Source organism: Myotis daubentonii, chromosome 4 (assembly GCF_963259705.1).
Source record: "Myotis daubentonii chromosome 4, mMyoDau2.1, whole genome shotgun sequence".
In the NCBI taxonomy this organism is placed as follows: Eukaryota; Metazoa; Chordata; class Mammalia; order Chiroptera; family Vespertilionidae; genus Myotis; species Myotis daubentonii.
This window is the reverse complement of record NC_081843.1, coordinates 20,163,601-20,285,496: the sequence shown is the minus strand read 5'-3', so window position 1 is coordinate 20,285,496 and position 121,896 is coordinate 20,163,601. Positions and strand designations below refer to the sequence as shown.

Sequence of the window (121,896 nt, the reverse complement as noted above, 5' to 3'; positions counted from 1 at the left end):
TCTCTGGGCCTCCCGTCGATTCCAATCAGTCAGCTTAAGCCCCAATCGGCCTGGAGAGAATCGGATGTGTTTGGTCTGGGTGGGGCCCAAGCATTAGGGTTGTTTGAGCAGCTCTTTAGGGTGACTCTGAAGTGCATCCAGTGTTGAGAGTCACTGTCCTGTGTGATTTGGATTCTGTGCTTCTCTCTCCCCCTCCATCCATCCCATTAGACCACCAGGTCCTCTTGATTGTGACAGGGCCCTGGCCAGTCTCCCCACCCTGTCTGTCACAGTGAACACGCAGGAAAGTCTTCCTAAAATGCACGTTGGAATATCCCCCTGCTCCAGACCTGCAGCGGCTCCGTCGCTGCGTGGAAGGCCTGCCCCTCAGCACAGCACAGAGGCCCTCTGGTCTGGGCCCTGCCCATTCTCTGGCCTCGTCTCCGGACTGTCCTGCATCCCCCCCTTTGTGATCGGTGATGCTGCACAACATAGAAGCGCCTCTGCCTCACCCTACCTTTGTGCCTGCAGTGAGCTCTTCTCTGGATCTGGAATGCTTCCCCTCCTCTGAGTCCTGGAGCAGTTCCTGCTCAGCCTTGAAGAGGAAGCGCAGGAGCCCCGATTCCACCCCAACTTAGGGTCTGTCCTTTGTGCGAGGACAGCATCGAGGGTCTTCCTGTACCCCAGTCCTTACGCTGGGTTGCTGTGACCTTTGCCCCACTAGAAGGTGAGCTGAGGGTAAGGACCACACCTTGTCCATCCCTATCGCCTGGTCTGTCCTTGATGGACCCTGACATTAATGGCCTCACAGTGCTTCCCAAATCCAATGCAGACTTACACAGTAGAATGTTCCCTGAGAGGTATATAATAGGTGCTTAATAAATACTTGCCAAGCCCTGGCTGGCGTGGCTCATTTGGCTGGAACGTTGTCCCATGCACCAGAGGCTCACAAGTTTGATTTCCGGTCAGGGCACATACCCAGGTTTCAATTTCAGTCCCCAGCTGGAGCACATGTGGGAGGCAATGTTACTCTCTCACATTGATGTGTTTCTCTCCCTCTCCCTCTCCCTCAAATCATTTTTTTAAAAAAGTACTTGCCAAATAATTACTTGAAACCATTTCCAAACAAAAAGGCCACATTTACTCTGATGTTTCCATTATAAATATATTTTTTTAAATTTAACAAGACTGATTAACACAGGAAACAGTTAATGAATGGAATTGTGCATATGGTCGTCAGTTACATTGTGACATGTTAATTTCTTTATCATTTATTGGCACTGTCAACAGAATACTGTAAACAAGATCACTTTGTATGCGCAGGTCGGCGATGCTCCCTAGCTATGGTACCATGAGCTAACAGATAGATAGATAGCTACGTACAGATATACTAGATGTGCACAATTTTGCATGGTTACTGAGTGTCAGTAAAAATTATAAAAAAATGCCCATTTATAATAAAAAGGAGGATGTACTAAGACTTGCTATTACTGGACCTTGTTTTCTGTAAAAGTGACGAGATTTGCTAGGGACACTTACTAAACTCTATGGCACTGATGTAAGATGGACCCTTCCCAGCCCCTCGGCCACAGAAGTCCTTCTCCCTGGGCCCTGCCCTGCCTGGAAACCTGTCCACTGCACCCCCACCCTGAGTTTTCACAACCCGCCCCAGGTTCCTACCACCTCGGGCTCTGTCGGGAATTCTTTTCCTTGAAATCCTTCCACCCATCTCCCCACCCCCAAAAGCAGATGTCTTCAGAACTCTTTAGGCCCTGAGCCAACAAGAACTCGATAAATGGCTTAAAAAGTTTTATGAGAATAACTTCCCTTGGTAAGAGGTGGATAAGTCTGGAAATGACTTTCTAGATAAAGTGGTTTCATTTTTCTGTCAATGCCCTCTGGGAAGAGAACATAATACTGAAGCTACTCTCTCCACCAAGGAGAGGCAAGTTTCTGACTGTGCCTTAGCTCAAAAACCTTCTGGACTCCAGGAATCTTATTGTAGGTTTGCATCCAGTGCTGAAATTCTCAGGACAAATCACACTCTTGCCAAAAAATGAATTGTGGTTTGGTATTGGTATGCATTTTTCTTGTTCAGTAAGGTCTTGAATCCTGGGCTACTGCCTGTGGAATCTGGATCCCCAGTGAAAGGTGGGACTGTGAACTGGTAGGTCTATGCACATGCTGTTCCCTTTCTGCAACACTGATCCTTGCCTTGCTTTTTGGTGAACTCCTGCTCACTCTGCAAAACCCTGCTCAAACATTACTTTCTCCTTGAAACCTCTGCTGACCCTTAGACGGACTGGGGCCCTCCCTTCAATTTCCAGATGCTCCTCTACATACCTCTGTTACAGCACTTGCCACTCTGCTTTAATTACCGGTTTAAAAGTCTGTTTTCCACTATGGGATGTGAGTCCCCTAAGGGCCAGGACCATGCTTTATTTGTAATCCTAGTAGTTAGAACTGGGCCTGGGACAGAGCAGGTATTTAAAGCAAGTTTCATGAATGAATGATTGAATAAACAAATATACAAATGAGTGAAACCTCACAGAGGGGGGTGGGCATACATCTCCATTTAGCCGGCAGCATAAATGGCCTTAAACACGGCAGAACTCCTTTAAAGCAATGGATTAGCACTAACTGCAAGAATTCGAAGTGAACGGGAACTCACGGGTCTGTCGTGTCTGTAAGACAGTCGCTGACCAAGTCTCCGGGTGGTTAGTTATTAGAAGAGCAAAGTGCTGAGAGGAGAACCTGGCTATGCCTGTCTTCCCAAACCATCGGGGACAAGTGGCTTCCTCTGGGACAGAGGACACAAGGCAGACTGTCTCCCTCTCCCCACGAGACCGCCCTTCATTGCTCTAGGACCATCGGGTGCTCTTTATAGGTGCCGGTGAACAGTCAGTTCCCAGAAGCCTAGCCTCAGCGGAGTCCCCTGAGCCCCAGCCACAGTGCAGTCAAGCCTTTAGGACCGCGTGCCTGGGACTCCACACGTGTCAGGAGAACCCTGGTTTGGAGGGGGAGGGACAAGGACACCGCCTGAACCACTGCCTGTTTCCCTGTGCGGAGCTCGGGCGCCGTGGGTTCACGATGCTCCCCTCGAGAAGAAACCTACTTGAGCAATGGGCTGCCTGTGCCGCAACTGCCGGTGGAGCAAAGGTGGATGAGCCAGAGCGGGAAAGAGCCTCCGGGGTGAGGGTCCAAAAGGCAGCCGCCCCCGGGGCCAGGGAGACAGGAGGCAGTGCCTTGTCCCAGGCCCTGGGCTCCGGCTCCTGGAGACTGGCTGGTGCTTCTGCCCGGGCAGCTCATGGGTGTCCCCGGGTGCCCCTGCTCAGGCTGCAGGTTTGTTTCCTGGGGCCTCGGTTCACATGTCACAGGGGGGAGAGCTTGGGGGAATGAAGGAAGCAAGTAAGGACGGACCATCCAGGATGCCACCCGGGGAGTCGCCAAAGCCCCGTCCAGGACAGGAATCCACAGATGCCCTGGGAGGAGTGGCCCAAAGCTGCAGAGGCCGGAAGGCCCCTCCCCACCCTCCCTGGCTCAGTCCCCATGTCCCTACAATCCTGCCTTCATGTGACTGTCCTGTCCTCCTCTGAACTGTGCCAGCCTCGCTCAGGGCTCCAGGGGTTGGGTGAGGGGCAAGCATGTTTGTTGCACAGGGTGAGGGAGCAGCGTCCTTGATCACAGAATATGGCACTTGAGAGGGACCGGAACCCAGGAGTCCCAGCCACCAGTCCCTGGAGCATCCCCTGACTGGCTTCAAAGACGTTGTTGGGGTCAAGGGTGGGCAGATACATGGCCAGGACCCTCACGGCCCTTCCTAAGACTCTGTCCGGGGCTCAAGCAGAATTTCTGGGCTTAATCCGATGGGCACCCTTGGCTCTGCAGGGAGGAAAACCAAAACCTGTCCCCCCATCCTCTCCCCTCCCCCCAGCCACCAAAACCATCCCCTCCCACACACCACCCTTCAGCTTATGCATTCACCTCGGATACTTTAAGTGAAAACATGAATTAGGCAAACTAATCAATTTGACAACTGCTGAGATCAGGGCTTTCTCAGAGCGTAGCGGAAATGGCTTCTTTACTTGAAGTCGGCTAAGATGTCGCTGAAAATATTGAGGAACAGGTGTGCGTGGTGATCCCTGAAGACCAGAGTGGGACGGAAGCGGATGGATTTGTCACCACAGCCTCCCAACACCACACCTGAAAGAAATGGCAGGAGGTCGGCTAGGAGCTTGGGCTCAGAGTCCCCGGCTGTGAGAGCCAGGAGGGTGCTTGCTTACACACGAGGAACCCCCAAGCCATTCTATCCATCCGGGCTTCTGGCTACCCTTCCCTCCATGCACTCATCCATCTTTACTCCCTTTCTCTCTTCCTTCATCCATTCCTCCCTCCCTCCCTCCCTCCCTCCCACTTTGAATGCCTGCTCTGCTGCCCCTGAACTGGCTCTGAAGATAGAGAAATCCTGAGGTCAGTCCTTGCCTTCCCGGGACTCACGGTGAAGTGGAGAAAGGAAATAAGTACATCAGAGAAAGCGAGGCAGGTCGGAAGCAGGCACGTGGGCAGAGCTGTCACCGAGGAGGGACAGACCTGCTTATTTTAAAGGGCAGCTTCACATTGACATGCTGGGTGTCCTTGTCTCCATTGCTTAGCGTCTCTGAAACTGAGCTTTCTCCTTTAAAGAGGAGGCAAATCACCCTGCCCTCCGGGGCTGGTGCAGGGCTCCATACGATGGTACAAGTGAAAGACACCGTGCTCCACACATAGGAGGTGCTCTCATCTCCCCACTCTATCCCCCGCTTAAAACGCTCGTATGGCCTCCCATGGCTCTTAGGAAAAAGTCCAGAATCTTGAACCTGGTCCACAGGCTGACATGATGCGGCCTGGCAGCCCCTCCCGGCTTCGTTCCCGCTAGCCTACTGGACCCTAACCATCTCCCATTCTTTTGGTTTCTCCAGCTCCAGCCTACCTCAGCTAATTGTACATGTCCACCCTTCTGCCCGGAATGCTCTTCCTGACTTTCTTCACTGGGCCAATCCTTCCATCCGTCAAGGCTTCAGGTAAAATGCCACTTCCTCAAGGAAGCCTTCCCGGATTTTCTGGACATTTCCCCCAGCTATTCACTCTCTTAGGCCCCTTTCCTCTTCCCTAGGATTTATAAATACAATTGGTTGTTTCTGAAAGAGTCTCTTTCACGCCACCCTTCTTGCTAGACTATAAGCTCCTTGAAGGAAGGGATCCTTATGGTCATGTTCATCATCATGACTCCAGGGTTGGTGTCGGTCTTCTCAGTGAATACTTGGTGAATGGATAACATGCAGAGTATTGTTAGTCCTGTGTACCACCTGCCCCATGCCAGGGTGACCTGGGCACCGACGAAGCCCGGCTTCCCCTCTGGCCTGCTTACCTTTGCTTCTGGCTATTGAAATGAGTTTATTCCGTGTGGGTTCATCTGGAGCGTCGAAGGAGCAGAAGGTGCCTCGTCCTCTCACTCTGCTGATGAACTGGGGGTACCGGGCCTGCAGTGGGGGAAACAAGGCTGGCATCAACGCCTGTCACCTGTGTGCCAGCTGGTTCCGTGGCTGTGGTTCCTCAAATGCCCCTCCTCCAGGGTCCAGCCCTTGGGCCTCTGCGTGGACTGGCAGGGCCACTGTGGGGTTCGGAGCTCTGGCTCCGGAGACATCCAGTTCTGGGTTCAAACCCCAGCTTGACCCTTTCTCACTGTTCAGCCTTGGCCATGTCATTTATGTGGCCGGAGTCTCAGTGTCCTCTTCGGTAAACTGACGGGCATGACTGCTATTGACCCCAAGGTGCCGTGGTAAGAATTTAGTGAGATGAGGTTAAAGCCTGGCACTTGGATACCAGCCATCTTTATTTATTAGAAATTCTTCTAAAAAAGTGGAGATTGATTCTTCTAAGCAAAAGAGCTCACCCTCACTCAAGGCTTTGAGGCTGGGAGTTGTAATGGGGTGAATAGTGGCCCCTCCCCAAATTTATGTTGACTTAAGAACTTGGGAATGTGACCTTGTTTGAAAACAGGGTCTTTGCTGATGTAATGAGGTGAAGGTGAGGTCCCACTGGGTTAGGGTGGGCCCGACATCCAATGATTGGCATCTTTATCAGACGAGGGACATTTGGTCACACACAGAGAGAGGAGAGAACGCCACGTGAGAACAGAAGAGAGGTGAGAGGGATGCAGCTGCCAGCCAGGAACACCACGGTTGCCGCAACCACGAGATGCACGCAGAGGCCTGGGATGGGTTCTCCCTCAGCGCCTCCAGGAATCTGTGCTGCCTGTATCCCGACGTCAGGCTTCTGGCTTCCAGAGGATGAAAACAAAGTCTAGTTTGAAGCCACCAGTTTTTGGTAATTTGTTCACACAGCCCCAGGAAGTGAATACGGTCACCCAGAAGAAAGAATCTTATTCCTTATGAGGAAGTGGGGTTCCTCCCACCATCCATCGTTCATGTGAAGGGCAGCAAACGGGCCTTGGATAACCCAACATAATTTCAGGTACCGGGGATAGAGATGGGGGACAAGTGCCGTTTTGTTACAGCCCCTTGTCAGGCACTGGAAAGAAAGTCATATTCCGGTGATAACGAAAACCCTGTACATGTGCGGGGATCTCTGCTCGGCACTTACACGCATGATCCTGAATCCCCACTCCACGGGTGCAGGACCCTTCTGGTCTCCACAGGTGAGGAAACGAGGCACAGAAGTCGCTCCAGCATCAGCTCCATTCACCCTGCACCGCTGACTGGCGGGAAGCCAGCGATTTCAACACTCTCCTCTCCCATCAGAGTGTGGAGGCGGGAACAAGGTCTCATCCATTTGGACACCACTTTGTGGCCCCTTCTTTATCTCTCTCTCTCTCTCTCTCTCTCTCTCTCTCTCACTAGGGCATAGTAACTGTTTGATTAATTAATGCAGGAGTGGAAATCCCTACCCCCTCCTCACTGTATGGCTTTGCTTGTTGCCTCTAGGCCTTCATATCTACAGGCATCCTTTTGTCTCACCCACTTGTCTAGTTCATTATTTTAGGGCATCCCTGTCATCTTATCTCTTTCTTGCCTGTAGCTTTATAAGACCCTGACAAGGATGCCTAACTGCTCCCATGCCTTTATTTATTATTATTTATTTTTTAAAATTTATTTTTTAAAAAATAGTTTATTGAAGAAGGGAGAAGAGAGAAACATTGATGTGTGTAACATCCATCAGCTGCCTCCTGCATGCCCCCTACCAGGGATTGGGGATCTAGCTCGCCACCTGGGCATGTGCCCTGACCAGGAATTGAACCAGCACCCAACTGAGCCACACCAGCCAGGGTGCTCCTGTCCCTTTAAATGAGCCAGCTCAGGGCTCCTAAAAGCGAGATGTTAGTCTTGGCTCTGGGATGGTTCCATGGAAGCCTTTTTTGTGATATCATCCTTCATATGGAACCACTGTGGACCCTGAGAGAAAGGTCTTCTGGTGGCTAACTGGGCTCAAATGGAAAAACACATAACACAACCAACCAACCAAACAAACAACCCCCCGTTTCGGCAAAGGGGCTTCTCATGCAAGGAACACTTCAGGGAGAAGCCTGTACTGAACTACCTGGCCCTGCAATGAACTACCCGCCTGCCCTGTGTTCCTGCCATCTGAGCCAGCCCCGGAGTCCTATTTCAACCAATAGAATGAGGCTTCCCCATCCAGTTGGAGCTGCACAGCTCCAACCAACAAGAGTGGCTCTATTCTGACCAATCAGGACAATGCCTTTTGGACCAATCAAACTTTGAGGATTTGGAGTCCTCATTTGCATTAGGACAGACCAATCAGGGACCAGAGGTAGGGACTTCTGACTATATAAGCCAGCTCCCTCTGGCTTTGGCAGCGCACTTTCCTTCCCTTTCCTTCCCTTTCCGTGGAGGACTGAAGACTGTTTCTCCAGCTGGCCAGCATGGGCCAGAGCACTCTGGCATTGACTCGAGCAGAGCAGAGCTCACTAGCTGGAGAGGGGCCTGGTTCCAGGACTGTCTCACAGCTGTGCTGTATCACAGTTGAGCTGTTTTGCACTGAATAAAATTTCCTTTTTCACCGGCACCCCAAATTGGGGATTCCTGTTGGGGCCATGGACCATTAGTTGACACCACTTTGGGAAACCCTGTTCTCAGGTCAGCACAGGGAGCAGCCGTGTTCATGACAGCCCAGAACTGCCAGGTCCCCACCAGGTGGGGCCCTGGCTGCGTCCACATCTGTACGCAGGGCCCAGGTATCAACCAGGGGGATAAAGGACACCGGCCACTTCTCCTGCCCCATCGGGGGACGGGGAAGGAGCACCCCCACAGGAAGGAAGGGCCTGATCCATTGCAGAGGCTTTTCCTAGCGCCTGCTTCTGCCCAACCTCAGTTTAAATGTAAATCCACCCCAAAAAGAAAAAGGAATTCTTGTTTTAACAGCCACACTTCAGAGTCTTTGCAATCGGGCAGATCTGAGTTTAAGATCTGGAGTCTTTGCTGCTGCTCACCTTCCCAAACCTCCTTGTTCTCATCCAGAAAGTGAGGATCATCATTTTTTCTCAAGTTTGAATTGTTCTGAGTTAGGGCTGCCAGGTAAAATACAGGATGCCCCGTTACATCTGAATTTCAGATAAACAACTTACAACTTTTAGTATAAGTAGGTCCTAAATGTTGCATAGGGTATACTTTTATGCTAAAGAAGAGTTGCCGTTTTTCAAATGAAACTGGCGTCCCGTGTAATTGGCTAAATCTGGCACCCTGCCCGGCGCCGGGGTGGTCTCTGAGCTCCTGCCTCTGCACCTGCCGGGGAGCGGGTGGGATGCCGCGAGGAAGGGCCCAGACGCTGCCCTGGGGCGTGGGGAGCCGGTGGGGTCCTGGGAGAGCTGGGGTGGGGCCGCGCTGGGCGGGTACCTGGAGGTCCAGCAGCCCCGTGAGCAGGGCCTTCCCGGCATGGGTTGCGTTTTTCAGCAGGTCCTCCCGCTTGATGACATTGATGACCTCGGCCAGCAGCAGGTTCTTGCACGGGTCCCCCAGCCAGGTGTTAAAGATCCGGTACGGCTGGAACGAGGCAGGGGGTTGGAAAGGTTCACACACGGGCACAGCCTCAGGGGCCACTTCCCCCGGACACCTTGTCCCCATGTAAGAAGAGAGAAACGAAGCCAGCGAGCACCCACTAAGGGCCGGGGAGGATAACCCATACTGTCTCATTGAATTCTTTCCACAACGACCACCCCATGGGGAGGTATGGCTATTAGTGTAACTAATCAGGGAGGCCAAGTCCTCTGCATGCAGGGAAATCCCTCAGTCCTGGGGAAATCAAGATAGTTGGCCCCTAATATAATCTTCATTGTATAGAGGAGGAAGCTGAGCTTCTGAGAGGTTAAGTGATTTGTCCAGAAAAGATATAGCTCATAGGTAGTGGACTCAAGAGTGGATTGATGGCAGTCTGGCCCTCAAAGACCACCCAGTTTATTCCCCCATGAATTATTCAGGGTGTCAGCGCAGCCAATATAGAACATACTTCCCAGCCTCTCCTGCAGTTAGGAGTGGCCATGTGACCAGATCTGAGTCAGAGTGTTAGAGAGAGAAGTGTTGTGGGAGTTCTGGGAAGGCCACTAAGGATAAAGAGAGGGTCACTGTGTGCTTCCCTCCTTTCTCCTCTCTACTGCGTCGAATTGGGATGTGATGGCTGGAGCTTCAGAGCCATTTTGGAGCATGAGGCATCCTCGATGTAGGAGTGGTGGAAGGAAGGACCCTAAGGTCCTGATAACTGTGTGTGTGTGTGTGTGTGTGTATGAGAATCCATATTTACACGTGGTAGGACAGTGTAGTAGTTAAGAGCAGGGCTCTGGGTCTGAATCCTGACTTTATCCCTTAATGGGCTGTGTGATCTTGGACAGCTTACTTAACCCACCTGTGCCCGATTCCTCATTAGTAAACTGGGAGAGAAACATAACACCCACTTGGTTAGATTGTTGTAAGGACTAAAAGTACATGAAGGGTGCTTAGAACTGGGTCAGGCACAGAGCAAATGCTCAGTTCACAACAGTTACCAACACAGAAAATTTAGAACACTGACAGTGGACTGATAGGCAGCCAGCCCAGCAGAGAGAGCAGGGTGATCATAATCACTGGAGAATTAAATCGACAAGAATTGGGCCTTAGAAAGCTTCTGTGGTACAGTAACTGTCTGCTCCGTTCCTGGTTTGAGAGAAAGGAGTAGCCCTGAGAAAGGAATGCCGCCTCCCTCCCTGCCCTGGAAGGAGAGGGGGGTGCGGGGGAGGGTGCGGGTGCGGGGGTGGGGGCGGGCACTCACAGCATTGGGCCTGAGCTCCTCCCTGTGGAAGAAGCCCCCGGTCATCATCTTCTTGCTGAAGGTCATCACGTCTGCAGGGTCATCCAAGCCCCAGTGCTCGTGGGCCCAGAACTTGCCGGTGCAGCCCCCTCCTGTCTGGACCTCATCCACCAAGAAGGCACAGCCATGCTGGAGAGAGAGGAGGGGGAAATAAACACCCCCCACAATCGACCAACCTCCAACTCCCTCATCCAGCCAGAGAGGCCTTGCTTTCTGAAGTGCGAGCCACGGCTATGTTCTTGGAAAAACTAAACAACAGCTTAAGTGGGCAGTTCCAGCAGAGCTGTGTCTGCAGGGTTCCTCCAGCTGCCGAGCTGGAACCAACCAGAACATGGAATCCCCTGACCAAAGCGCGGCGGCATCTCACTTGGCTGCAGTCCTGAGCAAGCCGACCCTCTCAGGAGGAGACGGGGCCCAGCAGCAGGGCCAGCCCTGTTTCCCTAACAGCTGTCATCACCAGGACTGTGATTTACTTAGTGTTTGTGTTTAAATCGAGCCTTGGCATTTAACCTTCATCCGTGAACTTGCTGGTTGGATGTGCCGTTTGTCCATCCAGGGCATTAAAATAAACACGGTATTCACACAAAGTCTGTTCATGTTGCCTCTGTTGAATGTGGGCCACACTGGGTGAAGGGTGAGGTGGGGTCTCTAGGAAGAAAAGGGTGGAGGCTGCGGCCTTCCCTGGAATCTGTTGATGACAAAAGCCTCTGACTAAGAGGGCAGGCTGGACAGACGCTGGCCTTGCAAAACCATTTCAGGGAAGAATTCCCTGACCTTTCCCTGCCCTCAGATTCTCTACGGTGAGGCCAACAGGCAGCCTCTGAACACCTGGACGTTTACAAGGCCCCAAAGCTACCCTTTGCTCTGGGAAACCGGCTGGAAATGGCCTGTGGCCCCGTCCAAGCTGGGCCCGTGCACTGACCTTCCTGGAGATGTCTCTCAGCTTCCGGAAGAAGTCGTCGGAGGCGTGGTTGTCTCCACCCTCCGACTGGATGGGCTCCACGATGATCCCGGCCACCGTCCTCTTCTTTTTCCGATATTTCACGATCAGATCCTCCACCTGGATTCCACAGCGGGAAGGGACAGTGGCTCGTGGGGGCTCCTGAGCAGCACCCACAAATGGGCATGTGGGGTCCCATGCCTCCCCCCTGGAAGTTATGTTGAAAATGCTTTTGTGTGCACTTCCGGTGAAGACTGCGATACCACTCAGAGCCACACATGTGGAGGGGATGTGTCCTACTGAGGACTGGGCCAGCCCCTGCGGGATACAGACTGCTAACCTGCAGCAAATTATTTAACTTTCTGAAGCCTCACTTCCCAATCTGTGCAGTGGGCATGCTGGCAGAATCTATTGTTGTTGCTGTTATATTATTATTATTGGTAGGTGAGCCCTTTCTCTGCAGAACCTGGGATGAAAACTTGTTTAAAAAGCTGAGGCCCGGCCGGCATGGCTCAGCAATTGAGTGTTGACCCAGGAACCAAGAGGTTACCGGTTCGATTCCCAGTCAGGGCACATGCCGGGTTGCGGGCTCGATCCTCAGTGGGAGGCATGCAGGAGGCAGCTGATCAATGATGTTTCTCTCTCATCGATGTTTCTATCTCTTCATCCCTCTCCCTTCCTCTCTCTCTAAAAATCAATAAAAACATATCTTTAAAAAAAAGCTGAGGCCAAACTCATCTACAGTGATAGAAATCCAAAGCAGTGGTTGCACAGAGAGGGTAGGGGTGGGGATCGGGGTCCTGGATCGACTCCTCAGACTGATCCAAAGACATTTCCCAGGCAATAAGGTGCCTTTGGAATGATGATTACTTGAGTACATTTATTTGCCAAAACATATTGAACTAGGTGTTTATTATTATTATTATTATTTTGTTGTTAATCCTCACCCGAGGATATATTTCCCATTGACTTTTAGGGAGAGTGGAAGAGAGGGAAAGACAGAGAGAAACATCATTGTGAGAGAGACACATCAATTGGTTGCTTTCCACATGTCCCCTGACTGGGGCCTGGGCTGGGAGGATTGAGCCTGCAACCAAGGTGTGTGCCCTTGACTGGAAATGAACCTGGGACCCTTCAGTCTGCAGGCTGACGCTCTACCCACTGAGCAAAACCGGCTAGGGTGAACTAGGCATTTAAATGAGTGCATTTTATGGTATGTAAATTATGTTAATAAAGTTGAAATTGATTTTTTAAAAAATCTGTCAACAGTGATGGGGTTGTACGGAAAGCCCCTGATTGGCTCTAAGTGGTTGTATTTCTTACATTCTTGTTCTAATATGGGCATCACCTTATAGATAATAAAGAGTAGTGATTGTGGTACTTTACTCATAACTTAATAACTACACAGAACTAAAAAGCACTAACCCGTACACCTGGCTAGAATAACAAGGACAAGCTTTCTCTGAGGCAGCGCTAAGGAAAGCCTCCTGCTTGGAGGGCGTGACTTAGGCTGGGTCTCCACCAGTCCCCCAGGGAGCTCTGAGATGCTTCTCTCTGCTTTCAGAGAACCGTCTGCAAGTTGTCATCACGGGGTTACTTTCTCATTTGTTCGGAGCTGGGGTTTCTACTACCCCACACTCTCCAGTAAGATGGCCATGAGCCACATGTGGCTGCTGGCACGAGCCATATTAACTGGTCCAAACTGAGACGTGTCTGAGTGTAAAACACTCACAGGATTTCAAAGATTTAACACCGAGAAGAGAAAAATCTCTCATCAATCATGTGTAAGTATTAGTTACATTTTGACCTGATACTATTTTGGGTGGATTGGGTTCCATAAAATGTTACTGAAATTAATTTCATCCATTTCTTTTTACTTTTACAAAACGTGATTATGAGAAAGTGGTAATGACCTCTGTGGCTTGCCTCACCTTCCTGTTGGGCAGTGTCCGGACTCCATTATCTTGTCTCTTTTATTTACCACGAAACACCCAGCACCCTGCACTTCGCTTCCCGCCTGTAGGCATTAACTAAAGAAAGATGTGCCTACGAGGCACACCAGCCCCAGAGTAGCCTTATTGGAGCTCAAATCCCAACCTCAAGAGCGAGAGCCATTTCCCCCAGCAGCAGCATCCTTCCAGTGTCTTACATGGAACCCCAATACGTGGGACAGATCAAAAGGAGCTCCTCTGGCTGAAGGGGAGGCAACAGGGGTACACGTCCTCAGGGCCCCCCTGCCCCCGGAGGCTCCGAAAGCAGCACCAGGATCCGGGAGAAGGCTGACAAATGCTGGACCAGAGGATCCTGTGCAGCCACCTTTCCTACGAGCTGCCCTTGTTCTGTCCATCAATTCACTTTCTCTAGTCTAGTCACTGACGCTCGCCTCCAAAGACATGTGAGTGATGCTGAAGTTGGTACCAGGAGCGGGCTGATGGACGCTGGGTGGCAAAATCAATGTGCCATTACCTCCCCGATATGAAACACTGGGCTAGGGGGCCTCTGGGTCCCTATGTCCCTCCCAGGGAGACCCATGCAGGCCCAGGTAAGCCCGTTCTTCCTCTTCTCCAGGCGAGGTCGTGGGGTGGCGAGGGTACGGGGATGGGGCGTGGGAGGGTCTGGAAGGTCCCGTTACCTCTTCTAGGCAGCGGGCCTCTTCTTGCTGGTTCTCCTTCACAAACTCCTCCAGAGGGTACTTCAGCCGTGGGAACGGTGCGATGGGCCAGTCGAAGGAAGGGATGTCGATCTTGTGAATAGCTTTGGAATGTGTGGTCGCTAAGCAACCTGCCCCCCCACAAAACAGAGAGAGTGGTTGGTTTGGGGGAGCACAGTGAACAGTCTTCAAAAAGCAGATGGGCATTTCAAGTCAAGACCTCAAATGCCCAGGAGGCCTGCTGCCTGCAGAACCCCAGTTCCTGTAACAGCCTGAAGCTGAACCCATGAACCGTGTGTGTGTGTTTGTGTGTGCTTGTGCACGTTTGTGCGTGTGTATGTGTATGCGTGCGTGTTGCTTTCTCATTCATCACAGATTAAGCACAGGCTTTGAAGGCAGAGAGACAAAGGTTCAAATCCTGGCTCTGCCGCTGGATGGCCTTGAATGTTTCTCTTCTTGCTGCGCCTCGATTTCCCCACCTGCAAAGTGGCAATAAAAATTCCCCCTCTGCAGAGCAGTGTGCGTCAGTGAGACAAGCTGGGAAAACGGCCCCCGCGAGATCAAAGGCAGCCGTCAATATCATTGCCGCTATTATTACTCTAACTGCCTCTGGGGATCCCAGGGGAACCTCCTTACCCATGGTCCTCCCGTGGAACGCGCCCATGAAGGAGAGGATGCTGTAGTCAGGGCAGCCAGGGGCCTAGAAACAAGAAGTAGCAGTCATCAGTCATGGTCGTGAGAAGTGGGGGGCTCTGTGGTTGCTCCTGAGAGTGTGGGGGAGCACCAAACTCTATCAGGAGAACCAGGTGACCCTCCTCAAGCCAAAGTCACAAACTGGACCCCCCACTTCTCTAGCCAGGCAACAGATGTTTTGCCCACATGCAAAGAATTTTAATCAAGAGATTTCACATATATATCTGAACTGTCTTCTCTTAGGTTCTGCACCATTTGGGCCCATTTTGTCGCCCAAGTCTAACATCTGGGCGAGCGCACTGCTCCAGGGCCCACTGCCCGCCTTTCTCCTTTACATCACCTGCCACCACCTGCCGGGCTGCTTGGGGCTTCTGAGTTTTCAATCCCTGTCTGCAGGCTCTTCCAGCTCCTACAGGCTCTCTCCCCGCTCCAGCCTGCTCTGGCTTCCACAGCAACCAGGTGGGCCAGGTGCGGACAGGTGCCTCCCACATGAGGCTGAGCGGGGCACCTCACAGGGAATGCATGCCAGAGCGGGAGGCTGGGCAGGGAGGACCCCCGCCTTCCCATCTCCCCAGGGCGGCTCCCCAGGGCGGCTCCCCAGGACAGGGACACCTGAACTCCCAGTCCTCTCCCCGCCCCCAGTGGATGGCACAGCTGCCATTTCCTGACCCTCCACCTGGCCAGGAATCACACCTGTTTCTAGCTGACTCAGGTAGAACTACTGAGGATGCTGCAGAGGCAACCATGGGGACCCCTAGCCTCTGGGAATTTGATACAGAATGTTCTTTGGCTGGCTGACGTCCACCAGGTACCTGAGACCCAGGAAAAAGCTCCAAGACTTCCTCCTACAAACCACAGTATACTGTCTTGTCATTTCCTGTTGGTAAGGAAACATTTTTTCTTGTTCCTTTGTATAAATATCATATACACACATCTTCACACATTTTTTGGCTGCAGATTAAACAGGAGGAATAAGATGCAAAAATATTGGTGGACTAGGATGCCCACAGATATCAAATGAGAAAGAGACAGGCCACAGTCCATTTCTTTAAAAAAAATGCCCAGGAGAGTTCTAGCTGGTTTGGCTCAGTGGGTAGAGCGTTGGCCTGTGGACTGAAGAGACCTGGGTTTGATTCTGGTCAAGGGCACATGCCCAGGTTGCGGGCTCAATCCCCAGTGTGGAGCGTGCAGGAGGCAGCCAATCAATGATTCTCTCTCATCATTGATGTTTCTATCTCTCTCTCTCTTCCTCACTGAAATCAATAAAAATATATTTTAAAAAATGGCCAGGAGAAAAAAGAAAAAGCTTAAGTTTATATAGGTTTGTATGAATGTGGAGAATGGTATGGATCTATTGCTAGCAAGAGGCGGGATTAGGAATAAAAAATTAAGAAGGCACAAAAGAAAAAAACGGAAGTAAACAATCTCACTAGCCACAGGCATCCCATTATAAACATGTTAGCAGGATTTCTTGTAGTAATTTCCTGTATATTTATTTAGTGTCCATACAATTTATATTCCACTGTTTTCACTAAATTATAGCACAGGTGTTTCCAAGCAAAGAGAAGCCCTTTCTAAGGATTTTTGCTGCAGGATATTGTAGATGTACGTGGTGCATAACTGAGTTCAGTGGCCCTTGATTCTTTTTTTAATCAGCAGACTTTTCTGCCTAAATCATAATGGGGCCCCATAGGTGAAAGGGGGAAGGACAGGCGTGCTCTGAATGAGGCTGGCTGTGAGCTTGGACCTTCCTACTTGGTTTTCCTGTGGTCTCTGCCACCACTGTGCTCAACAGTGGCCTCCTTGGTGCCTTTGGAAACCCTACACTTAACGCCCTTTCCCCACTGCTGGGCGTATAGGGGCTTCCCGTCTTTTTGGTTATTGTTACACTAAGCACCCATGGGTGAATACCCTTGTACATACATTTGTGTTGACATGCTGGATTAGAGGATACAGAAAGCCTCCTCAGATGGGTTAAGCTCTGGCAGTTGTCCTGGGAAACTGTCGTCCTGGGTCTGGTAGAGCTCCTTTCCCCTCGATACCAAGGGAATGGACTAGAGAGGCACAATGCTTGGGGACCCTTGTTATAGACTCAATGTTTATCCTCCAAATTCATATGTCGAAGCCCTAACCTCAATGTGATGGTATTTGAACACAGGGCCTTGGGGAGGTATTAGGGTTGGATGAGGTCATGAGGGGGCCCCCATGATGGGATTAGTGTCTTTATAAAATGAGGCACAAGAGAGCTCGCTGACTCTCTCCCTGACATGGGGGGACACAGTGAGCAGGCAGCTGCCTGCAAGCCAGGAAGAGAGCCTGCCCCGGGGGAACCAAGTCTGCTGGTACTTTGATCTTGGACTTCAACCCTGTAACTGTGAGCGCATTTGTCATGGCAGCCTGTGCTGACTGAGAACAGGGTCCACTGACCAGCATCCGTTTAAGGGGGCTGTGGCAGCTCCCTCTTGGAGGAGAAGGGGCCCACGCCACTTACCTGGTTGACCATGCACGTCTCCAGCTCCTCTTTGGAGAAACCCGTTCGACCCCTTTCCTTGTTCTGACGAAACAGAACAGAACGAAATCTCAGAGACGCTCTGGGGGGGAGGGGCTTCCACTTTCCACTCGCCCACAGTTAGCCAGACAACCCGAGCGCTCGCTCAAGAGCTGACCTATGTGTTGACTGAGGAATAGAGTGGGAACTTGAACTTTTGAGCCCTGCAGTCCCTCGCCAATACCTGGATGTACATCAATGTGTTCGTTGTGCATCATCGCCTGGACGTACATCCAACCTTCGGAATGACCTCAAGAAGAAAATGTTACATTGTCTAGACCGCCAGACATCTGACAGTTACGACCCCGGACCAACCAGGGGCTGGAATGCAGAGCTGATTCTTCGCAAGGAGGTACTCTGTCCTATAAAACTCCCAGACTTCTTCCTTCCTCCCTCGGAGCACTCAGTATGACCTAGTAGTGTTCTGGTTTGCAAACCTTATGACCCTTGGATGAATGTTTGTTATTTTATTTCCAGTCAAAGCCCCAGACTCTTCCCGAGTATGTGCAATATGATCATTGCCCTTATGTACTGAAGCCTGCGACTGTTAACTGTCCTTGTGGTGAAATAAATAGATGAACACACAAGGTGCATCACTCTTCCACTAGCCACTAAGATCTGCTGAGATATGTCATTCCAGGTAAAACCGTGTAACTGCATTAGGTAAGGTTGGTGCCAAAGCCTTGGCTCTCTGCACGATTCCCCACCGGCATGTTTGGAGAGCCCCACCAGGCAGGGGCCTCCTTTCCTCTGGATTAGAGTGTGGTCACTGACCACACTGGCCAGTTGGGATGAACAGCCGGACTAAGGGTGAGTGTGTGGCTGGGTGCAGGGGAGCCTCTGTGTGTGTGCTGTGTGTATTTGTGTGTGTGTGTGTGTGTGTGTGTGTGTGTCTTCGGGCCGCAGACCTTACCCGGTACCACATGAAGATGGTCTTGAAGGCGTTTTCATTGGAGCAGGAGCCGCAGGCCATGGTAATGAGCTGGGACATCCCTTTGGGAGCCACCTGCAGGCAGAGAAACAGCTGTGGGCTCAGCTCCTTCTCCACTCCCCCTCCCCCAGCTGGAGCTGTGGGAAGCACAGAGAGGCTGGGACACAACCAGGGATATCCTGGAAGCCGGGGGCCTGGGAGACTGGGCTCCGGCTCTTCCAGGGGGTGGGGAAGCCCAGGCTGGAGGGCAGAGAGGAAAAAAAAGTGAAGAGAAGCCTCGTCTATCCTGATGCAACTGCCACCCCCCTTCTCACATTTTACAGGTGAGAAGTTGAGGTTCGGAATGATTTTAATTGTGTAACAACTGACAGCAAGACATCGAGGAGGGTTGCATAACATGCAAAGCTCCTGTCTCGGGACAAACATTAATTTTTCCCGAGTTCCCTTTTTTTCTGCACACAAGGTATCCCCTCTTTCCTTCCAAAGGAAAAGTAAAAACACTCTTCGTGAAAGAAACAGCACAAAGACTGACATAGAAACACCCCATCCTGATTGCAAGGCTCCCAATCCTTTCCTTCCCCTGGGGCCGCCTCCGGGAGCTCAGAGCTGCCTGTGCAGCGGGAGGGCCCAGGCCCGGGTGGGGTGGGCCCCCGCAGCGGAGGTTGTCCCCAGGGACTCACCACTCACCGAGAGCAAGGACTCCTGCAGCTTCTCCACAAAGTTCTCCGGAGGCAGGATTCCCAGGGCAGGTCTGTTGATGAACGTGCTCTGCAAAAAGGCCCAGAGGCAGACAGTGATGCTCGGGCCTGACCCAGCTCCCTGCGCCCCCACCTCGCTGCTCACAGGAATGGGGTCCAGAGGCTGATGGCGGTGTGTCGGTGCTGGAATGATGGATTCCCCGCACTTTTATTTATTTGTTTGTTTATTATTATTTGTAAATATATATTTTTTATTATTGATTTCAGAGAGGAAGGGAGAGGGAGAGACAGAAACATCAATGACGAGAGAGGATCATTGATTGGCTGCCTCCTGCAGACCCCACACTGGGGATCAAGCCTGCAACCCGGGAATGTGTCCTGAGATCAGGAATCGAACTGTGACCTCCTGGCTCATAGGTCAATGCTCAACCACTGAGCCTCGCCGGCTGGACTCCCTTCACTTTTAGAGAAATCCACTAGGATTGCTCTGGATTTTAAAAAGAAGTATCAATTTCTTGGTTGTGATATAGCACTATAATTACACAAGATGCTACTTGTGGGGGAATGGGGCAAGGGGTACATGGGACTTATTCGTACCATTTTTTTTTGCAATTTCCTATGAATTTATAATTAAAAAATCCATCAAAATGGCTAAAAATTAAGAAATGGAAAATAACAAGTACTGACAAGGAAGTGGAGCACCTAGAACACGCATCCACCGCTGGTGGGAAGGTAACGTGGTGCGGCCACTTTGGGAGGCAGTCTGACCTTTTCTTATCATGTTGAATACATACGCACCCAGCAGGGCCACACCTAGGAGTTTGCCTAAGCCAGCGGTTCTCAACCTGTGGGTCGCGACCCCTTTGGGGGTGGAACGACCCTTTCACAGGGGTCGCCTAGGACCATCGGAAAACACGTATATAATTATATATTGTTTGTTTTTTTTAAAATATATTTTATTGATTTTTTACAGAGAGAAAGGGAGAGAGATAGAGAATCAGAGACATCGATGAGAGAGAAACACCAATCAGCTGCCTCCTGCACATCACCTACTGGGGATGTGCCCGCAACCAAGGTACATGCCCTTGACCGGAATCGAACCTGGGACCTTTCAGTCCGCAGGCCGACGCTCTATCCACTGAGCCAAACCGGTTTTGGCTACATATTGTTTTTGTGATTAATCACTATGCTTTAACTATGTTCAATTTGTAACAATGAAATTGGGGGTCACCACAACACGAGGAACTGTATTAAAGGGTCGCGGCATGAGGAAGGTTGGAACCCACTGGCCTAAGTGAAGTGAAAGTCTGTGTCCACACAAAGACCTGAATAAGCACGAATGTTTATAGTGGCTTTTGTTTGTATCTGCCCAAATCTGGAAACAACACCAATGCACCCCCCCCGCCCCCCCCCCCCCCCCCCCCCGCCTCACGGGGAAAAGATACGTAAACTGTGGTCCACGCACACTGTGGACTACTGCTCAGCAATAAAGAGGAACAGTGGACTGACACACGCAAGGGCCAGAAGAACACGGAAGAATCTCAGAGCCTCAGGGCTGAGTGACAGGAGCTGGAACCAGAGGGTCACACACAACAAGGCTCCATGGAGACGACATTCTGGAAAAGGAGGAGCGACAGGGGCGGAGACGGGCTCGTGGGTGGGACTGACTACAAACGGGCTCAGGAGAATGTTCAGGGGATGAATTGTACCACGTCTGGATTCTTAAAAAGTGTGGTGAGACCACATAACATACAATTTACCACACTGACCATTTCTAAGTGTACAGTTCAGTAGTGTTAAGTACATTCACACTGTTGCGTGGCCATCACCACCATCCATCTCCAGACCGGTTTTATCTTGCAAAACTGAAACTCTGTATCTGTACGACACTAAGTTCCCATCCCCTCCTCTCCTAGCCCTTGGCAACCACTGTTCTACTCCTGTCTATGAATTTGGCAACTCTGGGGACCTCATGTAAGTGGAATCATACAGTATTCGTCCTTTTGTGATGGGTTTGTGTCATTTAGCATAATGTCCTCCAGGTTCATTCATGTTGTAGCATGTGATAGAATTTCCTTCCTTTTTAAGGCTGCACAATATTCCATTGTATGGATAGACCACATTCTGTGTATTCATTCATCCGTCAATGGACACTGGGCTGCTGTCACTCGTTGGGTCTTACAAATAGTGCTGCTATAAACAGGGTGTGCAAATTGTCTGGATTAAAAAGAAAATCCTCACCCGAGGATATGTTTTATTGATTTTAGAGAGGAAGGGAGAAAGAGAGAGAGAGAGAGAAACAATCAGTTGCCTCGGTACTTGCCCCACCAGCCAGGAATCAAACCTAAAAGCTAAGTAGGTGCCCTGACTGGGAATTGAACCCACCACCTTTTGGGGTATGGGACGATGCTTCAACCAACGGAGCCACCCGGCCAGGGCTAAATGTGCCTGGATTTTGACAGTGACTGTATGACTATGCCTTTGACAAAACACATGTGACTATACGCTACAAAGAATGGATTTGGCTGCATATGGGTTAGACTGTAATTAAATAAACATGGAAAAAAGACACAGGGCAGCGGCAGCTCTAGAGCTTCTAAATGGAGCAGAGCTTAGGAGAGCAATCTTGTGAAGGAGCTGGCTAAACAAACAGGACGGGCTGGGTATGAGAAAGGCAGTGTTAGAGAATGACCTAGACTCTCTTTGTTGACTCCTCTCCCCCTAATTTTGATAGATGTGGGTTGAGAGAAGTATTTATCTCTGCAAGGAAATCAGCAGCGCAGGCCTGATGCTAAACAGACTTGCTTTTGATGGTGGGGAGAGGAGGCGGCAGGGCGGTTACTAAGAGCTTGTTTGTCCGAGGGTGGGTCGGCCCAGCCCTGGGACTGCAGAGCAGGGACGCAGGCCAAGGCGACCAGAGCCTCCACATTTCAAAAGGAAAGGGAAACGCAGATTTTAGTGGGAAATCGCCCCACGTTAAAATGCTGGCCGACATTTTCTTAAAACAATCGCTGGCCGAGGGACAGTCCCACACTCATGCGGCCTCACTCTTGAGCAAGAGCAGCCCCCGCCTGGCTGGCTCCAGACACGCGCGTGGTTGCTGGTGCCCACGCGCCAGCGTTAGAGACACACACCGGGCCAGCGCTCCCAAACCTCCCCACCAGCCTGGCCTCAAATGCTTTCCTAAAGCGGAGAGAAAGATAATGCCCAGTTCTGGCAGGGCACCGGTCAGGGCAGAAGTTTCAACCCCAAGAGGCGTTAGCATGCGTTGAGCGCTATTTTATACTCTGACCCGGCCGCCTCCTTTCCAGGCCTCCTCTGGCCATACGATTTCAAACACGGACGAAGGCTACCCACTTAATTATTCGTGTAGCGTTATTTATAACAACACAAAGGAGAGACTTTTAAATGCCAACAGGAGGTTATGTGAGCTAAGCCACTTTAATTCGGGGTGACGTTCCGTGGCCAGTAAAACGGTGTTTAAAAGGTGACAGTTTTACATCAGGGTCCACTCTTGGTCTCGTACATTTTATGGGTTGTGACAAATGCATAAGGACATGTGTCCACCATTGTAGAAGAGACACGGGTGGAAATGCAGGCGGAATAAGGGCAGAACCATCCCCTTCGAGGCCCAGCCAGTCCCCTGGCAGGACTGGGCAGAGTCTGGGTTGGGGTCTAAGTGGGTAGACAGTGAGGTCCCCAGGAATCGGGGTGGGGTTGTAAAAAGGGATGGTACTGAGTGCAAAGTGGCGTCCTGGACTGGACCCCGGAACAAGAGCAGACAGTAGTGGGAGAACGGGGGAAATCGTGGAGAGGTGAGGTGTCAACATTGGGGAAGCTGGGTGAAAGGTAGATGGGAACTGTCTTTACAACTTGTCTGTAAATCAGAAATTAGTCTAAAATACCAAGATTTAATTGAAAAAAGAGGGAGGATGGGGTGAGCCTGGGATCTGGGGACTTCTCGGGTACCTCTCTCTTGGACACGGTTAACTCCATGCAAATCCAAATGGCGGCATCACTGCATAGGAGGAAACCCAAGGAGGGCAGGGGGCGCCCAGAATTCAGCTTCCTGGCTGTTTGGAAATTGGCTCCCGTCAATAGACATTGTGGCAGGTTTACACTCTGGACTAGGATAGGAGGTGGGGGAAGTTAACCCTTCTCACTGTAGAGTTGGAAAAACTGAGGACCAGAGAGGTCAAGCAACTTGACCCAAGTCACACAGACAGGAAAGGGCAGAACCACAACTCAAAGCCAGGTTTGCTGACCTCAGATTCCATCCTCTGCCAGACACCGCAGGCAGCCCTGCCTGATAATGTTAAGGATGGACATGAGTCTGCCTGGTACCTTGGACCTTGGCTGGCCCATCACGAGCTGAGGGTCAAGGTGAACCACCATCCCTGGCGGGGGTGGCGCGGCTCACACAGGACGGCGGGCTGGCTGGCAGCTTGACTGCCTATCGGGGCCCAGGGAAGATGTGTGGGTGATGTTCCTGTTTGACAAAGCGTGACAGTGGGAACAGAGGAGATCTGGGACATTGGGAAGCCGAATCAAATGAGGACAGGTTTCTGGAACACTTGCCCTCAGACTCAGCAGCTCTAACGCACAGTGTGCAGAGAACGGGCTTTGGCTTCAGCGGCTCAGATGCCTCGGGCAGGCTACTCAACCTCTCTGGGCTTCAGGGCCTTCGGGTGCCAGAAGAGGGACCCCCTCCCCCACCCGGGTGCTTGTGAGGAGCCAGTGGGACGCCGCAGCACACAGAGGGGGAGCTCGGTCTTGAAGGGCAGTCACACAGGTGGGAAGGCCTGGAGGTCAGAGGGATGGCATGCCTCTTCCCTGACCAGGCCAACTGCCCATCTCCATCCCAGCTGCCCCATGTCAGACTGTGCTCAGCATTCGTTCCAATGGGAAGGTGCACGTGTGGTGTCCAATAATCACTGCATGACTTGTGGGCATGGCAAAGAGATGGCCTGGGCAACGTAAGACAGAGTAACTGGACCCAGACATGGATCCAGGGGACACGGCTTCATGTTTCCCAGCCACCAGAAGCAATGATGTGGGGGCCTCAGGGTGATGTGATTGGGGTGCAAAGGGTCTTAAGCCCTTTCTCAGGATTTCAATGACTTGGCGGGAACCTTCCCAGGATAAGTCAAATACCACAGCCACCGCCTGAGCACATCTCCAGCTGAGAATCTGGAAGACCCAGATGTCAGCCAATGGTCCCCAGCCTGATGTGGGGGTGTACCAGCTGAGCTCTGCCAGTCAGCTGCCGTTTCTCCAAGACTGTGCCAGTCACCCTGCCCCAGCCCAGTCCTCTGCAGAGCAAGGTCAGCACTGTGATCCAGGCTGTGACCTAGACTGCGATCTCACCATCCAATCCCAGCACAGTGACCAGCACACAGTAGGTGTTCAATCAAGAGCTGGCCAATAAACAAATGTCAAGAAATAAAGCTGAAGAAGCAGGAGGCAGACCATGAGGAGCTTTGTACTTAAAGTGGAGGAGTTTGGGACGTGCCCTGGAGGCAGCAGGTACCTGAAACGGGTTCCATGCGCAGCGCAGTTGGAGATGGTCTGGAGCAGTGGTTGGCAAACTCATTAGTCAACAGAGCCAAATATCAACAGTACAACGACTGAAATTTCTTTTGAGAGCCAAATTTTTTAAACTTAAACTATATAGGTAGGTACATTGTTATTAACTTAATTAGGGTACTCCTAAGGCTTAGGAAGAGCCACACTCAAGGGGCCAAAGAGCCTCATGTGGCTCACGAGCCGCAGTTTGCCGACCACGGGTCTGGAGGAGATGAAACTGGATGTGGCGGGAAGAATAGTTGGAGAGGGGGTTGCTGGGAAAAATCAAATGGAAGATGCAGAGCTGCGGCTGGCTCTGACTGGCTGAGAGGTGAGAGGTGAGAGGTGAGAGGTGAGAGGTGAGGGGGTAAAGTGTGGCATCCAGGTTCCTGGCAGGGACAGGTCGGGGCAGGGCATCCCCCAAATCGGAATCCCTGGGGGAAGTCACGTGCTGTCGGGACAATTCTGCCTCCCCAGGCAGCTGACTCTGCAAATGTGTGTGACATGTTTGTTGACACATTTTTTTCCAGCACCAACTGCTGAGGCATCTGGGATCTGCAAACGTTTCAAAACAAAGTCGGGCTCTGAGTGTAAACACCCCCGTGGAGCCTGCATGCCGGAGACGCCCCACGAGTCCTCCACTGCGGCCCCTGAACTTGTCAACTAATCGGAGGGGGGAAATGTCGCCAAGTCCCTCCCAGGCAGGGAAAAACCATTCGTAAGGAGGGAAATGTGGTTCTTTTTATTGTCTTCCACTGTGCCCGTTAAAAGGGGAGGGCGTTTAAGGCCGGGAGTCGGTTCCTAACATTGTGGGGCTCTCAGCCCTCCCCTGCCTTTCTTTGATCTTTGGGGGGGACTCACACCCCTTGTCATGTGTGGATACGTAAGTCACTCTCTGAGTAAAATGAAAGCCTCCCCAGTGACACTCGGCATCGGGAGGAAGTGGAGTGACCACCACTCTCACACACTGCTGGGGGCGTGGAAACGGACAGTTTGGACAACTGTCTGCTCACCCCGACGGCCCGCAGCTCCACTCCTAGCCGTGTACCCCCTGGAGACCATGACTGTTCACGGAAGACAGGCACTCTGCGTTCACGGCAGCCGCCGCGGTAGGATCGACCCGATGCCCACCAGCAGGGTGGATGCATACCTGCCGCGCTCTCACACCCTGGACGGCTGCGCAGCCTCAGGAATGGGAATCTGTGGCTCTCTCTGCACAAGATGCATCGCGCAGACGGGTTGTGAGTGAATTAGCCAGACGTGATGAGACGCACACTGTGATGCCATTCACGTGTCAAGAAAGAATGGAAGGAGCGCCCCTATGCTGTTCGAATAAGGGGAGTGGGCTGGGGAATAGTACCGGCTGGGGCATGTTGTGGGGACCATTTGTTGTTCACAAATCCTCAGTGGGGGCGATAAACACCCTGCCCTGTGGTGCAGAGGGCATGGGCAGCTATAGGGTGTTACCATAGCGGATGCCATACCTGACATACCATGTTGTAGAGATGTGTTGCAGACACAGTATGGCCCCCAAGAAGATGCCACCCCTCAACCCTGGGGTTGTGAGTATGTTTAGGGCCAAAGGGACTTGGCAGATGTAAGGAAGGTTCCTAGCTGGTTCAGATAGGGAATAATTCTGGCTTTTCCGAGTGGGCCCAGTGCAAACACATGAGCCCTGTGCTAAGAGCAGAAAGTGATGGAAGACCGAGCAAAGGATTGGCCGGGGTTGCTGGCAAAGATGGCGGGATCACGTGGGAACCGTGTGAATGAAAGGGATTATGCTAACAACCAGATGAGCACACAGTAGCCTCCAGCTAAGCGCGGAGGTCCATTTTCCAAGCCCCTCAGCCAAGCGCTCAGCTGAGCCTGCCCGGCTCCTGATCCATAAAATCAATGTGACAGCCAATGGGTGTTGCTTTAAACCCCTCTCATCTGGGGGGGTACATTTCCAGACACCCAGCGATGCCTGAGACTGCAGACAGTACCGAACCCCGTGCATGTTTTCCCTTTACATACAACCTATGATAAAGTTTAATTTGTAAATTAGGCACAGTGAGAGATTGCCAACGATAACTAATAATAAAATAGAACCATTTTAACAACATGCCGTAATAAAAGCTATGTGGATGTGGCATTATTAAGTAAAATAAGGGTGACTTGAACACATGCTCTGAGACACCTCGACAGTCAATCTGATAACCAAGACGGCTACTGAGTGATGAACGGGCAGGGAGCCTCTACCGTGTGGACGTGCTGGACAAAGGGATGAGCCATAGCCCAGCATGAGATTTCATCACACTACTCAGAACTGTGCCCAACTCAAAACTTATGGCCCTCGCTGGTTTGGCTAAGTGGATAGAGTGTTGGCCTGTGGACTTAAGGTTCCCGGGTTTGATTCTGGTCAAGGGCACATGCCCAGGTTGCGGGCTTGATCCCTAGTAGAGGATGTGCAGGAGGCAGCCCATCAATGGTTCTCTCTCATCATTGATGTTTCTCTCTCTCTCCCGCTCCCTTCCTCTCTGAAATCAATAATAAAATATTTTTAAAACTTATGAGTTGTTTATTTCTGGAACTTTTGCATTTACTATTTTTGGACCACGGATGACCACGGGTAACTGAAACTATGGAAAGTGAAACTGGGGACCAGGGGGGTTATTATACATATTATGCTCTTAATTTCTGTTAATCATTACGATCAATTTCATCGTTTTATGCCCACACAGCACTGCTTACCTCACTCTGTAGCACTTACTATGGTTGTAATTCTCTACTTACGTGCCGAGAATTAAGTTAATTGACTGGCACCATGGGAGCGGGGTGCTGGGTTTCTGCTCACCACGGTACTCCAAGCGCCTCACGCATAGTGTGTGCTCAGTAGATACTTATGTAGTGAATGAATGGATGGACTGTTTCCCAAGGTGCCCCAGTGGTCCTCTGAACTGCCGTGAACACGCTGGTCGTTACCGTCTAACCCGGACTCACCGCATTCTGAGGCTGTTGCACGAGCTTCATGAGCGCAGGATGGTTGTAACCTGGGGATGGGAAGGTGGTTAGAAACCAGCATCGCAGCTGTGGGCTCTGTGCCCCTCCTCCATTGCCCGCCCCTCCCCTCCTTTCCAACCTCTTCTCATGCCACCTCTTCTTGGCAGACAAAAACACCCGCGGCTGGGCGCACCCAGGCCCCCTGACTCAGAATCTCTCAGGGTGTGGCCCAGAAATCTTCAACAGGTTCTCTAGGTAATTCTGGGGTTCAGGTTTGAGACCTACAGAGCTAGACAGACACAAGAGGAGCTGGGTGCAGGCGAAAGCGAACTTCCAGGTCTGGGAGGGGTTCCCCAGGCCGGCGTAATGAATCACAAATGTGGTCCCTGCTTCCTCCCCCCCGTGCCTACAGACGGTGCCTACAGATGGAGTCAAGCTGCTTTAAGTGTTAGCTCAGGAGCCGAGTGAGTGCGTGGCACAACCTGCCTCTGAGGCCAGCGTACCGGTTCTGCCTTCACACATCTGCTCATTCCCAGGGTCCCGTGGCATTTACTGTCCAGCTGGGCCTGGCCCTCCACGACGAGGTTTAAGACACCCTTTGACTCAGCAATTACTCTTCCATGAATTTATCCTGCACATGTGTATGAAGACCAATGTACACACATCCTAACTGTGCCACTCCATCTCCAGGCTTGGAAGCCACCGAAAGTCCATCATCAGCAGATCGATTGTTGCCAGGGTTAGCGATGAAGAGAAAACCCCTGCACACAGCTCAGTAAGTGGAAGCTTTTATTGCAAAGGGCGGGGGTGTAAGACAGGACTGCCCACACCGGAGCCAGATGTCCTGGGCTCAAAGCCTTTACTTGCGTCTACTGAACACCTACTATGTGCATGGGGCTTTCTGTTCATTATTGTGAGTCCTGGCCACAACTCTCACAGCAAGGCCAAGTTGGTAGGCAGCACCGAGGTCAGGAGACCAGATCGGAAGAGCCTCAATGGCAGTGGCAAGTGTTCAGCTCAATGGATATCAGCCGAGTGAATGAATAATGCAGAGACCCGGCAACATGGAAGAACTCCAAACGGACGTACGCGAGAAAAGACTCATCTGTGAATCTGGGAGCAGGTCGTAGAACTTGGAGAAAAGCTCTCAGTCTTCAAGCATCACCATTTTTATGGCACACACCTTGTACTTATTTTCTTTCAGTTGATTCATTTTTTTAATTTAAATACATTTACTTTGAGAGGACACTTTAGAGTACAATGGTGAGAGGCCTGCCCACCTCTGAGCTTGGGGCCCGCTGCCTCCAGAGTAACAGATTAGCCAGTTTAGACGGGTATGAAAGACCCAGCGTCACCCGGGGTGGGGGAAAGGGGGACGTCTCCTCCATGCAATCAGAGCGTGAACAGATGTGGTTTCACTCAGCCTGCTGCAGGGAGCATGGACTGGGGGCATGATTGTGGGGGGACGGTTGGGCCAACCACCCCTTTCTGTCCCCATGCCAATCCGAGGTGTGCCGGGCCCAAGGCTGGAAAGCGCCCATTACTCAAGGAAGGAACATGGTGGGTGTTTTCCCACTGTTTTCTGGCTCGAGGCCTCTCAGCTCTGCTCTTTGTCATACTGCCTGGTGTGTGTGACTTCTCTGCCTCAGATGAGCAGGTATGAGATCACCGATTCAGCTTGTCTACCGGCTTCTTTAGGACAGATGAAAGCAGAGCGGGCCCCTCCGATCAGGGAACTCTGACCCTGGGCCTTCGAAGCCCTGGACCGCCCCCCCACAGCAGGGCAGGGCAGGGCAGGGCAGGGCAGGGCAGGGGCAGCTGTCTGGGAGGCTGCTGTCACAGAAGTAAGCAGAGAGGCAGTGAGTCGCTGGTTCAAATCCTCTGGCTTCTTGGGCACACTGGGAAAACCCTGCACCTTTTGAAAGCTGGCTCCCCCATCAGTAAACGGGGCGGGGGGCGGGGATGATGCTAAAGTAACCAACATTATAGGACTGTTGTGGGGATTTAATAACATGAAAGGCACTTAGCAATATGCCAGGCATAGAGCAAATTCTCAGTGATTAAGAGTTAAAAAATCACCTCAAAGGCTACAGATATGGGAGAAAAGGTGGCACGAGAGAGAAACTTAATACTTCTAGTCTTTTTAACAGCTGCTGCGGCCTGATCCTCCCCCCCCAACACACATACACTGGCTGGCTGGGGAGTCCAACTGAGGGAGCCCGGGGGGAGAGGGAGGGTGGAGGAGTCACTGGCCCACAGCCCCATGGCTAATACATGGTGGAGCCAAGATGCAAACCCAGGATCACTCGAATCTAATCCCTTTCCCTCTGATGCCGAATGGAGGTGGGGCTGGTAAACCTTAGCATCCCAAATGCCTTCCAAGGCCGAGGCATGTCTGAATGACGGGACTCTCCAGAGAGAATGAGTCACCCACTTACTGTCTAATTGCACCTTCATGGGGAAAAAATAGGTGGGAGGCACTGCGATGGGGGAAGTGGAGGAGGAGTGGGGACCTGATTTGGGGTCTCGGGGGAAGGCCCTGGCTGCCTGGGTGGGAGCTGCTGACGAGTGGGAGCACAAGGGGCCAGGCTCCACCAACTCAGCCTACAGCCCAGGGATCCAAGGGGAACCCACAGACCAGAGAAACATCGGCCATCCAAGCTGCAACCACCAGCTACTGCAGGTCCAGGTCAGCCCGTCCATCCTGTCACCTGTCCCTTCCTACAGCAGCAAGTCACGCTCCGTGTGACCAGAAGTGAGCCTGTGAGGCAGGTGCTGCTGGTGGCCCCATCCAGGCACCTGGGCACCTGTGCTGCGCAGGCCACCGCCTCCCAGCTGCCGTGCATGCGTCTGATAAGGGCTCCAGCTGCCTCCGGCTCTGGAAAATCGCCCTTGGTGTCTGGAAGCCACTTCACACCAGAGCTGACAAGTCCTTCCTTCTGGCAGCTGACGGGCAATGCCTGCCTGGCACAGAGGTACACAGGCCAGTCTCTGCTGCAGGCTGGGACCAACTCTGGGGTGCAATGCATGCTCAAGAGCACCCTGGGGGACCAGGCAGTGGTTGGTCTCCGGCTGACAGCTCATCCCTCTGAGCTTTTCCCCCTGCCCTGTGCTGTTTCCCCTCCCCCCCTTTCTGCCGAGAGCTCTCTCTCAATACACTACATGCACAGAATCCTGCCTCGGGCCCCCCCTCTGGGAAACCCAATCACAGACAGCGGACATCAAACTCTGGTCACACAGACCTGGCCCACATCCCGGCTCACCTTCCTCGCAAGCTGCTAAGCTCCGCCTCTCTATCTGCAAAACCGAATACTAATACCTACCTACCTAGTAGGTTTAGGGGAGGAGTAAACGAGAGAAGACATGTAAAGTCCCTGGTAACACACCCTCTACGAATTACCTGTGCCTTTCTTCTGCCCTTGAGGGAAGTGTCTGGTAACATGCGGGCATGCGTGCTGGAAGGGACTTGCGGAGGCTGGGTAGCCACGGCTAAGAGAGAGAGGTTACCTTCAAGGACGGGTGTTCCAGCTCTTACCTATGGGGACAGAGGAGATCTGGGAATAGAGATCCAGCATTCGGTTGCCATCCACGTCGACCAGGTAATTGCCTCGGCTCTCTTCGTAATTGCAGAAGAAGTGCACAGCCTCTGCGTTCTTCGGGAAAAGACAGACTGAGTCAGGCTCACCGGCACTCCCGAGGCCTCCATGTTGAGGATTCAGCTTGAATCAGTGAAAAGGACCACGACCCGACCAGTCTATGGACATACGGAAGGTCTCTGCGGGTGCCAGAAATGCCACATTTCCTGCCCCGGGGTAATTACATGGGTGATTTGCTTTATGATAGTTTATGAAGCTGTGACTTTGTATTGTATGCAGTTGTCTGTGCGTGCTTTACATATCACAACAAAAGGTTGATCTGTATCTCTGATAGGACGTATATGGTAAGCCATAGAGCACCCATGAAGAAAACTCAAAAAACACACATAGTAATTATGGAAGAAATAAAAATGTTAGACTAGAAGTTACTCACTTAATGCAAAAACACAAAATAAAAGAGGCACAGGGGAACAAAAGGATATGAGACAAAGAGAAAAAAATGTAGCAAGGAAGATGTAAATACAACCATATCAATAATAACATTAACTGTGGACGGACTGAGCAATTTAATCAAAAGTCAGAAACTGTCAGACTGCATTAAAAAGGTTCAGCCATAAGCCGTTGACATGCCACACATTTGAGTTTCAAGAATTCAAATAGGTTAAAAGTAAAAGGATGAAAAAAGATACATGAGCCCTAGCCGGTTTGGCTCAGTGGATAGAGCATTGGCCCGTGGACTGAAGGGTCCCAGGTTCCATTCCAGTCAAGGGCATATACCTCAGTTGCAGGCTCAATCCCCAGCCCTGGGTGGGGTGCGTGTGGGAGGCAAACAATTGATGGGTCAATGTTTCTCTCTCAGTGTCTCTCCCCCTCCCTTCCATTTTCTCTAAAAGTCAATGGAAAAATATCTTGGATGAGGATTAACAACAACAAAAAAGATAACATGATTCTCACAGCAATCATAAGAAAGCTGGAATGGTCTATACCCGTGGTCGGCAAACTGCGGCTCGTGAGCCACATGTGGCTCTCTCTTTGGCCCCTTGAGTGTGGCTCTTCCTAAGCCTTAGGAGTACCCTAATTAAGTTAATAACAATGTACCTACCTATATAGTTTAAGTTTAAAAAATTTGGCTCTCAAAAGAAATTTCAATCGTTATACTGTTGATATTTGGCTCTGTTAACTAATGAGTTTGCCGACCACTGGTTTATACTAATCAGACAAAATCAACTATAGAATGAACAACAACAACAACAACAAAATGTTCCCAGAAGTAGAGAGGCATTTAATGATGACAAAGAGTCAGCCCACTAAGAAGATACAACAATTATAAACATACATGGACCTAATAACAGAGCCCCAAAATATATGAAGCAAAATGGACAGAATTAAAGGGGGAAATAGTTCTACAACTACTAAATAAAACCTGAAGTGAAAAACATAATAATAATAATAATAATAATAATAATAAAAAGAATAGTTCTACAAGAAAGTTGTTATGTCCTGGAGACTTCGATACGTGGCTTTCAATGATGGACAGAACATAGGCAGAAGGTTAACAAGGAAGTAGACGTGAACAACGCTCTAACCCAGTATCTCACCGGTACCCACAGAACACCCCACCCAGCAACAGGGCAGTGCACGCTCTTCTCAGGTACACATGGAACATTTTCCAGGATAGACCATATGCGGGGCCATAAAAAGGCTCAATACAGTTAAGAGAACTGAAAACACACAAAACCTGTTTTCTAACCACAATGCAATGACATTAGACATCAATAACAGAAAGAAACTTGAGAAGTTCACCAAAATGTGGAAATCAAAGAACACAAAAATAACCAATGAGTGAAAGAAGAAATCACAAGGAAAATGAGAAAAAAAGGTTCTGAGTAACTTTTTTTTTCCTTTTTGAAAAGAGCCAGCACAGAAAAGCATCTGTGCCCCTCGGCTAAATTGTACTAGAGAAGCAATGGAAGGAACGCTGCCTCGTCTCCACTTACCTGAATTATATTCAGCTGTTTCATTAACTCCTGCGGGCAAGGAAAGCAAGAGCGTTACAGCAAGGACACACTCTTCAAAGTAGTTTAAAATCGTTCAGGTCTTCCCAAGTCTTGGGGCTGCTTTTCCCTTTGTGCGAATAACTTCATAGTTAAGTAGTCAATGATATTATAAATATTTTAAAATTGATTAATATAAATCGTTGGTGGGAAACTACTCCTGACAGTTAAGTGATCATTACAATGGACATACTGGATATTTAGGCATAATTAAATAAACTAAAATATTTAACAAAAAAAAATTAAGCTGAAAGCGTTTACCTAGTGTCCATAAAAGCATGGGTTTTATTTTTTATTTAGAAGAAAAAAGGCTTTAACACCATGTTAGGAAAATAAAATCAACGGAAAAATATAAATTTGCACACAAAGACCCATTTATAATTACAGTATAATCCAGATATTTTATCAACCACTGTGTAATTCTATATGGAAACTGGGAAATTATACACCAGTTGCTTTAATATTATAAAGATTTAACCTCTAAAAATAATTTAATATGAAATAAACTTTGGCAATTAGTGTCATAAAATTATATATTTCCACATTAAAATAGAAAATATTAAAAAATTATTCCCCAAACATTTCATTACTATTTAACGAAAATCTACCACTTCGCAATAGAAATATGTGTGGGAAAGTCTCCTTTTGTGAGCAGACACTCTCCATAATAACTACAATCATTATCAGAAAAGGATTTCTGGATTTATAAATAGTTGCACCGACAAAAGGGGGGTATCTTTTGACACTAAAAAATGGCACTGGAGAAAATTGCAAAATATGCAAAGAAAAATTTTATTTGTATTAAATATGTTTACACTGTTATTTTTTAGTGCAAACATTAGAAACAGTATTGCACATCACTTCACAGAATCAAGGTTAGTCAGCCTCCAAAATGTGTCAGATGCAGATTTTGTAGCATCTTTAGTAAAAGTTCCAGTCTCCATCATCACTCAACTTGTGTCTCTTCCATCTCACACACTGACATTTACTCCAGGAATTCAGAGCTATCCAATGTCTCTCATATACCATGTACTATCACCCTGTGTGCCTCTCCACATACCATTCCCCTTGCCTAGAACAGAATGCACTCCTTTGGCAAATTCCTCCTTTTCGTCCTTCAAGGTCAAGTGCAAGGTCATTTACTATCCATGCCCTGTGCTATATAGCTTTGCCACGTTCTTCCACTGTTGGTAGGATGTTCTGCCCCAGCCCTTGACCTGCTTTGGCCAACAGAACAAGGTGGAAGTGATGGTGGACCAGTGTGGGGCTTGGGCATCAAGAGGGTTATAACATGCTCGCCTCTACCATCACCATGAGAACTAGCCCAGCCCAATTTACTGGAGGATGAGAAACACATAAAACAGAGCCAACTCACTGCAGTGATCAAGCCACGCCAAGCCTAGACCAGTGATGGCGAACCTTTTGAGCTCGGCGTGTCAGCATTTTGAAAAACCCTAACTTAACTCTGGTGCCGTGTCACATATAGTAATTTTTTGATATTTGCAACCATAGTAAAACAAAGACTTATATTTTTGATTTTGATTTTATATATTTAAATGCCATTTAACAAAGAAAAATCAACCACAAAAATGAGTTCGCGTGTCACCTCTGACACGCCTGTCATAGGTTCGCCATCACTGGCCTAGACCAACTAATGGCCAGTCATTCCCCAGGCATGAAGGTGGGCCCAACAGAGCTGCCTGGCCAACTCCCAGTTACCCCTAGATGCAATCTGTATGCTACTAAGGTTTTGTGGCTGTTTGTTACACAGCATTATTGTGGCAGCAAGTACTGATACATCTCCTCTGAGAAACCTTCTTTGACTTCTTATAGCAAAATGGCCTCATTGAATGTCCCAGATCTCTAGTGATAAAATCTCTGAAAGCAGCTAAGAAAACAGTGCCTAAGTTTGGCTGTGTTCTTGCCTCACTGACCCTTTCTGCTCTTTTCCAAAACTCCCACTCAGGTGTGCTCAACTCACCCGAGATTTAGGCCCGGGAACTTCTGTCTTCATCAGAGGCCCATCATAATCAAATTCCACGTCGACTTTGGCTGCAGCCTGACTGATATGCCTGGATCCTGCAGGAAACAAAGAGAATGAGAACCCGTGGGGATAGCAGGTAGAGTGAGAATTCTGCCCTAACTGACGCCCAGTGTTCCCAACAGAGGCAGTCCCAGGACCTCAAACCCATCCCAGCCAGACCACCCCAGAACACTGAGTCTGGCCTGACCTGGGCACCACAAAAACACTGAGGATTTTTTTAAAATGGGAAAGCCCAGTGCCAGTGATGTTGTAGAGAAATGACCTAAATGTCTGACAATAGAAGGTAGCTAAATAGAATATGATGTACCCCCCATTTCATGAACAATGGAATATTGTGCATCCTTTAATAGTTTCAAAATAGACATATTTAATAGTTATGGGTATGCAAAGATGCCCGGGGTATTAGCATGTGAACGATCAGATTAGAAAAGCATCCAAATTTTGTAAAAATTCAATCTATATCCAAATGTATATAGACCAGAATCTCGCAGCCTTGGCACTGCTGACATTTTGGACTTGGAAATTCTGTGTCGTGGGCTGTCCTGTGCCCTGCAGATGTCGAGCAGCGTCCCTGGCCTCTACCCACCAGATGCCAGTAGCACCCACCCCAAGCTGTGTCCTAGTTGTGACATTCAAAAGTCACGCAGGAGAAACAATCAAATGTCTAAATTCAGGTGGTCCCCACGTGTAGATTTTTTTTGTTTTGTTAAAAACACTTTTGGGCACAAGTCATTTGCTTGAAACTCATTTCACCTGTTTTTGATATCGTGCTAACGTTATAGAGGGTGTGTTGTGAGTTCCCAGGCTTAACCCCATGAGGCTTTTTAGGTCAGCATGTTGCTGAGACGCAGAGGGTAGCCTTAAACTCCCCATCTCCTTGGTCCCTGAGTGAAAGGCAGCTTGGTGAATCCAAGAGAAGTGTGCAATGAGTTACAACCTTCAATCAGTAACCCCTAGAGCAGTGGTTCTCAACCTTCTGGCCCTCATGTCGTGACCCAACTATAAAATTATTTTCGTTGCTACTTCATAACTGTAATGTTGCTACTGTTATGAATCGTAATGTAAATATCTGATATGCAGGATGGTCTTAGGCGACCCATGAAAAGGTCGTTCGACTGCCAAAGGGGTCGCGATCCACAGGTTGAGAACCGCTGCCCTAGAGATCCCTTTAATGCAGGGGTCCTCAAACTACGGCCTGCATGCCACATGCAAATACAAATACCGTATTTGTTCCCGTTTTGTTTTTTTACTTCAAAATAAGATATGTGAAGTGTGCATAGGAATTTGTTCATAGTTTTTTTTTAAACTATAGTCAGGCCCTCCAACGGTCTGAGGGACAGTGAACTGGCCCCCTGTTTAAAAAGTTTGAGGACCCCTGCTTTTAATGTCTCCAGTCTCCTTTATCTTCCTGGTACATATTTGGTGGTTGAGAAATATTAGTTATTCTTCTAGGGTTGCCATAATTGCATCAAACTAGGGAATCACTAGTGACTTTATATAAATCATATGTGATCTCATTTCATCTTTACACAATGCTGAGGGGGAGTTGTTACCGCATGTGCTAGCGCCTCTCTCTCTCTCTCTCTCTCTCTCTCTCTCTCTCACACACACACACACACACACCCAGTTTGCCAAACCATACAAAACCATGATATTAGAAAACATATTTAAATTTATTCATAATTTTCTGTAATTGCTTTGGATATCAAAAAAGGTTTCCAAATTAATTATGTAATGTAATTAATTATGTTGCTCTTTGAATGTAAAGTCAATTAAAACCCAATACTACCCTTATTTTAAGGATGAAGAAGCCAGCTTTTGTTGTCTTCTGTTTTATCTTAAAACTAGAGGCCCAATGCATGAAAATTTGTGCAAGATTAGGCCTTCCTTCCCTGGCTGCCAACACCGGCTTCCCTCCGGCACCTGGAACCCGGGCTTCGCTCCGGCCTGGCTTCAACCTGAAGGATGTCTGGAATGATGCCCAGAAGGACGTCTGGTCTAATTAGCATATTACCCTTTTATTATTATAGATGAAAAGGGGAATTCCTAAAGAGTCGATTCTATTAGTAGAGCGTTAAAGGTCATGGGACATATTAATGACTTTTTTTATATACACTCAACTGTTTATCTCTTTCTTGGCTAGAACTCCAGGTTCCTAGTCAAGGCTAACTCCAATTAGACCTGCAGAAAACAGGGCTGCATACCTGGATAAAATCGCTCGTAACTAGTGCTGATCTTGCTTGGTTTCAGCAAAGGGGGAAAGCAGAAAGCTTGAAACTAGCAAGCAAGCAGTCCTCCAAATGAGGACGTGCAAGCCCTCCCGTCCTTTCTCCAGAAAATGTCCTGATATCTCATTGTTGCACTCAGATTTCTTGGGAATTGGGAAGTGGTACTGCTGGGAATGGAGGCAGTGGCAGTGGGAGCTGAAGCCCTGATGATACCAAGACTGAGCAAACAGGAGCTGGGAGGTGGGGTAGGGAGAGGCGTGGAGAGAGCAGGGATTGACTGGCACGGGACAGGGATGCTGAGGGCCAGGTGCAAGGCAGACGGGTCTGTTCCAAAAACTTCAATGGTTCCTACTTTGTGCCAAGTCTTAGTGGGTGTGGATGGAAGAGGGCCAAGACTGCTGGGCAGAGACCCTTAAATTCAGAGGCTGGTAAGCTTGATGGCAACTGCGCTATCAGACAAAAGAGAGATGGGGAAGCTAACGTGTGAGCTAGGCAGGCCCCACCAGGCACACTGTCATCTCTAGTTTTAATTAATTCACAACCCGCTCGTGAGATGGTAGTGTTGTTCCCATTTTCTGAATGAGGATCAGAGAGGCTAAGTGACTTTCCCAAGGTCACAGAGCTAGTGAGTTGCAAAGGCAGGATTTGAACCCAGGTTAATACTTCTGCTTTTCCTACTATATCTCAATTTTTAATTTTATAGAGAAAAATAGTCAAATACCAATACAATCCAATACCAAATACTAATACAATACCAATGATGATATATAACATCCTCTTAATTCGCTGAATGATGATATAAAACCACAAGAGAAAAGAAGATTTGAATGGTCACGGAAGCCTTTTCTGGATCTTTTATACCAAGTCACCCAAGCATCTATCCATCATCAAGCACGGACAGGACTATACCAGGCATTATCTGGGGCACTTTACAAGCATTAGCCCTTTCCAAGGAGGGAGATGTTATCCGCAGGTTACAGAAGAAGACACCAAAGCTCAGAAAGGTCAATTAATTTGCCCAAAGTCACACACCTGGTAAGTGGCTAAACTGGAAGTTTGTCCACCTGACCTCTCCTTTCCTAGGTAATTGGAATGTAACAGGTGGCCTCTTTGATCCCATCTAGAGTAGGTCTTTGAAATGAAACATTTGCAGCAAAACAACTCGCTTCCCCCAGAAGCACATTACTATCGGAAGCACAGGAAGCAGAACAAAAAAAGTATGAGTTAATATCGAATGATCCAGTATTTTCATTCATAAATAAGGCAGCACACCCAGGAGGCAGGGGTCTGCCTGGACACACAAGACCGGGCCCGCAGGTAAGTCCAGCCCAGCCGTCTGGGCCCAGCAGTGAGACTCGCCACCCTCAGTGCCCAGGGGACAGCCACAGTCAATTTTTAACTCCAAACTATAAAAACAACCATCAAACGTTTTTAATATCCTCTTGATCTTTTTGCTGAGAGTAATAAATGAATGTCATTTCCCCAAACAGCAAGATGTGAGCCAGGTCAAAGTCAAGGCCAAGTTCACCTGGAGCTGTTTGCTCTGCTTCTCTTATAAACAATCTTATCTCCCTCCCTGCAACTGTCCACCCCCTTATGTTGTGATAACATGATCATTGAGGAACTAGCCATAAGCAGCAAGGAAAAAAACACCACGTCTAATTTCACCGCCTGGAGACAACCATTTTGCAGTCAAGTCTCCCGGTCTCTGTATTCTACTTGTCAACGTAAGATTATAAACATTTTTAGGGGTGGCATGAAACGATGCCATGGGAGCACTGTCTCAGGCCATGAGCCTCCTTAAGTGTAGTGGCTTTACAGTGATCGGATGGGTGGAGACACACGCGGAAACATCTGCACACGGTGGGTGGCACCAGGCTGTGGCTTCCGACTTGGGTGCTCTGCTCTAGGAAGAGGTCTACGCAGCCCTGAAACCCACGCAATCACACGAGTGGGCTTGGAAGGGAACCCACAGCTCTGACTGTGAGCCTCGGATGAGACCAGCCTCAGCTAATAGCTCAGCCTCCCCCTCATGAGCCACCTGGAGTCAGAGGATCCAGGTGAGCCCCATGGATTCAGGTCCACAGACACTGTGAGACAATAAACATTATTTAACCAGCTAAGTGTGGGGGTATTTGCTATGTGGCAATAGGTAACTAACACAGTGGTGAAGGGTGAGTCCTGGGGCCACACTGGCTCAGCTCAAAGCCTGGTTCAGCCCCTTGCTAGCTCTGGGCAAGTTTCTTCATTTCTGAGCCTCACTTTCCTCTGTTTGATGGAGTTGTGGCAAGGGCTAAATGGTTAAGGATAAACTATTATTCCTATAATTTAAAAAACCATTCTCCTATTGTTACTTGCTCATAAGCAGAGTATGAGAATGCACATATTATGGTAACTTTGCCAACACTGTGTTTTATTATTAAGAAACTCTAAAAAAACCAAAGGCTGGCCAGTGCCTTTGTCTCCAGGCAGTCTATCTATCTATCCATCCATCCATCCATCCATCCATCATCTACCCATCATAATAGAGATGCCAAATTGATAGGCCAAAAGAAAAAAAACACTCATTGAGTTTCTGAATTAAGTGTGCCAAAGATTCAACTCCAGCCGAAAAACTGCAGAGCTGAGTAACTCCGATTTAGCCCCTTCTATTTTTTTTTTGCATTGTGTCTCCATATCCATGCTTGTAAAATGGGAGTTAGGACACTCCCCACCTTACTGGAAATATCAATTTGAAGTGCTTTCACAGGAGCCATTTCTTTAGATACAAGTAACTTGTGAAGCAGGGAGGATTATCATTGTCATCCCCACTTTCCTGATGGGAAAACTGAGGCTTGGAGTTCTGCCCATTGCTTAGGCTCACTGGGCTAATAGGTGGGGGATGAAGGCAGTAGCCCAATCTTATGAGTCTTAATCCATTGCTCTTTCCTGGATTCCTCCAGAGGAAGGCTCAGATGTCCTTGAGGGTGACCTTCAAAGGCTGAGCCACGTGTGCCACCAGGCTGGAGTGCCCCAGGGCCGCTCTCTTTCCTCTGATGTATCTTCAGCAACCAGCACAGTGCTCTGAACCTAGGAGGTGGCTCCACAGAATTAGTTATGGAACGAATGAATCTTCCATGCCCACGACTCTCCCTCCTACTTGGTGCAAACTAGACCTGGATTATTCTGGTTTCATTTTATTTTTAACATAATAATGGGTAAGCATTTACATGCTTCTCTTATGATGAAATAAAACAAAACAAATCCCACAAACCTACTAAGGCTACCAAGGTGGAGAACAACAAGAAAAGACTGCAAAACTGTCACAGAGCAAAAAGACAAGGAGATGTGACCACATGCAATGTGGAGGAAACCTGGACTGGATCCTGGGACAAAGGGGAAAAAAGAGGAAAACTGGCTAAATCCAAAGAGAAGCTGGGGTTCCATTAACAGTGATGTACTAAGGTCAGGTTCTTAGTTGGGACAAGAGCATCCTTGGTATTTATTATCTATCTATCTATCTATTTATATTTTTGTTAATCCTCACCTGAGGATATTTTTCCATTGGTTTTTAGAGAGAGTGGAAGGGAGGGGGAGAGACAGAGAGAAAGAAACATCAATGTGAGAGATTGGTTGCCTCTCAAACATGGCTGACCAGGGAGGGCCTGGGATCGAACCTGCAACCTAGGTACATGCCCTTGACCGGAATTGAACGTGGGACCCTTGAGTCCGCAAGCCGACGTTCTATCCACTGAGCCAAACTGGCTAGGGCAAGAGAATCCTTGTGATGTAAGATGTTAACAAGGGGGAAACTGGGTGAGGGATGTATGGGCTCTCTCTGTACTACCTTTGTAACTTCTCTGTATACCTACAATCACCCCAAAGTAGAGAGCATCTAATATTCCCGGGAGAGGAGCGAACATTGTCTCACCCAGGATACAAACATGCAAACCAAGGACACGCCAGCCATTTGCCTTCAGAAGGCAGACAGGACTGACAACAAGGTGACACCATGATGACAAGCATGGGGCTCCCAGAGAACTGGGGACAGCCTGGAGACACAGGTGTGCGAAGGGAGGTCACTGCTAGCCTCTCCCTCTCTCAGAGCCGCATGGATCCATGTGGCTGTGTGACCTTGGGCAAGTGACTCTGCTTCTCTGAGCTGCAGTTTTCTCACTTGCGAAATGGGATTCACTCCTGCCGTCCTCATGGGACCACTGGGGGGGGGGGGGGCTCTTGAGATCATGCAAGCAGGGTGTTCCCCGATGAAGCTCACTTGGCTAAGCTGCCTGAACTCAGTGAGGCAGAGAGAAAGGGGAGCCTCGGAGAGAGACCGAGGGCAGATGAGCAGGCGGTGGGTGTGGGGTGTGGGAGGTGAGGGAGAGGGAAGTGGGGGTGGGACATTCCAGGGAGGCCACCTCCTGTCTAGTGCCATTGAGCACAGCTAGCCTTTACATCAATTACAAGGACTTTCGTTACTTTCTTTGTTTCTTGGCAGCAGTTCGAGTTGTGCGTTTTGCCTGATGGTCCCTGTGGGAACAGCCTGGGCCCTTCTAGCTGCTGGGGCCAGTGGGTGGATCAGCTCTCTGCCCACTGCAGAGCTGACCGCCTGGGGAGCAGAGATGGGGGAAGGGCAGGGGGTGATGGGGAGCGTTTTATGGGGGTGATGGGACAGCCCCGGAAGCACTGGCCGGCCAGTGCCTTTGTCCTCAAGGACTCTCCCACTCAGAATCCCTAGTCTTGATCATGCTCCTGCTACCGCCACGACCCCCAGAGCTTACCGGGCACAAGCAGGCGGCAGTTGTGCTGGAAGCTGCAGGCCAGCCGCCGGGTGAGCAGCATGGAGGCCATGATCCCCTCCTTCGGGAACAGAGGCCGCCCTCACACGCTCCCCCTGAAAGAAGAACCAGGAGCAGAATTAGGCCAGCGAAGACCACGCCCCCTCCGGCCACGTATCCCACCCCCTCCACGTCCCTCAGAGTGCGGAAGGTGCTTCTGACATCAAACCCTCTGCTTTCAGACGGATCACACACTGTAAGTCATTTTCATTTGGCCTTGACCACATCCCGGTGTCAAAAAATAAAAAATAAAATAAAATAAATGGAGCCACTTTAAAACGGAGCCGGAGCTGCCTTGCAGAGAAACTGCCTTGCACGCCTCATGCCTCAACTCTTGGAATGTTAGAACGGGATGCAATAACCTTTGGATGGAGACGGAAGCAACCCCGTTTCCGGAGAACACTGCTTGCAAAGATACCAAGAAAGCAGATATGAATACCAGACTGAAATGTAAAAACATTCTCCGCCGATAGAAATGCCTTCCTTCTGCTGAGGCAATTGTCCCCATGCCCCCTCATAGATGCCCACTGCCTTCGTCTCAGAATCGGAACACTATTTGCACTCCTTCCCGAATCCGTGGGTGTGTCCCAAATAGCTGTTCTTACTGATTTCAAATACATGCTTGTCTGCCTCTCACTTTGAAAGGCTCTTTCATTTTTAACACCAGGTGGGATGATCACCCCATTTTCTAGGTGGTAAAACAGAGAGGGGGGGGGGAAATTGGCTTGAGATGCCGCTGCAGGCGAGCACCTGGGGCAGCCCACAAGTCTGTGCTCTGCACGATGGAAGGACCAGGACGGAGGAAACTGCAGAGCAGACGTCGGTGTGGGAGGCCGGGTGCTCCCTCTGCCTTGTTCCCACGCAGACTATAGGGCGTTGGGCTGCGGGGGAGCCCTGTGGACAGGGGAGCAGCTGGTGGACCATTTTGTGGGTGTACGTCTCCAGTATGACCAACCATCCTGAGTTTGCTTGGGACTGAGAGGGTTCTGATATGTGGGATTTTCCAATTTGAACCTGGACCTGTCCGGGCAAACTGGAGAGTTAGCCTACCCAGCACCAGGAGTCAGGGTTCTCAGCTCCCACTTCACAGGGCGGGGGGCTGATTCCCTCCAGACTGCTCCCGAGTCATGCCCCCAAATACCCGAGCTTAGCTTTGCTGGTTGCCTTTTGCATCATGGGCTGGGAACAAGCCCCACTGTTTGCTTTTTTCCTTTTAGCACCTCTTCCTCCACAAGCCCCCAACCCCCACCCCCCGCCCACCCTCCCCACCCCAAGCCACCATTCAAACATGCTCTCTGCATCTTTCTGTTTGTGCGTCTTCTCGCTGAATGCCGGCTTTGTTATCTGGAACCTGTATTTTCAATTGTATTGTGTTGTATCTCAGAACAATGACTGAAGTGCTCGCTTCTCACGGCTACTTGTGGACCCTGCTTCCCAAATCCTTTCTGCGTGTCGCACATGGTGCCAAGCGCTTTACATACAGGACTACTAATATTTGTCATTATTATCTGCACCCACAACAATGCTAAGTGTCCCCTTTTGACAGATGCAGAGACCGAGGCACAAAGTTAAGTGGTGTTCCTGAAGACAGAACTCAGATCTGTTTGGCCACAGAGTCAGCAGACGTCACCACTGCACTGAATCCAAACACTGCCTGGGTGATGTCCGTCCACTCATTCTGCAACAAAGCACTCCACTGAGCACCAACTCGATGGCAGCTTGGAGGAAGCATCAACTAGAGGCGATGGACACAGGTCCAGAGAGACCCCGCCGTGCAGAACGGAACAAGGAAGGACGATGGGTTGGTGCACGTGGGCTTAGCAGCACAGGTGAGGAAACGCGTGGGAGCCTGGCATGGAGCTCTGGATAATGGCGGCAGCACCCTCAACCAGGGCCCTCACAGCTAATGAGGTATCGGGCCTTATTATTAGAAGCAAAGAGTGAACGAGGGAGGGAGGTGGTAGGCACTGACTTGAGGATATTCACTCATGCTGTGAATATTCATGGTGCACCTATGTGCGGCTCCTCCACTAGGCACTGGGTACAGGGGTCAATTAGATGGTCACAGTCCTCGTCCTCTAACCATTATCATGTCTTGAGAAATCCTATGTGCAGGCTGGTGCTGCAGATACCATCCCATTTCATCCTCAGAGCCCTGGGAGGTGGCTGCCATCATTAACCTGATCTCACAGAAGAGGCAGCGGAGGCTGCCCAGGGGGGAGGGTGCAGCACGCCATGCCTCCCCACTCTCACAACGCGCCCCCCTCTGTCAACAGGGGTGCAGACCTGACAGCCATGTCTGTTCTGTGGGACCCCCTGGCCCAGGTGAACTGGACCGGGCTGGGCCACAGTCCAGGGAGCTGTGGGTCAGCTACCCTCGACCGGCTGAGAGGAGCCAGCTTTCAAACAGGGTCTTTGGATGGGGAAGAATATGCCGAGAGAAGCAGCGCCGGAGAAAGGAAGTGGGTCCTGCAGGTAGGGGACTGGTTGGTTCCATGTCAAGCCAGCAACCCAGCTTGGCATTGGATGCCCCACTCACTCCTGAACTAGTGAGTGAACCTGAGTCCCCCTTTCCCTGGGGGTGGGTGGGTGAGGACAGGGAGAGCCAGAGTGTTTGGCTCACAGAGGCCCCTCCACGTGGGAGGAAACATGAGGAGCCAGGGAAAAGTGTTCCCACCCTGAGAGTGCCTTGGTAAGAACGTTCAGAAAGCACCCTCCCTCCTATGGGGCTTGCTTGCATCACCTTCAATGGATTTCTGTCGCTTACAAACAGCGACCCAGCTAACAGCACGGTTAGAGTGTCAGACTGACAGCCCCAAATCTTGGGAGCGCATTGGGGGTAACAGTGCCTCTTCCGCTCAGCACCAGCACCGCAGGTGGAGAAAGGCCCCGCAGGGCAGCTGAGGACAAAGACTTCAGGCCAGCAAACCTTCTCTCTCTGGGGGACCGGGATTCCTCCAGGTGGAAGTGGCTCTGGTGTGTGGTTCTGGGTGAGATTCTGCGGGGCACTACATCCCCCTCAATCCGCTCAACCACCCAGGCATTTCAGAAATGAGGAGACAGAAGTTGGAAGGGGTTATGGTATTGGCCTTGGTCAGGTCAGAAGATTGCGTGGGACTGTGTGAACCCAAAGCCCATTCATTATAGCACTTCAATTAATTCAGCAAATAACAAAACACCTAATGGTAGTAGATATGAAGCTTGATGAATACAAATGATTTTGTTCTAAAGAAATGTGTGTTGCCCTTTACCAGAGGGAAATATTACTGAGAAAGGCAGGGCTTGGAAACCATACTCTTTCCTTGAAAACTCAAGGGATTTTTAAAATCTATTCCAGAATATTCAACTCAAGGCAAGCCTGTTAATGCAGCAGCACGGTAACTATATAGAAAGTGCAGTTGCTGGCTCTCATTTACAACCGTTTGTCTCAAACAGGAGCACTTGACTCCGCACAGTTCAATTGACATTAACCAGGTTTTTAAAAAATTCGAGAATCTCAGAGTACTCGAATTTGAATGCTCTGCAAAAGGGGGAGTCACACCGCACACTTTCAATTTTGAAACGTCACTTTGTGATATCTCTCCATGACACATTGGTGGCCCACAGGTGAAATTGACCTTATAACAGAGCCTGACCTCCATCGGACATTAATTCTTAGCACCACACATTCCCAATAATCCGAAGAGTTCATGCCATTTCTTCACTTCCTCTGGCCCATTAATTCAATCAACAAGATTAATTATCTCCAGTTACAGGCGAGGCACTGCATTATTTAGACGCAGGAGAAATGGGATGAATAAAACGCTCTCTCTTTCCAAAGCTCATAATTTAGTGGCAGAGGAGTGAGGGGGGAGAATGGGAGAATTTAATATACTAGGTGGCTTTACCCATCATGCCAATAAATTCTTAAAATTACCTGGGAAGATATGTACAGTACATAAAAATTTTCCAGTTCAATGTCAACAGCTAATTCTTATAAGGCAGAATAGAATAATGGAATCATGACTGTCTGCTGGTATGAGCACGATGCCCTGGGAAGACACAGAGATTCATCCTGGCGGGAGTTACGATGCCAATAAGGCACAGAAGAAAGGGGGGTAAGGCCTGAGCAAAGTCTCGAAGGCGAGAGGACGTGGAATGGTCAGGGACTCAGGTGTGAAGTGGTAGAGCAGTGGAAGGGAAGCTAAGGGGCCGGTTCTGGGGTCGCTGAGGAAAGGGGCCCAGCATGCAGCAGACTCTCCCTGCGGACATGCTCTGCAGCCCCTCAGATGCAAGCTGGCCACAGGGAAGGCAGAGCTGCTGGAGCATGCGCGGCGGGTGCCCGGGTTCCTGCGGCCCCGTGCGTGGGGGCAAGTCCCAAGCAGCACTGGTGCAGGCTGCCACCACCTCTCGCCTGGACGAGGGCAATGATGTGCTCGGTGGCCCCTCAGCTTCCTCTCTTGCTCTCTTTCCATCCGTTTTCTATTGGGCCCCTGACCTTTTTAAAGAACAATTCATACATCACTCTCTTGCCTATAACACTCCAATGGCACTTAGAAAAGTGTCAACCCCGAGACAGTGGGGGTTGGGTTTTTCTGAGCTCAGCACAGTTCCCAGAGTCAATGTATGTAGCAAATAAACTCAACACGTCTGAGCTGTGAAACGGGCACAGCACCACCGGCCTTTTGAAGCAGATCTGAGGATTCATATTAAAACATGTGAGCTCGGCCTGGCTGGTGTGGCCCAGTGGGTTGAGAGGTGTCCCATGCAAGAGGCTAATGGTTCAATTCCTGGTCAGGGCACATGCCTGGGTTTCACACTCAATCTCTAGTTGGGGGCGTGCAGGAGGCAGCCAATGGGGGTGTGTGTCTCTCTCTCTTTGATGTTTCTATCTCTCTCCCCATTTCCCTTCCTCTCTATCTAAAAATCAATAAAAACATATTTTAGAAAATCCGTAATGTGTGAGCCAGCCTGAAATTTGTGTTAAAACAACTTAACAATATTCCTCTCCCCCAACCTGAAGTCATTGGGTACCCTGGGCGCACTACTCCTACCCCCGAAGTGGCGGGAGACCTCCCACCACGCCCTTTGCAATCTGCTGGGCCTTGGATCTGAGAAATGAGGGGATCCCGGGTGGGGGGTGCTTTTGGGGACACTGCCACAATCAGAATGGAAACAGGCTGGGTGCTGGCGCTCCTGGTGTCAGAAACCCTACGTCTCCCCCTGGGTTCTTTACGGCTCATTACACAGCACGTGACTTCTCACAGTATAATGAACGTACATCATGTATTTACTTGCCATATTTCTTTAAAATCAATTTGCTTTTGAAATGTAAATAAAGTGTATTTCCAAGAACCTTTTCTAGTCACTAGTCAACCTCCCCTCCCTCAGAGTTTCCTTTGCTACAAACAAAGGTGATTGGGAAAAGAATGTAATGAAATCCAAGCAGGTTATTACATGGAAAGCTGGGTACAGCCAGCCGTCCAGGGCTCTGGCCTCAGCCTGGTCCTAGCTTTTGCTGGAACGGGAGCCTGGCAGGCACTGACAGCTGTGAACGGCAGGCTAGCCTCCGACAGACTCTTTTCCTCGGCATAATCGGAACTGCAAGAGAACTTTAATTCAATCAATAACTAAAAGAACAGGAACCGTCAGAGTGCATGGCAAGTGAGGTCGTTTCTGTTTCACACATTCGGTGCTGTTTCTTGCTGTAGGTCTCGGTCAGAACAGGTTGGCACACCCTGGTGCAACCACATGGAGAGTCCTCCGCTGGACCCACCTCTCCCCAGCCCTCTCCCTTTAATTAAAATGCTAATTAGTTCTCTCCGCTCCCTCTTATCTGCCTCCTGCATTTGGAGGGCGGGATAGCATGGGCTAATGCAGGGTTTAAATCAATAGGGTGAGAGGATTCCAGTGAAAGGGAAAACATAGATATATAAATAAGCCCTTACAGTTGGCTCTGGAGGGAGAATAAAAGTCGGAAAAGGGTCGGCTGCCATGTTTTGTTCACTTACTACGTGCCATGTACCTTCCACATGTAACTTCTGTCAGTGAGGACTTTGCCCTATATGACAAGCTCAGAAGGTAATGGGCTTTCCCAAGGCCTCGGAGCTCAAAAGCCATTGATTTCTCACAGGAGCTCTGCACCCATGACAGGGCCCCACCCAGAACAGCTACACGGATGTGTTCTGGGCACAGGGGAAGCTCCTACAGTGAGGTTGACCGCTACCATCATAAGAGGTGGATGGTGGACCCTGCACTTGACCTAGCTCTGCACAGCCCCTGTGGCCCTGGAAATGGAGGGTTCTCGCTTTGAAAGGTACGGGGAGGAAGAAGCCAGGGTAGCCATTTGAGGACATGGTGTGCAGGGTGTTGACTGTGAAACCACCCTCCTTTACTTGCTGTGTGACCCTGGACACCTCTCTGTGCCTCAGCTTCCTCATCTGTAAAATGGGGATAATACCACTTGAACCTACCTCAGGGATTGGCAGAGACTTGGGCCCCTGCCAGTACCCCCAGCCCCAGAGCAGTGCCTGGCTTCAAATAATCATTGGATAAGTAGTAAACTCTCCACAAACGCCCTATGAAGATGGTGTCTGACTCATCTCTCCACTACGCTGCCCTGTGAACATGAAATCTTTGCAGGCACCACTGGCTAGATACGGACCCGCCGGGCCTCTCTGGGGCTCCAGAGATGCTCTCTCCATTCTCCCATCTGCTCTCAGGGCAGAGACAAAAGTGCTGGCAGGGGTTGGGGACATTCCTTTCCAGTCTGCAGTTCCAGCCGTTGGCTTTTCTGCACACTCAATAATACACGATAACAAAAGTTGCCAAGGCCGGGGGTCGCCATGGCAACCAATAAAGCTGGAACCCTGGGCCTTCGCGATGGCTAACAGGGCCCCATTCATGGGGCTGTGATGGATGGTGCTGGGACAGAGGCTTAACTCAGACCTGGCTTCCTTCTGCCTCCCCCAGCTCCCGCCGCCTCCCCTGCCTATCTCTGCAGCCTCCCCTGCCTATCTCTGCCGCCTCCCCTGCCTATCTCTGCCGCCTCCCCTGCCTATCTCTGCAGCTCGGCCCCAGCCCTCACTCTTTGCATTCCTAATTTCCTATAATCTGCCTCTTGGGGCGTCATACAATCATCAGAGACTTGTATGAGGGGAGAAGAAAACTATTCTTGGAAACAGGCTAGTGTTGACTAAGAAAGACAGAGGTGCTGTTTAGAAAGTCATCTGAGCCAGCAATTGGGTCCTGATGTGCTATATACTATGGTACTAGCTTGATGACTCTGGGAAAGTTGTTCAACTCATCAGGGCCTCAGTTTCCTCATCTGTCAAATGGGATGAACGAAGCCTACCCATGAGGTCATGCAGCACTCAGCCTGGTTAGGGCCAACTGAAGAAGTACACAGGACAGAGAAAGATGGCTCCTTGCAGGCCACGGTCTCAGTTTCCAGAGAACCCTCCACCTTGGAGGGAAGGCATTTCTTCTACAGCCTAAGGGCTGGGAAGAGCTATTGCCACGTGCGGTGGCCCAGGTTCCCTGGGAGGAGCTGGTCTGCTCCCTCCTGGTCCACCTTCAGGCATCTGCCCCCCCCCGCCCCCCCCAGTTCACTCCGACTCCCTGCCTGTCCTCCCAGGCTCCAGCAGGAAGAGGGAGGTGAACTTAAACCATGGGTGCAGACAGCATGAATACAGCGTCCCCAGAAGGCCGTGGCCCCCAGCCTGTGAGCAAGCAAAGTGAAGGGGAAAGGAATATACAAGGTTTCCAATGTCTGAATGTGAGACACGGAGCCTTTGTTCTGGAATAGGAAAGATTCAGAAAGAAGCGTCCTTGAGCGGATGAGCTAACTGGATTTCTGGCCCCACAAGAGAGAAGGAGTGAAAGAACAGAGTTCGGTTTGAGAGGGACGCTACCCCAGGCCAAAGCCACAGAAGGTCCGGCCTTTAAAATCGGTTTGTTCAGGCTCACAAATCTTTACAGAGCACCTGCGCGGAGCCCCAAATACCGAGCTGCACAAGGCCAAGTCCTGCTCTGTTTCTGGAACCTGCGTCCCATGGGCCAGCAACAAACCGACAAATAAGGTCAACTCGATTGGAAGAGATGCATTTCCTGTTCAGAGAAAAACCCATTTTAAGAACTCCAGGAACTGCTAAGTATGCAAACACCACAGCATGCAACACATCAGCTCTTTATTTCCTTCAAGGTCTGCACAGGGCGACTTGGAAGCACTGTGTTGGAGATCAGAGTTAGGGGGTGTGCCTGATAGTATTCCTACAGTCTCTTCGAAGTATCTTCCCAACAACTCAAAGGATCTTTTGTTGAGACGTGTATATAAGGATCTGCTACAATTTAATGAATGAATGCCTACTGGGTCAAGGCTTAACACACTCATCTAATGTTGGAAGGCAAATGTTTCTATTCCCATCTTTCAAGTGAGGGGATAGACTCAGAGAGGTTTTGCCACTTGCACAAGGACACACAGCTGGAGACAGTGGAGTTAAGTTAGAACTAGGGCGGTCTGGGCTTGAAGACCAACATCTTGGCACAGTAGCAGTTTGGTGGCTTTGGTTCTTACCCAGAAACCTCATCAGACAACTCAGACCCGCCCATGTCTCTTCTGGGAACGAAGAACTTCAAACCAACAGTGATAACAGTATACAGTCCTCCTAAAGAGCCTCGTCTCCTGACCACACATTCATTCAAGAGGGCCTATGATCGCCCTAATGGAACAATTCCAGTCTCTGCCCACACTTGGCACTTCTCCCACACCCGAACGCTTGTCGTCACTGTCCCTTCCAGGGTGCGGGCACCCTAATCCCATGAGGAGCCCTGTCCCACACAATGAAAGGTCCAGAGAACTGGCATCTTTGTAGCTCCAAGGTAGCTTAAGACAGTGCTCGCTGGGTGTTTAACATTAATCTGTGAAAAGAGTTTGCCTATCTGTTCTTGCCTCCTAATTCTGCTAGCCAATTCTTTAAACATTGTGGTGCAGGAGAGCCAGCAAAGGGGAGACCCAAAGATATAGCAACGAAAAAGCACACTGATTCATTGCTTCCAAAAATCGTATTTTCAACCAGTCTCATTCTTGCTTTGGCTGTGGCCATAATGGCCGCCAATCACGTGACCCTGGCCAAACTGCCAGGCCTCCTGGATGGCACTCGTGTGTGGATTTCAGAGAGCCTCACATCCAGCACTACTTCCCCATCTGGCGACGTGTTTTTCCCCGAAATATAAAATGTAACCACCCACTAGACAATGGTTGGCCGTGTCTTCCCATGGGACACTGAGGGCAGATGGCTGGAGCATGAACGTGCAGCCGACAATGCCTTGTTTAGCTTGTTTAGTGAAAGGAGTGGGGCCCCAGGACAAAACAGGGTACCAAGGAAAGAGCTGGGCCGTGAACCTGGGGAGGAGAGCCCATCACAGAGTGCTCGTGACTACTGCGTCAATCAAATGCAGAATATCAGTTGCTTTCTGAATGCTTTGCCCTCCCAGAGACAAATAACAGAGTAAATAAATTGTGATGAAATTTATCCTGCTTGGAGCCCAAACCTCCCTGGTTCCTCGACTCTCAGCAGGCGCTCTCTCCCTTCCTTTCCTTTGAGAAAAGTCCTCCATTTCATGACTTTGGATCATTTTAGGGAAAAACAAACTTGCTGAGTAAAAAAGGCAAATATCTGAAGTGATACTCCCTGAGGCATGTACAAAAAAGCCTGCCAGCCCCCAGGCAAAAAGAGTCGCAGGCTTTAAATGAAAACAATTTTGTTTTTCACGTAACAAAGCTGACCCAGTCGCTCTCCTGCTTGAACATTCTCTGGCTCCCTAGTATCTGGGGAATGAACTCCAGCTGCTCGGCTGGGCACACGGCCCTCCTCACCCTCACATACTTCCTGTCCTTCCCTGCTCTCTTGACACTGACCTGCACACACTCTTCTCTTTCCTGCCTCCAGGTCATGGTTCATGTGGTTATGTTTGTTGAATGTCCCTTTCTGCCCCCTCCTTCTGTTTACATTCCCTTAACTGTTGTGCACCTTTTCATAGTGCACTTCCGGCCACCTCCTCCAGGAAGCCTTCCTGACTCTCAATTCAGGGTTAGATGCCACTCACCTGTATTTCTCTAGCAATCTATATATTTTTAAATGAACATCTTCAAACACATCAGATGAACTTGACTATATTTACCACCTAGTTTAAACTGTCAACTTTTGTCATGTCTAGATTACCCATAAATTTATATGCATATCCTTTTCCAGTTCACCTGTAATGTTGCAATCTGTTCACATCTATGCCTCTCCCTATAGCCTGTGAAGTGCTTTAATTCATCCATCCATCCATCCATCCATCTATTCATTCATGGGTTCGTACTTGGGCACTGCTATTTCCCAATGGCCGGCTGCCTGAAGACACAATACTGAATTGGCAGGACTCGGGTCGGGGTGGTGGAACCAGACAGTAGTCTCTGCGTTCTGTTCCAGTGGAAGGGACAGACAACAAATAAGCAAAGAAAGAAGACATTTTCACATTGTGATGAGGGTCATCAGCATAACTCGATAGCGACCAAGGAGTCTCCACACTCCCAGCACCTAGCACCATGTGGCATTCAGAGAAGGCTCAACACTATGCTGTACTCCAGACCCTGAATGCTCGGCTCACAGGTCCCACTGAGGAGGCCTGGGTTCTGTGGCCACTATGGCAACAGTCCTTTCCCTTCCACCCCCTTGGAGGGGGAGCAGGATGGGAGGGGGACCAAGATGAGTGAGGATCCATCCCACACTCAGAACCGAGACCACCCCCTTCCGCAGTCAGCTCTCTGGGTGGCTCTGCAGGTGTGTGAACGCCTGGCTGGCAGAACCAAGGAACCATGAGTGAATTTATAAACACTCCCTGTCTGGGTTCCTTCTGGCTCACGCAGAGCAGCTATAATGTATGTCATGTATAAGGGGCGAAAACAATGCAAAACAAACAGAATACAAGAGGCTGGTTCCAGCCTCGTGGGGTGGATCTAGGAGGCTGTGGCGAGCTCCTGTGCTTGTGGGCTCCCACGAACAGGCGTGTGTTTCCTTGCAGGTCTGTACAGCCCACTCACGTGACTGTTTCACAGGAAAGTTATGGAGGGCGGTCCTGTGGGGAAGAGGTGGAATAATGACCTCTGACCTTTCCCTCTGACCTTTTCCACCCTGCCCTTCCCCCCCCCCCCCCGCCCCCCCCCCACCCCTGAGCACTGAGATCTCCGGAGCACCCATTTAGAGGCAGCCTGCCAGAGGCCGGACTGGCCCAGGGGCCAGGTCTAGAAAGCAAGCCAGTCCTGGGTGCGGAAGAGAAAGATCTCCATATTTATCAATGGACGGGGTGCAGGGATCGCAAGGAGAAGAATAACAGCAACAGCGACAACAGAAATCTACTGATCACTTGGGCCAAACCCTGTTTTAAGCCTTTGACATTAATAATGCCTTTAATTTTCAGACCAACCCTCCGAAGTAGTTACTAGTATTCTCCCTTATGGAAACAAAAGGAAATGGGAGCGCAGAGAGGTTAAGTGACTTGCCCGACAACACATAGCCATCAAGTAGCTGAGCCAGTTTACAAACCCACGCTGGCTCTGGATTCAGTGCTCTTAACCTCTACACCACAAAAAGAGTTGAAGTCACTCAGACACAAAACAGAAATGTTTCTTCTAGAGGCACCAGACTGTTGAGCTATCCTCGGTAATTTCACAATAATGGGGGACAGTGGGGTGCTGGCATTAATGTGGGCTTTGTCTTGGGCTTGACTCTGGCTTTGTCTCTGTTTTCTCAACTGGGAAATGGGTATGATAGAGCTCCCTCATTCCCAGGCCTCTCAGGATTAAATAAGGCAATCCATGCACACCACCAGGCAGAGTGCCCTGCACACAGTGGGCACTAAAACAATTTTACAACTATAGGAAGGTGGCAAGCATAGCTCAGCAACCACCACAATCCTAGCGCCACCAATTGTCAATACTCTGCCACATCTGTTATCTATCTATCTATCTATCTATCTATCCATCATCTATCTATCTATCTATCTATCTATCTATCTATCTATCTATCATCTATCTTCTGAATTACTTGAGAGTTAGTTGCAGACATTGTTAAATTTCATCCCCAAGTCCTTCAGCCTGTTTCTTCTAAGAACAAGGACGTTCTCCTATAAAACCTCTGCACAAATTATCTGAGATACAAAGTGTTTCATGCTCGGGAAGTTTATCATTGATATCTAATACATGGTCAATATTCACATCCCCCACCAGTCCCCGAAACATCCTCTGGCTGTTGCTCCCTGGACCCAGGCTCCACACCCAGCATCACAGTGCATTTTGTCTGCTCGGCTCTTTCGTCTCTTGTTAGCCTGGAAACATTTCTCAGTCGCGTTGTCTTTTATGACATTGACATTTTAAGATTCCAGGCCAGTCACTCTGCATGTGTTTCATTTTAAACAATATTTTCCTTTAAGTCTTTGTGAAATAAACTGCAGCTGCGGGCAAATGGGAAAAGGGGTCTGGAGGGTACAAGGTATTTGGTTGGACAGGCAGAGGAGGGCGTACAGCATTAGTTCTACTTGGGTAGAAGTTACAGATTTCCTGGAAGCAGTGACAGGGAACATGATCAGAGCTTTGGCAAGTGGATCAAAGTGGCAGGACCATTGCAGACAGAGGTCAGGATGTTAGGGGACGAGAGTGGATCCTGGAGGAACTGCGAGTGGCAGCACGACCGAGCGTGAAGGAGCCGCACTGAGTGGTCAGGGTCTGTTCCTACTTGGACTGGAAGCTACTCAAGGCTGGGCTCATCCCCGGATCTGTCCTCGCCCCCAAGGTGCCCAGGGTGTGCCCAGCATGGTCAGCATTCTCCCAGGGTGACTGGCTGCTAAATCTCCCAGATATTCAGGGGCAGGCGATTCCCTCCAGGGGTGACGTGGCTGCCAGCTCTCAGCCTCCAAATGCAGGATCTTAAACGGCAAGTCATTGGGATTTCCACATCTTGCTCTGCAAATGAAATTTTGTTTTCTGATCCTGCTCTTTTTCTTGCTGCCCCTTAGGACATGGGCTGCTCCCGTGAAAAAATTCAAAATGAACCGCTCATTGACTGCAGGAAAAGATGCAAAGGACTCACCATCCTGTTTCCTCACACCTGCTCTTGGCATAATCCACCCAGGCTGCCAGGCAAGAGATTCTCACTACAAATCCACGCTCCCCACATCAGAGACCCCTCGACGGAGCCTTCCATACCCTTAGTTTCAAAGAGAAAGGGGTGTGTGCGTGTTGCTTTAGCCCTTAGAATGGAAAGGCAGGATTTGTTTGGGGGCTTGAGCAAAAATGCCTTTTCAAGGTGACCCTTACTTCATTTCCTGGGGCCCGAAGGCAGATGTCTGACAAAAGCAATTCCTCGGCTCTGTTTTCATACCCATCTCTGTTTACTTGGTTCCCCCTTTAAAGGGGCTCGTCCAGCTGTGCTCGCGCCACAAAGCATCCTTGAAAAATCTGCCACGTACCATTGTGTGCCCTTCAGGCTGAAAGTCACACACAGGCGCACTTGCGCACACACATGTGCACACCCAACATCACAGACAGCAGTCACTGACACACACTGAGACACACCTCCACATGCCGGCAGATACATGCAAATACAGGAAGATAGTACGCACGCACCCCTGCACTCACAGAGCCTGGTGGTCAGGGTCCCGCAGCACGCCCGGCTCTGCCTGTTTAAAACGCCTCCTCTATGCCTTCCTGCAGAGCCCTAGGGACACGGCCGGCCGTCCATCCTAGAGGTGCCGCTGGGTCCCAGGTCCCCCTGAGGACGCCCGGACTTCCCGGCGGTGCCCAGAGCATGGGCTCAGGTACAAGAGAGGAAAGGACTCCTTGGAAGCAAAGCAGATTTGGGAAAAGGATGTGCTCAGCTGGTTCCCAGCAAGTGCCAGAGGCAGAGGGATGGAGGGGAGGGGGAGGCAGAGGGAGGGAGGGAGGGAGGGGGAGAGAGAGAGAGAGAGAGAGATCAGGCAGAGAAGCAAGAGAGGAAAAATCCACACAGAAACAAAGAGAAAGAGACAGAAAAAGAAGAGGTAAACAGAGAGGAAAACAAAACATGGATTTCTAAAAAGCGGTGTTTTCAGCTCAGCTGGGTTTAAGCCGAGGAGAGCCAATCTGGGCCTTGGAAACAGGCTGTCTGCCCCCACCCCCTTCTCCCAGGGGCTGCATCCTAGGTTTTTCTCTAAGGGGCTCAGGAACTCCTGAAGCCACAAAGCAGAGATCCGAGGCTTCCAGTCCTAAATGGCTTCCCCAGGACCCGGGGCTGTGGCTGCCGCAGAGCCAGCCTGTGCCAGCCACCGCCATGAAGGGGCTCTGAGGGGCGCCCACTCCTCTTCGGGCCTCCAAGAGCGAGGGGCAGCTCTGGCTCCAACAATCCACCAGAACCCCCGGGGGCAGAGGGGGAGGGCGACGACATTGGGGAATCATGACTCCAGTTTCCCCCATTAACCCCCTCCCCGCCCCATTATAGCCCAAGCTGGGGTCAGTGCCTAGCCACAGGGGCCCAGAAGAGGACGTAGGAATGGTCACAAGATGGGAAAGGTGAATGGGGTGGGGGTGGGGGGGCGGACACAGAGTTTTCAGTCACGTGCAACTCATCAGTTGCTATGACAACGGCCAGGAAGTGGGGGCACTCAGACCTGCGGCTTCAAGAGAGACGGGTTGGTTCTAAATCACAGCGACAGCGCTTCAGCTGAGCTATTACACCGTTGCCGCGGCAACCAATGGGATCAAATCGCAGAGAAAATCTGTAATTATTACAAGCCAGCTACCGGCAAACTCGGCACAGCAATCAGCACGCGAGGGCAATTCAACCTGAACTGTGTCTGGGAGGGAGAAGCGCCGACCTTCAGCCTCCGCCTCCAACTCCGGGAAGAAAAAGGCCAAGGGAGACTGCAGGTCTGTTGATGCTACAAAGTGGGGACCTGCCCAAATGAGGAGTAAATATTAGGTGAAAACACATGAACCTGCCAGCGTTTGACACTGGAAAACATCCCCCATGATCTGGTTATGGAAATTTCCAACATAGAGCAACGTTGAATTTGACAGTGAATAGGTGTGTATCCACCACTTAGCTCTGCTGTTAACCTCTTTACCATGCTTGCTTTCTCCAAATCTACCCTTACCCATTAATTCTATTTTTTTTAATCCTCACCCGAGGATATTTTTCCCCTTGATTTTTGTTGTTACTTTTATTTTAGAGAGAGTGGAAGGGAAGGAGGAAGGCGGGGGGAGAGAGAAACATCGATGTGAGAGACACATCAATTGGTTGCCTCCCATTTGCACCCCAACCAGGTTATGGGATCGAGCCTGCAACTGAGGTACGTGCCCTTGACCAGGAATCAAACCCGCAAACCTTCGGTCCTCAGGCTGACACTCTAACCACTGAGCAAACTGGCCAGGGCCATTAATCCTACTTTTGGTGCTTGTCAAATTAAATTGCAGCCATCAGGACCCTTTCCTCTCCAATGCTGCAGCCTGTGTAAAATTAAGTATTTGATAATTTTTGAACAAAGACAGCGATTACATATGATTTCATCTAAATGGAGTAAAATCTAGATTTCTGTCTGTCGTCCATCTGTCCGTCCGTCCATCCATCCATCCATTCATCCAACCTCTCACTCATCCACCCATCCACCCATCCATGGGAGATCACACACACTCGTGGTTTCCACACATGATTCACCCCCCTCCCCCGCCCCCGCCCCGAATCTTCCTGCCTGGCCCAGTGAATACCTCCAACAGGGCATTCTGCATATTAAGCCCCATATGTTCTCAGCTCAAACCAGCACTTTTCTGTCATCACACCTATTCCCTTTCTTGTGTTCAGCATCTCAGTAAACAGAATTCCTGTCTACCCATCTGTTCAAGACAGAAACCCAAGATCCGTCCTCGATTCCTTACTCCTATCACCTTCCACCACCATGCCCTGGGATTTTGCATCCGCACTAACCCTAGTCTCCGTCCCCTCCGCTCTCTCTCTCTCTTGTCCTAGTTCAGATGCCCATCACTTCTCAGCTGGACAGCAGTCCCAGCCTCTTGACTGGTCTTCCAGCTGCCACCCCACCCTCCCTCTGCTTTCTCCACACTGACTTATTATCATGAAACATATGGCCATGTTGATGGTGTGGGGGAATTGGCACCTCATACATTGCTGGTGGGGGTATCAATTGATACAAATATCTTGGAGAGAAATTTATCAAAATGTATAAATTTTTCTTAAAAACATATTTTTGTTGATTTCAGAGAGGAAGGGAGGAGAGAGAGAATCATCAATGATGAGAGAGAATCATTAATGAGCTGCCTCGTGCACACCCCACACTGGGGATCGAGCCTGCAACTTGGGCATGTGCCCTGGCTGGGAATCTCTGACCTCCTGGTTCATAGGTCGATGCTCAACCACTGAGCCAGGCAAAAATCTATAAAATTTTAAATGCACTGACCATTTTTTCTCAGCATAACTCTACTTGAAGAAGTTTGTCTCATTGATTCAAATGGAAAGCAACCTAAATGTCCATCAGGAGGAACCGGCTAAATACATTTGGGTCCATTCATAATATAGAGTAACACTCATCCAGTAAAAAGCGGCCGTACTTTGCGTACTGACATGAGAAACTGTTTAATGTATTAAGTTAAGGAAGCTGCAAAGGAGTGTGTAGGGCGCAGGGTCTCCTGTGTCCCCAGCAGCTCCTCACTAGGGTATGAAGTCAGGTTGAGACATAAGTGGGGACCCAGGTGTCCAGGGCACATGACTTTATGAGCTGCCTCCTTTCTGACACAAGTGTCAGCACCAGCTCTCCCCCAGACTGGGGAGCAAAAGAGGCCCAGGACTGCCTTTCTCGTCTCCCTCGATAACACACAGCTCAGCACCATCAGGCAGTCGGCCGCGGCTGCTGGGCTGCACTAGGTGCTGGTCTGCTTTGTTCAGGACATAATTGCAGACGCTACCTAACTAGAGGGTGAAGCAAAAACCGGAACACACCTTGGAGGCAGACAAGTTCTGAGGGAACACACGGGGCTGCTCAGTCCTTGAAGGTCTCCTGGGCCTTCGTCTCCCCAACTCTCTAAGGAGCTGCCTATTCCTCCCAGGGTCATTCTGAAGGTCAAAGGCGGTGCTAGAGATGGAAACAGCATGCCAGCGTCGCCTTGCCAAACAAATGAGAGTTACTGACACTAATTCATCTTTAGGATCTGCTCAGCTCACTTCTGAACACTACACACCCCTCGCGCATGTGACCAAAGCTAGAACCTTTTTTTTCGTCTGAGCACCAATTTCGTGCCTACAACTGAGCTAAGCACTTCCCATATATGATCTCATGGAAGCCTCAAAACAACCCTGTTGTGGTAGGGAATCCTGCTCCCATTTTACAGAAGAGAGAGCTGAGGCACACAGCAGTTAAGTGACTTCCCTAGAACCATAAGAGAGTGATGCTACCCAGACAGCCCCCGAACCATTCTCACCGCAAAGTCCACTCTTTTCCCCTTTCTTATTCCTTCCTACTTCTTTTTTTTTTTTTTTTAATTTTACTGATTTTTTACAGAGAGGAAGGGAGAGAGATAGAGAGTTAGAAACATCGATGAGAGAGGAACATCGATCAACTGCCTCCTGCACATCTCCTACTGGGGATGTGCCCGCAACCCAGGTACATGCCCTTGACCGGAATCGAACCTGGGACCTTTCAGTCCGCAAGCCGACGCTCTATCCACCGAGCCAAACCGGTTTCGGCGCTTCCTACTTCTTAAATCAGACCTTTCAACCAGTGCTGTAAAAAAGGAATATAAATGCGAGTGACGTGTGCAATTTAAATTTTCTAGTGGCCACGTTAAGAAAGGTAACAGATGAGTGTTAGCTGTATGTTCTACTTAACCTGGTATATCCAAAATACCATTTCAATATATGATCATTATAAAAGCAAATTAATGAAATTTTAATAACCTTTTTGTCATACTATGTCTTCAAAATCCAATGTGTAGTTTATGTTTAAAGCACATTTCAGTTCAGACTAGCCACATTTCGGTGCTCAGTAGCGATGTGTGGCTTATTGGAGAATGCAGCTTGGCTGGTGCTGAAATATACCTGGAATGGGTCTAAATCTTAAATAATGAGATGGGCAACCATTTAGTGAGCACCTGCTATATTCCCGGTCCTGATCTAACTGTTTCTCCATCTATTTGCATGACCCCGGGAAGTAGGTGCTCTGATGGGCTACCAACAAGAAAAATGAGGCTCAGGTAGATTCTGGCAACGTGCCCAAGATTAGCGCTAATTACCAGAGGAGTTAGAGTTTGAACCAAAGTTCATCCAGAAACTTGGCCCCTCCTGTCGCCGCACCAAAGCCAGATATCCTGGTGCCACATGTCGGTCACAGGGGTCTGTAAAAATTAAGCTCCCAAGAAAGGAATTTGACTTGTAGCACTTAATCTTAAACAATCTGATTAATCAATACATAAGATCAACTAAGCATTAGTTAAAAAGTATGCAACACATTCTGAACCTTGTACCAGCATGGGACCTCAGGAACTGATAATAAATCAGACAATGAATGAATCTCCCACTGGTGTGCCTCCTCTTGTCTCGGTGGGAGGTGGGTTAGAGGGACCCGTCAAGTTCAGGTTTGCATCCCCTCAGAGCAGGTCCCTGTTGGACCCAGTAGCGGTTTCATTCTTTCCTGGGATCCATGTGGGAAGGCTAGCTGGTTCCAGCACCCTCCTCCCACTCAGGCCAAATGCCACCACTGATTTTAATTATGGCACGTGCGTACTGGCTATGGTCTACTGGGAATGGGGTGGTGGTGGTGATTTTATGACTGGTTCTGAGATGATCCTGTTCAAAGCCAGAAAGATGCATGCTCTAGGGTTGCCAACATCCCTAAGTCCTGGCTAGGATGCACCCGAGTTCAGCCCAGCCAGCCTTTGCTTCCATAATCGTGGCTCTGCCGCGGAAATGCAGGCTTTTCTCTTGCCTCTTGCAAACTGGCATAAAACTCAACTACATGTTAGCACTGACCTCTTGAACATGACCAGAATTACCTGGTTATCAGCTTGAGGATGAAACCAGAGAAGGGAGGAAGAAAGGGAACTCTCAGCTGCCTCTAAAATATGTCTCCAATTCACCTGCTTCTCCCCTCATTTGCATGAGCTGCTCCAGACCAGCACGGTCACTTTTTACCAAGACCACTGCAGGGGCAGAGTCATCTTCCTGCCTCCGCATCCTTAGCTTCTCACTCTACAGATCAAAGTTGGTCCCCAGGCTTTCCTTAGGCCTCCGAGTGCTGCCCACGTCAGACCTACTTCCCTCTCTCTCACATCACGCCCCTCTGGCTTTCGCTTATTCTCTCTGGCCATCTCTACCTCTGATTCCTGGCAAGTACATAGCCCTGTGGCCTCAGGGCCTTTGCACTGGCCATTCTTGCTGCCTGGACTGCCTCCCTCACTCCTCCTTGGCCAGCTTCTATGTGCTCCTCAGGTCTCAAGCAGCTCATGTGAACGCTTTAGAGGAGTTTTTTTGCACCTCATGGGCATACGTTTGTCCTGCTATAATTTCTTATAGCTCCCCTTGTTGCTTCTTTTCACTTAACACGGTTTGCATGTGGTGCATTTGTGTGTGTGCATATCTTCTTAATGCATGTCTTCCAGGCTATTCCCCATTCACCAGAGATGGAGTGTCCCAGCACACAGCACAGTGCCAGGCACACATGAGGGGCACACCAATATTTGTGGAGTGAATTTTTACTATTCCCATTTTACAGAGAACTGAGGGCTTGGCAAAGAAGACACAGCCGTCTCAACTATCAAAGCAATTACTGACATCGCGTTGTGTGCAAAGTCCTAACCCGAAGGATAATAGAGGCTCTACTGAGAAATGTGGTCAATTCGCTGCCAGAGCTCTTCTCAAGAAACAGCATTGTTTGCCACAGGAACTATGAAGCCCGCCTTCGCTCTTAACTGCTTGTGAAATGGACCGTGTGTGTTAGGTGTGAATCAGTTTCCTCTCTCTAAAATGAGGCCCAGAAAGAAAAGCCAGCCAGCCAGCCAGCCAGCCAGCCAGCCAACCAGGAGTCATGCTATTTGCATTTCTGACCTCAGATCTTGAAGTCAGAACATCACCCCCGGCTCCCTCACCAAGCAGACAATACCGGAGACAGTGTAGCCACAAGGAATCTGGAGATGTTAAATCTTTGAACCCCAAATAATCCCACCTCCAGAAACGTAGCAAATGCAGGTAATCCTAAATAAGGAGTAGTCTGCTCAGAGATGTTCGGAGCCGTGTCCTGTAGAGGCATGGACGGCTGAGGACAGCATAAACAACCAACATCTGAGGGCTGCTCAGCGTGGCTGTGATATAACAACTTAATTATTTACCAAAAGTGATGTAAAAAGGCAAGAAAACGATCTCTGAAGCCATGTAGTGGGAGAGACAAGGCCGTGAAATTTTATAGGCAGTCTGGCTGTAATTTCGTAGAGGCACAAAAGCAAGACCATAAGCCAACACACAAGCAGGGAGGCTGGAAAGAAATGTTTGCTGTTCGACACTGTTCTATCTTGGATACAGGGCTAAGGGGTGGCAGTGTACTTGCTCTCACTGTTTGTATTTTGCAATTCACCGCTAATGACCTGTGCTCATCATTTATTCAAGTGTTGCAGGAAAGACGCGCCTCTAGCTTTCTCGAATAATATACAGTCGACCCATGAACAACACAGGTTTGAGTGCACAGATCCACTCAAACGGAGATTTTTTTCAATAAGCACCGTAAATGTATTTTCTCTTCTTTATGATTTTCTGAATAACACTTTCTCTTCTCTAAGCTTACTTTAGTGTAAAAATTCAGTGCATTATACATATAACAGAAAATATGTGTCCAGTAATTGTTTATGCTACCAGTAAGGGTCAACTGCAGGCGACTTGTAGTAAACTTTCTTTATTTGAAGTAAAAAGTTAAACTCAGCCCTGATTGGTTTGGCTAGTGGATAGTGTGTCGGCCTGTGGACTGAAAGGTCCCAGGTTCGATTCCAGTCAAAGGCATGTACCTTGGTTGCGGGCACATCCCCAGTAGGGGGTGTGCAGGAGGCAGCTGATCGATGCTTCTCTCTCATTGATGTTTCTAACTCTCTATTCCTCTCCCTTCCTCTCTGTAAAAAATCAATAAAAAAAAATATATATATATATTTTTAAAAAAAGTTAAACTCAGATTTTCGATTGTGAGGGGTTGGTGCACCTCCCCTTGCCCCCCATGCTGTTCAAGGGTCAGCTGTGCTGACAGGGAGCGAGTGCAAGCTGAGTTGATGGCAGCCCGGTGTGTCTAGACATTTAATTATAGGAAAAATTATTGAATAACTTGACATGGCATTAACAGAGAGGCCAGAGACACTGGAAAACTGAACTGTTCGGTTTGGTTTCCGAAGGTGTGCGAAGAGGAGATGAGCTTCCAAGCGGACTATAAAAGGGACATTAGTGTGCTAGCATGGGGCCAGGCCAAACTGGATTCCAATCCCCAGGTGGAAATTCTCAAAAGCTGAAAGTAGGTCAACACAGTCAGGGAGGTTAGTGCATGTGTAGCAGACGCAAAGCGAAACTTCTCGACTCCTCCTGAGCCAGTGGAGGAAAGGGAAGCTCGGAGTTCGGAAGTCTGGGATTTCTGAAGGCCAGGGAAGAGGACGTGCTGAGGCTTGGCTGCCCTGGGAATTCAAATGCTAGGCCAGGGGTCTGCCGACTCTGGCCAGCTGCCTGATTCCGCACGTGAAGATGTACTGGAACACAGCTGGCTGCTCACTTACAGCTGCTGCGGCTGCCTTTCGGTGCCTCAGTGGAATAGCCGATCAGCGGTGACAGGGACTGCAGGGACCGCAGTGCCGGCAGCGTTCACCATCTGGCCCTTGACAAAGGTGTATGCTGAACTCTGATCTCGGCGTTCCAGGCCTGGAAACCACACGCCCGTACTGTCTTCTACCGAGCCAAAGCCAGCATAATGGCCTCTAGGAGGCCTTGGACGACCCCATCACCTTCCACCTCTCTGTCCTTGTCCCTCTCCTCGCTGCCCCTCCCCCCCCAACCCTGCTGCTCTGCTGCAGCCACACTGGCCCTTTGTTGCTCCTAAACTGTGCCAGGTGATCCCATCTCAAAGGCTTTGCTCTTGCTCTTTCCACTGCCCCCAAATCGCTTCGCTTCCCCAGTGACCCACGTGTCTCTCCCTTCCTGCCTTCTTTGAGGTGTGATTTTAAATTGCACCTTGCGCTTCCTGTCCCCTTCTCCTCCCTGCTTTGCTTACCTTAAGAAGTTGTGTCTTCCTCACACCCCCAGACGACTGTGAGCTCCATGAGTACAGAGCTATTTTGGTCACTGAGGTAGGTGAAATGACGCAGCAAATGTTATTATTCTAATTTTACAAAGGGGAAACTGAGGCATAGACAAAACGAGAGAGAAATGACCAGATTGGGCAGATTTTGGCTCAATCACTAAGAAAGCTCCTTGCGTTGGAGTGGACTCAACTCCAGAGGCTGGGTGTCTTCTTACCTAGGAGACAGGAGAGGAGCTTCAAGCATCAGAGAGGGGGCATGGCTGGACCAGATCAGCCCGGGTTCTGAGATACTGCGCACTGATGTCCACGGCCCTGCCCAAGGAATGGCAGGTAATGGAGCTGGGTCCCAGAGGCAAGCTGCTCCATTCAGTTAACACCAATAACCTCTCTGAGTCTCTCTGCTCGCCAAGAGCACCATTCGTTTTGAGACTTGGCATCACGCCATCACAGGGAAGCCTCCTTCCCATTTCCCAGATGAGAAAACCAAGGCAAAGAAAGCTGAAGCCCTCTGCTGGGTCAGGCTTTATCTACACTCTCTGCTGATTTCCAGATATCAATGATACTCTTACTAGTAAGCATCTTATGATGCCATGGTGGTACTCTTTGTAGATGGGGAAACAGAGGCTCACCGAAGGTTACAAAAACTCACGCGCAGTCTTGTAGCACCTAAGCATTGTCTGGCTGCCTCGCTTTTCTGCAGAATCACGAGCATGGTGCAATGTGGTGATTCTACAGAGGAGGAGGAATGCAATTTTGACACTCATTTGGCTCCTGCAGAAAATGAAGACTACAGCGAGGAACCAGCCTCTTATCACAGCCATACAAACCATCTGCCTCTCGTTCCGTCTCTGACAGAAGTCTGAGTTCTCCTCCCTCCCGCAATGCCAACTCAAGTGGGGAGGTGACCCTGTAGACTCAGCAACTTCCCCCTAAAGCTATGCGGCACCGACCCGCCACTCTTCTTTCCAAAGGATGTCCTCAAGCAAAGCCGGGACTTCATTTCACAGACTCGGAACAAAAAGCTGAGCTGACAAAAGACACAGGCGCTGGTCAGGTGAGGGTGGATCCAGGCCCCCTGAACCAGCGGCTTAAGCTCAATACTTGGGGTCCCAGGCCCAGCGGCTCCCACAGGACACGGCCTGCTGGGTGTTGTGTCCATGTGACACATTGTGAGTGGGGAGGAGGTGGGGAAGGACAACGTGGGGGTGGAGAAGGGAGCACAGAGCAGTGTTCCCCAAGCTGGGCTCAGGTGTTGGGAGGTGGGACCCTGCCGGAGTTGCCTTTCCTTCTGCTCCCTTCTCTGCCGTGAGTCCTGCCCTGACACGTCCGAAGCCAGATTTCCACCACTCCGTCCGAACGCAAGCCCCTCTCTCGGCAAAGTGGCAGTGGCAACCGGGAGTCTGGCATTACAAACTTTCAGAGCTGGATAAAGACCTCGGAGACCTTGTCCAACCTTCCTCTGTAACAGAGTAAAAAGTCAAGGCTCAGAGAAGACAAGCCAAGTGTCTGATACCTCACTGGAAGCTCTTGGCAAGAAGCAGGGCTCAGTTTCTTGAGGATCTTCTATGAACCTTGACAACCACATCTGACAATGAATTCTGGGAGGCGGGTTCTGTGATCGCGCCCATTCTCCATATGAGGGAACCGAGGCTCAGTCAGATGGCTTGCCCAACACACACAGGTCGATGGCATCCACTGAGCCACCCGGGTCCTAGGGGCTCAGGCGGCACTTCCCAGGAGATGATATCAGACGGCACGTAAGTAAACATTTATCCTAATGGTACTCTTTTCACTTCAATGTGCATTAAGAAAAAGACATTAAAACTATTAATGCATGGATATGGTTGCGTAGGAGAATAAAGCATGGGTGGAGTGCATGTCACTTTCCTGGCTGTGATATTACACTGTGGTTAGTTAGCAAGATGTTGCCATTGGGGGAAACGGGGTGCAGGGCACACTAGGTGTGAATCTACAATGATCTCGAATTAAAGCCTACTTGAAGGGGGAAAAAAGCAGGCAAAATGAAACAAAGGGACCCCTCCAAGAAATTCTGGGAAATAAATATAACACAGACCTTTTCGAGAACTTCTCTGAGAAAGTTAATCCAAATCACGTATTCATGCATTCATTCAACGAACACTGGCCACATGTTCACTTTGTCCCAGATCCTGGGATGATGCTGGGGACACAGAAAGGGTATACAAAGCCTCTGTCCTCATGGGATTCACAGTCCGGTGCTGGAGACAGAAAAACAGAGACTTGCTCCAGGCAATGACTTCCCCATGGGGAGGTGGGCAACCTGGCCTGGGCCTTCCTCTGTGAATGACAAGGCACCTGCCCTAAAACAGAAGAGGCTGACCCTGGAACAGACTGCCCTTGAACATATGATGGACATTTCAGCCACCTATAACCTTGGAGGACCAGTTATTTAACCTCTCTGTGCCTCAGTTTCTTCATTTGTCAAATGTTGATGAGACTAGAAACTCAAGAACTACCTTGAGGGTTAGATATGTGTAAAGTGCTCGGGACAGATTCTAGTGCCCCTTTGTTCCTTATGGCAAGCAGACCCCCAGCAGCCCTCCCTGGCCTTGTTGGCAGGGTCTACCCCTGAGAGCGAGTGTGGCGAGCTCCGTGTGTGGGCATCCCTGAGCCAGCAGCTCAGGAGTTGGGGGGCAGGATGCTGAGGAGGTGCCTGCAGCCCCAGCTGAGCCTTGGCAGGGACTTCCTCAGCTCCCCGGCACCTAGAAGGTGAGCGCACCCCATTTTATAGCCTTTTCTGGGTTAAAGATTACCAGCCCCAGTGAAATTCAGTGACAATCTGCTGTCTCCTACAATATAGCTTTGGATCCTTCAAAGGTCTGAACCAAACGAATCTCTCCTTGTTTGTTTCTGGGGAAGAGTTTATTCTGCTGGACCAGGGAGTGAAACCCCGACAAAGATGGAGAGGTTTGTATGTTTTCTCATTCCCTGGAGATAAACGTACAGATGAGCTCACCTGGACAAATGCGGTGACCTCTGGCACACTGTGGTGAGCAGCACCGGCATGGATTTACTGGTTCTCCATTCCCAGAAGAGGGAAAAGACTATACCTTTTTCTCTCCACCCCCTACCACCCCAGGGGTGAATCTGCAGGACTGGAAATGCCCTGAATGGTTCCAGAATAGTGAGTTTTTAAAATCTACCATGAGCCAAACATCACAGCTTCAGTTTCTCCCTCTTTCTATTTATTTTTTAACTGACTCCAATGCTGAGGCTAGGCCCTGCCATTCCAGTGGAATAAAATTCCGGAAACCTGGTAAGAAGCAACCACAAAGGACAAGGTGTTAGAGAGGGATGTGCTCCCTCACACAAACTTCCTCTGAAAACGCTAGAAAAGGTATGGGAAAGGCATGCACTTAAGCAGGGTCTCCCAGCCTCACCACTGACTTTTGGGGCCAGATAACTCCTTGTGGTTTGGGTGGGGCCGTCCTGTGCACTGTAGGATGGTTAGCAATAGCCCTGGCTTCTACCCACTAAATGCCAGTAGTTCTACCTCCCCTGCCAGTTATAACAACCCAAAATGTCTTCAGATCTTGCCAAAGGTTCCCTGGGGGTGGGGAGGGCCCAGCAGAAATACACTGCTCTTAAGGAACAATGGTAGGTCACCCGCTTCGAGGTGAAGATGAATGAGGGGAATGGTTCAAGTCCACAGCATGGTGCCTGGCATAGGCCCATCCCAGGAATGACCCAGCAGGTGGGCTGGGGAGAGGCTTCCAGACTGTCATGGGGCTGGGCAGATGCTGCTGCCTGCGGGACTCGGGCAGACTCCTCAGAACTGTCACTTCCACTGCTAGCAACACGGAAACTCCAGGTGCCGGGAGCTGCGGGATGAGGCTAAAGAGGACTGATGTCTTACTCCAGAGGCTGCCACACATACTCTGCAAAGAAGCAGCCCTACATATGCTGAAGAGGCTCTTAGAATGGCCCTTCATCTGGAAGACTCAACGGGACTTGTTATTTTTTAGGACAGTTGTTCTTGGTATAAAAACTAGCCCTTGGATCTGGTTCAAAGGCCTTGAGGTCTGGTCCCTCTCCCCTTTCCAATCTCTGCCCACAGCTTCCTGTCCCTCTGGGTTCTGACATTTGGATCTTGTGTCTGTCCCAGAGCCTTCACTGACGCTGTTCCCACTGCCCCGAATGCTTTTCCCTTGCTTCTGAGGGTTTTTTTTTAAAATCCTCACCCGAGGATATTTTTCCATTGGTTTTAGAGAGCATGAAAGAGAGAGGGAAGACAGAGAGAAACATCAATGTGAGAGAAACACACTGATTGGTTGCCTTCTGCACACTCCCTGACCAGGGCCTGGCCCAGGAAGAGCCTGCAACCGAGTTATGTGCCCTTGACTAGAATCAAACCCGGGACCCTTCGGTGCACAGGCCTGTACTCTATCCACTGAGCCAAACCGGGAAGGCCCCTTGCTTCTGATTTTTTAAATTCCTACTCACCCCTCTGATTTCAACTCATGATGCACCTGCTCCAGGAAACCCTGACCCTCGCCCACCAGATCAAATCCCCTCTTAGAAGACTCTTCGCTCCAAATACCTTTCCCCTGTATGGCACCATCACATTTACAGGTCACCGCTGTATAAGTATCTGGTTCATTCTGGCCACTTACAGACCGCAAACCTTTTTAAGCTGTGCTTATACTTAAAAAGCATACCCCCATCACTATACTGTCTGGCACTGTATGGGGTACACAATAGATTTTTGTTGAATTGTCATAGTATGACTGGTGGTTGATCTGGCATGTTCTATCACTTCTAAGGCTAAGTGGTTAAGACAGTATGATGTGGGGGTAAAGATAAACACACCAGTAAAACAGAACAGAGACTAGAAAATAGGCCTACACCTACGCGGGCACTTGATTTCTGCAAAGTGGCAGTGATATTGGGTTGGTTGGATTATCCACGTGGAAAGAACAATTAGTCATGATCCTACCTAATCCAATACCTAAAGATCAATCCCAGGTTGGTTATAGAGATCAATCTGAAAGGCAAAACGTGGAAGCTTCTAGAAGATAACAGAGGGGGCAATGTAAATGACCTTGGATTTTTAAAATAGGACACAAAAGGCATTAATCATAAAAGATAAAAAATACGAGCTATAGAAAAATTAAAAATTCCAATCAACAAAAGCCACCATTGAAAATGAAAATTACATGAAGAGTAGAAGATCATTGCAAAACATGTAACTGGCCAAGGGTTCATTACCCTGCATGACAAAACTCCTACAATAAAAAAAAAAAAAAATAGACAACTCAAAAGAAAAATGGGGAAGAGATGGAAACAAGGACTTTATAAAATAGGAAATCCACATGACCAAGAAATGTATAGAGAAGGTGATCAAATTCAGTTACTAAGTAGAGAAATTTAAAAACTACCACACGCCCACCAGAATGGCTAAAATTACAAAATACAATAACACGTCATAGTGGGGGAGCCGGAGAGGGTAAGAACACCTGGAACTCACACACACACACTGCTAATGGACTCTGAATTGGGCAGTTGTTGATTCTAGAATGTTCGGGCAACATTCCAGGCATATCTTAGAGATACTGCAGGTTTGGTTCTAGACCACCACCATTAAAAGCAAATGTCGAAATTAAGCGAAGGTCACAAATTTTGGGGTTTCTCAGTGCACATAAAAGTTATGTCTACATGATATGGTAGTTTAAGTGTGCGATAGCATTATGTCTAAACAAAAAAAAAACAAACACAGAAAAACCCAACATACATACCTTAATTAACAAATGCTTTATTGCCAAAAAAATGCCACCCGTCGTCTGAGCCTTCAGCGAGTCATAATCTGTTTGCTGGTGGAGGGTCGTGCCTCCATAGAGACGGCTGCTGACTGACAGGGTGGTGGTGCTGAAGGCTGGTGGCCGTGGCAGTTTCTTAAGATAAGACAACAATGAAGTTTGCCTCATCGATTGACTCATTCGTGAGCGATTTCTCTGTAGCCAGCAGTGCTGTTGGATAGCATTTTACCCACAGCCAAACTTTCAAAACCAAAGTCGGCTTCTGCTGCTGCTTTATTGACTAAGATTAGGTCATATTCTAAATCCTCTGCGACTTCAGCTTGCACTGATGGTTTCTCTCCTTAAGCCTCATGAGCCAACCTCTGCCAGCCTCAAGCTTTTCTCCTGCAGCCTCCTCACCTCTCTCAGCCTTCACAGAATCTGGATTAGGCTTTGGCTTAAGGGAGTGTGGTGGCTGGTGTGATTTTGATGCAGGCCACTAAAACTCTCTCCCTCTCAGCTATAGCATTTGCTTTCTTCTCATTTGTGTGTTCACTGGAGTAGTGCCTGCAATTTCCTGCAAGCCTTTTCTTTGGCATTCACAGCGTGGCTACCTGGCTGGAGAGGCCCAGCTTTCGGCCTGTCTCGGCTTTCGACACGCCTGCCTCACTAAGCTTAATCATTTCTAGTTTTTTGACTTGAAGTGAGTGTTCGACTCTTCCTTTCACTTGAACACTTGGAGGCCATTTTGGGGTTGTTAATTGTCCTAATTTCAATATTATTGCAGCTCAGAACACACAACATTTATCAGTTGTCTAGATGGGTGCGGTTTGTCATTGTCTTTCTCTGACTGGCTTATTTATAGTTATAATACCAAAACTCACTAATCACAAAGCACCATAACAAATATACCAATAACAAAAAAGTCTGAAGTATTGTGAGAATTATCAAAATGTGACAAAGGGACACAGAATGAACAAATGCTGTTGGAAAATGGCGACAACAGACTTGCTCAATGCAGGGTTGGCTGAGGTAAACCTACACCATGGAATACCAAGCCGCAATCACCCTTTGTGACAGCATGGAGGGACCTGGAGAGTATTATGCTAAGTGAAATAAGCCAGTCAGAGAAAGACAAATATCGCATGATCTCACTTAACTATGGAATCTAATGAACAAAATAAATTGATCAACCAAATAGGTCCAGAGACATGGAAAGACAGATCTCAAATGGAAGGGGTAGGGAGGGCGGGAAGAGAGTAAGTAAAGAACTTATAGGCATCACCCATGGACATAGACAATGGTTTGGTGAAGGCCAGGGGTGGGAGCCAGGTGGAGGGGGGCAATGGAGGAAGAATGGGGGACATCTGTAATACTCTCAACAATAAAGATAATTTTTTTTTAAAAAAGCAGTGTGTGCAAAGTGTAATAAAGCAAAGCACAATAAATCGAGGCATGCCTGTATTTATAAAAGCCTTGCTATGGACTGAATTGTTTCCTCCAAATTCACATGTTGGAGCCCTAACCACCCATGTGATGGTTTTTGGAGGAGGGGCCTTTGGAAGACAATTAGTTTTTAATGAGATTAAGAGGGTGGAACCCTCATGGCAGGAAGAGGAAGAGACTCCAGACACTTTCTCTACCAAGAATGGACATGGCAAGAAGGCAGCCATGGGTAAGTCAGGCAGAGAGCCCTCCCCAGAACTCAACTGTGCTGGCACCCTGATTTCGGACTTCCAGCTTCCAGGACAGTGAGGAAGACATTTCTGTTATTTAAACCATCCAGTGTGTGGTATTTTGTTAGAGCAGCATAAACAAATGAAGACAAACTTCAAACTATATACAAGCAACGAAAACGCACATCAGCAGTGGAGTCCATAAATAAATTATAGCCTATTCATGCTATGGATTACTAGGCAACAATGAAAATGAATGGACCAAGCTACAGGGAACAACATGGATAAATTGTACAGATGTTACAGTCTGTAAAGGAAGCTGGATACAAAAGAATAGAGTGGGGGGAGGGAGGGAGGAACAACAAGCAAATTGCATGGGTAATAACGAATGCATCCTCAGGAGTACACTTGTAACTATAAGTAAGAGCAAGCAAGGATCTCTGTTAGAGATGGATGGGTGACTTGGGATGGGGTAATGATTAAGAAGGGCACAGGGGCCCTAACCGGTTTGGCTCAGTGGATACAGCGTTGACCTGCGGACTGAAGGGTCCCAGGTTCGATTCCAGTCAAGGGCATGTACCTTGGTTGCAGGCCCATCCCCAATAGGAGGTGTGCAGGAGGCAGCTGATCGATGTTTCTCTCTTATCGATGTTTCTAACTCTCTATCCCTCTCCCTTCCTCTCTGTAAAAAATCAATAAAATAGCCCTAACTGGTTTGGCTTACTGCAGTGATGGCGAACCTTTTGAGCTCGGCGTATCAGCATTTTGAAAAACCCTAACTTAACTCTGGTGCCGTGTCACATATAGAAATTTTTTGATATTTGCAACCATAGTAAAACAAAGATTTATATATTTTTTAATATATATTTTATTGATTTTTTACAGAGAGATAGAGAGTTAGAAACATCGATAAGAGAGAAACATCGATCAGCTGCCTCCTGCACACTCCCCACTGGGGATGTGCCCGCAACCAAGGTACATGCCCTTGACCGGAATCGAACCTGGAACCCTTCAGTACGGCCGACCCTCTATCCACTGAGCCAAACCGGTCAGGCAAGATTTATATTTTTGATATTTATTTTATATATTTAAATGCCATTTAACAAAGAAAAATCAACCAAAAAAATGAGTTCGCATGTCACCTCTGACACGCGTAGGTTCGCCATCACTGGCTTAGTGGATAGATCATTGGGCCTAGGGACTGAAAGGTCCCAGGTTCGATTCTGGCCAAGGACACATACCCGGGTTGTGGGCTCGATCCCCAGTAGGGGGCGTGCAAGAGGCAGCCAGTCAATGATTCTCTCTCATCATTGATGTTTCTATCTCTCCTTCTCCCTCTCTGAAATCAATAAAAATGTATTTTTTTAAAAAGAAGGGAACAGGGCTTGCTATTTCTTTTTATTTTAATCCTCATCCGATGATATGTTTTTTGATTTGAGAGAGAAAGAGAGAGAGAGAGAGAGAGAGAGAGAGAGAGAGAGAGAGAGAGAGACATCGATTGGTTGCCTCCTGTATGCACCCAGACTGGGGATTGAACCTGCAACCTTTTTGTCGTATGAGATAATGCTTTAACCAACTGACCACCTGGCCTGGGCGGGCCTGCTATTTCTGGCTCTACTCCTTGATCTTGTTGGCAGTTATATGACAATTAGCTTCGTAAAAAACCACTGAGCTGTTCTTTCTTTGTGTATACGTTTCTATATACATGTTACATGATATAAGAAAATGGTTTACAGAAAGTATTTGGAAAAATACTAACATACCTTTTGATGTAGCAATTTCTCGTCTAGGAATTTATCCTATGGAAATATTTGCACATGTGTGAAATGACTATGTACATGGTTGTCCACTCATGCTTCCTTTGTAATGGCAAAATATTGGAAACAACCTAGAGACCCATTGATAGGGAACTGGTTGGATAACCCAAGTGCCTTGTACAATGGAATACTCTGCAGCCATGAAAAGGGATAAGATCTCTGTAACATATTAGAGATAAAGCGCCCAACTGTGACCATTTTTAAAATACACAGCTGCTTGTAGGGAGCAGAGGGGTCTAGGAGATGGGGATAAGGGTTGAAAATTTACTTTTTTGTGTAAACCCATTTGTACTGTTTGTTTTACCATGCACTGCATCACCGATTTGGGAAATAATTATTCTTAAAAAGCAGAGTAAGTACATACATTCAGACCAGGTGAAAGGCATGGAAGAGAAAGAGGAGGGAGTTCAACCCTCTGGCACTTGGAGGTCCCCAGTGAAACCCGTGTTCAAAGCCTTGGGTTAGAACCTGGGCAGTTCTCGGTTCAAGTCCAGCTTCAGGTTCTTCCTATCTCTGTGACGTTGGCCGAGAAAGTTAAAATGCTCTGATTCTGTGTCCTCATTCACAGAAGAGGACCTTCCCACCTGGGTTATTGAGAGCATGAAATCAAATAATCCTAATAGAGCCAGTGGTTGGCAGGCAGAAAGCATTCTACCATGTTTCCTCTTTCTTAAAAATAAAATTAAAAATATATATTTTTTATTGATTTCAGAGAGGATGGGAGAGGGAGAGAGAGATAGAAACATCAATGATGAGAGAGAATCATTGATTGGCTGCCTCCTGCACACCCCCACTGGGGCTCAAGCCTGCAACCCAGGCATGTGCCCTTGACGAGAATCAAACCCGGGACCCTTCAGTCTGCAGCCCGATGCTTTATCCACTGAGCCAAACCGGCTGGCGCAAGGTTCCCTCTTTTAAAAAAATTATATATATATATTTCAGAGAGGTAGGGAGAGGGAGAGCTAGAAACATCAACGATGAGAGAGAATCCCTGATTGGGTGCCTCCTGCACGACCTGTACTGGGGATTGAGCCTGAAACCCGGACATGTGCCCTGACTTGGAATCGAACTGTGACCTCCTGGTTCATGGGTTGACACTCCATCACTGAGCCACAGTGGCCGGCCAACCATGTTCCCTCTTATCATCCAATCTAACAATCACCAATACAATGTTGCCATTTTACAGATGAGAAAATCGAGGTCCAAAAGTCCTGTCTTAGGACACTCAGGGAGCTAGCAATACACCTGTTTTCCAAATACTTGCCTTTTCCTTAACCCCATAGGAGTGCCTGAGAAGCAGAGGCAAACCTAGGCCCACAGCAGGATCACATGGTTGAATCTGATCGATTCCTGCAAATGATTTGAGTTGCTGGTGGGCGGTTGCTGCTGAAAGGAAGCGCTTTGGACTTTCTCCACCTACGACTGGTTTTACTATAACTGCGCTATTATAGTAAAGGGATAAGACAATATATTCCCATTGATTGATGAGTAAACTAAGCCCAGGCAAGGCAGTGGTCCTTTCTGAGTCTCCATGTCCACCTCCACAATTAGACCAGTCTTTCCCCCCAGGGTTGCTGTGAGCAATGGATGAGCGAATATACAAAAAGCCCCCAGAACAGCCCTAGCACCCACCGAATGCTCGGCAAATATGAGCTGCTCTTGTTTATGAGTCAGTGTCATTATTAAGAGGGGCAGAGCTTGAGTTGACTCCATCCAGGGTCTTTTGACTGTTTCTTCTTGTCCTATAGCTTAGCATCACCCTGACAGCCCAGCGTGGAGCCCCCCTGGACCCTGTTCCCAGGTCAAAATGGCCCTGCTCTTCTGTGTGTGGTTCTTCCCTGAGCCCTGCTCTCGGCCCGGGCAAAGGCTGTGCACTTAGGGCTGGGGCGGATGCCAGGCATGCAAATCCGCAAGCAGGCAGCAATTTGCACAAATGCTCCGTGGTGTGCTCATTTCCAGCCTGTCCCCAAAACGGCACTCAGCCTGAAAAGCCAGCGGGGAGCTATTTACAGCTCTGGGCAAGGGGAGGGGGGCAGGTTCTGTTCAGCACATCTAGCCCAGGTGGCGGCTTGCTCCTCTGGCTACTGCACGAGGCTGTGCGGTCAGCCTTGCCCCGAAGGAGCTCAGAGGTCCTAAAAGCTTTTGCTCGAAGGCCAGCGATCCACCCGGGGGGTTGTCTGGTTCCCTCATTAAATCCACTGAGAGGCAAGTGGGAGAAGGTGTCCCTGGGCTCCCCCCAACAGCTGCCAATGGATTCTAAACATTTTGAGGAAGGAAGGGATACAAGAGGCCTGTCAAAACCACTGACAGCTCTAGCCTCTTTGCTCCAGTGCAGGGTTGATAAACTATGATGGTGATGGTGGGGAAATATCTGGCCCCGGCCGGTTTTGTAAATAAAGTTTCATTAGAACACAGACATGCCCATTCATGGACATGGCCCATGGTTGCTGTCATGGTACAGACAATTGAATAGCTGCAATAGTAACTGTATGGCCAGAAAGCCACAAATATCTACTGTCGTCTCCTTTAGAAAAAAGTTGCCTAGCCCTGCCGTAGGTGAAGCCCCCACCAGCTCACCTTCTATCAGGCTTCTCTGTCTGATGCTCCTGTCGTCGGTCCAGAAGGATCTTTCTCAAGTGCTAATCAAAACATGTCACTTCTATGTTTAAAACCCTTCCATGATTCCCCCTTGGTCTCTGGTCAAGTTCAAGCGCATTATCATAGGTCACCTGGCTGTCCATGATCTGGCCCTCCTGCAGCTCTCCTCTCCTCATTCACCCACTCTGTGCTCCAGCTAACGCCTCCACGATACTCTGAACGTTGGTTTCATAGGGAAAAAAAAGAATCTCAATGAAAAATTATGCAATATCGACATACAATGCAAGCCTTCACACTATCTGACTCTAGCCCTGTTCATTATCTTCAAGCTATTTTTTCCAACTCTTTGTAATTTGTTAGGAGACTGATAGACAAGCAAATTCTGTCTTGTCTAACCGCTGTTGGCCCCATTTGCCACTCAGTTTAACATTCTTTTACTCCACAGACAATTATGCTTTATTTGACTTTTCCTTTGAACCAGTTCTAACATCTGCCCAGTCCCCTCACTGAATGAGCTTAATATCAATAACAAGTGTTCATTTTTGTATCTGTATGGGAGTCATGATTTTATCCTTTTTTCCCTTGAAGATTTTCTTTTAACAGTTTTGCAGGAAGTCTCTGAGCCTCTCTGTTCATATTTTCTTTGTTAAGACCTTTCCTTCTTTTCTGCCTTTTTCTCCTGAAAGTTCTTCCCCAGAATCCCCAGGGTCAGGGGCATGTAATCTCTTTCTTCTCTCAGCCGGAGCCTCTATCTTCCCCCCTCCCCAAGTTACTCATCTCACTGAATAGCAGTTGTTTGTGGGCACCCCAGCTACCCTAGAAGATCTTCTGGTGTAATAACTGTCTCTCTCTCTCTCTCTCTCTCTCTCTCTCTCTCTCTCTTTCTCTAACACACACACATACACACACACACGCAGACACACACACTTAGTACTGTACAGGACACCTGGAAGTTGTACAATAACTGACAGGCCAAGGTTGTGGATTTGGTCCCCAATCAAGGCATATACAAGAATCAACCTAAAGTGAATGCATCTATAAGCGGAACAACAAATTGATATTTCTCTCTCTGTCTCTCCCTCTCTCTATTAAAACCAATCAATAAAATTATTTGTTTAAAAAGAGTGAGACCTTGTCTTTCTTGTTCAACACTATTTACAGACCAGTGATGGCGAACCTTTTGAGCTCAGTGTGTCAGCATTTTGAAAAACCCTAACTTAATTCTGGTGCCGTGTCACATATAGAAATTTTTTGATATTTGCAACCATAGTAAAACAAAGACTTATATTTTTGATATTTATTTTATATATTTAAATGCCATTTAACAAAGAAAAATCAACCAAAAAAATGAGTTTGCGTGTCACCTCTGATACGCTTGTCATAGGTTCGCCATCACTGATCTAGACTGTGAGCCCCTTGTGGGCAGGATCTGCACTGTAGTCACCTTGATATCCCAAGGTCACAAGACAGTGTCTGACCATAGGAGCTGAGCAAATATCTAAATACAAGAGGAAATGGCAACACAAACATACATTTAAGTGTACATAGAACTCTTACAACTCAATGAAACGATAAACAACCCAGTTCAAAAATGGGCAAAGGTCTCAAATGGACATTTCCCCAAAGAAGATACACAAATGGCCAACAAGCACGTGGAAAGATGCCCAACATCATTAGTCATCAGAGAAGTGCAAATCCAAACTACAAGCAGATACCTTCACATCTGCTAGAATGGAAGTAATGGTAATAGTAATAACGACAATACAGAAAATAATGTGTTGGCAAAGATGTGAAAAAATTGGAACCTTTACACAGTGCTGGTAGGAATGTAAAATGGTATAGTTTGGCAGTTCCTCGAAAAGTTAAGCAAAAAATTACCATATGACCCGGCAGTTCCACTCCTGTGCATATACCCTCAAAAGGTTGAAAACGGGTCTTCAACCCAAAACTTGTCCACATATTTATAGCAGCCTTATTCACAATAGCTAAAAGTTGGAAACAGCCCAAATGTCCATCACCTGACGAATGGATGAACAAGTTGGTCTATCCATACAATAGAATATTTTTTAGCCATAAAAAGGAACAAAATACTGACACATGCTACAACATGGAGAAGCCAGATACAACAGCCCATGTATTTCATGATCCCATTTGTGTGAAATATTCAGAATAGGCAAATCGATCGAGTCAGAAAACAGATTAGTGGTTGTCAGGAGCTAGGGAAGCGGTTCTCAACCTGTGGGTCGCGACCCCTTTGGGGGTCCAACGACCCTTTCACAGGAGTCGCCTAAGACCATCGGAAAACACATATATAATTACATATTGTTTTTGTGATGAATCACTATGCTTTAATTATGTTCGATTTGTAACAATGAAATTGGGGGTCACCACAACATAAGGAACTGTATTAAAGGGTCGCGGCATTAGGAAGGTTGAGAACCACTGAGCTAGGGGGAGGGGAAGTGACTGCTTATTGGGTACAAGCTTTTCTTTTGGGGTGATAAAGCAGTTCTGGATCTAGATGGTGGTGATGGTTGTATACTATTTGAAATGTACTAAATGTCACTGAATTGTACATTTTACAACAATTAAAATGGTTAATTTTATGTCATGTGTATTTTACCATCATAAACAAATACATTTACGTGCACACAAAATGCTCACGGAGTCTCTCCTGTGTGCCAGGAACTGTGCTCTGCATTTGGGACACGGGAGCAAACGAGACCAGTGTGCTCGCTCCCCTCCAGCAGTTCCAGGAAGGGAGAAACGGCAGCCCACAGTCCTGGACCCTGGGCAGCCCTGGATGTGGGTGGTGGGAGTTCAGGGAGGAGAAATGGTCTCCTGCTGTGGGTGGGGAGGACCAGGGAGATGTGCTATCACAGACAGAACGGGAGATAGCTCCCGAAGGAGGAGGAAGATGTGCCCGGGGAGAGCTGATCTTATTACTGAAGGGATGTGCAATTAGAGGCCGCATCAGGCCATCCTGTCCCCGCGATGAGTAAGACCGTGAATGCACGGAGCGTCTAGAAAAGCAAGGAGCGTTGGACCCAAGGGAGAAGGGAAGAGAGCAGTCACCCTCAGAACCCCCTCCCCGGACTCTCTGCTGGGCGGCAGTGGAGAGTGGGGGGTGCTGATTCAGCCAGCTGCCACTCAGAGGCTTTGTCTGCCTCCCGGCCGGCCGGGGGCAGGTGGGCAGAGAGAAGGGGAGAGCCAGGACTCGCATCACTTAAGCAGGACTGTGTCCCGGGAGTTTGAACTCTTCCAGTTAATTTTCATAATAACCCAGGTAGGTTCTACCATTGCCCCTCCTTCTTTTGTTAAAAACAAAATTTACAAGTGTTCCCTTTTTAAAGATGGGGACATGAGACACTGCGGGGTAAAGTGGCCATGGCCTGAGGCTGCAGTCAGTCCAACCCCAAGATCCACTGGGCTGCTGGGGGAAGGACTTCCTGTGGCCAGGGAGGCTCGGCTGGTGGAGATGAGGCCTCAGATTCCTGTGTCCTGGTTCCAGAACTCTCAGGAAGCTCACAGCCCGAGTTTCAGCCACTGGTTCCACATCTCTGGAGAGAAGGACGCATGTATGCAGGTCCTCAGACCATATCCACCAGCAGACACTGCGGCTGGGCAGCTGAAACAGCCCCAGCTTGGGATTCAGAACTCGGCTGGAGTTCCACTGCTGTACATATCCTGGCTGAGGGGCCCTGAGCAAGTCCCTCAACTTGGGTGGGCTCTGCTTTGCTCATTTTTAATGCACGGGAAGCTGGCTAGGGTAACCTTTTCTTCTTTTCTCTCATGAATATTTTCTTCTATGTATAGGTCCTCTCCATGCTCCTCATTCCTCTAATTACCAATTTTCATATGTGTTTACATACAATATTTTTTCCCAAAAAATGGGATTATACTGCATATATTGATATTTGCGACTTTATTGTTTTCATGAAACAGTAAGTTTCAGAGACGTTTCCAGGTCAGGAATGTAGATCTACACCGTTCTTCTAAACTACGCTCATTTTCTCATGTGACTGCACGGTCATGTAACTCCTCCCCGCGTTGGTATTAAAAAGCCCTGCAGTCTTGTATTCGTCGCTCTGCACACGTGTGGGCCTGTCTACAGAAGATTCCTAGAAGCTGGAGGGCTCGGCCAAAGGGCCATGGTGTTTACGTTTTGAAAGACTGCCAAACGATCTTCTGAAGAAAGCTCCACAGCTAGGTCACTTCTAAAACTGTTCTGAAACTGGCATGACCATGTCTTTGACCTCCAGCAGGACAGGAGGTAACAGCCTTAGAAAATCATTTAACCTCTGGGAGTCTTTGTTTGCTCATCTGTGAAACGGGAAACCTAGAGTAATACACACGAAGGTAATTTGGAGATGGCAGTCCTGTTTAAAACGTGAGGGATTAAAACCGTCATTAGCATTGGGAGGCTCAGGGCCCGACCACCACGACCCCCATCACACAGAAAGCAGAACGGAGGAGCCGGAGCAAGGAGGATGCTGTCTTATATCGAGCATCAACTCTGCGCAAGGCACAAATATTACACCAGTGGTTCCCGGTGGGTGTGGGGGAGATGACTTTGCCCCCGTGGGCATCTGACGGTGCTTGGAGACCGTTCTAGCGGTCACAGCTGGAGGCGGTTGAACTGGCATCTAATAGGTAGAGGGCAGGAATGATGCTGAGCATCCTACAGGAAAAGGGACAGCTCCACAGCACGGGACCATCCAGCCCCGAATGTCTGCAGTGCCGAGGATGAGAAAACCTGCCCGAGCTCTGTCTCTAATCTGCTGCCTACCTTACAGAAAACCTCCTTCAAAGACGAGTACACTGAGGCTCGGAGAGGTGAATGACTTGGCCAAGGTCCCCCGGCCAGCAGCAGCCGGGAGTTGACCTCTGGCCCCATCTGACTTTAGGGTCTGCGGTCCACTCCACACACCGCACTATCTCTGGGCAGGCATCACTCTTGCCTCCAAGTGCCGGCCAACCTTCACTGCCTTGGCCCCTGGCAGATGATCTACGGGGCAGGTTATCAGTTTTGCCTAAAAGCACAACCTCCCTGCCGTTTTAGAGGTTTTATGACTTCAGGCTGGTAGTCATAATCATTGTGTCCGTTGACGGTGTGCCACACAGTTTATGAAGATGAACTCATTTTACTCTGATAACGACCCTGAGGGAACCTGGTCGCAGAGAGGTTAATCATTTCCCCAAGATTACATAGTAAGTAGCAGGTTTGGGCTCTGGACCCAGATAAGAGGGGTCAGAGACCAATCTCTCAACCCGTATACACTACGGTTCCCTCATGCTCTAAACCAGTGGTTCTCAACCTTCCTAATGCCGCGACCCTTTAATACAGTTCCTCATGTTGTGGTGACCCCCAATTTCATTGTTACAAATCGAACATAATTAAAGCATAGTGATTCATCACAAAAACAATATGTAATTATATATGTGTTTTTCCGATGGTCTTAGGCGACTCCTGTGAAAGGGTCGTTGGACCCCCAAAGGGGTCGCGACCCACAGGTTGAGAACCGCTGATCTAAACGTTCCTCTTGGCGCCTTGAATTTGGCTCCTGATCTAAATTGGAGTGTGACGACGGGCCAGAGTTCCAGCTCTTGTACCACCCAACGCCTCAGGAAGAGAAGCCGTGCTCTGAGCGGGGATGGGAGATGGCTGCAGGGCCCTCGGGGCTGGGAGGATGTCCAGGGACCGAGAGGGAAAAGGCCCTGAAGGAAAGGACGTTCCTTCCTCGGACCCTGCCCACGGTTCCTGGAGCAAACCTGGCTGTGCAACTGAGGCTCCGCAGGGGTCTTCGCTCCAGCATAGTGCAAGCAACCTTATTTGCGATCCCGGGTGGATGTGGATTTCGGCAAGCGTAAAGGTGGCAGTGGGCTAAGTCAGCTCCTGGCTTTCCTCTGACCAGTGGGGACAGCAGTGCCCAGTGGTCAGGACGTAAATGTGAGGACTGGAGGTAGTGTCCAGGATCCTGGACCCCACAAGCCCTGGAGAGGCTGTGAGCAGCCAGCTTTGCCACCCGTCGGCTGGGTGACCTTGAGCAAGTCTCTCCCCCTCTTTGTGCGTCTGATTGCTTAACCGTCAAAGGAAGGGGCAGGATCTTGACCTAGAAGCCCTTTGAGGTCTTAGGGCTCCAGATGGGGCCATTTCTCCCTCTCCAGGGCCAACCTCTTTGGGCATCCAGGACGCACGTATCTCCACACTCCAAGTCCCGGGGAAAGCTGCAAAGAGCAAGGCAACGCTCCTTGCCTTTCTCTTCGCAGTCCCCACAGTCTGGCCCACAGAGAAGAGCTGCTCACAGCCCCCCTCAAGTCACCCACATCCTGTCCGTCAGACCAGCTTCCTCGGAGCAGCAAAGCCGACCCTGTCTCCAGCCCAGTAGACGGCTCCTGCAGCATCCATCCCCCCTGGTCAAGTGCCTAGGGAATCCCACTGGGCAATGCCCAAGGAGCTGGGGGGGGGGGGACAGGGAGCAAACTGGGCCCTTCTTTCTGCATGGACACCCCCTTCTCTAGGAGAGGGGAAGGACTCGTGTATGTGTGGGTGGGTGGGTGGGTGTTGGGGGGCAGGGGTCCCTGCTAGCTCTGCCGCCTGAGAGCCCATCTCTGCTGTCCGAGCTTGGAGGCTCCTGGAAGGGTCTCTAGGCTCAGGACCCCAGCTCTCAGGACTGCGGTCACTAGGCCTTCTTACTAAACCTCGCACCCTGGCCAGGGTGCGGAGAGGAGATGGCATTAGGTGGAGCAGTGAGGTGTGGCGGGATGGCTGGGGAAGGATGGGATTGGGTGTGTGTGTGGGGGGGGGGGGGGGACTTGTGTGAAAGGGTTAGATAGCCAGACCCTTACCCTGTTTCTGAGTATAAAAGCCCCTCATCTCCATCTTCAGGGGAGGAAGAGGGGGAGCCCTCTGAGGGAGGGGCTCACTTCCCAGGGTGTCTGGGAGCCTCCATTTTCTGGGGAGAGCACACTGTCACCCACAGGCTGAGAAGACCCCATCCTTCAGAGGGAGGGTGGAGAGGATCCAAACTTAGTGTGTGTGTGGGGGGGGGAGGGGGAACATGTGTCTCCAAAGAGATGAGAGGGCCCTAGGTACCTGGCGAAGCTGGACCCCACTTTTGGGGGGGGCACATTGCAGCCAAGGGGTGAATGAGAGACCCTAAAGGGTCACGAGGAGGAGCCCCTTTCTGACGGGAAAAGGAGGCTATTTGCTCTCTGGAGGGGGGAGGCCTTCTCCTTCGGGGGAGGGGGCCCCCGTCTCAGGAGGATGAGGGCCGTGCTTAGGAGCGAAGATGCAGGGTTTTGCTCCCGGGGCGGGGGGCAGGGCCGAGGGGCTCCACCTCGACTCCGCGCAGAGGGGCCCGCCCACGCGCCCCAGCGCCGCGCCCTTACCTCCAGGCCCGGCTCCGAGGTGCGGATCCGATCTGCCGGCCCGACCCGAGGGATCTGCGCCCCGCGCTCCGGCTGCGCCGGTCTCTGCCGCTTCCCCCAGCGACTCGAGGGGTCCCTGGCTCCGCCGAGGCGCGCGGACCAATCAGCGCTACCGGCCCCGGCCTCGCTCGCGCCGCAGCCAATGAGCGCGCCCGCCACGGGCCACCGCCCCCGGGGGGAGGAGGAGGAGGCGGGGCGGGGGTAGAGTCCGGTCTCCGGGGGCGCGGAAGCCGGGGGGCCTGGTGGAGGGACCGCGAGGGCCGGAGCGGCGGGCGGCCGAGGACCCCCATCAAGCCGCGGAGAGCCTCCCTGAGGGGGGTTCGGAGCCCGTCTTTAAAGGGGGGTGGGGCAGGCGGCTCTATTGGTTAATTTCACCTCGGCCTTAATTACTCCGGCACCGTTTCTGGACCCTCAGGGCTGCGGGTGAGTGTAGCTGCCCAACTGCACTCGGCACCCCGGAACCCGGGCTGGAACCCTGGAGTCAGGGTGAGACAAGGTTTGGTAGGAAAGGAGGGGAAAGAGCATCATGCTTGCCTCCCTGCACCCCCAATGCGGGCGCTCAGCTCAGCCCTCTGAGCTGCCATTCACGTAACACCTCCTGGCCCACCAGCTGCAGAAGGCAAAGAGCTTGTGCACTGCGGGCACAATGCAGAGAGCACTGGACTAGGAGCCCATGGTTCCTTCTGCAAGTCCTAGGGCAGGTCACTCCACCTTCCCTGATTCTCAATTTCCTAAATAGTACGTAAATGCAGACAACAGAGATAATGCCTCCTTCATGGGCGTGAATGAGATCGGGATGTGATGAAGGTGCTTTAATAAAAAATAAAATGCTGTATGAGAGCTAGTTTACACTAAAGTGTGAATGACTGATACCCTGTAGCTTTCTGAAGGTATCTGGAAAAATGATACAGTCATTCAGTGGTAAAGTCAAAGACATAAGAAACTGCCCAGCAGAACAACATGAGATCACCAAGTGCTCATGATGAATGGTTGGTCAAATGGAGATTCCAGACCTTAAAAGGCCAGGAAAGAATACTGCTTGCTTTCCCCCGACTCAGCCTCATCAGGTAACTATAGGGTGTTCAAAAAAAAAAAAAATGCACACACACTTCACAGCTGATAGCTCAATTGATGTTTCTTTCTTTTCAGATTTAACCCATTGGAATTCATAATTATTCAAAGTGTGTATACATTATTTGGGGACACCCTGAGGTCCCTCCTTTCTGCCTTATCTCTGATTAGGCAAGAAGAACTGTGGGAATTAAGAATCTAAGATAGCCCTGGCCGATTTGGTTCAGTATTTAGAGTGTCCACCCTCAGACCAAAGGGTCTCAGGTCAATTCCCTGTCAAGGGCACTTACCTTGGTTGCAAGTATCCCAGCTCCGATTTGTCTCTCATGTTGATATTTCTCTCTCTCTCCCCCCCTTCCTCCCTCCTTTCTACTCTCTCTCAAAATCAATGGAAAATATGTCCTTGGGTGAGGATTTAAAAAAAAAGAATTTAAGATAAATATATAATACAAACAAATAAATAAAAACTTTCAACCAACCATCTGTTCCCTAGTATGGTCTGTGACTGTAGGGACTAAACAGAAACAATAAATAAGAGTAAATAATTCAAAGGAACAGACAGGAAATAGAATTGATCTACAGTCCTGCTGAAACTGAGAGAGCTCTGACAATTTCTTTGGTATTTTAATCTTGTCATCTGGCTTACAGAACTTTATGAGGCCAGGGTTATAAATTTAGCAATTTTTCCTTAATACCTAAGCCATGAAGACCATTCCCTTTATTGCCTAAGACCCACCCAAAGAAATCAAATGGTCAGTACACATGGGAGGAAATAAAGTTGTCAAAGAGAGGCAAGTGAAAGCGATGAAAAATGTCATCTATCAAAATGGTCTCATTTTCATTATTCTAATTATTATTATTTATGGACGTTTTAAGGAAGTGGATGATTTCAAGACTTGCTGATAGAAGGACAAATGATCACAGCTTTTCTGGAACGAAACTAGGTATTTTATTTTTAAAATCTTAAAAATGAGTTTACCCTTTGACCTAGCAATTAAACCTCTATGAATTTACCCTAAAACAATGAATGGTGCAAAACTTTAGTAATAAAGTGGTTTACTGTCATTTTACTGTAGCAAAAAACTAGAAACTTAAATGTACAATAATAGGGCTGAAGGGACATCTGCTGTATGCGACAGAATGCCTCCAATCAAACATAGGTGTTGAATGTTGTGGAAATCTCATCTCAAAACACTAAATGGCCCTAGCTGGTGTGGCTCAGTCGATTGGGTGTCATCCCATGCACCAAAGGGCTGCTGGTTGGATTCTTGATCAGGGCCTATGCCTGGGGTTGCAGGCTCAGTCCCCTGTAGAGGGTGTGCAGGATGCAGCTGACCAGCTGATCCATGTTACCCTCTCATTGATGTTTCTCTCTTCTGCTTTCCTCTCTCTCTCTCTCTCTCTCTCTCTCTCTCTCTCTCTCAAAAAAAAATAAAAAAAAAAATCGCCGAAACCGGTTTGGCTCAGTGGATAGAGCATCGGCCTGCGGACTGAAAGGTCCCAGGTTCGATTCCGGTCAAGGGCATGTACCTGGGTTGCGGGCACATCCCCAGTGGGAGATGTGCAGGAGGCAGCTGATCGATGTTTCTCTCTCATCGATGTTTCTGACTCTCTATCTCTCTCTCTTCCTCTCTGTGAAAAATCAATAAAATATATTTTTAAAAAAATCAATAAACTAAAAAAAAAAAAGACAAACCGCTTTAAAAAATATTATTTAATCCTCACTGGAGGATATTTTTCCCCACTGATTTTGAAGAGAGTGGAAGGGAGGGGGAGGGGAGAAGGGGAGAGAGGAGAGAGAGAGAAACATCAGTGTGAGAACCACATCAATCAGTTGCCTCCTGCACATGCCCCAACTTGCAACGCAGGTACGTGCCCTTATTAGAATCAAACCTGTGACCCTTTGGTTCATGGGCCAACACTGTAACCACTGAGCAATACTGGCTGGAGCTAAAAAACGATTAAGTGAACAAAGATAATCACCGAAAAGCTTATTTGGTATGATTCTATTTTTGTTAAATCTATATAAATAGAGGCAGGCCAGTGCTGTCCAATAGAACTTGCTGTGATGGTGGAAGTGTTCTGATCTGTGTTGTCCGATGTGGTAGCCACCAGCCATATGTAGGTTTTGGACACTTGTCATGTCACTAGTTAACTGAGAAACTGAACTTTCAAGTGTTCTGGAGTTTTAGTTTTAAGTTAAATAGTCACATGTGGCTAGTGGCTATCACATTGGATGGTAGACAGACTGATAGATATATCGATAGACAGAAAAATAAATATCTACTAGTAGAAGTAGTTATCTTTGTATGCTGAAATTATGGATGATTCTAATTTTACTTTATTTACATGCCACCAATTTCTAATTATTTAAAATGAATATATGTTGCTCTTGTGCTTAAATATATTTAAAATAAAAAACAAAAGTAAAATAATCCAATTAAAAATAAGCAGAGGACCTGAATAAACACTTCTCCAAAGATGCCATATAGATGGCCAAAGACATATGAAAAGATGCTCAATGTCACTAATCATCAGGGAAATGCAAATTAAATCACTATATCACCTCCCACCTGTCAGAATGCCTGTTGTCAATATATAGCAACAAATGGCAAGTGTTGATGAGAATGTGGGGAAAAGGGGACCCTTTTGCACTGTTGGTTTGATTGCAAATTGGTGCAGCCACTGTAGAGAACAGTATGGATATTCCTCAAAAATTAAAAATAGAACTGCCATATGATCAGAAATTCCACTTCTGGGTTTTTATCTGAAGAAAACAAACACTAATTTGGAAAAATATATGCACCCCTTTGTTGATTACAGCATTGCTAGTAATAGCCAAGATATGGAGCAACCTAGATGTCCATCAACAGATAAATGGATAAAGAAGATGTGGTGCATATATACAATGGAATATTATTCATTCATAAAAGAAAAATTTCCATTTGCTATAACATGGATAGACCTATAAGGTATTATACTAAACTAGAGGCCTGATGCATGAAGATTCGTGCAAGAATGGGCCTTTCTTCCCCTGGCTGCCGGCACTGCCTTTGATCCAGCCAGAGCCTCCTTTCTGCCTTCCTGCCTTCCCATGCTACCCAGAGGCCCGGAGTGGCTGGGGCCCTGTGGAACGCCTGCATCCTGCCCCGCCCCCGGCCACTTGGTACCTGTGTATGCAAATTAACCCACCATCTTTCTTGGGTTGATTTGCATACTCACTCCTTATTGGCTGGTGGGTGTCATGAAGGTACCATCAATTTGCATCTGTCTCTTTTATTAGTGTAGATGAACTAAGTCAGAGAAAGACAAATACACTTATTTGTGGGATCTAAAAAGACCAAGCAAATAAATAAACAAAACAGAAACAGATCCATAAATACAGAGAATAAGCTGATGGTGCTAAAGGGGAGAGGTGGTGGGGAGATGAGAATAAAAAATAAAATGAAATGAAAAACAAAAAAGCAAAGTTTAAACCAAATGCAGCCCAACTTCTGTTTTGTATGATCTGCAAGCTATGATATAAAATGGGTTTGACATTTTAAATGTTAGAAAAAAAATGAAAAGAAGAATAATATTTTGTAGCACATGAAAATTATATAAAGTTCAAATTTCAGTGTGCATAAATAAAGTTTATTTTGGGACACAGCCAAACCCACTCACTTAGGCATCGTCTATTGCTGTCTTTGTGCTACAGTGGCTGAGCTGAGTAGTTGAGACAGACACCATCTAGCTTGCAAAGCCAAAAATATTTACCATCTGGCCTTTTTAGGAAAAAATTTGCCAGCCCTGGTATAATGCAATCAGGGGAAACAAAATGTGTAGAGTCCTCATTCGTCTATTCATTCATTCATTCATTCATTCATTCATTCATTCAACTATGTACGGAGACCCTGCTATGGGTGAGGACCTGGCCCTGGGCATTTGGGAGGTGTTGCACTGTTTCTGGTTAAGCAGAGGTGTGAGAGGGTATTTAGAGCCACATGCTTTGCAAGCTGATTCTCAAATAGCTTCATTGTGAAACTTGCAAAGAAAACTGTCAGCAGGTGGAGAAAGCCCTTCTCACATTAGCTTCACTTGCATTTTCCATAGTTCTGTGGTTTCCCTATGGAGCTGCTGGGGACAGCAGGTGCCTTCCAGGGGATGCTGAGAATGTTTTGCAGAGGCTGGCTGAGGTCCAGAATGGGAGCTCCATCTAAAAGAGCAGCTCCGTTTGGGAGGGCTCCCAGTGGCCCTCCCAAGAGGAGAAACAAGAGCAATAGAGTATGAGATTCTCAGGGTGCCAGCAGTGTGAGCAGGAAAGACCCTTAGAGAGCAGCAATGCCTTGTGCAGAAGAGGAAACGGGCCAGAGATGAGGATTCACTTTCTCAGAGCCATATTAAAATGTGTGCCTTATTTTCTAGGTCTGTGCTTTCCCCACTCCCTGCTCACAAAGTAATAAAGGGATATCATAGAGTGCCTTGGGTGTGATGGAAAGAGCATTAGTGTAGGACCTGATATTGAATTCCAGTATCACCTCCCAATGGCCACGTGACATTGAACAAGTCAGTTACCCCCCCTCTCAGCCTCTGTGTTTTCATCTAACTGGATAGTTAAAGTATCTACCACAATATTCACATGTCAAAGAATGAAGTTGAACCCTTACCTCACACCATATACACATATTAACTCATACTGGATCAAAGACCTAAATATTAAACTCAAAACTAGAAAACTCTTAGAAGAAAACATAGGGAGAAATCTTCATGACCTTGGATTTGGCAATGGCTTCTTAAATATGACACTAAAGCAAAAGAAACAAAAGTAGGTAAATTGTAATTCATCAAAATTAAAAACTTTTGTGCATTGAAGGACACTGTCAAGAATGAAAAGACAACCCACATAATGGGAGAGAATATTTGGAAATTATATATCAGAAAAGAGTCTAGCATTATAATCTCTTATAATTCAACCACAAAAAGACAAAAAACCCAACTCAAAAATGGGCAAAAATTTGAATGGACATTTCTTCAAAGAAGAAACACAAATGGCCAACAAGCCGATGAAATGATGTTCAACATCATTAGTCATTAGGGAAATGCAAATCAAAACCTGAATGATGTGCCACTTCACACCCACTAGGATGGCCATAATAAAAAGATGGAAAATCATAATTGTTGACAAGAAAGTGGAGATATTGAAACCCTTATACACTGCTGATGGGAATGTAAAATGTATGGAAGACATTTTGGTAGTCACTCAATAAGTTAACATAAAATTACCATATGACTGCTCAACTGGCGTGGCTCAGTGGTTGAGTGTCAACCTATGAACCAGGAGGTCACAATTCATTCCTGGTCAGGGCACATGCCTGGGTGGTGGGCTCGATCCCCAGTGTGGGGCATGCAGGAGGAAGCCAATCAACAATTCTCTCTCATCATTGATGTTTGTATTTCTCTCTTCCTCTCTGAAATTGATAAAAATATATTTTAAAAATTACCATATGACCCAGCAATACCACTCCTAGGTAGATATAGAAAATAATTGAAAATTGGTGCTCAAACCAAAACTGGTATATAAATGTTCATAGCAGCACTACAATAGCTAAAATGGAAATAATCCAAATGTCCCACCACTGATGAATGGATAAACAAATTGTGGTATGTCCATTCAATAGAATATTACTCAGTCATGAAAAGGAATGGAGTGCTGATACATGCCACTGAATGGATGAACTTAAAAAAAAAAAAGACCACATACCGTATGGCTCCATTTTTATGAAATATCCAGGATAGGTAAATCCATAGAGACAAAAAGCAGATTAGTGGTTGTCAGGGCTGGAGGTGGGGGAATGGGGAGTGACTGCCTAATGGGGTTTTCATTTGGGGTGATGAAAACTATATAACAGTGATGGTTGTACAATATTTTGAATGTACTTAATGCCACTGAATTGTATACTTTAAGATGGTTAACATGTTGTGTTATGTGTATCTTACCACAATATGAACAAAGTACCTACCACAGTGTGCAACTGTTTGGGGTAAATGAGAGGAGTTGTTCCTGGTCCCTGGTGGGTATCCATCCGTTGGCAGCTGTTGTTATTACTAGTTGCACCAAGTTATCTACCCGATGTGAGAGGCTGACCAGAGCTCATACATTCACTCACCAGCTTAGTAATTTATTCGTTCATTCCTTTGGTCAACAAATATGCATTTGGCACCTACTACGTGCAGGTGCTGACCTGTTTTCGGCACTGGGGACTTGAGGTCCCAGCCCAAGGAGCTTCCATTCTGGTGCTGGGAGACAGCAGGTAAAAGCAAACAAATATGTAACTAAGGAAGCTCATTTCTGACAATAAGTCCTCTGAGGGAAAAGAAAAACAAGAAGTTGTGACCAGCATCTGAGCAGGTACATCAGCCATGATGGCTAAGGAGTTGCCTGGAGTCTGGGACATTGAAGCTGAGGCCTGAATGCTAAGAGGGAGGCTAGATGAGATTTCCTCATGCTCACACTCATGCATTTGTCCCTAGTGCTGGGCTCCTTGAAGACCCGGGGGCTTCCTCCTGCTTGCTGTACCTAAATGACCCTGGGAAGATGGGGACAGTATGGGTAGGTGCCATGCCCAACAGAAGCTGCTGTGCAACTGACACGTCACAAACTCATTACAGCTTTATTCTGCTGTCTTTATGCTGACTGGACCCTTCAGAGCTGCCAGTCCAAAAGAGACGACAGTGCCATTCCCCTCCCAGCTCAGGACACATTGAAACACGGGGGAACTGTGTCATCCCCTTGCCACCTCCATGCCCTGCAGGGTTTCCCAGAGGCAGAAATGCACAAGGCAATCCCTGACACAAACATTCACCCTGCTCCAAACGTCAACAGGGCGGAGGCTGAGAAACCCTGCATTAGATAATGGGCATGTAGTTCCAAGAACACAGAAGGAGCTTCATAACACTAGGTCCCTTCCTCCTGTGGCTAGAGATGCCCTCAGAGTCACCCAATTCTTCTCGCCAATACATGTTAGGGCATCTCCAGGGCTAGGTGGAGCGGTGTGGCTCCCACTCTCACCTCCACTCCTGGAAAACACAGCCAAGAATTACTGTCTTTCCTGAGATCTGGGGACTTTGTTGGCCTGTCTGAGATCTCTGAGGTCAGTACATGGCATACAGTGGGTGCTCTATTAATTAATACTGGTTAATTGCACTGCATGCAAAGGGCAGGGCTGAACAGGATGCAGAGGGAGGGCACTGACTCCTCCTGCTCCTCTCTGGGGGAGCACTGGCTGGGCCCCAGGAGCTGTCCAGCAACTCCCTGCTGAAACTTCACAGAGGAGCTGAAAACCCAAACGGATATCAAACTCTTCCCCCAGGGCCAGCAAATCTACAGCTCATTCTCCTCCTCCTCCTCCTCCTCCTCCTCCTCCTCCTCCTCCTCCTCCTCCTCCTCCTCCTCCTCCTCCTCTTCCGTTCTCTGCTGTACAGACAACAGAAGATGAAAACCAGGGGACAGTATGGCAGAGAGCTTACATCTTCAAACTCTGGGGTTATAGAGATCTGGCTTCGTGTCCTGGCTGTGACAGTTAAGAACTGACTTAAGCTCTCCCAGCCTCAGTTCCTCATCTGGAAAATGGGGGTGCTGGTAACAACGCCTGCATGATTGGCCTCTCAGGAGTGTTAAGTGGGAAAAGCGTCAGCAGAGCATATAGGAAGCAGTCCACAAGTATTAGCGATTACTATAAACATTATCATAGTGTGGGCTCCTCCAGAAACAGACCTGAGACAGGACTTGAGTGCTTTATCTAGAAGTGATCCCAGGAGACACCATAGTGGAGTTCAACGACAGGGAAGGGAAGGTAGCGGAGCTGCACTCTGCTGGGAGCCCGCGGAGAACATGCATTTCAGAGTCATTTTCCCCAGGGGCAAGGGCACTGGGTATTTATACACCAGCTACTACCCTCACTGGTCACAGACTGCCTGCCCAGGTACCTCCAGTGTTGCCTGGAAGGTACCTGACCTGGTGTGGCTCCTGGGAGCAGCCCCTGAGATGGATTCTCTGGACTCCAGTCCCAGACCGGCCTTTGTCCCCAGGGATGCTGCTAAACATCTACGTGCACAGGACTTAGTGTGACTTGGGGCCCATCGCTGGCTCTCCTTGAGCCTCAGCTTTCTAGAATAAGATGGTAGCTTATCCTTGCTGGTTGCGGAGAGGATTAAATGTGGTGGCTTGTGCATGTCGCGTGGGAAATCACGCCCGCTTCACTAAGGCCCCCCCTTCTTGTGAGGACCACCCACCGAATCAGAGCTGCTTTTGTTGAAATGCCCTCCTCTGTCACCACAGGGAGATGACAACCCTCCCAATGCGCCACTTTCCTGGGTCACTGAGGGGCTGCCACCTGCCAGGCTGGGTCCTGAGCAGGGCTGCCCATGGCTCCAGGCTGCCTGACCCCTCCTCACGTCCGTGACACAGTGAGCTGGGTGGTGGCGTGGCGTGTGAATAAATAGATGACTTGGGGATCAGGAGTCCTTAGCAGCTACAGGGGGAACCACTGGCCTCAAATCAGACTCACCGGGGTTCCCTCGAAGCCCTATGGCTCACAGGCTGAGGGACCCCTGAGGCTTCTCTTCTGCTTTCTGATCCTGGGTTCCCTCCCCCATAAAACAAGGTGATACTATGAGATGCATCTGCTCAGCAAGATTAGAAGGCTGAGTTTTGCCCTGTTTTCCCAAGGCCATCCCCTGAGTCTTCAGGGTTACAGGGTCATCACATTAAGGACCCCAGTCTCCTGGTCCCATGTGGATCCCGTGAGGCAGGTGCCGTGAAAGAGCCTTATAAATGCAGAGAGCTGTACAGTGTAAGGAATAATTACTACCCAGTCGTGGTGGTGGACTGGGCACATCCAACCAGGACCGGAGACAGTTTGGGTTGTCACACTGGGCGGGAAAGGAACGTGCTGCTGGCACCAGTGTGCAGAGGTCGGGGATGCTCTGCACATCTAAGTGCACAGGACAGCCCCACAACAAAGAATTTCCTGGCCCCAAGTGTCAATAGTGCCAAGGTTGAGAAACCTTGTCCTCGTATAACTCCGCTGGCTTGACAAGGCTGACCTTGGGCAAGTTTCAACCTCCCTGAGCCTCAGTTTCTTCACCTGTAAAATGGGGGTAAGCACAATAGTCCTGCCCCATAGGGGGTTAAAAGAGATGACCTATGTAAAGCCTCCTGCCCAGGACTGTACAAACAGCCAGAAAAATAGGAGGAATGGGAGGACCCCCTCCGCATCTCTTCACTTCATTCTGACTCTTGCCTGAGTGGCTGCCCTCCCCATGGAACATCCAGGTATGCGTTGCCATGGAAACATTTCAGGGATGATGCACTCAAGAGCTTGACTGACTTTTTTCTCCCCAATATAACCCATCCTGTCAATCAAGTGTAACAGTTAGGAGAAGTGGTTAGGCAAATGAGATTGTCTTACCGTTGTTAACCGTTGAGGAAGGCACCTGCCTGAAGAGTTTCCACATCCCCCCCAGACAGGCAGTTAATGGAAATGCAACAGCGAGTGATTGATAATAGTGATGATGATGGTGGTGGTGGTGGTGATGTTGATGGTTGCCATCTCCTGTGCCTCTCCCCTGAGTTGGCTTATGTGATAGGTGGCTTACATGCATCATTAAGAACAACCTTGGGAGGTAAGCACTAGCAGCGCCCATTTTACAGCCATGGGTGCTGAGGCTCAGAGAGTGAGTGCTGGGCTGTTTTGACACCGTTCAGACACCAGGCACCATGCTCTAACCATCACGCTTTATTGCCTCTCCGTAGCCTCCAATGGAAGATGTGGGGAGAAGGCTCTTCTGTTTGTCCTTGGCCCATCATCCAAACCATCAGCTCCAGGATCTCTTCTTGGTGAGCTCTGGAGCTGGGAACTCCACCACCTGCCCACGCGGCTATTTCTGAGCTTGGCTCCTTCCTGGTCCAGACACTCTTGCCCCAAAGAAATGCTCCTGTGTGACCCAATGTCTGTTGCTTCCTAAGGCCTAAGGGAGAGTCACGGCTCAGCGCTGGCAGTCAAACCCTCTGACCTACCCCAGGACAATGGCACAGTATAGTCTCCAACCCACACAGCTCCTCTGGCTTTTAAACCAACAGCCCCTAGCCTGGGCAGGGGGAATGGGAAGAACACTGGCTACAGTCTCAGACCCCACCCTTGTCACTTCCGAGTCCTGTGACCTACGCTTCATGAGCCGCAGCTTACACCTCAGAATAAATGGTAGGTACTTAACAAAGGTGGGTTTGATCTGAATTAGGGCGTGGGGCTAGTGGGGTGCTGGCTGCTGTAAGCACTAGTGTAGCACTTCAGGTTAGCTAGGGTCCCCCAACAGTCACTGGGACCCACACTTTGGAGCAGTTGCCAGTGGCTAAGGGGACTGAGGACTATGTCCTGGATTCCTTAGGGAATTTCTGCTGTCGATTCGTGAGGATGGCGCGCCACCTCGTGGCGAGAGTCCTCCAGCGAGCCTGCGGAGAGAGGAGGTGCTCTGCCTCCTCAGCCTTGGTCCCCGAGAGAGGAGGCAATGACCTCCAGGCTGGTTGGGAGACAGAAGCCAAGGACAAGCTCCCTGCCATTGGCTGGTTGGGCCAGAGTAAGTTCCGTTCAGTTCATTCATTCATTCAGCCACTCATTCACTCCACACAGCTGGCTCCTTCCTATTCTTCGGGACCTGCCCCCGTCACCCCCCTCCACCACTTCTCCTTCATTAATGCTCACTGAGCCCCCTGGACAGCATATTTTCCTCGTAGCACTTATCAACCCTATCAAGGTTATAATTCTCAAACCATGGGAACCAAATTCCCTTAAACTTGATCAGGAGCATGTGTCAAAGTCTTATTTGATTCATGAGTGAGGGACTATGCAGGATGACAGAGCTGGTTAAAAAGGGAATACAAGCCCTGGCTGGTTTGGCTCAGTTGGTTGAGTGTTGTCCGGTGTACCAAAAGGTTGCTGGTTCAATTCCGGTCAGGGCACATAGCCAGGTACTGCAGGTTCGACCTGCAGTTGGGCTGCGTACCAAGGCAATCGATCACTGTTTCTCTCTCACATTGATGTTTCTCTCTTTGTCTCTCTCTCTCTCCCTTGCCCTCTCTCTAGTAAAAAAAAAAAGGAAGAAAGAAAAATTAATAAAAAGCATTTTTAAAAAGAATACAGAAAACAAGGATTTTTATAGTAAGTGGGATTATGATGAGATGAAATTACCAGATTAGACACAAATTTCGTTAATGTCCCAGAGGGCAAAAATCACTGTACCCCTTGCATTATCTTCCCACTGGACAGAACAGACAGCCATGCACAGTTTGAGTGTTTCATTATTGTAAAATGCCTGCACCTGCTCAATTGTGCACATAGGGACTCTCTAAGCATGCAGTCAGCTTTTTGCCTTAATTGTGGTTTTTGGAGCACTGTTCTTTGCATCACCTGACACGTGGTATGTATTTATTTATGTTTATTGCTTGCTGCCTTGTGTAGTATGTGGACTCCCGGAGGGCAGGGAAACGAGATGTCTTGCTCCCCATGTCAATATCCAGCATGTGGAAAGTGCTCGATAAATATTTGCGGTATGACTGGGTGTGTCAGGCTGGAGAGGAACATGACGCCACTGCTTCCGCCCTGGAGCTCACCACCTGGTGAGCGAGACTTGGAAACAATTACGCACTGAATCTTAAAGGGGCTGTAACACAGAGGGAAACGCTTTCTGGAAGAAGGGACAAAGCAGACGGGCTGGGTGAGGGTGGTTTCAGGGTGGGCGTGGGCCAAGAGGCCGACGGCTAAGAGTGCGGTGTGTTCTGGGAGCAGGAGGGAATTCAGTATGGTGGTTGGGATGGCCTGGAACGTAGGCAGAGGCCAGATCTTGGGGGCCTTGAGGGCCCTGTGCCAGGACGGTGGGTTTTATGCAATGACCTCTCATGGCAGATATCTACAGAGACTTGACACTCATGACTGATATCCAGCCCCAAGAGCAAGTCCCCGAATTCACAAGGATGTCCTTCCATCATATATGCTGAAGAACATGTATTCTTACACATCCGCTTATGACAGTGGTTCTCAACCTTCTGGCCCTTTAAATACAGTTCCTCATGTTGTGACCCAACCATAAAATTATTTTTATTGCTACTTCATAACTGTAATGTTGCTACTGTTATGAATCGTAATGTAAACATCTGATATGCAGGATGGTCGTAGGTGACCCCTGTGAAAGGGTCGTTCAACCACCAAAGGTTGAGAACCGCTGGCTTATGAAATCCTCCTAGCCAACACGGAGTGTAGACTTGGGGAGATGAGGCATTTTATGTAGCTGAGGAGCAGAGTGTGGGGTAGGGAAGAACCCAGCTCTTGGAGACTAGACTTGTAGTTTCTCCACAAGTCAGTTTACATGCTGAAAGCATGTCCTTTGGGCTCTGTGTTAGTTTCCTGAGGCTGCCGCAACAAATTACCATAAACTGGGTGGCTTAAAACAATAGAAATGTATTCTCTCAGTCCTGGAGGTCAGAAACCCCTCAAGGCTCTGGGGGATTCTTCCTGCCTCTTCTGGTGGCTCTAGCATTCCTTGGCTTGTGGCCACATCACTCCAATATGCATATGTTGTCCATTGCCTTCTTCTGTGTCTCAAATCTCCCTTTCTTTTTTCTTATAAGGATACCTGCCTTTGGATTTAGGGCCCACCCTAAACCTAGGATGACACAGAGTGTGGCTCTTCCACAAAATACCGACTTCTGAGCATGGGCCAGGAAGTTTCAATTGCACTGTACGTGCGCGCCTGCACGTGGTATTTTGTGGAAGAGCCACACTCAAGGGGCCAAAGAGCCACATGTGGCTCGCGAGCCGCGGTTTGCCGACCACGGACATAGACCATAACTTAATTACATCTGCAAAGACCCTTTCCCAAACAAGCTCCCACTGTAGATTCTGGGGGTTAGTATGCGGACCTACATTTGGCAGAGGGGTGGGGGTGGGGGGGCAAACACTATTCAAACCACTGCAGCTTCAGAAAGGTTTGGAAAACAGTTTGCGTTCTGTTTCTTCAGGAATTATTGAAATTGTCTTGAACTCCAAATAGAAGACAAGGAACTCAGGTTTTACTGGGGATACCTCTTCCCAGAACAAGGTGTGAGTGGATTTGGTGGTGTCTGGTGGGAGCCTGCTTCTAGGTTCACAGACAGCCGTCTTCTCATTGTGTGTGTGTTTTTTAATATGTTTTATTTTATTTTTTAATATATTTTTATTGATTTCAGAGAGGAAGGGAGAGGGAGCGAGAGATACAAACATCTATGATGAGAGAGAATCATTGTTAGGCTGCCTCCTGTACTCTCCCTCTCCCTTTCTCTCTGAAATCAATAAAAATATATTGAGGAGAAAAAAAACCCTATTAGGACCATATCGGCAATCTACTGAAAATGCCCCTGGGCATCTTACACGAATCAGCTAACACAACCTTCAGGGTAACTGGAAGAGGAGTGGCACCATTCACCGATGAGAGAGCTGAGGGGCAGAGAGGCGAGCGAGGTCATGTGTCCAGTCATGTGGCTGCTGCTCCATGGCAGTCGTATTGGAACCCAGGTCCGCCCAACCCGAGCTTACGCTCTTAACCAGGAAGGAGGAGTCATAGCCTTGCTCTTCACAGTGTGGTTGCCGCACCAGCAGCACCAGTGTCACCTGGGAGCTTGTTAAATGGCAGCGTGGGGCCCCGCCCAGGACTGGGGAGACCCTGGGCGGTCTGTGTGCTTCGCCATTTGCTGGTTTCACCATCTTTCCCGTGCAGGTTTGAACCAAGTCCCCTTCTTGAGCCACATATTTCTCTGAAAATGTGAGAACGTGTCAAAAAAGAATTGGGTCCAATGGCCTGGGTTAATTCCCCAAACATCTCCCTGGTTTGATGATTTTGAAACGTTGCCGCTTAAACAAGTACTTACAGAGGCTCAAGCGAAGCCGTACAGCACGGCGAGGAGGGCGCATTCGACTCCCAGAAGCGAACGTCTGGCCGTGCTGTGAGCTACAGTGGTCGAGATTAACTCCTGGCTCCACTCAGACTCTAAGTCTTAGAGGAAGCTTCAGGCTGAGCGGCTCAGACATAAAAGCATTTGCCCGAATGTGCCAGGTGAAAGGTGCCACAACGCTGTTGCTTGGTGCCAATTACACTTAAGGCTTGTCCCCAGGAGTGCTATCAGTGTGGCCGCTAGTGCTGACACATGCCCGGCTGGGGCTGTGCAGTGGGGTTCTCTTTCAAGACTCATTACTAATGTCCCGTCGTGTTCTGCGACTCGGCCCCATCACACCACGTCTGAGTAGCAATCCTGGAAAACGGGAGTAGCTCGAAGGCTATGCTCCTGAAACACTGTGCATGCGAGCCCCTGGGGGTCCTAGCAAAATGCAGGTTCAACTTGGGTCTGGGCCGGGCTGCTGTTCTAACAAGCTCCCAGTCGGCGCCCGCCACCACTGCTGCTTGTGGGAATGTGGGAAGAGCATGGGCATCGGGATCAGCCGGGCACAGGCTCTGAGCCTGACTCTGCCACTTGGTAGCTGTGTGATGCTGAGCAAGTTGCTTAACCTCTCTGAGCTTCAGATTTCTCATTATGGGGATCCCTTCAGCCTTTTAGGGTCTTTGTAAGATTTAGGGCTAGTGTGTGTAGATTTTCTTCCCACTTCTGGAGAGGAGGGGTGAGATTCATTCTCCCGTATCGCCTTCACTGCAGGTTCGGCGGAGACCCATTTTTCTTTCCTCAAGTAGCTAATCTCCTATTGCAGGTCAGGGTTTCTCAACCTCAGCACTGTTACCATTTGGGGCTGGATCATTCTCAGTTGTGGGGGGAGCTGTCCTGTGCACTGCACGCGTTTAGCAGTGCCCCTGGTCAGCAGCACCCATCTCCTCAAGTTGTAATGATCAAAAATGTTTGCAAACATGGCCAAATGCCGCTGGAGCCTGCAACCGGGAAACACCGTCCTAGCAATAATTCACACTAGTGATTCCCTCAACATGTGTCCATACCTACTGTGGGCCAGGCCATATGCCAGGAATATATTGCTATTAAGACTAACTGGATACCTGACCTCATGGAGATATTTTTTTTTCCTTTTGGAGCCTCAGTCTTCCCAACTGTTAAATGGGTATAGCCAGGCTGCTGACCTAGAGTTGCTATGAAGATGAAATAAGACTTGCAACTGCCTGAACCCTGGTGTGCAGATAAGCCAACGACTGCAGTGTGATGGGCCTGGGTGCTTGGGGAGAGGTGAGCCTGGGCAGGGACAGCTGCAGCTGGAGGGGTGGAGAGAAGCCAGGAGGTCTGGGCAATGAGGGGCAGGTGGGAGGGGTCATGCTGGGCTCTGGAGGAAAATGGCAGGAGGAGCAAGCCGGGGAAAGGGTGCTGCAGGGAGAGCCAAGGGCAGTGGGAAGATGGGACCCAAATTGGAAAGGACAGAGACAGTGGGAGAGGGGTACAGAGTGACAGGGTGGGGTGGAAATGGGAGAGAGGCACAAAGGGTAACCAGACAGACACATGCGTTTTGGTTATAAGGGGTTAAAACAGCAAACAAAGGCTCAAGCTCCACTTGCCAGGAGAGTGCAGTGCCTTCCTCCTCCTCCCAAAGGGAGGGACAGGGACGGTCGCAGCCATGAAGGAAATGAGGCTTCCGAGTCTCACTCTGCGTGGTGTTATTACAGTAACTGTGGCGACATATTAAACACATTTGTAAGCAGCGGAGGGGAGCGTAGACGACGACTGGCTCAGCCCTGGGTGCCCGCCCCCAAGGGAAGTGCGAGTGGAATCAAGTTGAGAACATTTGCCCAACTTGACCGAGCAGCTCTTGAAACATCCCGCATCGCATTACAAGTCGGCAGCCTGAACACACAACTGAATGGACTTCCAGCGGGGCAGGGACGTTCTCTGGGAGGAGCAACCGACTCGAGAAAACTATCCTGCATCATAGGAGGTGCATCGGCCACGTTTTAAAAACACTAACCCCTCACCCTGGCCGGTGTGGCTCAGTTGGTTGGGCGTCACCCCGTGCACTGAAACCTTGCTGGTTTGATTCCTAGCCAGGGCACATGCCCAGGCTGCAGGCTCAATCCTCCAGAGGGGGAGTGTAGGAGGCAGCCAATTGATGTTTTGCTCTCACATTGATGTGTGTCTCTCTCTCTCTCTCCAAAAAAAAAAAGCTACCGTCTCGAATCTCGAGCCCATCCCTCTGGGAGCCTCTGACTTTATTAGAGCCGATCAGGACAGTGGAGGAACTGTACTGGCAGACGCAACGGGTCACGTTCCTGGTTCCACAAAGATCTTCCACAGCTCCTGCAGCAAACAGAGAAAGGCGAGATTCCCAGATGCCCAGAGGAGGCCTCACAATTTCATAAGGGACATAATTAGCAAAGAACAAACAACACGTGAGCCAGGGCAGCAGGCAAACAACTGCAGGAGCGGGCCCGTCCCCTCGCCTCTCTGCTCCGGCTGTTCTCTCTGCTTCACTGTGGAGAAGTGGATGCGTAGGTCCCAGCAGGAGTCCAGGAGGCACCAGATGCCACACGGTCAATAGGAACCAGGAAGGGGCAGCAAGCTGCCACAGTCTCTCCAGCTGGGCAGGTCTTTAGTGCCCTGTACCGTGGCTGCTGAATTTAGAAGCAGCTGTGGCTGCAGGTGGAGAAGGTACAACACGCCAGGTTCTTAGTGGGAGCTCCATGTCCTGTTTGCTGTCTACCGGGAGGCTGACAAGCAGCGCGCTAAGGGGCAGGGAGGCTGCCCAGAGGCAGTGGAGCAATGAGCAGAGGGGGAAATCGGACAGGGAAGACTGACAGGGTGCATCTGAAATATGCTGCTGCAGAAAAGCTCTACGAATAGCCTGGACTGCCAGAAAGATGAACACATGGGTCTTAGAGCAAATGAAGCCTGAAGCAGCGCTGGAGGCAGAAACGACACACTGAGCCACCCTCCTGCAGGCACATCACAGGCTCCTTGGAAAAGACAGGAATGCTGGGAAAAACAGAAGGCGGCAGGAGAAGAGAAAGGCCAAACATGAGAGATGAGAGGGACTGACTCCATGAAAGATGCCACAGGCCTGAGCAGGGCCGCAAAGGACAGGACACTGGACAGCACTCAGCCACAGGGTCACCAGGACTCGGGGCCAAGTCAACAGCCGTCACACACACACCTCCTCGCAGACGGCAACCGCACAGATGCAGTGCTGCGCTTGCTTTGGGGAAGGACAGGAGTGTGCTCCTCCCCTTTCCTCCTCAGAACCAGGCTCAGATTTCCAGACCCAGCGAAAGGGAGGCCACAGGCCGAAGGTAACGAACAAAAGACGTGAATTCTGGAGCCTTGGACGTCTGTGAATCCTGCTCCTGGTAACGTTACAGGATTTTCAAGGGTAATTTTAACTTTTCAAGTTTTCTCCAAGTGCTGGGCTTAGAAACAGTCACCGGAGGTCAGTGGCTGTAGGCTTAAGCCCCAGCTCCGCTGCTCCCTGGCTGGGTGACTCACCGAGGCATTAACTGGGACAGGGATGATGTCATCAGGATGCTTACTAAGAGGCCTGATATGGTGGGACCCCATTGCGGGGTCAGAAGGCCATCGGTCACCAGACAAGCCTGCCTGGTCCGCAAGGCCAGCACATTTCCCCCGTTGAAGATGCCACCATCAGCACCGGAAGTCCCTGCACCAAGATCTTCAACCCAACCAAGTGGCTCCCGCAACTGAGCCCCAAGGGCCCACAGGGAAACACTGCGCTGTGAGGTGACGGTTCACCTGCAGGCCCACCCCTGAGCACGGTGACTTAGGAGCAGGGAGATCCCATCACGGGCTTCACTAGAGAGAGCACGTTGCCGACTCAACAGCGTCCCGCCAGAGCACCCACCAGCTGCCGGATGCGCTCATACTCCAGGCTCTGCGGGAAGGCGGCTTCCACCGGCTCCACCGCGAAGCGCAGCTGGCCGTCCTGGAGCTGCTCCAGCTGCCGCAGGCAGGCGCGGAAGTGGTCGTAGGCCTCGCAGGTGACGTCCAGGTGACTAAGCGTGAAGTTCAGCCTGCAAACAAGCAGACCACACACTGCTGTCCCCACTGCGGGCCTTCCGGCTGGTGGGTTTTCCGAGTGCCCACTGTGTGCTGAGCATCTGGGCGCGCAGCCTGCCTGGTCAGCAGGGCGGCCGGGGAGGTGGACACAGCTACCACCTCCACTTTACAGCTGTGGAGACAGCCTCAGAGCTGAACGCACGTGCTCAAGTGACCCCATGGCCCAAGGAGCTACAAATTGGCGTACAAGGTGGACACAGACTAACATCTGAGGCCAGCACAGATCTGGGCATGGCTTGTCCATGACAGGGCAGTGGCACAGGGCGGGGCAGAGGCCTGCGAGAACCTGTGGGAAGAGGAACGCTGCTGGGAAGTGGGTGGGGTGGGGAGCTATGGGAGGGGGGGTTAGAGGGGGAGGGGAGATGACCAGAACTGAGTCCTCACAGAGCATCTCCAGCTGGGCCACTCACACCTCTCTACAACCTAGTCTGCAACACGACTCAACTTGAAATTCAAACTCTGTTTCTTTCCAAAATTTTTTTTCTAAGAAAATGTCAAAGATATTAAAGAGCGAGAACAGGTAACAGACTGCCCAGCTTCAGCCTCTGTCACCTCTGCCTTCCTTCCACCACTCGATTAAAAAGAAAATGTCAGACATCACAGAATTTCTTCCATGCATGTGTCTGTGTGTATCTTGAAAACATAAAGGATCTTTTGACCTAAAACAAATTCAATGATAATTCTTTTATTTTTAAAATAAAATGCTTTTATTGATTTTAGAGAGAACAACATTGATGAATTATTGATTGGCTGCCTCCTGCATGCCCCCTACTAGGGATCAAGCCTGCAACCCAGGCATGTGCCCTGAGCCAGAATCGAACCAGTGACCAACCTCTTGGTTCATGGGTCAAGGCTCAACCAATGAACCACACTGGCCGGGTAAATTCAATGATAATTCTTTATCATCAAGTAGCTAGTCAGTATTCAACTTTTCCTGGCTGTCTCGATTTTTCCCTTTATGGCCTCTAATCAGAATTCAGGTGGGGGTCACTGGTCATGTGCTGCCCTTGGTCATGTGGGCCTTGAAGGCAGTCCTAGATACTATCGGTGTAAACAGCAAACTTGCCGTGTGGATGGCTTTGTTCAGAGCTGTGATTGCTTCCACAGGCTGAGTTTCTAGGTGCTGAATTGCTGGGTGAGTGATTACGTTCGGTGTGGTGGCTTTTGATACGTGTTCCGAGCTGCCTTCAGGAAAGCTGTGGCCTATGGTAGGCTCAGAGAGCTGTGCAGAGTGTCTAGCCCTGGCCTGTCACGAGATGGATGCTGCATCAGCAGGAGTCTGAGCAGTTCAGGCCATTCCAGCGGAACGTCCTGGAGGGCTGCGTCTGCATCAGGGAGAGGACAGAGGCCTGGGACCAAGGAGACAGAGTGGCCCGGAGGGAACGCGCAGAAAGAGCAAAGGCCCTCGACAGTGCGGTGGCCACGCGCCTCGGCTCTGGTGCACAGCCTACGTTCAAGCCCTTAACCACCAGCTGTGGCCAGGAAGGTTCCCTGATGGCACTCGGACTTCCTCTCCTCACCTGAGAATTGGGATGGCAGTGCCCACACAGGTGGGCTGGTGTGTGGATTATATGGAGTGTGCAGGGCATACAGTAGATGCTGAGTAAATGAGCGACAGTAAGGACACTGACTGTGATGTGTTTAGAAGGCAAGCCTGGCTCACAGAACGCCAGCACCCCCCTCTCACCTTCCCCTCGGCCCCTCTGGCCCAGAGCTCACCTCTTCTCCACAGAGAAAATGGCTGTGCAGGCGTTTTTCAATCTGTGAGCGAGTCGGAAGAGTGTTTTAAACAGAGCATCCGTTAGGTCATCGTCGTAGAACACTGCAGGGAAGAAAACAGGCATTAGGGGAAAACGTGCAAATACCAGAGAAATCTGTTCCTCAGAGGACCCCACGCCACCACGGACGGGGCCCGGATGAATCGGAGCATCAGTTCCCGGAATTCACACTGCACGGAGATGTGGGGATGTCCCGGGAAGGTGCTCCTAGACCAGGGGTGGGCAAACTTTTTGACTCAAGGGCCACAATGGGTTCTTAAACTGGACCGGAGGGCCGGAACAAAAGCATGGATGGAGTGTTTGTGTGAACTAATACATGTTAACACTGCTGCTGGTGAAGGAGCGGAGGGGAGAGCAAGAGAACCCTCCGCTCTTTGGGCTCCGCGGGCCGGATAGAACAGCTTAACGGGCCGGATGTGGCCGCGGGCCGTAGTTTGCCCATGGCTGTCCTAGACGCAGAGGACACTGAGTGGCGTGTGCTGCGTGTGGCCCGTGACGATGACACTGGCTGTGAGGGGCCGGCGCTCACCTTCGGCCGCGAGCAGTATGGTGGTGTGGCCGTACAGGTCGGAGATGTCCTCTTCCGACCAGCTAAAGGGGACTTCAGGGTCTGGGAGAAAAGAAGAAACAGTGTTTGTGCTCTCTCCTTTCTCTGTGGCCACCAACTCTCACAGAGAGACAGACTGAGGCTTCAGAAGAAATGGGGTTGGGGCCGTTGGGTGCAGCAGGCACTGCCAGGCAGCCCCGAGTCCCAGCGCCCCAGCTTCAGGGACACGGCTGCCTATGCGGGACCACAGTGAGAGGTGCCCTTCCGCGAGGGGGCAGCGCAGTGAGTGGGGACGGGTGGACTTGGCCTCACCCTCTGCCTTGCCCGCAGCCCGTGCAAACAGGACCTGTCCCGTGTCCCTGGCTCCCCACCCGTGCTCACTGTGCGACCCCGGGAAAGGGCTTCACCTCTGGTTTCAGGGTCCGCACTAGGCGGCTCCCTCAGAGGATGGCTGGGGAGGGGACAGGACCTAAGGTATGCTACGTGCTTGGTCGGTGACAGGTACTCCACAAGCAATGATTTTCCCTGCCTGACGTCTTACAGGGCAAAGAAGTTTTCATACAAAGAAAGAGCAAGCCTACAGGTCTGAAACAGTTTGTAGAAGGAATTCAGAAAACCCTCACCCAGAGCTCCGAAGCCATGTGGCCGACTCCCTGCTGTGGGACCCTGGAGTCGGAGACCTGGTCCACACCGGATCCCCTGGGTGGGCGCTCACCCCGAGCACTGGTCTCCACTCATTACTCAGGGGTGCACACCTGCTGCACAGTGACACTGTGGAGTCTGAATACCATGAATGGAAGGTGCCTGGCACACAGCAGGTGCCATGAATAACACCTGTCACTTTCAGCCACTGAAGGGAACTTGCTGTGAGCTGTGGACCATGGTAGCAGCCTGGATCTGCTGTCGGTCAAGGCCACAGGACCACTGGCCTTGAGATATTACCAGGAACCACTGAATCAAATGGGACACGAGAGGAAGACACGCACCAGTGCAGAAGTCGTCTTTCAGCCAGTCCAGTTCTCTGACCTTAACTCCACCACCTGTAAAACAAACAAACAGAACTTCCCAAGCTCTGTAAACAATTAGGAAAAAGGAGAAACGTTTACACTGTACACCAAAACCCCTCCATCCATCTCACCCTCCTTTATTCTCCCTCTCTCCTTCCTATCCACCCATCTTCCCACTCATCCATATACATCCTGTTATCCATCCATCCACCCACCCAGCCACCCATCCAGCATTTTTTGAGTGCTGCGTATTAGGTCCCATGCCAGGCACAGGGAATACAAAGATTTATGAGACACGTGCCTGTCCCTGGGGACCCACAGCTGAGGAGAGACTGGCAAGTTAGCAGACACGGACAAGGCAGGAGGTCAGGGCAATGTTAAAGGGGTGTGCAGGTGCCCGGGAGGAAAGGGGGCTCTCGTGTCGGAGAGGGTGTTGGGAAGGCCCAGAGAAGGCAACCATGCCTGCTTCGTGCTTCGTCCTGTTGACTGGGTACCGTACCCTAAACAAACACCACAGACAGGGCCCTGGCTCATGGGGCATGTGGTCCAACGGGGTGGCAGACACCAATCAACCAGTCGCATCAACAAATGTCAAATGCAATGGTCCAAGGTGTCATGAGTGTCTGTGACGGGGCTGTGACCGCATCTGGAGCTCGGAGCATAATTAGGAACTGATGGAGGAGGAGGGAGAGAAGGCCGTTCCGGGCAGAGGGAGCAGCAAGTGCGCAGGCCTCAAGGGGAGGGGAACCTCCAACAAGGCCAGGAAGACTTGGCTGGAGGAACCGCTGTGTGGGAGGGGCTACAGACAGATAGGGCCAGATCCTGCAGATCTCAGACAAGCAAACAAATTCGGTCTGTACTCGGAGAGCATCGGGAAACCTATAAAAGGTTGGCAGCTGGAATGACCGAATCTGAATCTGGAAAAGCGCCCCAGGCTGCTCAGAGGATAAAGGTCTGCACAAGTAGTCCAATGAGGAGTTAGCTGCTGGCATGTACCACGCAAGCTTATTCTTGCAGGTGGTGCAGGCTGGCAGGGGGGACGTTCCGACAGAGGGAGGGGCATCTGAAATGGGTCCTCGGCTCACTGAATGCAGGGCTGGAGCGGGACCATCAGGAGAAGAGGCAGGGGAGGCAGGCAGGGGTGGACCAGGAGGTTTGGGAGCCAGAGAAAGAGTTCGAACTTTACCCCTTGAAGAGGTCAGGCTCCATCTAGAAAGGTCACTCTGGATGCTACATGGAGGACAGCTTGGCCGGGTCAGACAAGGACCTGGGTGATGAGGGAGGGGCCACCGTGACGTGCAGGAGGGAGAGGGCTGACGTTGGCTGTGGCGTGGGAAGGAGATGATGCAGGGACAGTCATCTAGGATCCGAAACTATGTGAAACTAATAATGCTCTGGTCCCTGCATTCGCCGGGGTGTAGAGGGAAGCAGGCGGAACCCCGTCTCCCAGGTCACGGTCCTGGGTGTTTGTCCCACTTGCCAAACAGAGACCCTTCCCTCCCAGGCTGGGCCTCACCTCCAGGGGCAGTCAGGTGGCTGTTGAGGGCAATGTTTCGTTGGCACATGGCCAAGAGGTCTGCACCGACATCTGGAACGACAGAAGGATACGCCATCAAGCGCCGGCCACTATGACGCTGTATTTCCGTGTTGTTGCCCGGAGAGCTGATGTCAACAGCACGACTACAGAAACGTGCAACACTGAGACTAAACATCTCCTGTGTGTTTTACTGCCAAGATTAACTATGTACCTTAAGGCTCTTTTTAATGAGCTTTCCTTTAAATAAGAGATGGTCGTCCTGGTGGAGACAGACTCTGTGCACGCCAGAGGGAAGGGTGAGCTCCCCTTCTCTAGTTTCTGAAACCTGCACGGCACATCCCATAGCCACGCTGTTTTTAACCACCCACAAGCCGGGATCACGGCTCCCATCTCACAGAGGAAGGCTTGAGCAAGGTCATGCCACTAGTAAGAACAAGGGCTGGGATTTGAACCTAAGTGTCTCTGACTCCAAGTCTAGGCTCACTCTTTGACACCCCAGAAAACTGACCAGAGTTAGAGGGGTGTTTGGATGTGATTAATGGATACACAGAACAAATTCAAACAGGCTGGAGGCAGCTCTCCTGTGCACGATTCACTGCCACTGCCATGGCATCTTTCCCCAGCCGCCTGCTACTCTGACCAGGTGGGGTTTCCTATCATTTCAGCAGGACTGAGTTGCAATGCAGAGAATCCTTGCAGGGGTCGAGGGGTGACGGGGGGGGGGGGGGGGGGGCGGTGAGGGAAGGAATTTTGCTGTGCCAAAAAATTATTTTCCAATTAGAACGTATGTGTGGAAGGTACAAAGTCTTGTTAAGGACACCTGCCAGGCCACTGTGGCTGTGACGCCCCATCCCGCCCACTGCAGACTCCCTGGGACCAGACTACCGTCTCTATCCCAGGGCCGTGCAGAGTCTGGTAGAGGGAGAGCTCCCAGCTCTTAAAGGGCACATAGCTGTCCCTTCTCCGGGCCACAGGGTGGAGAGGATATTGATGGTGTGTGCCCGACGGCACAAAACTGGTTCAGAAGTTTTTAACCCTCTATGATAGTTTTTGTCCAACCAGATCTCGTGTGGGACTCTAACATATGAAAGATAAGAAAGGGGCTGCTCTGGCTGAGTGGGGGTGGGACCCTGGAGCCCTGGGGTTGTTCCACCACCCCTTACCGCATATGACCTTGGCCAGCCCTTTGACCTTAGCCTCAGTCTTAACATTTGGACGAAGGGATGGCAACACGCTCCCTGGCAACTGCCCAGGGCCACTCACTGTGAAGTTAGGAGCAGGTCCTGATGTACATGGAAGGTTTTATTAACTGTAATGTGCCATCCCAGGGCACGCTCTCTTCTCCATGGTGGTAAATCCCTCTCAAGGATAAGACACCTTGATCACGTCCTGCTGTGAGGCACTAGGCAGAGAGCACAGCTCTGGGGTGTTGCATTAGGTGTGACTCTGGGAAGTGCTCACTGGCAACCGACATGAAAGTGTCAAGGAGCATCACACAGGGTGGCTGCTGGCACACTTCTGACTCGGTTGACTTAGGATATCCGAAAAGCATGCCCCAATCACAGGCCATCCCTAGCTTCCTCTTCCCTGTCTCAGGAGCAAGAGATGCAGCCTTTGAAAATGGGACCTAGGAACCAATGAAAGGCAAACCACCTCAGCAGGCACCATTTTCAACTAGTGGACATTAAAGGTTCAGAACATAATGACAGCACCTGCCCGATGGGCTAGCAATGTCTTATAAGCTGTGAACACTCTACAAGAGCAGGTTGGGCACGTCAGGAATGTAGCTGACCGTCACTCATGTCAATTTGCTGGTTTTCAGCAACTAGGTTATGTAAGATGTTATTGTTGAAGGGAGCTGGTGAAGGGTGCATGGCACTTTCTGTAATATTTGAGCAACTTCTGAGTGAGTCTAATGTTATTTCAAAATTAAAAACTAAAAAGAAAGCAGTTGGCAACATGTATCAAAAGCCTAAGAAAAGGCACACTAGTAGGAATCTAGTCTAACAATGAACAAAGGTGCTCATTGCAGTGTAACTGACAGATGCAAAACAAACAAAAATGTCATGGGAACAACCAATATGCCCAGCAAAAGGAAAATGGTAAAAATAAAAAAGATGAAACATTACTTGGTCATTAAAATCTTATTTATAAATAATTTGGAATGACATGGGAAAATACTCTAAAAAATGTTTTCAAACCCTGACCGGTTTGGCTCAGTGGATAGAGCGTCAGCCTGTGGACTGAGAGGTCCCAGGTTCGATTCCAGTCAAGGGCATGTACCTTGGTTGCGGGCACATCCCCAGTGGGAGGTGTGCAGGAGGCAGCTGATCGATGTTTCTCTCTCATCGATGTTTCTAACTCTCTATCCCTTTACCATCCTCTCTATAAAAAAAATCAATAAAATATATATTTAAAAAAAAAATGTTTTCAAGCCTGGCTGACATGGCTCAGTGGTTGAGTGTCCACTTATGAACCAGAGGTTACGGTTTGCTTCCCAGTCAGGGCACCTGCCCGGGTTGTGGGCTTGATCTATGATTCTCACTCATCATTGATGTTTCTATCTCTCCCCTCTCCCTTCCTCTCTGAAATCAATAAAAATATATTTTAAAAAATTATTTTTGAACATTTTTAGAGGATACAGTACTGAATATACAGTTTGATTGCAGCTATTGTTTGGGAGTATGTACAGTCCAAGCATCTGACATGCTTGATGTACACACAAAAGAAAATGGATTATAAGAGAAATATACAGCTAAAATATAGGTTCTAAAACATTTGTTCCCTGATGTCACCAACCTGATCTGTTTTATTCATTCCCGGATCTCCTGCATCTAGAACCACAGCTGGCACATAGTAGGTGCTCACTAAACTGCGTACTGAATCTGGGGATTCAAAAATTATGAGTAATTTTAATTTGCTCTACTCCACAAGAGTAATCAAGGTTTCTTTAAGCGGGGAAAAATAACAAGCTGGTTTTTAAGCCTTATAAAAGGCGCAGTCTTTGTGGTTTCCTGAGATGTTTGCTCCTTCACGGGGGTGTGATCAGAGGCTCCAGCAGAGCCCCCGGCACCTTCTGAAGCAGAACTCCAGCTGCCAAGGACTGGCGGTTGCTGGGTCATTCTGACATTATTGAGAAAACAAGGGAGGGTGGAAGAAACCACGGAACAGGAAGGCAGAATCAGTAGCAGCTAATGTCCCATTTCCATTCCTCTCTCTCACTTTTTTTTAAAAATCTTCACCTGAGGATATTTTTTCCATATATTTTTAGAGACAGTGGAAGGGAGGGAGAGAGACGAGAGAGAGAAACATTGATGTGTGAGAGACACATCGACTGCTTGCCTCCCACATGCACCCTGACTGGGGCTGGTGACTGAGCCTGCAACCGAGGTATGTTTGACCAGAACTGAACCGGAGACCCTTTTGTCAGTGGGCTGATGCTCTAACTAATGAGCAAACTGGTGAGGGCATTGCTCTCTCACTTTTTTACAGTCAGTACACGCTTTGTGAAGAGACGGCTTCCCCTCAGGCTGAGATGGTGGGTGTTACCTGTACAATACACGGTCTGCGCTGCGGTGGCTGCAATGATGCTGGTGAACCCCGTGCCCGCCCCGAGCTCCAGCACGGTGCGTCCCTGGAAGAGGTCCCGTTGGAACAGGAGATAGTCAGCCAGGAACAGGGCACCCCGCCACACCTGGAGGGAGATGGACAAGGAAGGACAGGTGACGTGAGGCTCCGGAGAGACCCTTCAGGGCCACGGGAAGTGGATGGGACCTACCCACCTGCTTGCCAACATCCTCCAGGGGCGTGGCCATGGTGTGTTCTGGACAGGATGGAAATCAAAAGAGAAAGGGCCGCTGTGAAAATGGGGATGGACACAACACAGAGGAGGAGCATGGCAAGCTGCACACGCGGTGGGATGGGCATTGGGGTCGGGCCTCTAGGGAGCAGCAGAAACACAGGCTGTGCCACCAGCTGGGAGGGACATCGGAGCTTCACTCTCAGTCCAGGCACCAGGGGCCCCCCTCAGAGAGCTGGGACCCTCTGCCCCACAGCCTGAGGACCAGGGTCACAATCGCCTTGGCTCAACCTAACCACACACACACCCACACTCCACTTTTCATGTTTAATAACTGTTTACTACAATTGTCACCCTAATGTTGTTTTGATCAAGTGTACGCTTATAATAATCACAGCTCATTCCACGATATTTCCTTTCACTTAGAGCCACATGAGAAGTTGACAAAATAAGCTTTGAGTTTTACATCCTTTTCTGCGTGAAGAGAAGGATATAAGAAGTATTCACGCCCTAACCGGTTTGGCTCAGTGGATAGAGCGTCAGCCTGCAGACTCAAGGGTCCCAGGTTCGATTTCGGCCAAGGGCAAGTACCTTGGTTGCGGGCACATTCCCAGTAGGGAGTGTGCAGGAAGCAGCTGATTGATGTTTCTCTCTCATCGATGTTTCTAACTCTCTATCCTTGTCCCTTCCTCTCTGTAAGAAAATTAATAAAATATATATTAAAAAAAAAAGTATTCGCAAGCACAAAATATGTTAGGGTAAAGTCTGATGGTGGCAGTTGGGGGAAGAGAACAGAAATATGAGACCAAGGAGAAAAAGGAATGATGGCAAACATGTTTGCTGTTAAATAAGAACTGGCTCTTATATTTTCAAGCGAGATGGCGATGGCTATCAAATTTAAAAACACAACACATGCACAGCAGGGTAGCTTCGCACGCTTACTGGACGTGCAAGAGTCAAACCCCAAGCTCAGGACCCAGGGACTAAGGAGGGGAGGAGATAGCCAGGTTGGAAGGAGCGTGGGTGATGCTTCCCCCAGGAGGGCCTGCCCAAGGAGATCCCACAGGGGTGGACACCTCCCCCGAGCCAGGCCTGGGGCTGGGACAGAGGATTTTACGTGACCCTCATAATGGCCCTGTGCGTAGTTATCACCAACCCATTTTACAGATAAAGACACTGATGTTTCCATCTCTCTCTCCCTCTTCCTTCCTCTCTGAAATCAATAAAAATATATTTAAAAAAAGAAAAAGAAAAGAAAAGAAAGGTGAACTTTTGGCACCGGGATACAGGGAGATGGGTGGGTGGGGAGCAGGCCACACACCAGCCCTTTCCTGTGAGGCTTGATCTTTTGCTTGCAGGATGGTAAGTTCCCAGAACACTAAACACATGCACACCACAGGCCAAACACTTATGAAATAACCAAGTCTGCTCCTCTCTTCCCCTGACCACTCCCCCAATCCGCGCAGGGAGGCCAAGTGAGGATTGAGAGTGAAATGAGCCAATGAGCCAGTCCCCCAAACAAAAATTTGCAATGTTTTGATCACATACGTGGGTAAGAACACAGGCTGTGGCATCAGACAGACCTGGGTATGAATCATGGCTCAGGCAAGTTTAATGCCTCTGAGCCTCAGCTCCCTCCTCTGTGAAATGGGAATGTTCATCCTTGGAAAGGCCGTGAGGACCAGAGGGAATGCACAGGACACATAGAACAAGGTTCTGGCATGAATTCCGTGTCTGGACTTGCTGGGACCAGCCTTCCTGGTGCCGGCAGGCACTCAATAGTGGACTGTTAACATGTGGGCAGGTGGCTGTCAGGGCTGCTAGCCTGTCTGTCTGTCTGCCCCCAACCAGGCCCAGGTTAATTTGGGTCCTCAAGCACCATCAGGGACCGTGGATCTCAATGAACAGACTCAAACCAGAGCTCCTCTCCCCAAAATGAGCAGCGCTGGGGGTGACAAGAGTCCTGGCTGTGGAGACAGATCACATGGATTCATCGCCAAGCAACATGGCCTTGGGCTTGTCACTTCCTCATCCATACTCCCCTCAGAGGGGGCTGTGAAGACTACATGAGGTGATGTAGGTAAAATATCAGAACACGACAGGTGTCTAACCAGCACTGGCTCATTCCTGCCCCGGATCCATGTAGATCCTGGCACTTCCAGGGATTTGAAATCCTGGTGTCACCAAAGCCCTCTGCTCCACCCCTGTGCTGAGGTGAAGCCTCTTTCCGGACCCATGTCTCCTGCTACGCTGTCACCTCTCCTTCCCGACCTGGCTCCCAGCTCCCCGCTCCCGGTCCATCTGACTGGCTCACAAACTCCTCCAGATTAATCCTGGATCTACCTCCTTGCCCCCCTGTGCCACATTCTAGCTCCAAAATCTCTCATGGCTCCCTGGCCAAGCTAGCCCAGTGTTCCACACCCTCTCCCCCTGACCCACACCACCAGCCTGCCAACTGGGTCAGAACATCAATGTGGGAGGCAGAAGCGGAGGGCGTCCTGGAGGAGGTGATGGCGAACGCTGATTGCCTGGCCTGGGCCTGAACACAGAGCCAGCCTCAGACACGTGACCTGATCAGTACTGTGGTGCCGCCTTGGTGGCAGACGAGCAAGACCTTCATTTACCTATTTTGATGATACTGTGGGTGCTGCTCTCCTGTGCTTCGTCTCCCAGCACGTCCTCTTCTTCCTGCGCTAGAATCATGGGGTGTACCTTGTCTCTCGGAGGCCAAACAGGGTCGGGGTCAGAGGCAGCTCGTGGTCTTCTCACAACGTCCAAATCCCCATCCTCGTCCAGCTGAGCTCCTGTCCCTTCCTGCCCAGCGGCGTGGACACCGGCCTGGAGGGGGGAACCTGCACCACTGTGGCCACGCCCAGGAGGGGACCCGGTGCTGTCTGTCCTAGCTGGAGTCTCCTCTCTGGGGACATCTCTATGATCACCTCCCATGGTCCCCGAGTCTGTCTGAGAGTCCTGGTTCCACAAAAGCTTGAACTGGGACAGAAAAACTGAAAGACAAAACACAAAAGGAGACTATTTCTCTCTCCCTTCCCCTCCTTTCGGAAAACTTGATGTCTGACTTCTAGAAGGCGTGGTAAAGGCCAGGGGAGGCAGAGGCATGCCAGTGGGAAAGGCCTGTTTGACTCAGCCATGACACTGGGGACACCACAGTAGCCGCAACCACCACCGAGGACGACAGCTACTTGGTACATTTGATGAGCATCGACAATGGAGGCACTCCGCCCGCATTACCTCACTTCATCCTCACAGTGGCTATGGAGACAGCAGTAATGGCTCCATCTCAGAGACACGGAAACTGAGGCTGAGAAATTAAGTGAGCCCACAAGGCCACACAGCTTGGAAGGTGGCTGAGGCGGAGGCAAGACTCACACCTGGTCTGCTGGACTCCTCAGCGGATGCCCTTCTCACAACACTCTTCCATTTAAGGTCTGGAGGATACCAAGGATACCAAGGATACAAGGATACCAAGTGTCCCTCACCATCCGGTGGCCAGGGAGTCACTGGGACAGGTTTCAGGAAGAGGATGTGTGTCAGGAGAGGCAGGCTGGAGGCGGGAGGAGCAAGGACTTGGGTGGACAGTCCTAGGCTGGAGTCCTCCATCTCCCCAGGCTGCCTGACCCTGGGCAAATCACTTATCTATTGTGAGCCTCAGTTTCCGGAATCCAGGAATCCACACTGAGACACGAGGGAAGGGGAAGTTCTTAGTCACACCAGAGTAACAAGCTAATTGCACAGTGATTGGAGCTGGGAAGGGTGGCCGGAGAGGGTCCGTCTGATGCGACATCTGGGGAGCCAGAGCGAAGAGGAAAGAATGTTCTGGGCGGAGTGAACAGCAAAAGCAAACACACTGAGGAAGGAAGGTGTGTGCAGTGTGTCACGGGCAGAAAGGAGCGGAAAGTGGCCACAAACTACAGTGGGAAGGCCAGGGAGGGTTGGGCGGGGGGGTGGTAAGGGATCAACCGAAGGACTGGTATGCATGCATATAAGCATAACCAATGGGGGTAGGGGAGGCCGGGGGAAGGTCGGGGGGGGGGGGGGGGAGGAGACAAATGTAATACTCTTTGTAATACTTTAAGCAATAAAACAAAATTTAAAAAAGAAAAGAAAGTGGCCACAGAGCGGTAAGGGAGAGGGAAATAAGTGTGGACACAGAGGCAGGGGCTCGGCGAGCTGGGCCTTGCAGGCTACGCCAAGGAGCCTGATTTTACTCTAGGAGCAAGGGGAAGCCACTGGAGGTCTAAATTAGGGCAGCAATGTGATCGACATTTTCAAGGGATCCCTTGGCATCTGGGGAGCTGAGTGGGGGAGAGTGCAGGGGAAAAGCCAGGGAGCCCTGGTGGGAGGAGCTAGAGGCAGCCAGCAAGGGAGGGAGAGTGCTGGACTGGGGTGGGGGCAGAAGGGATGGAGGGCCCTGTCTCCCTGTTGGACTCCAGGCAGAGCTCAGCCCATTCACTTCTGCCTGGCACCCAGCAGGTGCTCAGCAAAGCACAGTTTCCTCAGGGAAAGAAAGCACTGACCGGTGTGATGATAACAGTTCGTCCAGTCTTCCCAACCTTTCCCCCCAAAACGAGTCTGAGAAAACACTGGGGTCCACAGGGTGCCAGGCCCCTCCGCACACACCAGGCAGGACCTTACCGGGCTGCCCCATGCTGTTCAGCCGCACCATGAGGTGTCTCTGGTTGGGGGTGTAGAGGTGGACGTCGGAGAGCACTGTGTCACTTTTGAAGGTGACCTCGTCCATGGTGGGGGTGGGAGCAGCTACAAGGCCGAGGCTCCGCGCTGATTGTCAAAGAGCAGCACCTGCGAGTGGACAGCAGGCCCCACAGAGGGCAGCACAGAGTAAACTCCCCAGCCAGGTGGTAGCAGCGCGATATCACCTGGGGAAGCGCTTTCCTCGTCCCTTCTTTTAAATTTTTCCTAAAGAAACTGGCTGGGAGCGCGCCCCTTGCCCGGGCTCCGCACCGTCCTGGGATGGGGACAGCAGCCTGGTTCCAGGGAGTTCCCGAGCTGGGCAAGGGAAAAGAATCCGCCCAGAATCGTGCTATTTTGTTTGCACTGTGTTCATTGTCGTGGTAATCTCTTATGTTCGGCATAATGTTTCGTTTCCCTTTTAACTTTTTCCAACTTTATTATGAGGATTTTTAAGCAGACAAGGAAGTTGAGGGTATGGCATGTAAGCACATACTCACTGCTTAGTGATTCAATGACCATCAACATTTTGTCACGTGCTCGCTCTGCCTATCCGAGGCTTCAGGGCCGAGGTGGGATTTGAACACGGGACTTGGTGCCAGGAGACCCCGCCCCTTCCCTCGCCCCACCACCTCTCCCACAGGCTTACCGGCTCCGGGCCCGGCCGCAGCCCGGAGTCCCACCCGACCCTCTCGCAGCGGGGCTCAGACGGCCGCCATGGCAGGCGGCCTGCGCAGGCGCGGCCCCGCCCCCTCTGCGTGCGTCGGCCCGCCCGGCCCCCTGACCACGCCCACCTGCTCGTGCTGCGCCTGCGCGCCGGGCCGCCGGCCAACATGTGCAGTTCTGTTCTGGGCTCCAGGGAGGTGAACCAGGAGTGCTCACCTGCCCGGGTTTTCGGGGACGCCCGCCTAGGTGGGTCCGGTCTGCGTGTGGGGGGCCGGTAGATAGCTCGCCCGAGGTCACGGCTGCTGAGTTGAGGGGCTTTGATTCCAGCTGGATAATAGGGCTTTAGAGCGTGTGCTGTTAACCAGCGTGACAGCTGGTTATTCATTGTTACCATCGTTGCTCTTAGTACTCATTGTTCATAGCTGGTGGTTATTTCATTCATTCGTGCACTCGTGAGGTCCCCAATGCCCGGCGAATGAAGAATCTCAGTCTTAATTAGAGTTTAGTAGGAAATGAAATCCGATTCATATGTTGTACTTAAAGTGAACTTCCAAACACGTAAGGCCACATGTAAAATGTATTTGTGCGCGCCAAGCACACACGCAGCGCCTCAACCGGCTCCCTTTGTCTTAATTATTTTTTAAATGTAATTCTCTCTTCAAGACAAAAGAGGGTAAAGATCCATTTCATGGTTACTGTTGATAGAACACGGTGGGGTGGGGAGTGTTTGATAGGGTGACCACGCAACACAGATTTTTTTTAAGCAAACAGATTGTGTTTCCTGAACTCCCAGGACAGTACATGGAGAGCCGGCTGGCCATCTTGGGAGCCTGTTGTAGTCCTGGCTCAGTTGTCCCCAGGACGCTGCCTAGCAGAGCTGGGATGCAGACTCAGGTCTCCGAAGCGCCCCAGTGAGTCTGTCGGATGGAGCCGCAGAGTGAAAGGCCCCTTTAGAACTCTTCCTCTGAGAGTGTCCTCCAAGGCTTGGAGGTGCCAGGGTTATGGTGCTAACCCACTTATGCTGGAGTGCACATGACCATGGCTGCCCGGGCTAATGACATCATGTATACAACTAAGGGAAGGTGGGCAAACTGCCAGATGTGTGACAAACTGCCAACTTTCAGGGATTTGCTGTCAGGTGATTATTATTAGCTTGGGAATTTAAAACAGCCCCTTTTCCAAATGTCGTGTTTACCAAGCACTGATGTGTTTTCCCAGTCAGCCCTAGAAGATGTTGTTCTCTTGGCGAGAGCTCCTCCCCTAGGACTGCTGAAAGCAGCAATTATAATCTGTCCCCTGCCTCACACCGCTTCTAACAGCAGCTGCTACAGATTGTTGCCCTGGTTCCTGGTTTTGTGTGGACGGGGATCAAACTGACTTTCAGGTGGTTCAGATCCCCAGCTCGGCCACTGATCAAATTCACTTGTTCAGTACATAATCGTGGAGAGCTTTTCATGTGCTAGGCCAGTGATGGTGAGCCTATGACACGCGTGTCAGAGGTGACACGCAAACTCATTATTGTGATTGATTTTTCTTTGTTAAATGGCATTTAAATATATAGAATAAATATCAAAAATAGAAGTCTTTGTTTTACTATGGTTGCAGATATCAAAAAATTTCTATATGTGACACGGCACCAGAGTTAAGTTAGGGTTTTTCAAAATGCTGACACGCTGAGCTCAAAAGGTTCGCCATCACTGTGCTAGGCACTCGGGCACGTTGCCTAAGTTCTCTGAAATTTTCCAAGTTCTGAAAATAATACCTACTTGGAAGCGTTGTGCAAATGAGCGAGACATAACACGTGGAAAGTTCCAGGCACAACTCTCCCCCACTTCTTGAGGTGATCTGACAGTATCTGATGTATTTTAAAGAACTCACCAATTTCATTAATTTTATCAACTTGTATTGTTAGATTAAAAAGAAAGCAGTTACAGTGTCATAATACTGTATAATATCAGTTACATAAGAGAAAAAAACCTCACAAAATACTGCATTTCCTCAGGACATGCATGTTATGTAAATGCACAGAGAAAAGTTTGGAAAGATGCCTTCAAACTAAAATGCTTTCTTTTTTTATATATATTTTTATTGATTTCAGAGAGGAAGGGAGAGGGAGAGATAGATAGAAACATCAGTGATGAGAGAGAATCATTGATTGGCTGCCTCCTGCACGCCCCCTACTGGGGATCGAACCCACAACACAGGTATGTGCCCTTGACCGGAATCAAACCGGGGACCTTTCAGTTCATAGGCCCACACTCTATCCACTGAGCCAAACTGGCTAGGGCTAAAATGCTTTCTTCTTGGGAGAAGGCATGGATGGACAGGGATAGGTCCAAAGAGACTTTGTTTTAATTTTTAAAGTGATGCATCATGTGTTACTTGTATAGTTAGAAATTTATTTAAAAATGAAAGTGCAAAGGAGCTTTCACCAGTCAAATATGGGACAATATGAGCATTGACATGAATAGTGACAAGACTATAATACTAAAAATAATTTATGCAAATGGCACCCAAACAAATGGGCCTTTACCTCTTTGGACAGCTCTAACAAATGTCATAGACTGTGTGTGGTTTATAGATGATAGAAATTGATTTCTCACAGTTGGAGTGGCCCAAAGTCCAAGATCAGGGTGCCAGTGTGTCAGGTTCTGGGGAGGCCCTCTTGGGTTGACACAAACATTCAGACCGTAGCACACACATGTTTATAAGAACACTAAACAGCAACCCAAGTGTCTATCAACTGAAAAATAGATAAATAGAATGTGGTAATCCATGTAATGGACTATTTTCCAGCTCTAAAGTGGAACAAAGTCCTGATACATGTTACAGTGTGGAAGAACCTTGAAAACATGAAGCTAAGTGAAATAAGCCAGACCTAAAAGGCCACATATGGTATGATGAAGCTTAACTTGTTTCCAAGCTTCATCCACTCATATAAAATATCCAGAACAGATAAATCCATGGAGACAATAAACAGATGAATGGTTACCAGAGGCTGGGGAAGGAGGAGTCAGGAGTGACTGCTCAATGGGTAGAAGTTGCCTTTGGGTGATGAAAATGTCTGGGAAATAGATAAAGATCACAATGGTTGTACAACATTGTGAAATTATGAAATGCCACTGAATTGTACAATTTACAATAGCGAATCTTATGTGCATATTACTCCAATAGAAAAAGCCACAAATTCATAATGATACTAAAATAAAAATGTTAAAGAAAGGGGTGGATGAAAAACTGTGATGAGCAACTGTAGAAGGGTGGATAGAAATAGAAAAACACTCTTTAAGTCACCAAGATAATGAATGATCCAGACAAAAATCTTCAATGGATGTTGTCACCATTGGGAGACAGACTGTTGTGGGACAGGATATTCACGCAGGCACGCAGGGAGCAGTAAGTGTCTGAGGTTTTTAAGTCACCCAGCCTGTGGTATGCTGGTATATCAGCCTGAGTGAAGCAGGATAAGATACAACTTACAGACTATAAAACCCATCGTTTAAAGTGTACAAATCAGTGGATTTAGTAAATTCACAGGTTGTACAACCATCACCACTATCCAATTCCAGAACATGTTCGTCACCCCAAAAAGAAACCCTGTACCCATTAGCATTTACTCCCCATGGCCCTCTTCCCTGGCAACCACTAATCTACTTTCTGTCTCTATGGATTTGCCTCTTTTGATCTTTCATATCAATAAAATCCTATGATATGTACTATTTTGTGTGTGGCTTCTTTCATGAAGCTTAACTTTTTTCCAAGCCTCATCCATGCTGCAGTATGTATCACTACTTTGTTCCCTTTTAATAGCCAAATAATATTCCATGGTATGGGTAGACCACAGTTATTTATTCATTCATTAGTGGATGGACATTTGGGTTATTTCTACTTCCTGGCTATCCTATATAATAAAGAGGTAATATGCAAATTAACCCTCACACCCTCACAAGATGGTTGCCTATGACCAGGCCGGCAGGGGGGTTAGTGAGGGACGACCAGATGATTGAACAAGCAGGCTGTGTGGGACAACCAGGCCAGCGGTGGGGGGGGGGAGCGGGGGTAGCAGTTAGGGGAGACCAGGCTGGCGGGGGGGTGGGTGCAGTTGGGGGCAACCAGGCCGGCAGGGGAGGCAGTAAGGGGTGACCAGGCTGGCAGGGAGGGGGCAGTTGGGGGCGACCAGGCAGGCAGGCAGGTGAGCGATTAGGAGCCAGCAGTCCAGGATTGTGAGAGGGATGTCCGACTGCCAGTTTGGAGAGGGGGCAGGCTGGGCTGAGGGGACCGCCCCCCCCCCATGCACAAATTTCGTGCACTGGGCCTCTAGTTATGAATAACAGCACTGTGAACATTCATGTAAAGTTTTGGGTAGACATAAGTTTTCATTTCTCTTGGTTACATCCGTAGGAGTGGAATTGCTGGGTCCTATGATAACTATGTTTAACCTTTGGAGGAACTACCAGACTGCTTTCCAAAGTGACTGCACAGTTTGACATTCCCTCTAGCTCAGTATGAAACTTCCCGTTGCCTGAAGTTTAATCTTCTTGGGAAACTCTTGGACCCAGTGTAAGACATGCATTCCCTAAGGGGCAAGGGTGCTGGAGTGTTTATACACCAAAGCCCACAGCCATTGGGTAGGCTCTAGTTACTTCCCTTTTCTGATTGGCTGTGTGAGAGCAGAGTGACTCCAGAGAAAGCCTGTTGATGCTGCCAATTGGAAGTCAGGTCCGTATGCGTGGAAGTGGTAGGAGGAGGGGATATGGTGGGGGATCCATGGCACCTGCTACTGTTGTTCTTGTGAATTGTTCTAGCATTAACGAGCCGGTCTTCATATCCCCCAAAGGGCTGCAGAGAGCCCACGGCAGTGTTTAAGCTGCACAGCTTAGGGCCTGTGGTGGGTGGCAAAGTACCCTCCCAAATTCTTGTTCACCTGGAATCTCTGAATCTGACCATATTTGGAAACAGGGTCTTTGTAGATGTAATTAATTAAGGATCTTGAGACAAAGTCATCCTGGAT

General features: G+C 49.5%; 2 protein-coding genes across 6 annotated transcripts; both read right to left on the bottom strand.

Annotated features, from left to right (window-relative positions):
• Positions 1–1,130: 1,130 nt before the first annotated feature.
• Positions 1,131–83,799, bottom strand: ABAT (4-aminobutyrate aminotransferase). The gene is made up of 16 exons (XM_059693135.1): positions 83,656–83,799; positions 42,022–42,134; positions 34,971–35,068; positions 32,933–32,962; positions 30,875–30,992; positions 27,340–27,389; positions 18,782–18,862; positions 18,077–18,169; positions 17,107–17,169; positions 14,559–14,622; positions 13,905–14,053; positions 11,255–11,392; positions 10,294–10,461; positions 8,889–9,035; positions 5,387–5,498; positions 1,131–4,182 (listed from the first exon to the last, which is right to left on the bottom strand). Exons 2-16 carry the CDS (start codon positions 42,089–42,091, stop codon positions 4,061–4,063), a joined length of 1,503 nt encoding a protein of 500 aa, XP_059549118.1. The 5' UTR covers positions 42,092–42,134; positions 83,656–83,799; the 3' UTR covers positions 1,131–4,060.
• Positions 83,800–100,949: 17,150 nt separating this feature from the next.
• Positions 100,950–116,967, bottom strand: METTL22 (methyltransferase 22, Kin17 lysine). 5 transcript variants are annotated; one of them, XM_059693129.1, is made up of 11 exons: positions 116,869–116,967; positions 116,166–116,330; positions 114,137–114,517; positions 111,496–111,536; positions 111,263–111,407; positions 107,693–107,764; positions 106,156–106,209; positions 105,152–105,232; positions 104,564–104,666; positions 102,630–102,798; positions 100,950–101,074 (listed from the first exon to the last, which is right to left on the bottom strand). In XM_059693129.1, exons 2-11 carry the CDS (start codon positions 116,269–116,271, stop codon positions 101,039–101,041), a joined length of 1,188 nt encoding a protein of 395 aa, XP_059549112.1. In that variant the 5' UTR covers positions 116,272–116,330; positions 116,869–116,967; the 3' UTR covers positions 100,950–101,038. The 5 variants fall into 5 exon arrangements, with proteins under 5 accessions (XP_059549112.1, XP_059549114.1, XP_059549110.1 ...); XM_059693131.1 differs by lacking the exons at positions 100,950–101,074; positions 102,630–102,798 and adding an exon at positions 103,561–104,090; XM_059693127.1 differs by lacking the exons at positions 100,950–101,074; positions 102,630–102,798 and adding an exon at positions 104,098–104,443.
• Between the last annotated feature and the right edge of the window lie 4,929 nt (positions 116,968–121,896).

What these genes read in the sequence shown, in the direction of transcription:
- ABAT (XM_059693135.1), bottom strand. Translation starts at nt 42,091, where the DNA reads ATGGCCTCCATGCTGCTCACCCGGCGGCTGGCCTGCAGCTTCCAGCAC. An exon ending in CTGCCGCCTGCTTGTGCCCG is followed by an intron (nt 35,069 to 42,021) that starts GTAAGCTCTGGG and finishes TGTTTCCTGCAG; the next exon opens with GATCCAGGCATATCAGTCAG. An exon ending in AACAGCTGAATATAATTCAG is followed by an intron (nt 30,993 to 32,932) that starts GTAAGTGGAGAC and finishes CTTTTCCCGAAG; the next exon opens with AACGCAGAGGCTGTGCACTT.
- METTL22 (XM_059693127.1), bottom strand. Translation starts at nt 116,271, where the DNA reads ATGGACGAGGTCACCTTCAAAAGTGACACAGTGCTCTCCGACGTCCAC. An exon ending in GAACAGCATGGGGCAGCCCG is followed by an intron (nt 114,518 to 116,165) that starts GTAAGGTCCTGC and finishes TTTGTCTTTCAG; the next exon opens with TTTTTCTGTCCCAGTTCAAG. An exon ending in ATTTTCTCTGTGGAGAAGAG is followed by an intron (nt 104,444 to 104,563) that starts GTGAGCTCTGGG and finishes TCATTTACTCAG; the next exon opens with CATCTACTGTATGCCCTGCA.